The sequence below is a fragment of the Cinclus cinclus genome, chromosome 19 (genome assembly GCF_963662255.1).
Source record: "Cinclus cinclus chromosome 19, bCinCin1.1, whole genome shotgun sequence".
NCBI classification, from domain to species: domain Eukaryota; kingdom Metazoa; phylum Chordata; class Aves; order Passeriformes; family Cinclidae; genus Cinclus; species Cinclus cinclus.
Window position 1 is genome coordinate 4545813 of NC_085064.1, and position 144179 is coordinate 4689991.

Here is a 144179-nt window from a genome sequence, read left to right on the forward strand (position 1 = left end):
CCAGGCTGAGACACAGGGTTAATTAGTGTGGGCAGGATGCTGCTGCACTAAGGGAGCGGGGCTGCTGTTTGCACCTCTCCACATGACACCGAGTTGTGCCGTGTGGATATACCCCCTATGCTTTAAATGTGATTTTATTTTTTTTTTTTTTCCCCTTGTGGGACATCACCAGGTCCTTGAACTTCTGGTGGAGAGGATAAAAGATAGCAATTCTGCTGCTGGCTCAGGTGTGGAAACCTGCACATATCCAGCCACTTAGATAATTTTGCAGGAGCCCACTCAACAGCTGTCAGACAATAAGATTTTTGGATGGTCCGAACATCAGCTGGATTCCTGCTTTTATGTTTTATTAATGATTTTAAGGCAAGAAGATTTTTATCAGTACCTTGGAGACATCCCAGTTCCACATATTTTCTCTCCATAATGCCCCCTTACAGTGCACCTATAATGAAGATAAAGTGAACATACTGCCTTGGCTTGGGCAAGCTGCCAGTTAAGGAATTTTGCTTAAAAGAAACAAGCAATACCGACATGGCAATGCCCTACAAATGAGCACACAAAATGATGCAGCCTTTTCCTTCTAGATGTGGCAAAACAGGAGGAGGAATAACAAGAGAAAAAGGAACTCCTGCTCTCTTCCTCAGCCATTATCTGTAGGTGTTGAAGCATCGCCTGCCTTAACTCCCCACGGAGCCAGTGGAGCTCTGAGTGCTCTGAATTGCCTGTTGTCTGTTCAGGAGGACTTGGCTCCTCATTTATGCAAGAAAAAGCAGATCCCTGGAGCAAAAAATTGTGAATGCCCTCCTTTGAGTTCCTAAGGCAAGGCTGTGTGGTGCACTTTGTTCTACAGGGGCAAGTTCCAAATGGTTCCGTATATATTTATGGGTTTGTTTTTAGGCCACTGTTTTGTAATTTGTTTAAAAATAGTAAAACAACTGTCAAATCTTTTTTACTGTTCCAGGTAGGATGTGAAATCAGAACTTCTTGCATTTGGGCACCACAATGACAGGGGTCTTGGAGATAATGAAAATAAGTGCAATATTGACATGTAAACAATATGTTTTAAAATAGTAACTATTAAATGGAAAAGAATAATCCATTTCCAAGTGATAACACATAAAATAAGTTACAGACATCTACAATTTGCACTGAGAGTGAACTTTGTAGTGGGAAGAAAAAAAAAATAATGTCATGTAGGAATGATCTCTCAGCCTGCAAGTATTCCCTTACAACACAGTGCCTTCTTGACCAATCCATTTTAATCAAAAGAAAGGTATTTTATGTTTAAAATAACTAGCATTACAGATCTATAAACAGTTTAGGTTGCCAGTCTGGCTGAGATAGCCCTGTCCTTTCTGCCTCTGGCTGCTTTTCTTTGGTTCGGTATTTTTAAACTCAAAGAACCATTCCTACCTTGTTTCTATTTGCCCCACTAAGTGTGCTCAGTCTGTTGCTGATTCTTTGAAGCACACTGCTGTGTATTTCACTGGCTGTGTAGGCTGAACTCCATTGCTTCAGCCTATATTGCTTCCAGGTTTGCTTTACCCCAGTGCTCGGATAGAACAGCATCCCTAAGCTCAAGAGAAGAGGAACCACAGCCCTTTCGTTTTCTCATTCTTCATGCTAAGTAATAGGGTTTCACTTTCCAATATCTCGCATGGTGTTCTGAGAACATTTAATTGATTAGATACAATTTTCAGAATCCATCACTTGACAGAAAAATGTCACTGAGTGGAGGGCGAAGCTCCGCTTCACTTGGCCACTGACACCTCGACTGTTCCTTGTCGTATTCATTTCCATTTTACATAAAAAAAAAGATCACCCATGGCTAAAGGATCTGTGCAGATTTTGCTTACTGAATTTTAATTAATACCTTTATGAAAGGGGTTGTTATTTACTTTAGAAGCCGAGAAAACAAAAGACCCATCCCTGTGCTGCAGTTTACTCCGTGCAGAGCGACTATTGGCCTATGCAGTGCTTCATTTACTTTAGCTCTATTTATTTTAGCTGCACTCTGAGGGTGAAAAGAGCTGGCAGTGGAATAGGAAACATAAGCTGCTCCTACAAAATTAAACCAGTACTGTTTAGTGCTGTGAAAGCACTTCTGAACTTTGCAGTGTTTTGTAAAGGTTGGGTAATGAGGGCCTCATCTCAGTGGTCATCACAACTGAAATACAGAAACACAGAACTACAGGTTTGGGTTAGAAGTGGCCTTACAGGTCATCTCATTTCACCCCCTGCCATGGACAGGGACACCTTTCACTGCACCAGGTGGCTCCATCACTAAGACATGAACTATAACATGGGATCAGCACATCTCCAGTGTCCCCAGGAGCATCAGGATGATGGGAAGTGCTCTTGCCTGCATCAAGCTCGGTGCTTCCCATTCCAAATGGTTTTATTTCTGTTTCTGTGCTGGGAAATACCCTATAGATGCACAGAACATCCAAGGGAGAGAACAAACCCTGCAAATACCTCACTGTGGTCTGCTGCTTCTACAAGAGAGGAAATGGAGGTGCAGGCGCTTATTGCTTCTCTCTGGTGACCAGTGACAGGACCTGAAGGAATGATAAGGAGCTGTGTCAGGGGAGATTTAGACTGGATTTTGGAAAAGGTTCTTCCCCCAGAGGGTGGTGGGCACTGCCCAGTCTCCCTAGGAAATGGGCAGAGCGCCAAGGCTGTCAGAGCTCCAGGAGTGTTTGGATAATAGAGGACATGGTGGGATTGTTGGAGTGTCCGTGCAGGGACAGGGGCTGGACTTGATGATCCTTGGGTCCCTTCCAACTCAGGATATTCTGTGATTCCATGACTCTGTGATTTTGTGATTCCAGGCATCTGGATATGGCACTGAGCAATGTGGTTTAGGAGTTACAGTAGTAGTACTGGGTGGATGGTTAGAATCGATTCGGAGATTCGCAGAACATTCCGAGCTGAAAGGGACACACACAAGGATCATCAAGTAAATAACTCACACATGAACCCACAACATTACTAACCATTACTAACACCACGCTCAGTCCAACTGAGCTAATCCCATGATTTCACAGGTCTCTTCCAACCTCCCTGACTCCGTGATTGTTGACGTAAGTGGAAAGGAAGATAAACGTGTTATAGATAAGAAACAGTAAGTCTCGATATTTAGCAAAATTGAGATTGCTTTATTTGATAAAGACGGCGCGAACAGCACTGGGGAACGTGAGGGGTCACGGCCCACTCCACGCTCCATCCAACCTTGGTTTGCGGCTCCTTTTTATAGGATGGGCTCTCGTAATTTTTAACTTTGCCAGGTAAACAGTGGTGGTGAATAAACATCCATAAAGTCTTTGGGCAATAGTCAGTCTTATAGATAACCATCTGGTCTTGGTAGATAAAAACAGCAAAAATCAGGAAGTCTGGTCTTTGTAATAGGCAGCATTGATCAAATGAAGGCAGGAAGTCTGACTTTGCAAAATCTATCAGACTATGGGAAAGTCTTATTTAGAAAACATAATATTCATAACAGGGGGATTTAAAACAGAATGATTCAATAATATATTTTCCTCTATCTAATGTCCATGCTTCACTTCAGACCTTAGTATTCTGGTTTATACAAACCCCAATACTTTTACGATTAACACGAATCTTTTATCAATTATCACAAAAGTTTTTCAAAAATCGCTCCGCGGCGATCAACAGGCCCCACACGGGCCGGGACTACAGGCCCCACACGGGCCGGGACTACATTTCCCAGCGTGCACCGCGCCGCGGCCGGCGGGGCCGGCCAAGATGGCGGACGGGGCGCTGAGCCCCGGTGTGAACCTGGAGGCGTTTTCCCAGGCCATCGCCGCCATCCAGGCGCTGCGCTCCAGCGTCACCAGGGTCTTCGACTGCCTCAAGGATGGGATGCGCAACAAGGAGACCCTGGAGGGCCGCGAGAAGGGCTTCGTGGCCGCCTTCCAGGAGAGCCTGCACTCCGTCAGCCGAGACCTGGGGTGAGCAGCGGCCCCGGCGGGCAGGGAGGGGGTCCCGGGCTGTCCTGGCTCCTCTCAGCCCCGGCGGGGCCGGGCCGTTTTCACTCCAGGGGAAGGTTTCAGGGAAATAAATGTGAAAACGCTCCGTTTTGTTCCCCACCTCCCCCTCCCCAGCACCCTGCGCGTTACCCCTTCGTGGTGTTCTGCTCCACAATCTCCAGAGGGTTGAACGTGCTCATAATACTGACCTGGCTTTTGGTCTCGTTTTGTTTTCACGAAGGAACTGTCGGTGGGTTTGCACTGACAAGGTGAAGGTGTTTGGCCACAGGGAGATATACCTCTGTATTTCAAAGGTTTTTGTTAAAAATTCAAACGCTTCCTAGGCGCAGGCTATTCAGTAGCATCTAGAGGGGTCAAGAATCATCCTTTTATTACCAAAACTTGCCAGGCTGGAAAGTTATCCCAGGTAAGTGTAGTTGCTTAGTACCAGCAGGTGTGTTTTGTGTAAGTAGAGACAGACCTGAGGCTGAAGATACGGAGGAAAGTTATGGGCAGAAGAGAGAGGCTGGCACACAGTTTCATTCAGCAGTTTTGTGTATTTAAATTGGAAAGCCCTACACAGACACAGGAACTGAGTACTTAGTGTACACTTATGGACGTGGTTTAGTGGTGGACTTGGCAAGGTGAGGTTTGTGGTTGGACTTAATGATGATAAAGGTGTTTTCCAACCTAACTTACTCAATGGTTGTCTGTGTTGATCCCACCACTGGGTTGCTGATTTTGGCTCTGTCCTCCTGGGAGCCATCAGAACTGTCCAGGGAGGTGTCCACAGGTACTTAACCACCCCTTCCCAGAACATCTTCTGCTTCAGGGTCTTGTGTAGAAGAATTTCTTGTTGATTAAAAGGTCTTGCTAAGTTTTGGTGTGATCATGGTAATACGATTTATTACCCACTTCCCTTCTGTTGGGAAAGGTGGTGGATACCCCTTCTCATGAAAGATGCTGCACCCAGCATCATCCACTATCCCTTTGGCTTTTAGTTTTCAAGCTGAGGAGGCCTCACAGTTCCCTCTATGGGAGCTGGATTGTTCCTTTGGTTCCTTCTTGCTTGGCTCTGGGGCCTCCTAAAGAGCAATCAGGTATAACCCTAAAAATCTCATTCCCAGGCAATAATAGACAACAACTCAGGAGCTGGGCTTGGATCCTTGTTGCTCCCTTCCCACTCAGGGTGTTCCATGAACTGGCCTATTCAAGTAGCCAGGGAATACTCCAAGGTGTGCTGAAGTTAATACTACCACTGGACTTCCTTGTAGTGAAAATATTGACTTGTATCTCTGTTAAGCAAATCCTCAGTTATTATGTTTTATTGTATTCTTTTTGTCAAGGAGTATTAAGCAGATGTGTAAGTGTTCGCAGCACCAGAGGCTTGGAAAGATGTAGGCCATGGAACCTTCAAGGAATGATGATTAATAAAGGAGAATTTTGTGCTAGTGAAGTCTGGAAGTCTTTTTACTGTCAGTTCCCTGATCGTTTGGAGTTTATTTTTGTAATCTTTCTTAAATGTAAATTGAGATATTTTGGATTTTTCTTTACAGATGTTTTCGTAAGCTGCCTTTTGAGTGCTGCATTTAATTTAGTGGAGGTTCTGAAGTTCAGGCTTGGGTGTAGCACTGGCCGTCAGAAGGAGAAGCACTTGATTAGTCTTATCACTTGAAAAACTGCTTTTTATATCTCTGCAAAGTGGCCAGTCTTTCTTCTACAGTTGATTAATGCAAGTTTGAAAAATTGCTTAACTTTTGTTATGATTAAATGTTGTGTTTGACAAATGAGATATGAAGCAATGATGGATCATTTCACAGTGAGGGATTTTTTTCATGGGAAAATGGTGCTTATTATGCTTCAGTTGAGGATTTTACACTACAGATACACAAATTACTCAGGAAAATCAGAAGATCTTCCCTTGTCCTGAGAACTTGGAAGGCAGATACTTGATTAGAGTAATCACAGCCTTAGCAGGATTGTCTCCTGGCTTACGACTAATGCCAGTTCTTGAGTATATTTGTGTGAGGGCAATGTTAATTTGGAGTTCTCTAATGAAATGATGAGGCATCTGCTTGCTTGGTGGTTTAAAAATTACTTCTAGTATTGCACGCAGTGCTGAAGTCAGAATTTTGTGGTTTCTGAGGGGCTGCTTTGCTCAGGAGGTGCCCCGGGCTGTGAATAGGACCTGCCATAGTCTGACTCTTTCCAGGTTTTGTTTTCAAAGCCTCTTGACTTGTACTTTGTCTCTGAAGAAGAACTGAGCTAAACAACCAACAGACTGCTTCAAATTGTTTGGGTGATAAGAGGGATTATGTTTAAAATCAAATTTGGGACGTAGTTAAAACTCATGTAGCTGCTAAAGTAGAGTTGGTGCACGCTGCTGTCCCTGGAGGATTGCACAACTGTGATTCCCAGATCTGACTCCAAAAATTCCCTTCTGCTTTCTCCCAGGGAACTGGAGCGTCTGAGCAACCTGGTTGGGAAACCCTCAGAGAACCACCCCCTGCACAACAGTGGGCTCCTGAGCCTGGACCCCGTGCAGGACAAAACCCCCCTCTACAGCCAACTTCTCCAAGCCTACAAATGGTCAAACAAGGTAACAAAATACATCCTTGTGATTTAGTTGTGAATTCCCATTGCATGTTGGATTAGCCATACAGCAGACTTCTGAGTGCTTGGGGTGGTCAAAAGGGCTGACTATTTTTTTTTAATTGAGGAGCATAGTACATACCTAAATGTACTTTTAAGGATAAAATGGTGTTTTAATTAAGAGGAGATTTTTCTGTGATACCAAGGCATGCCCTTGTTCTCAAAGGGGGTATTAACTCCCAAGCATTTTCACATTTAGCATCTTATGTAAATAAAAATTAAAAGTATGTTGTGTCCTTGCATCTGGCAGTAAACACTGTACTGGGATTATAGAACAGATAATCAACATCTTATGTCACCTCCAGACTATGTGTAGGAAAAAGTCCTGTAGGGAAGTTGTCATCATAGAAATCTTGAAGCCCTTGCTCTACTATTTTCTTCCCATGGTCTCAAAAGCAGATTTGTATTCAGCAGCTTTGACATTCCCTCCTGTTTTCATATCATATATATAGCATTGAATTTTAAGTAGTGTAAAAGGAAAAAATAGATAATATTAATGCTGTCTTTTACATTAAAAAAGAAACTTCTTTTTCAACAGCATAACTCAGTTTCATAAACCTGTATGCTGAATATATGTAGGATTTGGATAGGTATGTTTCCTCTTCTATTCTGAACAATCTATTTGTGGGTCAAAAATACTCCTTACCTCACCTGATTTTTGTAAATAAATAAATGTGGCATTGCAATTATTGCTGGCCTCTGAGCACTGTTATGTTTCAGGTTGCCTGTTACCATCCTGATTTTTTTGAGTATGCCTATTACTTTTTATAGAAGTATTAAAATGAGTAAGTATTGAAAAGCTTTCTTAAAATTATGTTTGAAATACTGTAAGCTGTTAAGAAATATAAAAGATGGATTAATTTCTGTTACAGTAATTATTAGTAGCAAGTGTGTCCGGAGTTGTAGCTTTTAATACCCTTATGCAAGACAGCAGGAGTAAGCAGGAATAATAAATCTGAAAATATTTAGAGCATTGAAAGAAACAGTTCACTTTAAATTATTTATTATGATACATGAGCCAGGAAGACTTTGAGAGTACACAAATACTTTGTAGGCAAATTCTTGTTATACATTAAGCCAACCATTCTAATATTATTCAGATTTAAGGTAGGATACTGCAATAATGTTTGTATGAGTAGCACAGTAATATTTGTATGGTAATGGGTCAGAATACAAATACATGTTAATGTTTTTTAAAATCAACATAATTTGGCATTGAGAGAAATTTGGTAGGATTGGAAAATGGGGGCCAGGAAAGATTTTTAAGGGGAGATTCAGCAGTTGAGAAAATACGTCATGTTTGCTTGTGTTTCTTGCTGTTAGCAGAAGATTATTGGCACTGAAGAAAAAAATAACTGATTTCCTACTTTCAGCAAAAGTAAAGGTAGGAAAACTTATAAACTTGTGAGGCAGTTAAGTCTTCAGGGATTTAATTACTTCTTTAGGTCATTATCAGAGTAAACTCAGGCAGTAATGAAATAGCTTTATAGAGCTGTTCTAATGTAGCTTTTTATTAACTTAGAGTGTTATGGAGCTTTGAAGAGCAATTTTTTGTAATCCTGGATTCTGACTTCAGGAAGCTGAAAGTTTTAGCATCCTGTGCACTCATATTCACAATGAAAAGTTGCAGGAGAAAAACATCACCTATTACTTTAGCTGTGAAGCAGAAGTCAGAGACAGCAGAGATAAAAGAAAAACACTGGCTAAGTTGCAGGAAATGTATTGCCTGTGTGAGGGTGTGAGCTGCTGGCTTTACCAGCACAGATCATTCTGTTCCTGCTTAATTCTTCATTGCTAAATACACTTCTGGAATAAGAGTTTTTTTATTACTTCTTCTGGCTGCCTTAGTTTCTTATTATGTGTCTCTTGTTTCCAGCTGCTTCGTGGGGATGGTTTCAAAGTGATGGTCTGTCAATACACTTTAGGTCTGCCTGCATTTAATTTTTAATTTGTGACCCCTTTGTGGCTTGCCTGCTTGTATTTTTGATGAGCTGAGATAAGGGCATTTTCCTCTGCCTTTGATTGTTCATGCATTACTGATGGCATGAACAGCCCCATGGCTGCCAGGGGAGGAGACTTCTGGGGCTGTGGTGCCATTCCAAAAGAACATTCACCAAATACAAGGAAAATGAGTGCACAGGCTGTGCTGCATGTCTCAATACACTCTGCTTCTTTTTAAGACATGAGGAGACTGTTAAAAGTCGCTTTTAGGACAATAATAAGTAAGGTTGGTAATAACTGGGCTAGCTATGAGAAGCAAATTAGTATTCAGTATATCAAAGCACTGTCCTGTGATTCCTGAGATACTGGATGTTAGAATAGCTGTTTCTTTCTCTTGGCAGCTTTGTTTTGATGTTGGGTCCAGCAAATGCCTGATTTTGTTCTGGTCTTGGATTCATGGATAAGTTTTTGGGTTAGGTAGCAGTGGTGGATGTGAAATGAAGATCATAGTCACAGACATAAATGGAAAAGTGCTGTGTTTAAGATATGAGTGTTGACCTAGGAGATGAGACTAAGCTGACACTTACTGGCTTGATTTGTTTACCATAATTAATACTTGTAGCTGTGCTTGTTATGTATTTGGAGAAGACCCACTTTCAGGTGCAAATTTGCTGACCCTTTTGGCTGAGTGCGGTGGAGATGAGTTGCATTTAATTGTGATTTCACAGATACTTGCCCTGACCCTTTTTTACTGCTCCTGTGAGTCACAGCAGTGGTTCCTCCATTTCTAATATTAAGTTTACCTCCTTCAGGAGTAAGAAGTCCAGTGGGAAGAATGAAAACTTCCCTTACAGAAGTGTGTTATCTTGGCAGTGCTTGTTATTTATGAGCACCTGCTCTCCTGATATTTACTTACTGTAGTTTATCCAATAGTTTTGCAGATGGTAAAGTTGTCTGTGTAATGGAAGCAGCTGTTTGGGAACACAACAGCTTGTCAAATGCATTAATTGCATACACACACAGCTGTAAAGGAACTTTCCTTTTTCAGGTGTTTAACAGCTCTCACCAAGCCACAGCTGAAAAGCACAGGAAGCTTATTTTATTGCAAGTAGCAGCTAAGTGATCAGTCTTCTTTGCTTTAACTTATCTTCTGTATCTGTAGAAATCATGGAAGTGAATTATTTAGCTGCCTGTGGGGTGCATGGAGACGAGTAGTAGCCATGGAACAGTATTTAGGTCTAGTTGATACATTTCTTTTCCCCTCCTTTTCAATTTTATTTAAGAAAAGAGGTTATCTTTATTACAATTGAAGTGCTGTTTCCCAGAAGGATCCGTATGTCCCCTCTAATGTAATACTGAAGATACAATATTAGATAAGTTAAAAATGAGCTATCATTGCAAGGTTAATGCAGAGAGAGTATTATGGGTAAGATGGGATGTTTGTAGATAGCAGTAGTTCTCATGGACTGTCTCTGTTGAGTCACTGAAGTTGAATTTTGGGTTCAGTAGTTAGGTACATCTTGGCAGTTGATTTTTTTTTTTTTTTTTGCAATATACTGCTGTGTGTGAGCAGGTGAAATCTGAGATGACAGCAGCAGCTAGGAGGGCTCCTGGTTGGTGTGTGTATGGCCTGGTGCTGCCTGCAGCAGTCAGGGCTGGGTCTGCACAGGCTGTGCCTTAGCCCTCATTACCAGCTGCCTGCTTCTTGCATTATCTCAGAATTCAGGGGGAATCACCACAGAGCAGGAGGCATCAGCTAAGTTTAGATTAAAGGAATTCTTGAAAGTCACTTTTCTAGACTGAAATACTGATTAAGTTTTGATTATTTTTTTTTAAGAGATGTGACCTCAGGTTTGTGGTAGATGCTGCAAGAACTCTCTTTTCTTGCTCTTCAGGATGCTTCTAGGTCAGTGCCCTTGTGCCACCCTTCCCTACTCCCAGTGCTGCTTGTTTCCTACAGGAGATGAGACCACCAACTTTGGAATATCAGCTTCCTTTACTAAACAACTGCCTGCTTCTCAAGATTTGTTCTCAATACTGGGTGACAAGGAGGCTTTGTAGAGGGAGAAAATACTTGTTTGTGCTGTCATTAATCCAATATCATACTTCCCCACTCACGAAATATTTAATGAAGCTTGTGGTGGTGTGGTCACTTGATTCAGTGATAGAGTAATGCTGGTGGGCAGAGCAGGTGCAGGTTTTTGGAATCCAGGAGTGTCAGCTCATTCTTGTAGTGCTATAAACGTTGGGTTTCCATGTGCAGCTCCAGTGAGGTTATTTGTGCCTGCAGTGGGTGCTTGCTCAGCCGTTGCCCTTGGTGAAGTGTTGCATGCCCTCGCCCTGTGGATGCCTGAGGCAGTGCCTGTTGAGGAGTTTCCACTGGCTCAGTGGAACAGAAAACAGTGTATTTTGTGTCCACTGAGCAAGGAAAATGCTATTTTTGGCAGGTTTCCCCTCTCTTGCAGGGATGCTGTTAAGTAGTTTGTGCCCCACTTGATCTTTAATCACTGTAGAGGATTTTTGCTTGTTTGTTGTTTAGGTGAAGGGTGTGTGCAGAATGGATCAACTCTCAAACCAATGCTCCAGAATTACTTTCAGCCAGTGAAGGAATGCTGTGTTTGTTGGAGAACAGCAAGCTCAGTCTCCCCTTCATTGCTGAGTGACAGCAGCATCAGCTGAGTTCACTTGCCCAAGTAAAAATAGTCTTCTGCAAGTCATCTTTCCTTCTCCCCCTTCCTTTGCAGTGAAGGGTTTGTGTTCAGACATTCAAATAATTCTGTTAACAGCAGTAGAAGTGGGGAAATCGAGAGTAATTGTATTGTTGAACAGGTGATGATATTTTAAATTTTTTTTCTTGTTTTTTAACTTCACTGAAGTGCAGTGTTGTATCCCCTGCTGTTTTCAGAGTTGCATTTATCCCTGTGCTTTACTCCAGTTCCAACTCTTCTTGAACCCAGGTGTGTAGGTGTGTGTGAGGGGTGGTGGTATTGTTTTATCTTCATGAGATGCTCTTACAAAACATGATAACCATGTGTTTGGGAAGGCTGTTTTCTACTGCTTCAAGCAGGAAGCAAAAAATCAGTTTTTATGACTTTGTAACTTTTTGGGGAAGTAGGATTTATATAATGTTATTTAATTTGCTTCTCTGGGAAAAGATTATTTTGGCAACTTGGATAAACTTTACAGTATTTTTGCATGGTAAGTTTTCTAAGTGAACAAAGCTGGACAGGAGTTGTCATAAATTTATTTGAAAGTAATATGCTGGGAAATACAAAATGAAAAAAAATTACTGTTGATTTACATGTGGAAATAGGCTAAAAAATATTTGGATTTAAATTTGTTGCTTCATAGCTTCCTCTTGTTTTTACATAAATTTAAAATCGAACTGTTAAGATTACCATTAATGAGTTAAAATGATTTTCTGTCACATGACTGAGGAGAAAAGGTATAGATAGATTTTGTTTATTAAATTATTTTGATATGTTCCTTGATAAATTATTTGTATAAATTGTGTTTATTGTAGAGCTCAAAAAAAGAGAAATCAATAGAGCATGTAGAGAAAGACCAGACTTGTTACAGCTGCACTTGGTAGCTTAGTATTGATTAGACACAAATACTGAGTTTAATGACAGTAAATGACATTAAATGTTAACCATGATAGTAGAGAAACACTGCAGAACAGGAAAAAAATCACTTCATCTTGATTGCAAAAGGACATGTTAATTCTAAGGAACATTAATTTTGAATTTTGAGTATGCTCAAACATTGTGAATTTATTGTTGCTTTACAGTAGCATGGACGATGTAACTGGATTATTGTGTTGGCACTTCTTGGGAATTCAGGCAGGTGACCAAAATGTTGTCCTCTCAGGATTTTTTTTCCTACAAAAACACAAAAATATTACAATATTGTGACATCCTGTTTCATGGAGATCCACAGAGTCCTGTGGAATGTGATTTGTAAGAGCAAAATCAAAGCTTCCTAGAGGGAGCTGCATTGGGGACTTCAGCTGTGGGCTCCTTTCCTCCAGATCAGCCACAGGAATTTATATTCCTGTCACTGGAGAAATGAATGGCACACACTGGTGGGTTTGGTACACTGGACACAAAATAGGAGCTGGGCCACTTGGATTCTATTCCTGCTTTTTCTTACTAATTGTTGTAACCTTGAACAGGACGCACAAATTTTTACTGTGCCTCATTTTTCGTGCAGATGAAAGAGGATAATATCACTTAACCTACTTCTTGGGAGAGTTTCCAGTCTAAATGTGTCTCAAGTGCATTGGGTTCTTTGGACAGAAATGTTTTGTAGGTGCCAAGTATTATATAGCTAGTGACTAATGTTGTTTGCCTGGCAGTCTGGAAAAATGCCCTTTATGGGCTTTTAATTCTGTGTGATTTTGGGCAAATATCTGGTGAAATGCCCTTGCTGTTCAGAATTGCGTTAAAGTTCTGGTTTTTCCCTTTTTTAAATTTTTAAAAAATTTTTAATATGACTGGTAAACAGGTGGTTACCTCTCTGCTTCTAAATGGTGAACGAATTCATTACTGCTCAGTTGTCTGCCTGGGGAACACTGACTTCTCTTAATGCAGGGTTGATTTTAGTGACCAGCCATTGCAGGGATGGCCAATTCAGGTAGTGTGGAAATTATCTTTGATATTATAATGATGGGGTGGAAGAGCACTGCAGAAGCTGTGATGAGGAAGAAAGTGCTTGTACCAAAATGTAATTTCAATTATCCACGTGTGTTTTACTGGAGAAGAAAAAAGGTGGGATATGAAGTTTTCCTGAGGGTCCTTTGAACTCTGCAATGATAGTTTAAAAAAAGAAAGTGAATATAGTGAGAGTGGGAAAATGGAGAAAACCATAAGGAGAACAAAGAAGCTTATAATAGTGGCTACAGTAAAGGCAGAATCACCAGCTACTGCTTGTTAGCCAGGGTTTATTTTCCCTGGAGATCCTGCCTAAAGCAGTGTCTGGGGCATTAGAGATGGGTAACATCAGTTATGTCTTCTCTTTGGAAATGCATCTTCCCTCCTCAGCTCTGAATCCCTGGAATCTTCAGCTCTTGGGCTCTTTGTTTCTTTGCCTTTGATTATTTTTATGTTGGTTTCCAACAAAAGTCCAAGCCAGGGCTATTGTAACTATTTTACTGTTATATTATAGCTATAAAAGTGGTTTTGACACCTGATAATATGAATGAAAGGAAATGAAAATTGCCAGTGTGATTTTCCTTGCACTGTGGAAAATTATCATGGCAGGTGAGAATTTCCTGCATATGCTGACTTGTGCTAGTAGAGAAGTTAGTTGAATTTATTTGACATTTTATTAGACTGAGGTTACTCTGTTACTTCAAGAAGAGGAGAGTTACGAGGAGTAACTTGTTGCTTAAAAATGAGAAATAATTAGCCTTTGTTCTGACTTATTTTTGCTGCATAGTTTGAGTGTTTTGTATCTGTGATCCTCTCAGAGTTATCATAGTAATAATTCACACCAGGATGCTGTTGTGAAGTAAGGTTGTATCCAAACAGAATTGCTTTTATTACTGATTTTTTTTTTTTAGAATATTTTGTTTCAAATCTGAAACAGCCTGAGAGCAACGATATGGTGGTTTTCTATTGTTATGCCTAGTGTTTGTCGTTATTCAACAGTATTTTTCAAGGCTCTGATCAAAATAATGCTGTAAGCAGTACCAGTCTCACTTTTCCTAATTATGGGAAGTGATCTATCAATAACACACTATAATAAATCACAGCCCTCTTGTCAGCTGGTGGGAATTATTTAATGCTTTGCAACACCTTTATTTGCTAATGAGTGGGTTTCTTTCCCTGTTTCTTTGATAAGTATTAATGTCCTAGCTGTTAGCCTATTTCAGGATGGAAATGATTGATGTGGCTCTGTTTTAACCAAAACACTTCTGCCCATTCCTGGTTCTTCCTCCTCTAACTCCTTCTTTCTCTCTGCAAGCACTCCTCATACAATTAATACTGGATGGCTAAAATATGTAATTGGTAAGGCAGTGATGACTTTCCCTTTTTAACTTGTGTAACGTGGTCATCAAACCAAATAAAAACTCCTTCCTTTGTACTGAGTTTGAGTGCAGCTGAGCCAGGCGCAGACACAGAAACGTGGCCTGGGTAACTCATGGTACAGCCATCAGAGCAGCACAAAAGGCTTTGCTTTGAGAATCTGAGGAATACAGCAAAGTGTAACTGGAAATCCGTGTTGTCTGGGGATTAATTGATGAATATGCAGGACTGCAGAGCGAGAGCAGCCTTGTGAGAAAGCCACAGACCCAGCATTCCTTTGAATTTCCACTCCTCCTGCTGCCTCAGCTGTCCACGGCTCAGACTGACCCTGCTGGTGATAAAGCCTGACCATCTCATGGATGGTGCCACCATAAAAACACAAAGAATGTTTTCAGGCACTCAGTGTCCTTTCTCACTTGCTTTGAGGCAAATTAAAGATGTTTTTAAAGTACTTGCTGACCTTCATATGAAGGGCATTCAAGGAATATGAATACTAATATAAAATAACTGATGCAGGTGATAAGCATCCCACGGGTATTCTTCATATGGAAAAGATTTCTTTGTAGCTTCTGGAGGAAATCAAATAAAATGGAAAATTTAATGATGTCACCCTGTTGCTCTCTACTTTTGTTGTTGTCAGGTCTTTTATTGTGACTGTTATTTGGTTTTTTTAATGCAGAAGTGTACTCATCTGTGTTCTTCTTTGAGTTCTCTTTTGAAGTTACTGAAGTTGCCCTCCCCAGACAGTTCACAGTGGATTTATTTGTTGGAATTGCATATAAATAATACTCAGTTCTTCCCCATTGTATCCTGATCTCATGGTATTGATAATTGGGTAACAAAACATGGAGATGGTTTAACAGCTAATAAAATTGAGACTAGTCTGTTTAAAGAACTGTGTAAGCATGTAATCAAAACTGCATTTCTGGCCACTGGTTGCTGCTTTGTGGAAATGTGCATTTGGCAAACAGGTGTCAGCAGTTTTTTGTTCAGCTGGAGTTAATGCTGAGCAGGTGATGCTGAAGGTGTGTTAACCAGAGGGTCTGTGGTGACCTTTGAAATCTCTTGTCTCTTGGGGTCAATGCAGGCTGATTTTTATTTTCCTGGGAGGGAAGAGTAACCCTGCCCTGCACCAAGGGTGGTGTTTTGTGGCTCTGTGAGGGCTGATGGATGTGAATGAGAAATGACAGACCGTGACATCAGGACCATCACTGGGTAAGAGCTGTAGGTTGTGCCTGCTGTCAGGCTTCTTGAGCAGTTCCAGAACCATGTCTTGGCTCTCCTGGAATCTCAGTGGTGCCTTGGTTGGGCTGGTTTGGGGGTTGAGTAAAATAGAGTAGAGATCAGAATATGATCGTTACGCTCAGAGCTGCTTCCCAACTCCATTTGCTGCTGGTATATTTTCTTGGTATGAGCTAGCATTTAGGTCTACTAGAGCTGTCAAATCCTGAAGTTCTGGAAAAAAAGTCACTTATCAGGACATGTTATCACATCCTTTGCTGATGCAAGATTAGCCCAAGCATTTATAGCAGTTCATTTAATCTAATTTTAAATGCCTGAATGTAATGATTCTTGCAGAAGAAACAGAAAAACATGAATAAATATTTTAACCACTGACACTTTTTCAGCTATGGTAAATGTGGAAAAATATGTCCTCTGAATTAGTAAAAGAAGATTTAATGCAAGATGATTGATTCTACCAGGTGCTAGTCTTTGACATTTCTGATCTTTTCACAGAAAGATTAAAAGTTTCTGTATCCTGAGCAGCGGTTACCTTGTTGTGTGCTCCTTTGTGAAGTTCTTGGCTTAGTGTGAAGCATTCAGTCATGCTTTGGAGTTGCGCTGAGTGTGCTGGAAACTTAAGCCTTCAAGTTAAAATGCCTTAATCTGGATTGGGTGAACAATCTGAGAGGAGAAATGGCACATAGCTGCAGGTGCATGATTGCCTGATCTTCTAGTGAGTAAAAAATGCATTTCTTGGGGTGTACATTTTTTTATATGCTCATGAATTTGCTTGTTCTCAGATACCTCTTCTTCAAAAGCCCATCTGCTGACAAGCTGACAGTAATAACTAATATCCTTATTAGATGGAATTAGCATGAATCATCATTATGAGAAGTAATGACCATGTTGAAATGCTAAGGGTATTTTCAAGATTACCTCAGACTTGGCTGGCAAGCAGGATGTAATGGCTACATCTTACAGCACGTAATAAAATCACAGAGGTCTTTGATGTTCAGAGATGTGCTTTGGAACAAATAGTTCTATTCAAAACCAGTGCAGTCTTGATTAATTTGGTTGTTGTATCTGGATTCTCTAAGCTCCTGTAACTGGTAGTGGCAGAGTACTAAAGGTGCTCTGTGTACTGCATGGGCAATTAGACACAAAGGAATTGTATCTTGATGGGACATTTTACAGTATATTCTAAAATAGATGTATTTACTTCTTATTATATGAAACTGCAATTCCTGTGGAAATCAATATTGAAAATACCCACTAAAAGCCTCCCAGGATCTGCAAACCTGCACAAAAAGGAGCTGGATGCATGTGCTGTTACCCACAAGTGGTGGGGTAAAGTGAATTATTTTAATCTTTTCATGTCAACATCAATTCAGTGTATTTTCCTTATTGAACCAGCCTGTTATTGCTACGGAAGATGCAGAGAATGTAGACTGGAGCAGCAAGAGTCCTCAGGTGTCTTTAAACTGTTTTAAGATGCCCATGGTTTGAAAATATTCAAGAATCTGTGATATGAGCTGTTTGACATTTTTCCTATTCCAAATGCTCAGAGGAATAAATCTACATAAAGAGTGTTAAAATGAGAGAGTTTTTGCGACAACGTCTGGATCTCAGAATGTTACTTTATTTCTCTTTTGGCTGACCACCACCATAAAACAGCTGAATCAAATACATTCTTTTATGTATAAAATATATTTTTCTGGGTTTTGACAGCTTGTTTCCAGTTTTAGTCTAATTCAGTTTGAAACAGCTGTTCCTGATCTCTGCAAAACAGTTTTCTGATGGAAATCATGACATTCTCAACTACTGCAATGTTACTGGGCTCTGTGTTCTTTCAGATGGTGGCTTTTCTTTATAGAAAAAGAATTCCTCATTCAGAGAATATGTCACTTTTGTATCAAATAAGCTGCAGTTAAAAAGATAATGGCTTCCTCCTCCCTCCCAGGTTATCCCTCAGTGAGGGTGGATATATGTTTCTCTTTTGAGAAGAAACATCCCTGTGTGTTTTACCATTAGTTAGATTTTTATTCTAATGTTCCCTGCCCTACCCATCTGCTTTCAGTTGGGTTCTATTTAGAGTCCTCTCTGCAGTTGTCTCTGCACTCAGACTTAACAAGTTCTCTGCTTTGCCGTCTGCTTCAGTTTTACTCTGGAGTCAAATCTTGTATTTTCAGAATTTTCAGTGTAGCATTTTCAGTTTGCTCAGTGCCATCTTTTTTTTTTTTCTTTCCTTTTTTTTTTTTTTTGTTTGGCTGCACTGCTTGCTGCTTCTTCCAAAGCTGTTTGTAGAAATTTCGTAGATCACAGAGCTGATGAAGTCTGTAAGCTCTCTCGTGCCTGATAAAGCACCAGCTAACCTTTCATTTCCACTTTTCTGCTGCTTTTGGACACCCTGCATGTAATATGGAGTGAAGTTAATAACTTTCAGCTTAAAAGAACTCACTGTGAAGTTGACTCTGGGAACATGAGTGATATGGACTTCCCAAAACACTTCTGATGGGGAGGATGAGGATTTTGGGAGTGGCAGCGTTGCCAAGTTTGCCATGGGACTGGAGGGATCCATCCTTCACTTTCCTCTGGCCTTAGCTTGCTGGGTGAGGTTTCACAAGTCTCTTTGTTGTGCCTCTTCTTCCATCTGTAAAATATCTGACTACAAAATAAGTGTTGTGCTGCAGAGTGAGTGCTCAAAGAAATACAAGAGAGATGCTGCATGTGAGCAGCATCCCCAGTGTTGCTGGTCCTCTCTTCCAAGCCCACTATGGACAAACACCATTCTGAAGTCTCTTTTGAGTTGTTTTTTTGTTTTTTTTTTAAAGGATCATTTATCAGCTGAAATAAAACTATCATCCAACACAACAGGAAAGCTTTAAGGCTTTACTTCCTAAAGAGCTGTTAAATATGTTTTCCGTTCCAAATTCAATGTTTTGCCTGGCAAATACTTTGGAGTGTTTGTAGCTTTCTTTGTATTTATTTTTTTTCCCACAGTCTAAAAAAGCAGCCTTGGGGCTGCATTAGGATTAAGTGAGATTAGAAACATCTTCTTTCCATCCCTCTTGTGTACCTCATATGGATACATCCTAATTGTATTGATATTGCATTCATCCTGCTAGAATCTAAGACCTTTAGTGTCTGCTGATGCTGCAGTTTTGATGGTGTGTTTTTCTTGCAAGTAAAATCAATTCAGACAAATCTTGGTAACTTTTACAACGAAATGAAATGACTATGCCAGGCAGGCACAGGAAGTTTTTTAAGCATGGGCGTGCTCTTAGATCACACATGGGGTTGTTCCAGCAGAATCGATTGGTTGATCTACTAGATTTAAAGGTCAACTGTAATCACATTTCAGGAAGATTGAAGAAGATATAAAATTGCTACTGTGCTTTTCTGGGTCACATACCCACTTGTGGTGCTCTTTGCTTCTCCCCTGTACATCTTCATTTACTCAACCAGAGCATCAATACAGAAAGGGCACAAGTCAATGCGCTCGCTTTCTGCTGTCGATGAGGGAGCTACTTAGTTGTTATTTCCTCCAAGCCAATACTTTCCCTCTGGAAGAACTGAAGCAGAGAGGAGTTCACTGCACCCGATGGATTTGGAAGGAACAAATCTCTCTTCCAAGGAAAAGCTGTGAGAGGAGCTGCACTCTGGCTGTCTTGTTAGATAATCCACACAATTGCTTGAGCTGATGCATCCCAGGGATGATTGTGTCCATTCAAAGAGCAGTGCAGGTGCAGAGAGTCAACAGAACAACTTTTCATGTGTGGGGACCTTCAAAAGAACTTCTCATTACTCCTGTTTTATGCTGCACTTGGTTATACAGATGTCCATAGAGGCCTGGCAGCTTTGGAATATTCTGTTTTGTAAATATGGTATTTCAAAGTCATATTTCTATGTAATAGGCAACAATATTTGCACACACAGGTGAATACATTTCCTGTTAATTTTTTGCAAGAGCCCAAATTAAACAACTGTGTTGCCATAGCAGGTTGCATGAATTAAAAGCAGCAGGGACATGGAATATTCACCTGCTCAGATAAAATTCATTTTCCCTGGAAAGTAAAAGAAATGAAATGAAAAAGGAGTTGATGGGGGAAAAGCGATTTAATTTAGGTTAACAAACCAAAACACATGACTGTTAAAGTTTGTTTTCTCATGAACCATATTATTGCTATATAGATTTGATAGGACTTTATTCATGAAGTTTTGCTCTTTTCCTGTACTGATAAACTCGTGTGAATCTTCCATGGAATAACAGAGGACAAATTGTTTAAAATTGAATAGACTTCAATGGCATGGGAGCTGGTCTTGAATCAGAAAGTACAGTTGCAGGTACTTTTAGCTAATCTTCAAACAAATGTCAAAGTAACTTTATTTTTGTGGCTAGTAAATGTATATTTTCTGATGGTCAGGCTATGGAAAGGGTTTTGTTGTGTTAGCAGAACATGGAAAGATGGTTCTTTTTAAGAGTCACATTCCTTCAAAAAAATCCGTTGTAGGTCATGTTAACTGTTTTACAAAGGTTATTTGTAGTGGAACTCTCTGAGCCTAAATGAACTCAGAGAGTACTGTCCTTAGTGCATTTTCATATGTGCTAACTTGCAAAATGTAGTAATTCCCAGATGGATGGAAATCAGGGTCTGTGGCTTTTCTCTAAGCCTCCATGACCTGCTTTTAAAGCCGACATGGACATACAGCAGTGGCTGAAGGCTCTGCTTGAGTGGGCTGAGGAGACATTTAATGTGCATTTATTTAAGGTGCCCTTTTTCAGAGATTCTTGCTCTGCTGGCTGCCTAAATTCAGTCTGTGTTTTGCTTTGTCAGCCGCTGTGAAGTCTGGAAAACTAATGTCTTGTGTTCACTACTATTATGGTAAAGATGGAAAGGGTTTTTATTCCTAAATAAATAATGGACCAGGGAAAGTTTTCAGAGACTTGCATGATCACACTGGAGTAGCAGCACGTCCTTTGTGGTTTTCCTAGTGACTGATGAAGTCAAACATGCCTTGACTGAATGATTTGGTTTTCTTTTCTTGCAAGTTGCTAAAATCTATTTATTTTTTTTAACCCTTGTTGACGTTTGTTTGTCTTCATTAAAAGGGTACTTAGGGAAACAATGAATCTTGTAAAGGGCAGAAGTAGTTTAAGAAGGGTACTACAAATGCCGTTATTAGTTTCATGTCTGCAGTTGGATGTCATCCTGACCAGTAGGTTAGAAAGATTCTTGCAGGAATTTCAGAGTGGTTGAAAACAAGAATCTGTGACATGTTCATGAGGTTTTCAGGCTTCAGGGAATTGTCAGGTTATAAAAGAATGCTTCTGTGTGAAAGGAAGTTTGCAAAGTCAGAAAAACCTGTCAGGAGGATTGTTAGTGTCATGTAGACTTTATGCCTTTTTCTCTTCTTGTTTTTCCTTCAAATCACAGGACTTTATATCCCTTCTTTCTTCAGTTTGGTAATTGTGACAGCAGATGCTGCTTGGAATTGAAGCAGTTTAATATATGATCCATCAGTTGCCAGAATAAAATACCCATTAGAAGAGGGGAAGAATAATCCCTTTATTATCAAGAGTACTTGAACAAAGGTGTTTAATCAATCTTAATGTTTGCTTTCTTGAGAAGAGCAATGTCAGCGGCCGCAGTCCTGGCAGGAGGATCCTGGGACTGTACGCAAAGGTTCTGTTCTAATTCTTGTACAATGTCTCAGGCTTATGTCTGGGGAAAAAAAATATATCTGAAAGCATTTTCCTTAAAAAGAACTTGTTCTGATTTTCTATTTGATTATTACTTTGAAGAGAAATAACATTTGGTTATTCCCTGAGAGTGATGATGAACTTGTGCTTTTGAGTTTTACAAGCCTACCCCAAGTGCAGGCAATTGTGTGCTCATGCTGGATCCTAAACTGTTTTTAAAACTGTGTGCAGAGGCCTTTTACCAACATCAGCAACTGTGTCAGTGAGTTTTGATTTAAGAAAAGTAATAGACATATTCTACAGTAAAACACTCGTTTTTAGTGGATTTTTTTTTTAAATTAGAACAAACCTGTAGGTGAAACAGGAATGTGTCAGCATAATCTGTAGCTGAGTAGCATCACCTGTCATGGTGTGCAAGGCAAGATGATATTTCCTCTGCTAAATCCAGCTACAGAGCTTGCCCTTTAAACAACCTGATTTATCACAGGAAACTTGCAGAGGAAGAAGGATCTTATGCTTGGCTTTAAATTGAAGCTTTCACCTGTGCTCTGATTCCATAGTGAGTGTATATTTATTTTAAGAGGTTCTTATGGTCAAAGAGTTTATAATATTTTGGCCTTTCTGAAAAGTTTTGTGCTAGATTTTTAGCTTATTTTAAGTCCTTGCATAACTGGTATATTGCTTAGTCACGATGGCCTTGAAATGCAATATTTAAAAAAAATTAGTTTGAGGTCCTTACACATTTGTCAAGAACTCCTTTGCCTCCTCTTTCTGTATTGATGTTTGTTGATGTGTTTCCTCCAACGTGTTCCAGTTGCCTCTGGGTATTTCCTCAAGGCTCAAACAGGGCTATTTCCATTTGGAACCAGCTTCTTGTCTCCTCCAGCATGGAGTTGGAAACTTCCTTTGGCAAATTTTGGTTTTGTTCCATGTAAATAAGTCTGCCAGAAAGAAAAGCAAACCCTAAAACCCCCTCAGCTTGATAATGCTGCCCGGTGCTGTCTATGCCATCTCCATGGTTTTGAGCCTTCATTATGCAGCTTGCACTCCACACACTTTTATTTAAAGCAGAGCTAAAAGTGGAACTAAATAGCTGACGTTCAGAGACGTTTGGTGTGATGCAGAATTCCTGGGAGGGGGCCGGGACAGGAAGAGCAGCGCTGCTCCTGCCGGGTGGATGGAGCTCATTTATCTGCACAGAACTGTCTGTGCAGGACTCTTGGAAAAACTCTGAAGGAGCCCACGCTTTATCGTGGAATATAGGCCAACTGTTACAAGAACTTCTGTTTTCTTTTACTCTTGTTTACTTTTCTTTTGTTTTATCCTCTGAAATGATGGAATTTGGTGTGGTGTGGCTGTTACAGCCAGGCAAAAACTATTGCTGCTGAGCTATTGCAGCATCCCTGTGCTGACTGCTTTTCATGGAGCCATCTCCATATTGCAGAGCCATCTGTTTTCCTTACTGTCCAGGCACTGGGCTCAGTAGTATAAATTACTGACTGCTCCTTAGCTTTCAATTGTTCCTGTTTGTTCAGCTTGCCGCCAGCAAGGCTTCAGCTCTCCAGCACCATTTTTAACTTTTCCTTGCTCTTTTATGTTTTTGTGAACGCCTCAGGCAGAAACTATAGTTGAGAGAATTGTCATTTGTTCATGTTGTTGAATTATTGGCTTGATGAAATAAACTTTGTGAGGTAGGTAGGTAGTGTCCTCATTAAAAAAGATTTTGTAGCTGGAGAAGTGATGGAAGCAAGTTAAAAAATCGTTTGTGAGAAGTAGTGTCTCGCTCCCCCACCGCCCCAGTTTCCTTAAATGCATGCTAGTTTGTCATATTGCTGGTGCTATGAGCTCATACAGAAAGATCCTTTTTGGTTGTATAAGTACATATGCTGCTGAAGAGTTGAGAATACTTTCAGAAAACTTAATGCTGAATTTATCAGCTCGTGTCTGCTTCAAAATTGTAATATAAAATTCCAACTGTAACTGTAATGTAACAGTTGTGTCAGGTTTTTTTACATGTAATTTTCTTTTCTGTCTTTAAGACCAAAAGATGCAGGTTTGGGTTCTGTTTTTTCTTATATGCATGATTTATTTTTACATTCCCACTTCCAGTGATTCTCCAATGTTCTGCACCCACAATACTGCAGTGATAGGCACTGTGCTATGCTCAGCTCCATAGGGAGTTTGCTTCTGGCCAGCTTAGAACCATTGGAAAGGTGTTCCTTTGTTTTTTGAGGTGGGAAAAATAATAATTAAGTGAGAATATTAGGTACTGCGTGGCTGTTCAGGACTGGCAAGCTTTGGAAGGTGGCAGACCATATATAGGGGATGCATAGAGGTTTTTGTGGGAAGCAGTCAGTAGGTTGAATTTGATACCAGTGCACAATAGGGTGATGCTGAAATTTTGGTACAACACAAACTGTGTGTAGGGAGGTCAGTGCTGTTTCCCAGAGTCAGCTGGACTTTTTGGAATTACCCAGTTCAGGGGTGGGTGTGATAACAGCTGTGAACTGGGTGATGTAAGTGCAGGGAAGGAGAATTCCCTCAGAGCCTCACTGGTTCCTCAAAGATGTTAAGTAATATTGTGATGATTTTTTTTTTTAATTTCCCCCTTTTCATTTTTTTATTAGTATTGGGGAACATTCAGAAAACAAGGCCAGTAGTGTTCATTTTTTCTGTAGGGTCTTGTAGGCAGTGTGGCCTTCAGCAGAGATAGGTGAAGTAGTTAAAACAATCACTGATACTTGTTTATCTTATGATTGAGAGAGGAAACAGCCTTGGTTGGATGAAGCTGTGTAGATGCATTTTCTGTTCCAATCCAGTGTTTGTCATTAGTGCTTTTAATTTACCTTCCAGTGAATGTGCCAGATGAGCCACTGTGAGCAGCCACATTTCTGTTTATTTTTCTGATGATGGCCATCTGAAGCAATAGATTGATGTCTGCAATTTTTACTTCATTAGTAATGAAGTCCACGAAGCAGTGAGAGGAATGTCTGTTTACTTGGTGCCTTGAACTGAGGTACTGATAAACTGCTGGGCTTTGGCCTGGTAGGATTTTCATAGTGATTATCAAGATACAGAAATAAGGTATGTCCAGGTTTAAATGAGGATCTGAAATGGCTGTGGGCTAGATGGCCAACATTTAAGTGGTAATTGGATTGTTGAAGAGTGCCTGCAAGACAGCCAGTGCATGGAAAATCAAATATATGTCAGTCTCCTTTGAAATCCATGAAAAATAATAATTTCTCTTTTCCTGTGGCTTGAACTGTGTCCCGCAGCAACATAAAAATGGCTCAATCTCCAAGTCTTAAAACCCTGTGATAACACCAGTGCAGATTCCTAGCTAAGTAATGAATCTCTAATGTTTGTAATTTCCAGAAAGTATTTTCCCAGTTCTGTAGTGGAAGTCAGTGTTAGGAATCCTGTAGGGCTTGTGTGGGCAGGGACTTTTTTGCTCAATGCAGTGACAGCTGCAAGTCTGGTCTTCAGAAGCCTGGTTTTTGGCCCTGAGTATCATTCTCCTACCCCTCTGTTCCTATTTTGAGCCCAGTAAAAAGAAACATATGTTTTCTTGCATCAGCTACGTCAGTGTTACCTTGTGAGGCATGACAAGGTCATGTGTTTGTATGGCAAAAGAGGAAATCTCAAATTGTCTTGGAGCTGTCTTAGAACTGCTTTTTTCTTGTGATACATTAAAGATTTCCATGATGTACATGGTTAAATTTTGATTCATGTAGGTATGCATGTGTTGATTCTACAGTGCTGCTCCTGAAATTGGTACTGTTATATTATTAATATTGCATATCATGCCAAGGAGGTGTCTTGCATTTAATACAGAACATTAGAAGGTTTGCCTACCCCATATGAAAAATCTCAAATTGGAACTGAAGATGCTATAAAATTTTAAAAGGTACAAGGTCAGCCTGAAAATTGCATATTTTAAAAAGCAGAAAATCATCTATTTTTAACAGCAAATTTCCTTACCTGTTAGTACCTTTACTAATAAAATTTTCAGGTATTAACACTTAAAAATGGTTTTAAGCATAATTTTAATTGTAGAACTACCTAATTACCATTTGTCTAGTGCTCATTAATGTGGAGTTTTCTAGTTGAGAGACATTAGAACTGAGTCAGAAGCATTTGGGTTCCTGTGCTCCTGTATGACCAAATAAAAGTCAATTTATTCCACTCATGAAAGAAAAGATAATGGATGGGTCACCTGCTTTTTACCAACATCTACTGAGGGGAAAGTGGGTAAGAGGGTTCTTCATTATAGCAAACAAACTAACTAATTAGCAATTGAATATGAAAGTTTAACAAATTTGGACTGCTGCTGAGGTGGATGGTTTAAACACCTGGGGAAATTAAGCATGGGAAGAGTTGGAGAGGAGTAGTTTGGGACTTGCCTTCCTTAGAATTTAAAGTTCAGTATCTTTGCTTTTAACTTGGTTTCAGAGAATATCTGGCAGGGTGTGCTTTATTTCCAATTAGTGGCTGGTCCAAACAGAAAGTTACAGTGAACTGCTCCAGACTGATCCTTAATTTCAAGTGATAAAAGTGGGGGTAGAGATTCCAACCTTGCCATGGCCTGGCTGAAAGCCTCCTCCCACTGCTTCAAAGACTTGCTCAGCACCTGACTGCAGTCATTATCTATGGAAACTCTACTCTACAAATCTAGTAAGTAGTAAAAACATTTAGTATTCTTAAAAATCTGAGATTCTTCAGATCCACACCCAGCATGAGTGGAATAAGAATTGTGAAGGTAAATTTAACAGTATTTGTAAAGAAGCAGGATAAAGCAGGAAAATATGGTAGAAGGCATCTGAGAGGAGAAGTGTGGGCATTGTGCGAGATCCTGCAAATAACATCCTGTGCATGAAAATGGTGCTGAGTAACTGCCTCTTCCTCCATGAGATCCTGCAGACTGTGGTGATTTGAGGTCTGGAAAGAAGCACATAATGAAAGTCAGAATCCTTAGCACAGGCAGACTGATTTAGATTGCACAGGCATTATGAAGCATTTCCTAGTTACGAAATTCTTCATTTATAACCTTAATTTTAATGTAACTTTTTTAGCATACCTAAAAATACATGAAAAGCACTACTTTTCTCCTCAGACATAAAATGTTTCTTGGGTCAGCACAAAATCTCCCACCTCCCTGTAAAACGGTGTGTTATAAATACCTAAATAAACACAATAGAAACCTTTTGGAGAGGACATCTTCCTTTTGCTTGCAAGGAGAGAGGAGTAAATAAAGTAATTGATGTGCCCTGTTAGCTGTGGAGCAAGTTTCATGTCCAAGATTCGTGTGGTGGCTTTCCTTTGGCATGCAGAGAAAAGCAGAGGATTTTAGCACCTCGCCTACAGCATCCACCTCCTGACAGCAAAACTTGTCAATAGAGAAGCATTCAGCACTTCATTATTTCTACAACCTGAGCACATTTGCAAATTAATTGATGTGTGGGAGGAAAGGCATCTGCTATTGTAGAAGCCCTTAACTGTTGCAGCAAAACTAGAAATAAACTGGTTAGGTGTAGAGAGTTGATATGCTGATGCAGGTGTTAGAGCCTTTAAAGTGGATCTTGTCCCTTTTCTTGTTGTTGTTTTTGATATTAGAAAAAAAGCCAAACAACCCAAACTTCTCACTGAATTGTGACCATGGAAACACTAGCACAGTAAAGATAATACCTTGTATACTTCTATATGGTTGCTGGCAAGTTGTTTCACATTTCTTGCTGGCTCAGCACCAAAAGGGAGTTTTAATTAGGCCTGTAATGAATGACTGGGAGCGTTTTAAAGGCTATTAATCTTGTGGTGTAATTGTGTTAATTATAATATCATTATAAGCTCCCATGAAAATAGGATGAAGTGTATTCCATTTGTTTGACTCCTGAAGATATTTCTGAGGTCCCCTGGCTTCATCTCAAATGCTCCCACTGCAAGTCTTCAACAGAGAAAACTGTAAAAGTGTTCCATGTGTCATTGTACCAAACCTTCTGTTGAGCATCATCCCATCATCATCTCTCAGAGATGCCCCTTTTCTATAGCTGCAGGTAACTCCTTGCAGTGCACAGTATCTTTAGTTTGCATTTCCCAGAGTAGTATTTCCTTGTTTTTCTGGTTTCCCATCAGTAACTCACCCGAGTGTGGCAGATGAGAGTAAGAATATGTGATCTATTTCCAGAAATAAAAATTACAGCAGTTTTCAAACTGTTACTCTTTGTGCTGTGGCAAAAAAAATGTGTAGCAAAAGAGGTGGTTTTTTGCAAAGCATATGGCTCTTCCACTCGTTCAGACTACAGTAAATTTGGGATTTGGTTGTAAAACATCTCTGTGCTTTTTGCACTCTCTAGTCAGAGTGTAACATCTCCAACAGATGGACACATAAACTTTCCATAATCCTCTTCTTTCCTTTCAGAAGAGGAGATGGGATTCTCATCTGTAAAAGTTATTGAGGAAAACCTAAGCTGCTGAAATCTGTTGTGTGAATAGGTGTGGGGATGTGAAAATGTGATGGATAGCCAGCTCAGCACTGGAGTTCTGCTGTTTCTGGGGCTGTCTGTCTGCAGTGAGGTCAGCCCTGCTTCTGTACTTCAAACCTCCTTGGAGCATTTCCCAGGTTGGATGTGAGGAAGGATTTCTTCACAGCAAGGGTGCTCAGGCTTTGGAAGGGGCTGGTCAGGAAGGTGAAGTCACCATCCCTGGACATGGCACTCAGTGCTCTGGTCTAGTTGACACCAGATTTGGCTGATAAAACCATCCTGTTTGCTTTGTGCAACCCTGCATTGTCAGCATTGTCTTGGTTTAATGGTTTTCTAATCTACAATCAGGAGTTTCCAATCTTTACCCTGTTGGGATGGTGGAACTGCCCTTTTTTCTTTCAGGAACTTTGCTGGTCACACTTTTATGTTTTCCACCCTCTTGACTATTACAGATTTTGTAAATAGTTTGGAAATGCCAGCTTGTGATGTATGAGCCTTTTTAACATTTCTTTGATTTATGTGCACTATGCTGAAAAAAAGCAGAGGAAGCATATTATTCTGGAAAAGAATGTTGCCAGTCTTCATTTTTTCAGTCTTAGTTAAAAGCTACACTTTTATCAATCAAACCTGATAGATTCTTTTTGCATTCCCAGAAACATTCATTACTTAACTCTTTGATGTCTAAAGAAATAATTTGCGTAAGACTTTTATAAATGGTCTGCTTATTGTTTGGATGTCTAACTTGAAATATCTTTTAATCAGATTTTTCAGAAGTTCCAGATAGCTGTGGTGATTCCAAGGTTTGTCTCTGTAAAAGTCCCTGGTGTTACAAGGGAAGGATGAGAGTTAAAAACTCTTACTCAAACTAGTGGTAGCAGTGACCTTTAATTTAAGATTTATTTGTGGATGAATATTTTCTGTGGGTTACTTCATAGTGTCTAGAAAAGGTGGATAAATTAATCTGATCATGAATATTCTGTAGTAGGAATGTTGTTATATAGAAATAGGCCTCATGTATTCTGTTCCAGAAGTGTTTAGCTTCAAGCATTAATTGCCTGTTGCTGGCAGGCTGGAAATCAGCATCCCCTGCAGCCTTGCTTCAGGATGGCTGCTAGATGTAAAGAAAAATATTAGCAAAAGTAGCCATTTAAGGAAGAATTCGCTCCTAATTTGACAACTTCAGCTTAGTTTAAACAATATTCCTTCAACCCTTCTGCTGGCACAGCGCGTGCTCACCTCGAGCAGGAGTGGTGATGTCTTGTGCAGCTCAGCAGAGCCCTGGGATGGTCTGTGGAGTTGTGATCTTCCAATTTCCCCTTCAGGAAAGCCACAGGAGACTGAGGAAAGCCAGGTTTCCCTGTGCTGGCAGGAAAACCCTCTGCTGTGCTGTTGTCAGACACTCAATATGGGGATCTGCCTAAAGTCTAGAGACATAGTGCCTTTTAATTACTGTGCAAGTGACCAAAGCTAAGGAATGGCATTTAACAGAAGTGAAAATAATTAAATTTAATGAGTTAGGGAAGGAATAAATCACACAAGGACAAATACTGGGTTGTTATTACTGTTGTTATTACTGTTCCACTGCTTACCCGCTAATGGGTTTTCCTCATCTCTGCTTTGACTGCCTGTCTCCCCTTTGTCTGATTGTGCACTGTACTGGCTGGATTTACATAAGCTGCACCATGTAGACATTTTCTTGAAGAGTATTAATTTCTTGATTTGTCTGTGAAGTGCTTCGTTTGCTGTAGCAAAGGCCACCCTCAGAGCTGCAAATCATGGCATGGTACTGGACAGTTTGGGGAGTGTTTCTGTATCTGATTGCAGCCCTTTATTCTGCCATTTAGGCTTAAAGTATCTTCCCATTTCTTGTCTAGGCACCTGAGCACCCAGTCACAGAGGCAGCAGGTCATTCTTCATACTGACACAGCTGCCACCTGAGCCCTGACACCAAAGATTTAGTCTAGGCCTTTAGAAAATACTAATTTTAGCAGGAGAGCAGTGACTCCAGAGTTCTGGTGACTGTTTAAGGGAGCACAGAGCTCTGGGGGAAGGCACTAATTGTGTCCTTATCTTGAAGTTTAATGATGACTTTCATCTGCTACAGATTACTTGTCCTATACAAAGATAATGCTTCTGTCAAAAAGGAATTAGGATTTTCTGTCAGATATTGATCATGTGCACTTCTTGGGTTTTTAGACTTTAATGAAGTCCATTAAAGGAACACACAATTGTGAATGCACCCCACGGAGTGACACTAATACCATTTACCTATTCTGGACAGCCTCTGTACCAACCAGCTGCCTTCAAGCTCAGGGTTACTTGAAAATGCTGCTGTTTGTTACTGCACCTGGTTTTATTTTGTCATTTAGATGCAGAACACAATGTCATAATTCTACTTTGCTTTTTGTAATTCTGTTACGTGTTTATGTTATAGCTGCATATACAACGAAATAAATGCCAATTCATTTAGTTCTCTTTCAGTAAATGTGTGTGTCCAAACCCTTCAGAATACCTGGAGGTATAAACATTTTAAGCATAAAATACAGTTATTCTTCTAAAGAGTAAATTAAGTAGCTTGTAACCCCAGATTATGATTACTCTGCTTCTTTATCCATTTCAAACACTAGATCCCTTTAAAATGCATCCTGGTGGCTATGTAGTGTCCCTTTGTGTTGGCATTATCCAAAAAGCAAGAATATGTCACTTTATTAAATGGATTGCAGAACTTTTTTTTAAAAACATGGAGGAGAGGTAGTGGCTTTTGCAGAGACTTTGAACAGTGCAGGTCATTTTATTGGCAGCAAGGATGCAGATGCTGAAGTTTTGACCAGTTTCTTGAAGAAAGTGCCATGAGATTTGCTATCTCTGCATGGTTAAAAGCCAAAGGCTTGCAAGCAGTATTGGAATGAGGGAACATTCATCAGCAGTCATTCATCAGCAGAACTTCAGTGTTTTCGAAAGAAAAGTATAGGAAGAGCACAGTTTAGGGCTGAAATCTGACACTAATTAAAACAGCACTCTCAGCAAAAGTAGGAATTCAGAGATAATGGAATAAAACCTGTAGCAAAGACAAGGCATTAAAAGAAATGGGGATATGTATCAATGCACTTCCTTCTATGGTGTCATTATATATATAGATAAATAAAAATGTCTCCCTTTGGTTTTGAACTCCCAAGGTCAGGGAGGGAGGGAGGGAGGGAGGTGAGAGACCTAAGAGAGAAGCCCTGTGCAGGGCTGATGTTCCCAGCCTGCTCCATATCCCAGATTATTGATCAGGATGAGGCTGTGGCATCTCACTGCAATGCAAGACCCAGCCCAGGCATGAGAGAGGACAGTAAAGAGAAGGGTGAGCTCATTATTGTCACAGTTAAGTCAGGTGAGGGTGTTTGGCAAAACGTGTAATAACTTCTGCACAGGGAGTTAAAAAAGAAATGGTTGGGAGCAGCCTTTGTTCCTGTCATGGATAGGTGTTTCTTGCTGAAATATTCTTGTAAACTGGAACGTTTTCAGGGGGCATAAATGCTTTTAAAAAATAGAATAAAGTGTCTTAATTAAATAGTAAAATAGAGCAAAGACATACTGTCTAGCTTTCCTATTAATTGAAAAGCCTCTAACCGAGAAGCTGAAAAGCTCGACAAGAGGAAAACCAATGAGAAAAGAAATTGGAAACTTTTCTTTTGGCTTATTGATGCTGTTTTTGGTCAAGTCAAGAATTCAGCTGTCCTAAAATGATCAAACATTGTTTGGAGAAAAAGAGAATTTCCAAACAGGCCTCATTATCTGAAAAAAGCTTAAAAAATATCAATTAAGGTAGTATAATTTCTCTCTTGCCTACTGTAGTCTGCAGAGATGAAACTGTGGGAGTGTCCTGCTTGCTTGCTCGTTGCTCTTTTCAAAAGAACAAGTAGAGTTTTATCATAATAGACAAATCCCTTTTCATCTGCAAGGGAGAAGTTGTTTAATGATGAGGAGCAGAGCACTGTGCATCCTAAAGGAGGCAGATGTGCATCACCAGGGTTACAGTGAATTCAGAAAATGCCACAGTGGGTGAGTGTGTGTCAGCCACCTCTCTAAGAGGTATTCCTTGGAGGAATGGAAGTAAACTTTACATTGCCTAGATCCGAGAAAATGTTTTTCTGTTTATATATATGATCACTAAGTATTTACATAAAAATGGAAGAAGTAACAGCGTGATACAGGGTAATGTGATTGCAAAGAAAATAATTCTTCTAATTTCACTTTTTAAAGTGTTGGTGCTTAGAAAGCTTTAATTAATGGCAAAATGTAAATGTGCAACTGTGAGCTGATGTGATCAGTTGCTAATGCTCCAAATGATTGCTTTTTATTCTTTTTCCCCTGATTCTTACCTTCTTTCAACTGATTTTTGCAACTTTGGATGGCCTTGTCAGTAAGTGCAGTGTACTCACTTGTTTGGGCAGCAGTCAGCACATGCAAAATCTCCATCCCATGAATTATGTAAACTAAGGACCTCTAGACCCAGCTTGATTCTAATGATGAAGCTTTAGTTTTCAAAGTTTTAAATGAGCGCTGTGCCCGTGTTTGTGGTTTCATAACATTAACTGCAGAGTAACCCTACAGGCTAAGATGGAAACCTGTCACAATATGGTTGGTGCTTTTGAGCTGAACAAAGGAGCCTTTTCTGCAGGGTTCTGGCTGTAGCAGAAGTTTTCTGTCTGGTCCAAATACTAAAGATATCTGCACAAGACAGGATTTTTTGGGGGATAGGGAGGCTCTTTTTTGGTTGTTTTCATTGTTTTAGGAGCTGTGTTACCTTATTTCTGATAAGAGGAGTCACTGGGATAGAGTAAGGAAAAGATACTATGTGATTAACTTCTTTAAAAATATTAATACTTTCACTGCTAAATCACATCTGTAATTCTGTAATACACTTTCTTTGTTTAAATAGTTCCTGTGAAAGCCAAAGACATCTTATGTAGATTAAGAAATTTTCCTCCTTACAATTACAGCTGTGAGAAAAGTGATGCCCTGTGCTTTCTCTGTTGATGCTTTTCACTTAGTGAGGAAGATTAAGAACTGTTAATATATGAATATAATTTTTATATACTCAGGAACACTGAAATTGTGAAATGTTAGTGATAGCATTTTATTGTAGAAAATATAGCCATGTGGCCATTAATGCAGAAAAATAATTAACCTTAAAAAAATAATGTAAAAGTAATCCAAGTTGTGTTTCTATTTAGCTTCATGTAAAGCTTTTGTATATATTGAAGTGTTATTTTCAGTACCTTTCCTACATTCCTAAGAAGAGTCACTTATGATTTTAAAATGTTGAATTCACACATCTACTGGGAACTGCAGTTTTAAGAAAAATATCAGCTATCATGAGATTCATCATAAACCTGTGCAAGTTTGCACTGGGATATGTCCTGGCTGCTAAACATTGTAAATTGATTTTTATTGTTGCGGGTTTTGATTTCTTGGTTTTCTGAAATAGATTTTCTGTTTCAGCTGCATGTATTGGGGAAAATGAATTGATGTTATTGATATTATGCAGAAAAAGATTTCATTAGGAAAAGCTCTGCCTCACACAAGCCAGGTGGAATTCCCCAAAGCTGGAAAATGTGGATGCTTACATTAGTGATGGGGAATTCCTTTGCAGCTGATAGGGGAATGATTTGCAGGATTACCTAGTGCTGCAGCAGTGCTCATTTCAGTGAGTATTCACCATTCTGCTGGTTTAACTGGGCACAGGTGGCTGAAGCAGAGGGGAGGTTGTTGGGAATGTTGTTGGGGATGCACTGGGCAGGACAGGTTTGGTCATCAGCAATTCTGTGATTTTTGGCCCCTGCGGGGTCTCAGGTCCCTCAGAGGTGCTGGAACACAGCAGCTCTGCTGTTCCAGCCCAGGGCTCTGTCACCCCCTGTCATCTCCAGCTGTAGCAGGTGCTCACAACCTTCTCCCCAGTGTTCTTCCAGCCACCAGCATTTCCCTGGATTCAGGGCTCCTCGAGCTCCATGTCGTTTCTATGTGTTCATTAACCCCAAAAAGGATTTGTGTCCCTTGAGCTCATCTCAGCCTCCCTGCATGAGCCTTTTAGCACCCACAACAACCTCTGACAGTGCATTTCAGCACTTTTCCCTAAAGTGGAGAGAATGAGTTTGAAAATGGCATTCTCTTGTTAGTAAGCAAAAATTTGGGGGGATTGATGTGGTTTTAGCTGAGGTTTTCTCTCATGGTCGATGCTGGCAGATAAAGGTGTTTATTTTGTAAGAGGAAAAGGGAACAGAATGGCACCTGTATTATCCATCAGACCATGGTCCTGGCCATACTTTTGATACTTGCTTTGGCACTATTTTCAGTCTTGCTTCTGCTCCTCAGAAAAATGATTTAAGAAACAATTTCCTGATCCCTTCAGTGAACACCCCCTGTCCCCAAAAAGGTGAGCACTCTGTGCAGTACAGTGTGTGATGCTTTAATAATGTATAAATCAAGCTGGACAGAAGCTGCCTGTCAGCTTTATTAACTTTGACCTTTTCTCCCATTATAAAGATGGTTTGGTAAATATTTAATGGCCCTTACAGGTTTTGACAGTTGGACCTGCATTCCTAAGAGCAAAGGTAGATTATGAAGAAATACTTATAATTAATAAAAATAACTTTATCACTTGGGAGTCAGCCTTGAAGGACAAAATTATAGTCTAGAATCTATTTCTTTTTTATTCTTTTGTAGTTATTTGGTTGTTTTTTTTTTTAATGCCTGAGCCACTAAATGTCACTGGCTGGGAGGTTATGAATGTTTTTAAGAGGTTACCTTTAAAATCCATCTCTGATTAGTACTGGTGATTACCTGCATCTCTGAGCAAGTGTCCAAATAATGTTGTTTACCTGAAATACCTGCACAGGGAACATCTGTGAATGGTGTCACCAGCATGAAAAGATGCAAGAAGGAAAAGGAAAAGCAAATTCCTGGAGTCAATGGGCTCTTCTGCCAGAGCTGTCTTTCCCTTTAATTCCCTGCATATTGCACTCCCTGCACATTCAGGCAGTGAAGATTGAAAACTAAGCCCCTGACACTGAAACATCACCTTTCAAACATGGACCCTCCATCGCTCTCATTGATTTTTTTTTTTTTTATTTCAGAAAACTGTCAGAGAAAAACACATTTGAGCAAAATCCATTGGTTGGGGCAATAAAATTCCCCCTTCCCTGGCAGAGAACAGCTCTGTTCCCATTAGGAATGTGATGTGTCTTCTTGTGCCATGGCTGAGCTCACGTGGCAAAGCAGCCAGAGGAACCAGGAGCTGTTTAAATCCTTCTGGATGTGCTGAGCAGTGATCTCTGAGTCAAACTGGCTCAGGGCATTGCTTCCCTCCTGTTCACAGGTGGTTTTGAGTACATCATTCCAAGCTTTGCTTCCTTCCTTTTCACTCAGCCCCTGTAGAACAGCTTGGTCTAAGACCACTTTATTTTCTGAACATTTTAAAATCGTACTCTCCTGACCATAACCCATTTTTTATGTGCAGACCATGGGGTTAGAGGTGTTCACATGTGAAATGATTCAGCTTTTTCAGAACAAGTCTTTAGGCAGTATAATGAACACATAGATCCAGGTACTGGAATAATGCAGGAAATCACATTTGTCTGACATTGAATCTTCCTCCCCCTTCTAGTTCAGAAATGGGGAACTCAGAATGTAATTGAAAGTGTTCAGAGGAGAACTTGTTGCACTTGCAGGTGGTTGCAGGACAGGCAGAGTCCTGTAGCTGTTCTTAAATCTGAGAGCTGTTGGAGTGCACTTAAAATCCTGCCAATTCATGTTGTGTCCTTCAGAAATTTGTCTTTTATTGGCAAGGAAAAGTTTCGAGGAGAAAGCTACTGAATGTGAATTGTTCTGCAGTGCTATGGAGATGTGCGAGCAGGTATTTTAAAAAACAAGATTTTTCTTTACAGTGGTAGAAACTCCTTTGCAAATGTTTTGTGGTTTTATGTTTAAGAAGAAAAAGATGAGTGTTATTTCTAAAAAGCTGGTTTATATTGTGAAAGGGTTGCATCTGTCTTCTTCTTATCTTCTTCCTAAAGTGAGAATGTTTAGTCCCTAGAGAGGAGAAACAGTCTCAATGTTTAAAAGCAAGCCCAAGTTTCAAGAGAATTAAACTTGAGAGGAAGTCCTTGATTCATCATCTTACTTGCCCTAATGCAAAACTTGCTCCTCATACCCATTTCACAGCAGACTTTACCCATATGCTTTTGTCCCTATTGTCTTCCACCAAGCAGTATATCTGAAATACCACACATTAACTTCCTGACTGGTTGTAATTTGAATGAGGTGCCACAAGTAGCAGAGGTCTGACACAGAGTACTGCAGTGGTGTGTGTTTTAATATATATACACATATATATATATATATATATATATGTTTTTTTTTCTTATCCAGTTGCAGTACCATGCTGGGCTGGCATCTGGCCTTTTGAATCAGCAATCTCTGAAACGTTCGGCCAACCAGATGGGAGTCTCTGCAAAACGCAGGCCAAAAGCCCAGCCAACAACTCTTGTCCTGCCTCCTCAGTAAGTAATGCAATATTTGGAAGAGTTTCCATGCTGGGGGGGTGCAATATTTCTTACTAACTTACTGGTTTTTTGGTTTAATTTTCAATCATCATCATAAGCAACCTCATGCTTGCGTTTGTACACATTCTCTTTGCAGCAGGTCATTAAAAATCTTTTTGCAACACGAGCTTGTCATTGAGGAATGATGTTCACCTGATTGTTATGACTTGGAGCTTCAAGTAGGACTTTTCTGAAAGTCCTAAAAGAGTGAAGCCAAAAAGTCTTTGGTGTGAGTACTTGCTTCTGCAAACGTCTGTTCCGAGTCCATCTGTTCACCATATGTTAATTTTGCATCGGATCTAAACCTCTTTTACAGGTGACAAGCAATTATGAGGACACTTAGAAACTGTTTGAGGACACAGAGTATCAACACTTTAAGCAGCCTGTGTGTAGTGATGCCTGAAACACAGATATGTACGCAACGAAGCTTATAAATTAATAAACTGTCTAAAATATATTTAGTTCCATGTAAGAAAATGATTATTATGTAGAAAACTAAGTGCTAAGCAATTGTTCATTATGCTGAGCATCCTTGTAGTTTGTGGAAACTGCTCTGTTTTTCTTCACAAAACAAGAGTCACTGATGTATAAACACTGTGCTACCAAAAACCTTGTAGTTGCAATAATAAAAGTCCCTGTTGTTACCTGATTTCACAGGTCAATGTTTAGAAGGTTTTTTTCTTAAAAGAAATGTGAAAAAAATCAGAGTCAGTAGGGCTTTCCACTTGTACATTAGCTTTAAAGTGCTGGTAATTCAAGAGTCCATAAAATGCTCTGTTGTTTTACCAGTGGATCAGACAAAGGAGAATGGTTTGAAGGGGGCTCCAGCAGTAGATTGAAAACCAGATGTTGTTTCTCTGATATGTGTGATGGAACAGGGGTATCTTGTGGCAAACTGGCTGCTTAGTTTTCCTTCTTTGTTGAGGTATCTGGAGCTTCAGCTGGACTTCCTTCTCCAGGAGTACTGTTACATCAGTTAACACAGTTTTTTCAGAGGTCTTAAAGTCTTCTGGTGGTTTTTTTTTTGTTTTATTTCTTAATTGTGGCATCTCTAGTTACTAAAAATACGTATAAAGAGCTATCTTCTACTTTTGCATAGGAAAAAACCTTCTCCTTAACAGTTGCAGCTGTATCAATCTTAATGTGAGATACATAATACACATATTTAAAAGTATTATATGTCTTATCTGTAGATGATTTTCCTTCAGTGGTGCATTTACTTAGGATCTGCAGATAGACTGAAATTTTAGTGTGGTGGCTAAACTTTAGGCAGTGGTTGAATTATGTTTCAGTATCTTATTACCACTTCCAGCATTATTCACAGGGAAAATGTGTTTCTGCTGAGCTGGCCCTTTATCTGTCACTGGTTTCCTCCTCTCTGGCTTCTCTTTGACCTTTCCATATTTGTTCTTGTTTGCTATCTTGGTGCATCTTAAGAGAATAATAGTGATATTAAGGGAAATCAAATACCTGTTGGGCTCAATATCTTGTTTCCAACACAGGACAGAAGAAGATTATGAAAAGACTTATGAAATAGGCTTATGAAAAGTATTAAAAAAAAAAAAGGTGTGACAAATGGATTTTAATATCTTGATTTTGCTGTAGTTTCATGCAAATAGTGATGAATCATGCAGTGTTTTGTTTTTTTTTCCCCTTCATTCTTTATAAAATGCAAAAGAAGAAAACATCCAGATGCAAAACTACAGATCTTCTTGAAGGGGCATCCTGCATCCTAATATTCCCATGGCATCCTGCATCCTAATATTCCCATGGCAATTCAAGGATTTGGGGTCTTTTAGCTTTATTAATTCATCAAGAAAGGGATAACTATTTCTTCTGGCCTATTTTTGCTTTGATGTATGCTATTAAAATTAAGTTCAATGACAAGTCATTGGGCTGAGTAACAATGAGTCAAGTGTTTATTAAATGTTGTATATTATCTAGATCTTTTCTTAAACAGAAGTAGTTGAAACCAGCTGTATGCCAAAATGTCATTTCAGGAGAGCAGGTTGGAGCAAATACCAACACTGCAGTAAATCCTTTCTGCCAGCAAAGGAATGCAGGAAACACTTGCTCAGGAATTATCAAGAGGTGATGATTTGGGCAAAGAATCTCCTAAAACTAATTTATTCTTATGCAGATTTTGCACGTGGCTAGTTTGCTAGTAAACATGCCTATATTTGAGTTAAAGGTAGTATTAGAGGGCAGGTTACTATCTGTTTATTTATGGTCCTGTTCCTTGAAGAAACTGCATGAGTAACTTTTGCTATTGCACTTTGTGTTCTTGATGGCAGTGGTGCAAGCTGAGCAATTTTCTTTTTCATCCAGGTGTTTGATCTATGCTGCTGGGTTGAGACTTGGGTTGTATTCCACAAGCTGAACGTTCCCAAATGGTGTTTCTCCTCTTAAAGGGGATGATACAACAGAAAAATCAAGTTTTATTCAATTCACTGTTCACTTGAGCCTTCATTCACTATCCCTGCTCTGCTTTTCTTCTTTCTTCTCCCAAATGCCTTTTTTTTAAAGAAACCAATCAAAAAAAGCAAACCCAAGCCTGTCTTGGAGGCTCAGCCATCTCTTCCTATTTTATGCTCACAGAAGGAGCTGGAGAAGGGGTTTTGCTGATGGCAAAAGTGATTCTTGCTGGCTCCTCACCCCTTTTCCTCTCCAGCCTAAGGCTGTCTTCTGATATGCTCTGGTTTAGAGGTGACAGCCTCTAGTTCTTCACTAGTAAATATCTGAAATAGAGCAGCAATTTTGAGTCCAAAAGATGGTTGTGAGCATGAAAGTTCTGTGCCCTATGCAACCGGTCTGAGGAAAATCTGCATTTTCTCCATGTTTGTTATTTGAGGACTTCTAAGGGTGCTGAGCATTTTTGACGAGAGCCCTTTTGGCATTCAGTTTTGCTTTTCAGTATTGGTTTTCCCTGGCTCTGAAAGTGCAGAAAGGAAGACTGGATTGATGTGTGTCTCATTCCCAGCCAAATTATCTGTGTGAGAAAATGACTAACTGCTGGCTGCTTTCTCTGCCTGCTTTGTCCCTCCTTCTGTCTTCTATTAACAAGACATCTCCCTGTACGTGCTAATGGATGCGTTCCCTCACATGCCTCTCATCTGGCTGCGGGTTCTTCCTTCTGTTAAGGAATCTCAAGGCAGCGTTTGCTGAAGTGCTGAGAGCTGTCAGCTCCTCTGAGTGCCTGGGGAAGCGTCTGTGTGCAGCCCTGCTGAAAACCAGGGGGGGCTGCTTCTGCTTGGGAATCAAGAAATAAAGACAACAAAATGATGGCGTAGCTTTTCTCTTCCTCTTGAATTGTATTAATTGGCGCAGTTAATTAATCTTGTGTTACTGCTCTTGGCACCACGTGTCGAAAGCAAGTTTGCAGTTATGAAATTGTCTCTGAGACCCTGAGGGAGCAGAATTCTCTGGGGGAGAGCTGAGAGCAGGGAGTCCACAGAGTAATTCCTGCTGCTGGACCATCCTGCTCGGGTCCCAGGGAATCTGGTGTGTCACTGTCCAGCTGGAAAACAACAGCAGTGAGCCACTGTGAGCTGGAGAAGGAAGAAAAGAGGAAGCCCAGGATGCTGTCTGCATCCTTGCAGTGGAGTTCAGTGGCACACAAGAGTCAGTCAGTTTTAATGGGAATTTTTAGGAGTCTCAGTTGGAAACCCAGTGATTTTGATAGCTCTGTTGTGTGGGGCTTTCTCAGTGCTCCCAGATTAATCGTCTGTCTTCTCTGGAAGAAAATTGCCAGTACAAGAACTTGATCACCACAGAAGGTACTGAGACTCTTGCCCTTTATGGTGCCTTTTAGGGTCATTTGTTGTCACTTTGTGGTTTTGGAGAAATAAGCACACTATAAACAATAAACAAGTGGAAGTTTTGTTCTTGTATGACAACTTCAGGCTCAGTGAACAGAGAGGTTTGAGTAAAAGAGAGTCCAGTTTCTTTGTTTTAAGGCTCTTCAAGTTGTCTTATAAATCTCTTGTGGTCTGTTGTATGCCCTAACTTGATAGTGAAAATACTGTAATAGATTGAGTGAAAATCTCTGTAAATTTGTACTCTGTTGCTAGGAGCACACCAGCAAAATTACTTTTCTTTGGCTTGTTTGGTTTTTTTTGGTTTTTTTTTCTTTTTTAATAAAGGAAAAGACAGTGCTGCCCATGATACTGTTCTAGATGAATGAGCAAAAAAAAAAAATCTGTGGAGATAACTTTTCTTTTAGGAGATAACAAGGACTTGAGGATATAGAAACTCTGGATGGCCACTTTGTTTTTGCTCATCCTTCTGGGTGAGATGGAGGAGGTCTCTGATCTGCTCTCTACACCTCAGAATTCATCTGCATGGCTCTTCTAGAGAAGAAGGATGTATTCAAAAGAAGTCTATGCCTTCTGCATCATTTGGAACTGCATTAGGTAAAGATGCTCCATAGCAAGTGGACTCCATAAAAAGTTAATTTGTTCATCTGGATTTGGAACAGAACTGTACAGATATCCCAAACTCTCTGTTTATTGGAGTTTGATTCAATACCAGCGTAGTCAAAGTACCATTCTGTCAACCATTAATGTCTTATCTGTTTAATGGTTCTGTCATATAATTAGTACTGTCAGATTCTGTTTGCTTTGGTCAGGAACTTCCTTCAGGAGCTTTCTCAAATTGACTTTTAAGGAAGGATTTAGTATTAAATAAAAAAGTTGCTGTTTTTAACAGTTTTATATCTATATACACACATATATATGTGTGTGTGTGTGTGTATATATATATATACACACATATATATGTGTGTGTGTGTATAAAAACTATACACCCAGTCATCAGAAGTGCCAGAATAAATTCTCTGGAACTTAACTTGTATAATTTATCATTTCTGCATTAAGGAAAAATCCTGAGCCCTTTGCCAAGAGATTTTTGGAGGAAAGTGTTTTTCCAGCATTTTGTTTTATAAACAGCATCTAATTGCTTCCTAAGTTCAGGGATTTTCAGTATGTAAGCAAGAGACAGGTTTTTCTAAAGGTAATGGCAAAACATGCTTAAGCCAATAAATGTTCATAAGTTTAGTAATTTTTAAGATAACTTGTTTAAATTATGCTGTGTTAGTCCTTTCCAACCCAAATTTCATGATGAATCTGATTCAGTTCAGTGTGGCACAAGGTGTAGGAGTGGGGTTTTTTAACAGCCAGTTCTTTTATTGCAAGAATTCATTAATGGGAGCTGGACTCCAAGCTTTGGGCCTCCTCTTAGAGTATCAAAGAGTAGAAGAGTGAAGTGTGGGGCTGTATTTTCTGTTTTGAGAAAAGTCATCAGAAGTTCTTTGTGCAGTTCTGAGATTCTTCTTTGCCTGTACTGGCAAAGCTGCATTAAGTATCAATATTCATTAAATACCATGGAGATGATAATGTAATAAAGCAATAATCCTCGGGCCCACACCTGTACTTCTCTCCAGAAGAGCTGAGGTTGAGAATATAATTAAAGATTAAAACTCTGTTTGCATTCTGGAACATGGAGATATCTTTTCCTACATGATGGGGAATTGTATTAATAAGGAAGAGATCAGTTTCCAATAACTTTCAAGACTGGGAGCTCATTTCGTATCCCTGATCATGTTTAAGTTTCTCACGGAATTCTTTAGCTTGATTTTTGCAAGACAGTGCAACAGGAACTTAAGAGAACATGTTGCTGAAACATGTGACCCTTTTGCTCCACAAATTAATCCCCTTTTATATGAAAGAAAAAGAGATTAAAAATCAGTTCTTTATATTGTAAGACAATGATATTTACAAGAATAAGATTAATTACTTTGCAGCCATGTACCGTGCCAGTCAAACATTAATTTTAGTGTTTGATGTCTTGTGCACAGTTTGGATCACATCATTGTGCTGTTTTCTTTTTATTTTTGGTAAATTGTTGAACTCCTGTTGCAGAGCTCTTTAGTGAAGCTATTTTAGTGGGAGTTGCAGTGTGTTGCCATTTAACCCTGACTGCCACACTGATTTCAGTGTGTTCAGGGGTTGTGGAGCCAGGACACTGGGATCCCAAAGCTGGGGAAGCATCTCCCTTGACTGAAGCCATCTGTGTAACAAATGGTGAGGGACAGTTCCAAAGTGATGACACATCATTAACCTGTCTTGAACTGAGTTTTCCAAGGCAACAGCCCTTGGGTGAGTGTTCCTTTCTGGATTTCAGATGTGACAAGTGAGTTACCCAGTCCTTGTCATTTGGATGAAAGACAATTCTAAGCTTTTAAAGACAGATATTTTTTGTTGCCCATGTCAGCAGCAGGGACAAATGTTCCAGAGCTCTGTGACTGGCTGTTGCTTTGTCCTGCTGCTTTGGGTGTGTTTTGTTTAAATGTGGTGGAGGGGGGAAACAGTCTGCTATTAAATGTGATGGCAATCTGTCTCAGTTTTGTGATATTTACTGTTGAGCACTCAGGATAATGTAGCTGGAAAGATAAAGCTCCACAGTACAGTTTTGATTCATCAAAGGCTTTATTAGGCAGCTCCAGTGAGATCAAATCAAATAACATACCAGGGATTTAACAATGGTCCTCTCACTACTTGTAGCCAAAGGTACCTTTCCAAACTCTGCTCCAAAAAAGAAAGGAGGGGGTAATCCAATTTCAATTTTATTTCAGTGTAACAGGTTAATTTTAAAATAAGTGGTTTTAAATCGTTTGATGTCTCTGTTTTCAGTGCTGTTCACTTGGGTTGTGTCATGTTAACTTTGGGACTTTACAGATGTTTTGTAACCTGTGTAGATACCAAAGATACAGAACATGAGCTGTGCTGCTCTGTGCCTCTTTAGAAACACAATTCTTTTAGACATTTTAATCCTGATTTAATCTTCTAATATGTTGATATATTTGACAGCAGGGGTTTCTGCAGTAATATTCTTTGTTTTGTTATGCCAAATCAATGAATTTTTTTTTTGGCTGTAGTTATATGCTGAATTTAATTTAATTCCACTAAGTACTATACAACTGCATATTTTCTTACAAAGTAATTACAAAAAACCAGCAGGCATTGATCAACACAGATTGTCCAAAGGAAATACTTTGACTCAAACTAAATGTTTCTTATGATATTCATTAACAGGAGAATAATTTGCATCCATACAATACAAAAGGATCTTGGATGTTGCTTTATCTATAGTAAATTACTGAAATATGCATTAAAGAATCACAGAATGGTTTGAGTTGGAAGGGACCTTAAAGCTCATCCCATTTCTACCCCTGCCATGAGCAGGGACACCTTCCACTGTCCCAGGTTGTTCCTAGCCCTGTCCAGCCTGGCCTTGGACACTTCCAGGGATCCAGGGGCAGCCACAGCTGCTCTGGAAAGGTTTCTCTCAGGAACATGTGTTCTCTCAGGAGACTCTGGTTAGGAAGTAAAACCTCACAGTGTATTTTAACATGGAGGGGAAAAAAAAATCTATTTTATTTATTCACTTCTCAACAGCTCTTATAACCAAGTACTGTGGAAAGAGAGTGCATGCAATTAAGATTTCACAATTTCTGTACTGTGAATGGAGTGTGCTTCTTTTACAAGTGTGTTGTGAGCCACTGTGGACTGATGTGATGGGCTCTGTGCACATGACTGTCACGGAGACATGAGCCAAAAAGCACCTGGGGCTGGTGGCTGTTGATATTTTGTTGTCATATTCCACAGATAATCCCCCAAACAGGATTGTTGTGAGTGTGATGTAGAGCCCTGTGTGACCAAGCACAGTGCTTTGAAATCATTCCCATCTACTTTGGGGAAGGTTAACTGGAACACTGTATTTGGGAAGCGAAAAAGATGAATCTTTCTGGTGACTCTGGGCCATGTAGCAGTGTTGATCTGTTGAATCTGTTTCCAAAACGTGCACAGATCCAGAGCAGCAGACCCATAGTGAGTTTAGAATTACTTGGGACCACAGCTCTTTTGTAAAAGAGCAAATTTCTGACTTTTTGATGTATGTTTGCCTTAAAGGTAATGTTTGTGTGAGAACCGTGCCATTAAAAGGTGGCAATTAATTAAAAGTTGTTCCACAGTCCCAGCCATTAGAAGATGCCCTTGCAGCATTTAGAGCAGAACATTAATATTGTACTGTAGGGAATCCCTGTACTTTCAGTAAAAAATAAAGTCAAGGATGAAGATTTTAATGCGTAATTAAAGACTGCAAATGCTAGTTTAACTGCTTGTTTCTGTGTCAAAAAAAAAAAGTTAAACAGAACACAAACTACGTGTGGTTGAACTAATTAAGACAGTGAAGATCAAGCTAGATAAGAGAGGAAATTTGTGTGAACCTAATAATGATATCAAAGCTTTTGCTAAAGCTGTGATTTTATAATAAGATTGCTTTAAACCCCCCCATTCCCTTTTTTTTCTTTTAGCTTTGCTTTTTGGGGGATGGGGATTCGAGGCTGCTTTACTGCAGCAGACAATCAATCTGAAAAGAATAAATTAAAACTGCCTCTTGCCAAATTAAAAAAATCTATTATAGCTAGTATTTCCCTCTGCATTGGTTGCATATTCCCTTTTCAGACATGAGGAGCAGGAAGAGCACAGCTGGAATAATGTGGAATGAGAGGGTCTTTATATTTTGGTGGCTTAACCAGACTAGCTTTGTTGTATAATCTTATTGTGTAATGTGGTATAAACCCATTGTGAATGTATTAATTAATGACTTTATTTCTGTATCTCTACAAAATAAGCTTTGTCTGTCTGAGAGGAAAACTAAACAGCTACACTGGGAGAAGGGATAAAAGTGCTTTCAAATGGGACCTCCCCATACCCTTAAGGAGAAGGATGCTCTAGGTGTGTATGATAGTAAAAAACTTCAAAAATGCAAATCTTACCTAGAAATAAAGGCAATCAAGTAGTTTCAGCAGCAACTCTACAAAGGGTGAAGTTTTCCCAAGGGATGAACTGCACTGTGGAGGTGTCCTGGGAGCTCAGGGGGCTGTTCCCATCCCATGAGGTGGTGCCAGCTCTGGCCGTGCCCCTGACCATGTGCAGGGTGTCAGAGGATGCCTGTCTGTCCTTTCTAACTACACAGGAGAACTGCTTTGCTCTGCTTTCTTTACCTGCTGTTAAAAATAACTGTTATTACTTTTTAATTTCACTTTAGGGCATTCTCTGGGTATCCGTGTGTTTACAAGGAACCCTATGGATGGGTTACATGAAAAAAGCTTGGGGTAGCAAATTCCAGCTGATGACTTCATAGCTTTCTTCTCTAAATATAATCTTCACTTAATATGATTTGAAGTATTTTGGTGCACTTATTTTCTGGTCCCATTTTCCCAACACACAGTGGGAAAAAATAAATAAAATGGAACCATTAGTAGTTTCACTGGGTGAAGTGACTCAGTTTTCATCTCTTTATAGATGCTGCTCTACTGCTGTTTGCATTCTCAATGGGTTAATTTTGGAAGGCACTTGCTCTGTGCTGTGTAGATTTTACCTACACAGGAGTATCACCATCCTTTCCATTTCATTGATGTTACTCAGCAGTATGTGTATGTTATTGTGAAAGTAAGGATATTAACAGTTTGATGCACATTGATAATTGACATAGATACATTCACCTCATTATTTGTGTATTTACCTGGTGCTTACCTTTGCATGGGTAACATGGGGAGAAAAAATTGGATAGGAAGACCTTGTTAACATTGGAGACTTGGGTTTGGCTTTTTTCTGTGGCTGCACACTGTGTCTTTATTGTCTGTGAGTCATGGCCAGGGAAATCCTGTAGTAAGCCCTCTAATTTTAGCAACCAAAAGCACCTCCATGCAGCAAGTTTTGCATTGAAATTAAATTTATGCTTTAGTGTTGCTCAAGATTGTTCTTTGAAACTCAGTTTTGGGAAAGAAAGTAAGATTCTGGCACAGAGTTTATGTTAAAGTAGTGAATCACTTATTTAACGTTTGCTGAGCTTACCTGGAATGGAATGAAATGAAATAAAGATTGTGTTCTGTATATGATGATTATGCTCCACTGTTGCCTGTAGTGCTTTGACTCCATCCCTCACAAAATGTGATTGTGGAATAGTGTTCAGCCTTTTCATTCTGTGCCATATGTGTTTGAAAGCACTTAAAGATACGGAGACTCCCAAACAAGTTCTTGAAGAGCAGATTACTGTTTTGTTGAGTTGATCCATGCCTCAGTTTCCCCGTGGGAATGGTGAGAATTTTATCACCTGGAAGCTGTGCAGGGATGCTGGGAACATGAAGGCATTAACCACAAAGCAGATGCCTTCATCCAGAGAAAAAGTCCGGACTTTTACCTTTGATTTTTCATTGTTCAAGACTGGTGATATTTTTAAAACTCCGGAGTCTGGGAATGACACGTTGTGAGGAATGAAGGAATGACCAGATAATTCCTACTTGCAAGGCCTGATAGGAAGCTCTCAGTATCCACTGCCAGCATTCCTTGTGATAAATGAGTGGTGATGTATTATCCTGTATCCTTTGTGTTCTTGCCTTTAGGTGCTCATTTCAGTGATAGAAGATAAAGTGCCAGCACATGAAATAACTCCACACAAGCCTGGCTGGAGCCTGTCAGTCTGTATCAAGCTGCTTAAACTTCTGTAGCCTCTAAATTGTTGAACTCTTTTGCTGATTGTTTTATTCAGTGTTCGGTACTAAAATCAAATGTGCTCTAGGAGTGGCAAAAAATACCCTACATTTTTGATGTGTTTTAAGTCAGAATGTAATATCTGTGTCCAAAATAGCCTTGTAAAGCTGAGCTCCCCTGGAGCCAAAACCCAGGCTTTTCTACTTCCCTGTTTTACATGCAGAACCTTCTTTCATTTTGGGTTTTGCATTTTGACAGTTGCTCAGCAAAGATGATGCCTTTGCTCATGACAGATTTGTGTGTGCCATGTAGACAGGTCTTGAAAAGAACTGAGAGCCCGCTTCTTGTGAGCCCTTGAGAAGGATGGTTTGAGGGTGGTAGCTGATGGAAGGAGAAAACATATTTTTGAAGAAACCACATTAAGTAATAATGTAGATTATAGTAGCCTGCTTTAAAATCCCACAGTAAGAAGCTGAATTAATTGAAAGGAGTTCTTGGCATTTAAAGTAATAGTTGTATGATTTTTTTAAAAAAAATTGAAATTTGGCTTAAAAACAGTTTCTATGTTGATGCTTCCATGATCTTTTCTAGTTTGAAAGTTGCTCTTCATTTAGACAAAAGGTTCCTTCTTCAACAACATGATTTTACAGCATAGTAGATGATAAGCAAATTTAATGCTTTCTAATCTTAGGCATTCCTAAGGAAGTGAAATGGATTTCTTGACATGACAAAGCAATGGTGGCTCTTGTATCCCTCTTGTAAAATGAGCTTGTGGACAGAAAATGCCAGGTAAAACTATTTTAACATGTGATTATGCTTCTAAAATGAAAATTTATTTTCAGAGCAAAGATAGCAACTTTAACACCACAGACAGAAAATCAATTACAGTTTTTACTAGTACAACTAAAATATTATCTGCTGCTACTAATTTATTTTTGTTGCTCCACAGTCACTGTCTTACCTCAGTTTTTATTAAGTCGTCGATAGGGATAAAGATTGTGATACTGAAGCCTGAATGTTGTGGTATCCTTCTTTCTGCCCTGGTCTTTTCCATCTCTCAGCAGTGCCATGATTGAATCATCTGTTCCTGTGTTTATGTATTAAAGCCAGTTAATTTTTGGTGTCTTAGGCATCACCCTCCACCAAAAAGCACTTAATGCCAGTGAACAGTTTGCTTTTACATTAATTGCTTTGTTAAAAGTTCCAATAAATAAATACTGGATCTTAAAAGTCTGCATTTTGCAGATCTCTCAGATACCTTCTGCTGAAATTCTCAAGACATTTTAAATTGCTGGTGGGAAGAAGGTACACAGAGAACCTGGTTATTGGATGGTCCTTAAATCTCAGGTTGTTTCAAATACTTCTTTATCTCTTAACTTGCTCTGGTTTGTTTTGGAGAGTTTCAAGGATGAAGTTGTTTTCTCCCATGTAAGGTTTCTCCACAGTTGAGTCCTGTTGTTTTCAGATCCTAAATAAATAGTTCATTGCCATCTCCTGAGTGTGAAGGAGAGGATGTACTGAGAAGAGTTCAGTTCTGAGTGAGCAGAGCCTCTCCAAGTGTCAGGGAGCACTAAGTACTGTAATACTGGGTAATGTTTGTACACACATGTACTTTGGGGCTTTTTAAAAACCCTTGAAAAGAATAAAATGAGAGCTTTGTTTTGTTTTCCATTTTTGTTTGTTTTTTTGCTGTTGCTGACTTCTCACCACTTGACTCAGCTGGTGGGGTGGGGTGCAGGACAACAGTCAGCAGGGACATTCTCAGTGTGGATGTAATTTAATTTGTTTTTTTCTCAGTTAAGCTCTCTCTTCCAGCTTTCCCATCATCCTTTTCGGAGTTGTTGTGCAATGTTTTGTCTCATTGTGTCTTTGGCCAAATTGCCAAAGGAGGCAAATATTTTGTCCCCTTTTTAAAAGCGCTCTTAAGAATGGGTGCCATTAGATGAATGCCAGTGTAGTTTATGTTTTGAATCTACAGGAAACTTGATGATTGCAGTTAGGGGGAAAAGTAAAAATAATTAAATGGTGAAAGAAAAAATCAAATACTGAAATGCAAAAGTCCATGTACTGAGTAGTGGATGCAAAGTGAGCGTGGATGGGGAGTTCCCTTAAAATATCTACAAATTCCCTGATGTTTGGGAGTGTAACTGCAGGAGGATCTTTGGAGCCAATAGCTACCATTGGGTAATATTTTATCTGTTCTGTAAGGCATGAGTTTCAGCTGGTTGACTCACAGTAGCTATGTGGGAGCTAATTAATCATATAATTTGCTGTCATGTTACTGGGTGAACCCGTATCCTGGTAGCAGCATGAATTTGAGATAATGGTTTCCTAATGATTGAAACAGTCCTAATAGCCCTGGTCCTCATTCTTAACTTCAATGTTCCTCTGGTGGCTTTTAGAAAAATCTTTGATATGAGGTTACCCTTAATGAACGTTCTGTCTGCTAATACAGGTAGTTTGCAGCTGTGTGGATCAATACAGCTGAGCCCCTTTCTCTTATTTATCCAGTATGTTTTTAATTTAAAAAGCATATTAACAATAATGCATTGATATATAACGTACACAGTACATTATTTGTCAGTATCAATCTGTTCTGCAGCTTTTACACTGTGATGAAGAAAATTTGGATTGTTTTGTTGGGTTTTTCTAATTTTTAATCGGGCATGGGTTTTCAGACATTTTCCTAAGAAATTTTAGAATGATGGAATACTTCAGCAGGTTTACCCAGAGAGTTTTTGATCAGGAAATTGCTGAACTCTATCACAAGAAAACCTTTAAGCTTGGACTGTAACTGTGTAATGTACACAGCTATCTCAAGAAAAGGAAAAATAGGAACAGGGAGTTTAAAACATAAAGAAAACAAAAAGTAACCTTGCCTTAAAAGACACTGTCATTTAGCTCTACATTTAAAATTTTGTGTGTGTGCAGGGAATGTCTTTAGTCAGTGTAAAAATCTAATTAAATCTTCTCATGGCAGTGATTTAGAGCTGACCCTCTCTTCATTGGAGCATCTTATTAGAATAATAAACCACTCCCTGCTGAGAGCCACTGGCATTGACAGACAGGGCAGACACTGGGGCTGCTGATCAGAAAGGGTTCAGCAGGCTCGTGTTGTCTGCAGGGTCTGCAAGAAATGTTTTATTGGCCCTTCTCTAGCAGCACTTTGGAGATGTTTGGCAGAGTACAAACCCTGGGTTTTGACCAAGTACAGACCCAGGGACAGGTGGATTATTTCATACCACTCAGTCACATTACAGTGGACAGGCTTTATTTTTTGATTGTTTTTAAATAAAGGACTATGAATGCATAGACTGTCCTTTGTTTGTTTGTTTTAATCTGTATTTATTTACTATTAGAAATTATCTGACAACTTGGAATTTTTTTTACTTTCAGTAGCCAGCTTGACATGCCTTAAAGGAATTTGCTCTTCACAGGTTTTGAGCTCGATATTCATGAAGAGGACTGGGAAATGTATTTAGGAGCTAAGCTAGGCACTGTTCATGACAATGTTTGTGCTTACCTTTGGAGATCTTCATTCCCTGGATTTCACTCGGACACTTTTCTCTCTTAGTCTGCCTACATAAACAGAACCATATTATTTTTCAGTAGGCTGAGATTTTTCTCCCAGATTGCACCAGACATGGTAGTTTTGCAGGGCTTATTCTACGTTAGATGTATTTGGCATTAATGCTAGCCTAAGGTTAGGTTTTATTTTTTAGGGAAGCTCTGCAGGTGATGTCAATTGATTCAGGTACAGAACTACACTTTGAATTTGTGTATTTCTTACTCTGGTACTTGGCTTTGGTCCAGCTCTCATCCCCACGAAAGGCTTTAAACTTCAGCTCAGCTCAGAGGCTCCAACATTTCAAAAGCCACAGTGAACTTAAAACCTGTGTGATTTCTCTTGGGGCTGCACACGATCCTTGTGTGAATGGAAGTAACAAATGAGAGGGAATCTGATCACAAGAGTGGGGAAATGACCAGAAAGTTGCAGTGAATTCCTGCTGTCACTTTGCTGCCATGTCTGAACTGCGTTCACCAAGCCCAGGAGTTACAGGCATGATGAGCCCTTTCCTTTAACCAACTTTCTTGTTCAAGGAGTTTTTCTCAGAGAGTTCCCTCCAGGGAATTCGCCCTCCTCCCCCACGGTGACTCTCAGCGGAAGCCACGCAATTAATTTCCATAAGCCCTATAAAAAATCTCAACCTAAGGAACAGCTTGTCATGCTGGAGGAAGAAGTGATGAAAGCATATTTTTTATAAAATAGTGTTTTGAAGGGCTTCTCTCTCTCTCCTAAATGTTTGTACTGGGAGAGTCTTGAGTTTATAAATGCCTAATTGTACTTGTTATCTCAAGTTTTTCTACTGAAGTGTGAAGATGACCTTGAAGGAGTCTTTTGATAAACCTCTGAGTTGCAAGATAGATTTTTATCTCTGTAGTATCACAGGCAGATCGAAGTACTTGGTCAGAGCATAATTCTGAAGAGCTAAAAACCAGGACTAATTACAAAATTCCCTCAAGAAAACTTAAAGTGATCACAAAAGTTGAAATGGGTAAAAGCTTGTGTAATAAATTGCAGTGGGCTGTACAACATTTATATCTCATCTTTTCTGCTTTTTTTTCTTCACCTTTGCTTCCCTCTTAATTACAGAAGAACAAATTGAGCTTAAGGATCCTTAAAGGCTGATATCAAGTATCCTAAGTACCCTTAGAACTAGTGATATTAAGACTTGCCTGTTTCTACCACAATTTATAATTTTAACAAAGCTCTAGACCTTGAAGTGGATGATTTTTTTGGAGTGGCTGTTTGAAGTCTAGGGATGAGGCCTAAAATTTGAGTCTTCACTTGCTAATTCTGTGTATTTTTAGTGCTGTGTATGGAATGGTCTGGTCTGCTCTCCTCTTTTGATATATTAGCTGTTCTCCAGAGGGTTAGATCCATAATCCTCCCTTCCTCCCAGCCTCTGGAATTTGTGATGCCTTCACTAGGTTCTGGGAGTTGGTGTGCCTAAGAGAAGTGATCACTAAGATCTCTTCCTGCCAGCAGTGCCTGTCATGGTCAAGCCCAGTGTGTGAAAAGGTCTAATTGGGCACAACATCCTGTGTTGCCTGTTTGTCAGTCACTGCACCCAAAGGTAAAATCTCACTGCTTCCATAAGTATAGAATAAATAACAGGTATCATGCATCATCTGTTGCTGTTCATAAAAGGTGGTAAGTACTGTAATTTCTGCTCTGTTGAGGGAGAAATAAAGCACAAAGAAAGAGAGGGAGAAGGCTTTGCTGTTACAGTAAATCTTCAATAGCAGAGCTGAAAATAACACATTATAAAATACTGAATTCTAGCTTGAGAAGGCTGGACTCGGGTTCAGTGACAGTGTGAAGTAATGCATGGTGCCAGGGTCCCATCAGGTGGGCAGTGTACACAGTGGGTGACAGCCCCACTCCCTTCCCTGGGGAATCTGGCTGGGCAAGAAACCATCCCAGCCCATCCCATTTCCTGGAAGCAGGACTGAACTTGGTGCCTTCCTGTGATGGCCTTGTCCAAGCACTGTGTGGTGTTTACTGAGGTCAGCATCAGCTGAGCCCCCTGTCCCTCACCTGAGCCCATGTCCATCACCTGAGCCCTTTGTCCCTCCCCTGAGCCCCCTGTCCATCACCTGAGCCCTTTGTCCCTCATCACCTGAGCCTTCTATCCCTCTCTGCAGGACTCTGGGAGTGCAGGAGAGGGGGGTTCACCTCCCAGCTCTGACCCACAACCCCAGGTGAACCCCAGGAGGGTGGGGGCATTATCCAGCTTCAGAGCACCATGGGGGACAGCTCTGTGTGTGTGCAAATCCTGGTTTTCATTTTTAAAGGACTCTGGCTTGAGTTTCTCCTGAGGAATTCTGACACAGCTCTGCTGTATGGAAATGTGTGTGCACTGCAAATTTAGGCTGAAGTGTGAGGCACAAATTGCTTGGAAAGTTAGGAATAATTCAAGAACCATGTTTGTAAATAAACACTAATTTAATGATTCTGATTCTTACCCAGGCCCCTGAAAATGATTCCTGTTAGCATTTATTGTTAATAATAACAATATTATTGTTGTGGTGCAACATCATGTTTCATGAAGTGGAAATACAAACAATGCGTTTGTGCTGTGGAGTTTTGGTTCTGAAATTATTTTACCAGTGATGCTCAATGGTTAAGGGAGGGCTGGTTTTCCTCCCAAGGTGTGTATAAAGGAGTTAATGCTTTTCCTTTTCATGAAGCACAGACCAGTGCAGGCTCAGGCAGGATCCTGGTGATGACTGTAAAGTAGATGCATGCTTGTTTTGTTAACCAGTTTTCACACATTCTAATATCCTTATTCCTCTCATGATTACTGCTGTGAATTAAAGGCATTTTAAAAAGCATTCCACATAAGTACAAAGAAAGCTATTTCGATACTACTATAAAACAGCCCTGGGAATTGGACTGCTGGGTCTCTATTTGTAACTTAAAGTTTTCCTGACTAAAGTTACGCTGTTTAAGGTGGTGCACTGGAATTCAGCATTTTGTGAACAGATATCTTTTTCCTCTGTCTTAAAAAACAAAGTGTGCACTGACAACGTGTGTTTTCAGGTGTGTTACAGAGCTGTATGTTCATATTTAATGTAAATGTGCAGATGTCCAGTGACTGTTTGATTCAGCAGCAGGTTTGCATTCCAGAAGCTTTCAGCAGGAGAGGCTGTGTTCATTTGTGCCATCACTATCAGCTCAGACCTTTGAGGACATTCCAGGCAGGTCTGTATGGGCATCACTTAGCAGTGGACTCACGGTGGCACTGAAGAATTCTGAATTGTGTTTGCTGTATAAACAATGCCGCTTAAGTAACAACATTTTACCATAAACCAATATTTTATTGTTGTAATGGAATGACCCCAGTGTGCAGCATTCCTGGCCCGTGATGTGTAGCAGGAATTGCACTGGCACACTGTGCATGCAGCCACATAGGCAGTTGAATCATGAAACTGGTGTAGATTTAAACTAATACTTCTTTTTTTTTTTTTTTTAATAAGCCAGCTCAGTTGTGAGCTCCAGCTCCTCCAGCATAGCACAGCACAGCTGAGGGGGCTGAATGCTGTGCAGGAGGGGATGTGTCAGTGCCTTATGTCACTATTGCTGCTGAAGCCTGAAAATTGTTGAATCACAGCCTCAGGTTTTTAAATGTCTTTGTAAATCCATCCTTTAAACACTCTGTCTTGGCTTCTGGAGAACTGTCCAAACGATTCCACATGTGTCCTTAAGTGCTGTACCAGGTTTGGCCTTTTGTGAGTGAGAAGTGCAGATGGTGAGTGTTTGATACAGCTCTGTGTGCATATGCTTTTGCAGCAGACCACCCTGTGTTTATATATAAATACTGCTAGACTATTTAGGCACATAACTTAATCTTTTGCATCCACTCAGTAATAAAGCGTAATTTCTCTATGACCAAAATAACATCCGCAGCAGAGTTGAAAACAAGCGGATTTTTAAGAATCAATGGAAGTCTGCCTTCTCTCAGGTTTGGATCTTTCTGTGCTTCCACTCATCTGAAGGTAGAGTGGACTGGAATTGGGCAAAAATTTTAGCAAATTTGTTCCTTAGGACCTTTGTTCAAGGTGTCTTGGCAAATCAATTCCTTGCAGCCCACACACCCTGACTTCTTCCACACCTGTATATTCATACTGCCAAGACTCCAGTGCTGAAACTCCCTCCTGCTCATTCTGTGGTTTAGCCCCAAGACTGAAGAACTCTGCACAGTCAGATTTGCTCCTTCTGCCCTCACCTCACCTTCTGGTAGTTAGAAGTCAGTTACTTATTTGAAAGAACATTTTTCCTTCTGACGTGTCACGAATAGAGATTTTACAGTGGGAACAGAGGTATTGCAGGAGTAGCAGAGACCAAGCTGGTGTGCAGATGAGAAGGGAAGAGAAAGATGAGCCAAGAGGATCCTGGCTGGAATCTTCCACTACAAGAAACTTAGAAACTGAGTGAGAAGAGAGAGGGAACTGCTGAAGTAGTTTGTTCAGAAAGGACAAGAGGACAGTGTTAACAGCTGTATGAGAAAACAGCCTGGCAAGGAAACTCATAGCTGGAGGAGAAGTTGCTCAGAACAAGAGCCAGGAAACCGTGAGCATTTTATAGAGGTTCTGCAGAAGTGAAAAGCAAGAGCCTGTGTTAACAATAATAATTTAAAAAAAAACCAACAGAACCTGTGGAATTTGGGAGAGGAGGCAGAGACTTCCAGGATTGTTGTACAGATGTCAGGGATGGTGCCAGCTGTCTAATTTAGTCTTGAGACGTGAAGTCGCTTTCTCAGCGTGAGTGGTGTTGAATTTCTTTTCACACTCTTCATTGCCTATCCAAGCAGGAAGTGTCATCTCACCAAAGCTGGCAGAGGTCACTGTTTTAATAACTATTGTTAATTGATGCTTCTGAAAAGCCTTCTATCAACTCAAATTTGCTACCTGCAGAGACTTGCCTAGCAGGTAGCTGAATCAAGTTAAAACTTAAATTCCGTGGTGAATATATCACGCTAGAACTGTGATTATCCCATATGTGTTAGAATATATTATTTCTCTTATCAGGCTGCTTGAAAACTATTAAATCTCTTTATAATTCTATAATATTTTAAATTCTGCTGCTGCTGCTGCTAAAATCTTTATTGAGTCTTGGTTCTGCCAAAAATAGCTGTTCCATGGGTTTTGGAATGAGTGCAGGCAAACGCTGTCCCCTGATGCCTCCATCAACCAACCCAACATGTGCAGCGAGGCCAGCTCATGCTTCTGAAATATCACACATCTGAAAAGAAATTATTAACTGGGTTGAAAATATTAACTGAAAGCCAAAAAAATAAATAAAATCTGTGAGCAAGTAAATACTGTGCTGGTGAGAGGTGTGTGGAGAGTTTCCTGTTGCTCTCCAGAATATCATGAATCCAGATTTGACAGAATTGTAGAGTTTATTTTGGTCTTATGTGTGGTGTTTTCTGCTAAGTGTTAGGAAAGATAACTTCTTTCATGATACAAATGTGTATTTTTACCCTTTTTCTTTTTCCGTCCGTCTTCCCAAGGTCATTTAGCAAAATTTTCTTTCTTCCAAAAGAAAATTATTATTAATACCTATATTTCTAGTTTTTAAACTGTTGTATTGGGTGGAAAAAATGAACAGCACGCAAGTGAAACACTGTGTGGGATAAATGCTATTTAAGTCTTGTCTAAGCTGTTAAGCATCACACTAACACTGGATTGCTGGATCTAATCCAGTAAAAATAAAAAAAATTTAAAAGAGAGGTCACATTAGAGAGCGAAGCCATCTGTCCAGTGTGGAATTGAAAGGCATTTATAATGAATTACTTTCCTATATTGCTGTCTTTTGGGGGGCCTTTATGTGAATCAAAGAGATGGTACAAGACCATTTATCTACAGAAATGGTTCCTGAATTATTTCTACATTGTCAACCTGATGTTTTAGCATGAAACTTCTCAGTGAGTGTTTTGCATAGATAATTAGGCCTTTCTAAACAGTATTTTTTAACTGGCTTCAAAGGTGTCTTCTGCATGTCCCAAGCATTGTTTCTCTAATAGGGACTAAAGGATTTATGTGTACACTTACTGGCAAAATGGCAGAGATTTTTTCAGCTAATATCGCTGTTACTTTATCCTAGCGTTGATTTTTCTGCGTGTTCATAACAACACTTCTTTTTAAGTGTAATATTTTGAATTAATTTTAGTCATTGCTGATGTTCATGAAGTAGATTTGTTTTGACTTTTGTAGTATTAATCTGGCATGTTTGTGGAAAAAAATAACTCTTCTACATTAAAATAAAAATACTGATTTATAGTGTTGACAGCCTTTGAGAGCATCTGATGGTCTGGCTCTGCACATTCAGCTGCAAACCCCTGAATGATAATACTAGCATTTTTTAAAGTAAAGACTCTGTATCCAAAATACAATTTTGATACCTCCTGAAAAATCATGAACCTGTGTCATGAAGGAAATATGTAATAAAAAAGGGGAGGGGGAAGTTGGTACAAGCCTGCTGTTGAAGATGTTTTAAAAATCTCCCCCAGACCAATAACATTACATTGGGGAAATTGTTTTAGTACTTGATAAGGTTTAATGAGTTGAAGACCTGTTGATTGAGTCTTTTGTTCTTTTCTGAGTAGGATTGTCAGGGATCTGGATTAGGAGGTACATATGGATCTGGCTCAGGTGTTGGTGAAGTTACTTAAAGCCTTTTTAAATAGAACGGGGCTAACTCAGGGTGTCGCAATGAGAAGTTGCTAAACATTTTTTGATACTTAGGATAGTTCATAATATGAAATTCTGTCTATAAAGAGTTAAAACTCTGTGCTGTCAAATGGGGATTATTGGTTACAATCTTTTGCAGTCTGGCTTTTAAACCACCTTTGCATCCTGGGGAAGCGATGGGGAGTTTGTCTAGACACTCTCTTCAGCCCTTCGTAGGTGGAACAATGCCTGTTCTAGGACATGAAATTTCAGCTTGTATTTAATTCTGAGCATTCCATGAATTTCTTTTTCTTGAGATGAAAATAGGCCAAATTTCTGAACAAATCTATTGCCATTTGCTTTTCCCCCTTCGCATTATTTCATCTGGGTTTGTAAATGCTCATTCCAACCATCATCTTTTGAATGTAGGAGAAAACTGAGATGTGCAAAGACGTCAGAAGTGCTTGTTGGCAAAGTAAAATTAGACTTTCCTTCATCCTCAAGTGCTTTGCTTCTCTCAGACTGGGCAAGAGGTTCTGTAACATAAATAGGAACTATCGTAATTTTGAGCTAAAACTGGACAGACGTGTAAATTTTGTAAGTGCTTATTTTGGCAGTAAATTTAAGTATTTCAGTTCTATAAAATAAGTTCCAGACAGCAGCTTTTTCTCTGACCCTCTTTCCAGAGAGCCTCAGGAGTGTGCTTTATCTCTTCTTTATCACGTGTTCCTCACTTTTCTCTGAAGTCATCACCAATTACACTTTTACATTCCTTCGCTTCATCTGGTTTCTCATGTCCATCCCTTCACAAGATGTTTTACCAGATGTCCCCTCAGAAGGGCAAATCTGTTGAAGAATTTTGCCTTAGATAAGGTTGTCTGTCATTTTGTATTTGAGGCCATGATCCAGTCAGGCTAACTGAGTAATTATATATGTACTTTTGAAGAAGCTTTGTTTTGGTGAGTGCTCAGGAAAACCTGATGACTACTTGAAAAAAACCACAGGGGAACAAAACAATGCTGCATACATCAATGTTCTTTTCTCCTGTTGGTCTAGGATCTTCTCTGACTTCCCATTGATTGAGAAGAGAAGGAAAAGGCTCCCTGTGTGATGGTTCTGATGGAGGGGCCAAAGTAAAATATCACATTTCCTGGAGCACGTGGTTTTCATTTTCTTTATTTTGTCACCTGATCTATGAAAAGTGGTACGAAATTAACAGGCACCTAAGCCCAAAAAGTCATAGTAACTCACCCCTAAGTGCTTTCAGGAGGTGGTTAATGCAAAATAGATTTCTGGTTTGCTGTATGTGTGATTTCATTTAAAGGGAAGATTTCACAACCCTGTGAATTCCCTGTACTGCTCACATAGTACAAGGTGACAGTTGGGTTTGAGTCAGATTTTAAGCCTCGTGGTCAAGACAAGGTTTACATTTAAAAATAATCATATCTAGGGAAGACTTGAAAGAATTGATTACTTTCCAGCCAGCCTGGACCCCATTTTCAAAGGATGAGTGTACATGTCCACTGGGATTTTCAGAAGGACGTAAGCAGATTAAGAGCCCTCGTCCAACTGTTGTTCACATGATTTAAAATTACTTGAATTTTCCTTCCTTAATGCATTGACTATGCCAGTGTCTTGTTTTCTGCAACATCTTGTTTGTTTTAACTTCTTATTGCCTGAAGCTTGGCAAATTGGAAAACTTAAGCTGTGCAAAAATCTGCATCACGACATGTTCAGAGCCACAGATTCTCTCCTTGCTTGTACCACAGCCAGTCATCCCTGGACCCCCACAAACAGGAGATTAATTTATTTGCAGAGCCTGAAGTAATGGCATTTATGAAACAGTATAAACTCTCCTGCTGTATGAAATCAGTCTGGGATTCAGCAGTGTTTGAAATGAGTTGGGTTCGTGCCGTCCATGTGTAGTTTATTCCTCTGGAGCAGTGTCTGATGCACCTCCTCTTTCCCAGTGCTGAGGAAGTTCTTGGCTTCTGGATGTTTTTGGCTATGCTTATCAGCAGAAGTGTTAATGAGTCATTGCAGTGAACGGGGGAACTTTCTTTAGCACAATGACAAGTGCAGATGAAGGTTTTTGTGCAAAATTGTCATAACTCATTTCGTTCCTTGATTACTTTTAAAAGCTGACTTTGCCAGCTGAGGAGGTATAGCTTTCCTGACTTGATTTTATTTTTTCTGATTGTTTTAATCCTTTGCAAAGTAGCAATTGGAGCATAGTACCCTATTGTTGTTCAGGAGGTTTTAGCACTAACATTAGAACTGAATTGCTTTGAAGAGCAAGAATTCAAGATGTTTTTGGCCTTTGTTTAAGCAGATTAAAGGGAAATAATTAGCTTTTTCTTTGCTTTTATTTTTTTTTTTAATTTTCCTGCTAATCTAACTCAGGCAACCAATTTTCCCAAAGTCGTCTTTTGCAGAGCACATACGTGGATTAGCAGGAAAACAGTTTTATTTATGAATTCATTCATGGATCTGATTGAGTTACAGAGTTTGTAAATGGGGACATATCAATGCACAGATGATAGAGATTGTCCTGGCAACTCTGCTAAAGCAAATATTTGGATTTTAATGTGTCCAGAGGTGTGGCTGAAGTGGTATGTCCATGGCTGGGGCCATGTGTCCTGGGAAACAAGGTCTCTGTAAGGCTTTTTTTAGTGTTACTGGAGGTCAGTTGTTAATTTGATCCCAGGGAACAGGACAGTGGTGTGCCAGCTCACCTTGGCCTGCAGAAACAGGGATTACACCCAGCAGAAAGGATGTTGTTTTATCTTTGTGTTTGATTGCTCCAGAGAAACATCTGGAATTTACCAGCCAATTTCAGAGTCACCAGCGCATGAAATAAATTGGAAAGATTCAGGGGAAAAAAAAATACCCCTAAGAATCTTCCAAAGACTTTGATAAAACCTTTATCTGTTAAATTTATCAAAGTGAGACCCAGGACATGACAGCCTGTGAATTCCTGCACTTGAGGAGTAATTTTAATTGTGTGTCCTTCAACCTCCTGAGGAGAAAGTACAGAAATAAAATGGCAGGAGTTTGAGGCTGACAGATTTGGACAATTTTTTGGACAAAAATTTAAGTGAGTGCATGTTTTTGAGAACAGAGTTATTGATTTTCAAAACAACTTGCAGAGGGCTTTGGTTTGTTTCCTATTATCAATAACTTTTTGAATTATGCCTTGCATGTGATTTTGAAAGATATTAAGGTATCAGAGAGAAACTGATTCAGGAAAGTCCCGTGAACAGGCTAATAAAGGATAATTTTTAAAAGGATAATTTCTGAAAAGGATAAATGTTTTTAAAAAGCATAGTTTTGCTGATCTGAGTGTGTGAGAGAGAGCCCCTGTGTTAACGGTGCTGTTTGGTTTGGTTGGCAGGTACGTTGATGATGTGATCAATCGGATTGATAGGATGTTCCCTGAGATGTCCATCCAGCTCTCCAGGCCAAATGGAACCTCTGCAATGCTTCTGGTAAGTCAGATCATTTAATCCCTTAAATTATTTTTCTCCAGAGATTGAATTACTATCCCAAAAATGCAAGTTATTAAAGGTTTGGGTTTTTTTCCCCAGAAACATATCATTCTTCATTTGCCACAGCAGTGCAGCATTTTTCTTGCTCTTAGGCAAATAAGTGATAAAAATAATTTCCCCTTTAAACAGAAGATCTATTGCTTTATTGTTAAATGTGATTGTAGAAATATGAGCACAAACTCAAATATTCACTGTGGTTTTCGGTAGACTTGGCAATGAGTGTATCTTAATCATGATAATTAAGAAGGAAGAGAATGTTGTGAAGAAGAAAAGAAGAAGGAAACCAGTATGATTTAAATTTGTTCACATTGCTCTTGGGTCAGTGAATTTCTGTTATATGATGAAGTTAAGGATTTGCCTTGGAAGTAAATGAGCAGTAAAGGCTGGATTTGAGATAAACAAGTCCAATACATTCAACTTATTTCTGCCTGACCAAGCAACATTTCATTCCAGAGGAACCTATTGTTCACATCCGTTTTTACAGGCAGCTGTTGTGCTTACAGCAAAAGAAATCTTCAAAGCTCTGAGACAGCAGAGTGGAAGAGGAGTCCATGGTGTGGCAGCTGGATGCTGATTTCCTTCTAGGGAAAGGCAGAAGTCACATATTTTGCCAAATTTTAAATAAAACTAGAAAATATACCACATACACAGATGAAAAACTGAGGCCAGTTCAGTATTTTCCATCTCACCTTTCTCATGGAAATTTCCCAATCAACTATTGCTGTGATTATTTTAAATTTTTAAGTCTTTAAGTTGTATTTAGTTTTAATTAATCAACTGTCTAACATGTCATTATTAACTTTCTTTGAACAGCCACAAATTCACAAGAGATTAACTGAGTCAGAGGTTAAAATAAACAGCTGGCATTAAAACATTTAATCTGCAGTTGTAGGATTCACCAAGTGGAACACTATATTCCAGAAAAGAATGGAATTCATCAGTGCAGTCTTAAGAAGTTATAAGTCTCAAAAGTTTTTGCATTTCCTCTTAAGCTGACTTTGTTTTATCTCTATTTTGCTATAGAAAAATTTCTGGTTTTGCTTCCTTACTTTGAAACGCTTTCCATTCTCTTGGAGCCCTTCTTTGCAAACTGAGGTACTTTCCACTTTTGGTGACTGTTTGAGGTGGTCACGAAATAGATGATGTTGTTCAAGACTCGGGCACAAATAGGAAATAAGGTAAATTATCTTGGATACGACTGCCAAGGAACAAGGTTGGGTGAGAACTAAAGGAAGCGCCTTTCACCAGCAGCAGTAACAGTGAATTCCATGTGGCTGCTCCTCTCTAAATCAAGGACATTTTTGTTCCTACAAGATCCCAGCCCCACGTTGAACCAGTGGTGTGCATATTTTCCTTGGATCAGAGATCAAAAAGATTGTTTTTGAAGTATTTTTGTGTGTGATTGTGTGATGGGTTTATCATTTTTTCTTTTAGCCAGGTTTTCCCTCTTCCCCATCTGTCTCAGTTGATGTTGCCAATGTGGCACTTTCCATCTGGCCCTGACTGCTACAAAAGCTTTTGCTGTTTTCAGCCACAGATCCTTCAGTGAAAAAGGTGCTGCAGGATGGGCAGTGTGAAGAGCACCTCCCCCAGAAGGAGGGAGATTTCTTCAGCACTTGTGATTTCTCACTCTGAACTTAGCCCAAGTTACATCTGGAGCTGCTCCCCTGCAGCAGTGTGATTTACCTCAGTGCCAAAGGCTTCAGATAATGATCATTTTATTTCAAAATATTTCATAGCCATACTGTTTGCCCAATGTTAATTAACTAACTCTATAATCTCAACCATGCTCATCCTTGGACTGTTCATAGCACACCTGGTGTCTTAGGAAGGTCCTTGATTCAAAGATCCAATTCTTGTAACATCTTTAAACACAGTCATTCCATCTACCAGAGAAAACCCATGCAGTCATCTTCAAAGGCATTGTACATATCTTAAAAACATGTAAATCATTGGAGGGTGAAGGGGAAAAAAGGTTTGGGAGACTCTTTGAGACTCAAGATATATTGGGGCCTTTGCCAAACAAATTATCTTTAGCAAAAACACCCAAGAGAGAAAGTTTCAGCCCCAGACTCTACAACTTCATGTGCACATGGAAACCTGTTTATGCCCTTCTCTGTAGAGGTGAGACTTGCACCACTAAAATTCATCTGGTGGTTCAAGATGTCTTTCTCTCCATGAAGAACAAGGAACTGCTGGAGAGGATCCTGTGCAGGGCACCGAGGGGATTCGGGGATGGAGAGGATCCTGTGGAAGGCACTGAGGGATTCGGGGATGGAGAGGATCCTGTGGAAGGCATTGAGGGATTCGGGGATGGAGAGGATCCTGTGGAGGGCATTGAGGGATTCGGGGATGGAGAGGATCCTGTGGAAGGCACCGAGGGGATTCGGGGATGGAGAGGATCCTGTGGAGGGCATTGAGGGATTCGGGGATGGAGAGGATCCTGTGGAAGGCACTGAGGGATTCGGGGATGGAGAGGATCCTGTGGAAGGCACTGAGGGGATTCGGGGATGGAGAGGATCCTGTGCAGGGCACTGAGGGATTCGGGGATGGAGAGGATCCTGTGGAAGGCACTGAGGGATTCGGGGATGGAGAGGATCCTGTGGAAGGCACTGAGGGATTCGGGGATGGAGAGGATCCTGTGGAGGGCATTGAGGGATTCGGGGATGGAGAGGATCCTGTGGAGGGCACTGAGGGATTCGGGGATGGAGAGGATCCTGTGGAGGGCACTGAGGGGATTTGGGGCTGGAATCTGATGAGGAGACACTGCAGGAGCTGGGCCGGGTTAGTCTGGAGAAAGGAAAACTGAGAGGGGATCTCAGCAATCTGTGTAAATATCTCCAAGAGGTGTCCAGTCAGTGCCAGGCTCTCTTCAGTGGTGCCCAGTGACAAGATGAGGAGCAATGGCCATAAGCTAAAAGAAACCACACAAAGCTTCACTTCAGCATGAGGAAGAGCCCTGAGATGGGCTCTCTTGCTTATGGCATGGTGCCAGTAGTGCCAGGTTTGTGGGTTTGATCTCTCCTTGGACCATTCACCTAAGAGTTGGACCCAGTGATCCTTGTGGATCCCTTCCAACTGAGAATATTCTGTGATAAACTTCTTTCCATGGAGGATGGCAGAGCTCTGGAACAGGTGCCCAGGGAGGTTCCTGTGTCATCTGCTTCAGGTGACCCTGCCTTGGGCAGGAGGGTTGGATGGGATGATCTCCAGAAGTCCCTTCCAACCCCAACAATTCTGGAATTCTGCAATAATTAGGAGCTGTGTGAGCCTGTTGGTCAAACTGCTGGCGAGTAACCCTCGTGCTCAGCTGGGCTCTCCCTGATCAGAAGCTGCAGACTTGGGTGAGAAAGATGAACTGCTGCCTCCAGACAATGAGGAGGTTTTTTTATGCTCTAGATTTATACACAGCAATTGTACCTCATTAGTCTGGATTTATGCTACACAGGCCAAACACATAAATAATTGAAACCTTTCAGAGCTGTGTGAGATCCTCAGCCCATTTTAAAAGCAGTTGATTGTGGCATTTCAAGGTGCTGTTTAATCCCAGTCTTCACCAGTGATTTTTCAATTAATCTTTTAATGGCACTATGTATAAAATAGAATAAACATAGAATTATATCAGCTCTAATAACTGTTATGCAAAATTAATTTCCAGGAGCAGCACAGGGAACTGTGGGCTCCTTAAGGTTTTTGTGAGATTTTGTTGGTTAAATGCCAGGAATTGTAAATAGATAAACCTTATCGTGTATATTTGGAAAATATTAACAAATTTTTAATGAATGAAAATACCTAGACTTTTGTCTTCCTTGAATGATTAGTTGTATTCCTGGATACATTATTTTTCCAATATAAAACCAAGCTATGTTTATTTATTTATATATTTCTTTATAATTATATATATTTATTTAAATTATATATGTATTATAATAATCAAATTATTTTGTGATTGTTTCACATACCTTGTTTCTGTTACCAAAATTCAGAACATTTTTTGTGTGAAACAAATCCTGTGTACAATTTATTCATTAATAGCAGAAAGATTTCAGAAAACAGTCAACTTTAGCCCTGCTTTTCCAGCTGAGAAATACAAGTTCCTTAGCATCATTTACCCAGCCAGTCATACTTGGGGAAGAAGCTTATTTTCTTATCTACATCTGGCAACTACTTTGTCTTTAAATTCTTTTTTTCCCCAGTATTTTTAAAGAAATACTACAGAAATTACAAGCACTGAGAGAATATTTTTGCAGATAATTGAACTTTTTTCTGTATTTCTGTTACTAAAGCATAATGATATGGGTGAGTAACTTCCAGCCTGAAAAACTGAATCGTTTCTGCCAAACTCAGGTCAGAAATCATGATTTTTTTTTTCTTTCCAGGTTATCTTAAAAATTTTTGCTTTGAAATTAATTTATATACATTTATACTGCCGCCTAGATTTTTAATAGACCTATCATATAAAAATATGAAGCAGGTTTTTATACAGTTTTATTCCCTCTCCTTAAAGCCAGACACATTTGCATTTGATCTTTCAGATCTTGTTCCCAGCATTTGCAGCAGTCTGATTGTGTAGCAGTGGGTTGTATTAATTGCAAATAGGCCAGACATCTGTTCCCTTAAACTGAATAATTCCTTGTGAATCGTTGTTTATTAGTGTTTTACATAAAACCATTATTATTTTTTGTGGGGAAAATGGATGCTGAAATTTATTATTTGCCCGTTAAGAAAGTCACCGGAGTTATTTCTGTGCCTGATGCCCTGATGTTGGAGGAGTGGGGAGGAATTTGCAAAGTGATTTGAAATCTGTATCGGTGTTGTATTGATTGGAAACAATTCAGTGCTGTTATTTCCAAAACAATTCCTTATTTCCAAAGTGCTTTGCAGTGTAAGCCTTCCTTCTTCCCTGGCTGGTGGTTTATCAGGAAACCAGTGCTCAGCAGTAGGGGATAAAAGCAGGCAGGTTCATGGGAGGGATGTAGCTCTGGTGCTCATGTTTGGTGGTTTGGCCACCTGATTTTTAGGCCTGTAGGATGAAAATTCATTTAGGGATTTACTGCCTTGGAAGCTGCAGCTTGATTTTGGTGTTTGAGGGAAATCCTGGGATGTTTCAGGATCTGCTGTGAGTTGGAGGAATCAGTCTTGATCTCACAGTGGGACTCAGGACTGCCATGGCTTCACAATTTGTGCCTTAAGATGGAGAACCAGCATTTAAAAAGCATTAAAATCAGCATTTAAAGGGCGTTAAGTCACTGTTTGAAGTGACATGGCCAGGGGAAGAATGTCTTGAACTAACAGAGTACATGAGCAGGGGTTGGCAAGTAAATTGGAAAGTATTCTGTGCTTGTCTAATGAAGAATGAGGAAGATGAAGAAGAGACTTTTCCATTGGGAAAGAGGAACAAGAGTAGAGAAAAGTAGAGAGACTTGTGAGAAATGTTCTCAGCTTTGCTCCCTCCACAGGGTTGCTGTGCCCAAAGCTCTCAGGTGTGTATTGATATTCCCATAGATTTATGTTGTGGAAGATCAGACATCATTTTCATCCTTGTAAAATTCCTGGTGTGCTCTAATTTAGAAAGAAAAAAAGAGACAAAATCCGTTTCATCTTCTGTAGCAGTGCTGGGCTGGTGTGACCCTTCTCTAAGTGTGACTGGCCACTGGCAAAATGTGTCCTTGAACCTTTGAACAGTATTCCTGTGCCAGTTTTTTGAACTTATTAAGAGTATAGGGAATGCTACCAAGGGAGAAGAGCCAGCTCATCCTTAATATGGTGGAAGCATTTAAAGTCCTTCATGTATGTTGACTTTTTATCAGGCACTATTGCAATTACGTTAGACTAATGAAAGGTAAATTCCAGCCCTTGCATAAAAAAAAAGAAATCCTTGTAAAGAACCTAATTAGTATGTTTGTTTATTTAGACTCTAATGGCTTAATTGCATCTTATCTTGCTATTTACAAATAGGCATCATTAAAGAATAATGAGCATGTGAGGGAAAATGCAGCTATACCAGCAGCAGATGAGACATAAAAAATGAGGGAAAAAAAATAATCTAGTTGAAAGTCTGTGTGGTTTTTTTGTTGGTTTTTTTTTAATTTTATTTTTAATGCAAAACCTTTTTATTTTCCCCCAGCATATATAAATATGATTTCCATGCATTGTACTGATTAGTAAGAAGGATCTGTGGGTGGGAGGCTGAGCTTATGGCTGGTTCCATGGCAAGGAACAGGTGTCTGACCTTTTGCTGGAAATCTGTAGCTTGGTTACATCTCTGGTTGGATGTTGCCTTATTTCTGAGGTGAATAAAAACCACACACACACTTGTGCTCCTTTTTATAGAAGCGAGGAGGTGCCCATGTTAACTGAAAATAATGTTTTCTTCCTTTTAGCTCTGCATTGCAGAGCATCTGCAGCTCAAATCAGCAGCAAATTCCCTGGAATGCTGAGGGGAAATCTGCAGCTTTGGGAATTTTTCATTTCACAAAGTGTGGGAGCTTGGTGTTGTCAGCATTCGTTTTCCTGATATCAAACTTAAATAAATTTTAAGAAAGAATATTTGTTAATGTGTTGTTTAAATGGTTCATAAAAAGGCTTTTCACTTGATAATAGTTTCAGTGAGGAGACAAAATTAAAGGGGGGGATTTCATCCCGTTTCCTCCAGGCAGAGTTCTGGCATGGTAAATGAATTTGGATCCTTTTCATTTTGTAAACTCACATGGACCCTGATTCTGACTTATTTGGAAAGGTACTTTCTTCTTTTCTGATTATAATTGGTGTTAAATGGGAACCTTTTTTAGCAGTCTTACAAGAAATTATCTAAGTCATTCTCCCTGATTATTCTGTTTCCCCCTCTCCTTTTCTTGGCATACTGTGTCTGTCAGATGCTCCTTGAGATTTATCTTGGTGATAGACAAAATATTTTTAAAACTGGGATATTTCAAGAAGATTTTTATTTTATATGTCTTTGTCAGAAAAGCTGCATAATATTGCAGATTTCAATCAGCCTGTCCTACCTTCTTCTGGGGCTTGCCATTTTAGGAAGCAGGGGATTTATGAATAACTTAACTGGCTGAATTTAGTATACTTTAGTTAAAAGGAAGTTAGAAGTACATTGTTATTACACAGCCCAAAACAGAAGCTACAGAAGTATTTAACTTGCAACTGTTCCATTTTCAGCTCACAGAACTGTGGGGCATATTTTTTTCATTCATATTAATTGAATTTTAAAGTGACCTTGTACATGTATTGATTTGAATTAAAATTTTCTACATCAAGGACGAGTTGGCATATATCCTTCAGGCGAAATATTAAAAAGCCAAGTGCTGTCTTAACAGGATATCGACAGGAGAAGTTGAAATTTAATAGGAAAACTTGGCTTAGAAAGGAAATTGTTGCCTTTTTGTCACAATTTAAAGGTATCTTTTCTGAACAAGGGGAGAAATTTCTCTCTGTTGGTACCTGTGGAAATGCAGGGACATTTCAGTGCCCATTAAATAGGCACCATCTGGGTGAGTTTGGACCTCCAGGAGAGACCTGCTCCTCTTGGAGCTTGGAGGAGAACTATCAAATTACTGGTTTAGCAAAGCCATTAGTGGTTTATTACCTTCTTTCAGGTGATCTGTAGGGACACAGTTGTATGACTGTGAGTATAAATTATGTTCCATACATAGATCTGTTCTGAGCGTGGCCTCCAAGTAGCCAGGTTGAGTAGGGATTGGAATAAAATGGTCTGCTGAAAAACATGATTTGTAAAATACGTTGGAGTTGATAAAAAAACATTAAGCCCTGGAAATAGTTACGAATCTTGATTACTGGAGGAAAAAATAAAGGGTATTGCATTTGCTGTCTACAATACTGAACGTGCTTCACCCTGAAAATAGCTGTGGAGCAAAGTTCTGTCTTCCACATCTCACAACATCCTCCAGTCTGGTGGTAGGCTGTTGTTCATTCTTTGTGCTACTACCCTCATTCTTTCAGTGTTGTTAAAACCATGAACTGTAATTTCTCTGAGCTGCTCTTTTACAAAATTCATGCTTCTGTCAGACTTAACTAATGATACAGTCTTACAGAAATCATCTCAAAGTCTCGATCTCTCTTCCAGCCTGAGTAAAATCTACAGGAATCCCTTGTCAAAACACGATTGGTACCAAAGAGGAAGGTTTTTTGTTCCAGTACCAGAGCATTGTAAGAGCTAATCCAGACAACCCAGCACCAATCCAGCCAAAGTTTGGATTTCCAGGGTGCCTGAATGCCCCCTGAAAAGGGGGAGTGCAGCAGCTGACTGAGGTGCCCAGCTAGGGTTGGGTTTCCACAGCTCCTTACAGGTGTGGGAGACAAGAATTTTGAATTTTGGTGGTCAGGCAAGTAGGTGATTGAGGTACTGTCCAGGGTGCAGGATACGACATTTCAGTGCTGTGGTGGATTTTGGAAGTGGGGAGTGAACCACTGGAAGGGTGTGAAGTCAGATCACCTGGAAAAGGGCAGGGAGGTAATGCAGGAGCATTTCTGCAGGTAAATCATGTGGGGAGGAGGTTAGAGGCCAGCAGTAAGTTCATTCCAGCAAGCTGGAGTGCCACACACAGGATTTTTTTAGTGTGTTATGTTCCACTGTTCACTCGGAGGATTTTCAGGAACATCCCACAGAGGCTTCAGATCAACCTCAGATTTATTTCTACCTGGCAGCAATGGGAAATGCTGTGAATGCACAAATTAAGAGAAGGAGGAAAGAATACAACTGAAGTGTGTGAAGGCAATGGGGATAGGAAATATGCAGAAATCTGGGTGTGGGTGTTTGCAGGGCAGCCTTATCCTTCTTCCATTAAGATTTCTTTTTCTTTAAAATGTCTTCTTTTCCTCCTTTTCAATTTATTATGTATGGTTGATGCCTGGTGTGAAGTTATAAATAAGAGTCCGTTCTCTCAGCAGACCAATATCCCACTGAAGTGCCAGTTTTAATAAGGCAGAAAAATAAATTGAAAACTGTTAACTCTTAATGTGCTGAAAACTTTTCTCAAAGTTTATTCATTTCCTCACGTTTTTCTTCAGAAATTACCATTTCTTCTGACCCACTTTTTATGTTCTTGCAGCATTATCCCTGGCAGTCTGTCTGCTTGATGGCTGTCATTGTCTTCCCTTCTTGTTCCCCTGTCTTTTCTCTTGCTGTGAACTTGTCCTGCCCTGCTGTTCAGACTCTTCCCTGCTGGAGTTCTCCCTGTCCCATGCCAAAAGCTTGGCATCAGTTCTGTCCAGGCTGTGTGGCTCTTTTTGCTCTGTACTGATTAAATCAGCTGAGGTTGGGGCTGCTGGTGTTGGAACAAGGTGATGGGCAGGAGTCATTAACAGAAGTTACAAAGGAATAACATCCAACAGATCAATAAAGGTGAATATTGACTGGTTTCTTTAGGTGTGGATTTGTCTGCTGAGGTTAGCAGTAACAACACATTTGTTTTAGTGGGTGTTAATCTCTACAGGATGAAATGTTGGAACACTGGCAGAAAATGAGCTGCTGCTGGTTGGGAAATATTAAAATGAACTAATTGTTTCTTTTTTATCTCAGTTTTATGCTTTTGTGGGTGAGGAAAAACTCTCTAATAATCTCTGCATAACAAAATACAAAGATGGGATTCTTGTTAGACACACATCCTAACTGTATTGAAGTACAACTTCATCTTTTGAAATGTAAATTGATTTTTAGATTAAAATGCCTTCATTATTGCATTTTTGTCAATAACATAATTTAGGCTTATTTCTGTTGTTATACTCTGATTGACCCTCTGTATTTTCCTTTATACTAGTTTTATTCTTTGCACTTTAACACTTTCACAGAAGGAAATGAAACCTTTGAAAATGTAACATTTTTACTTTAAGCTGTAGTTTCCTTTGAAATAATTTTACATTTTTATTGGACAGAAAATGTTTTCCATTAAACTCATGGCATGCTTTTACAAGCCAGCATTAGGAGAGTCCGATTCTTCTTTCAAATTGGTTTTCTCTAAGTGGACTTATATTGGAGAGTATCAAATTCATCGAAAATAATCACATTTGCCCATTGTTTTTGACAAGTTATTGAGTTGTGGTGTTAATAAAATGGAGGGAATTGCTTGGCAGTGTCATGTCTGCACAAGGGAATTCTGTGAACTCATACATTTTCAGTTGCAAATGAATGTTTGTTTGTTCTGCACTTTATAGTCTCTCTCCTCCTCATAACACACACTACTTTTAGATCTTTTATTTTGGTCTCTCTATAAAATATTGAAAACTGAAATTGCATCAACTTAAGCTGTTAACTCCACGGTCTTATGAATTCAGACACCATCAGCTGGCCCTCAGCTCATTTTTGTCCTTGTCCTGTTGTTCATAGGTTACCTTGGGAAAAGTGTTAAAAGTGATCGTGGTGATGCGGAGCCTCTTCATTGACCGGACAATTGTCAAAGGCTACAACGAGAACGTCTACACTGAGGATGGCAAGGTGGGTTATGGCCTCTCCAGCAGCCCTGCATTTCATTTTCATCTCTTTACATGGCACAAAACTGGGAGCCCACTGCAAGTGCACTGGAAACATAAAGTTGGCAAAAGACTCGGAAGGTCTGCGGATTGTTCCAGTTTAAATTTGTCTTACTTTGCTTGGGTTTTGCATCCCCAAGTCTCTGAGTTCTTTCTAAGCTCTGAAGCCTTTGCTTGAATTTCTGATTTATCACCTTAGACCCCAGTTGCTGTGTTTGTAGCGTCTGCTGAGAAAACATTTTTGCAGTGTACCAGCACATCAACAGCCCAAGGTTCAGCTTTCTCTCTTCTGTGAACCATTGAGAAATCTTGGGCTGGTTTTTTTTTTTTTTTTTTTTGGCTTGATAAACACAACAGAGAGGCTCATTGGTAGGTGCTCCTCAAGAATTTGCTTGCCAGCAACAGCACATCTTGAACAGCAGCTACTACAGCAAGTGTTACCTGTTTCCACAAGTGATTTGTTTTGTGAATAGTTCACCCTGCTTGAACCCTGAGATTTCCTGTGCCTGCACACACTCCATATGGCTCTCCTCAGCACATCAGGAGATGTTAACGGGACCTGACGGCCTGAGCTCAGCTCAGGTCTCTTTCCAGGGTGAAATGATCTCTGTTCCCAAGACATCAGCCAGGACTCTCCATTGCCAGTAACAGCACTGAATACCTCCATGTTTCACATTGTCTCTCTGGAGCTTTCTCTTCTGATTATGAAGCCTATTAAAATAAAAAGTTCATTTAGCAAGATGAGTATTTGGCACCCATAGGCCATGTTATAATGAGGTGAGACTTCTTTTCCTTTCAAAAGTGATAACTGTGTTTCAGTACGCAGAAGCACGTTGTGTGCTGACCCAGAGTTCAGCAGCTCTCTAAGTCTGAACCTCTGTTCTCTGGGAAAGGCCAGGAGCTGAGCTGCTGAAGGAAATAATGCAGCTCTATTTCCCAAGTGAGACATTCTTCCTCAAAGGGCAGGGGATTGGCCTAAGAAGTAGTAAAATAAAAATTGCTTAATTTTGATTTGCCTTTTTCAGATAGGCAGGTTTAAATACCAGTTTGCCGCAGAAGCAGCTGCTCTCTACTCCCTGTATATTTGCATATAAATACAGAGCTCCAGCACCAGCCCCTCTTCACCCCAAGTTCTGCATGGAAGTGAAATGATGGTCTGCTGAGAGAGCACTGACAGTGTGTGATGGATTCCCGTGTCACACTTCATTTGGGTGTGCTCGTTTTCTCTGATGAATCCAGTTTCCTTTGAAGCTCCCTTGAAATGCAATAATGCTATATGTGCTGAAAAGCTAAGTAAGGAGTTCCTTTCTGAAACTCAGCATCTGGCATTGGGATTCTGCTCAGCTCAAGGTGAACTCTCCTGGGAGCTGCACATTGTTCCTCTGCCATCATTTGCTGCCGGGGGACAGCAGGACTTGCCAAGGCCAGCTCTGGGCACGGGGCACTAACCTTTGCCTGCTGTCAGTGGGGAGCAGTTCTGTTCCTCCAGAGCATTGCTGTTAACACCTGGCTTATTTCTTGCTTTAAGCCAGTCTGCAGGGGAGTCTGTTCTCTACTCATTTAGCTTTGTGTCCAAACCTGGGCTATGTGACTGCTCCTGCAATGCTGCACCAACCTGTGACCTTTACATGGCACTCTGCTAATTCCAGTGGGCATCCCAGAGATTTTGCAAACCTGAAGGTTTTAGGTATAAACAGGAGCATTTCACTTGACTGAAGTAGATTTGGAGTTGGAGCCACTTAAATCATGTGCAAATTTGGCTTGGAAGATTAAATAAATGCGTAGTTTGCTAGTTTTGCCAACTGGAGCACATATTGACAAACAGTGATTTTTTTTTTTTTTTGACACTAATTAACTGCTCTGGTAATTGGAGAATAAGAATTAAGATTGTGCTCTCACAATGATTTCCTTTCCTTATTGTGCCTGCTGGGAATGAGCGATTGCAGTCAGTTACAAACAGAGTCCATTGCAATTCCTTCCCTGTCACAACAGATGCTGTTGGGAAGGTACTTCACTGAGGTTTCTACACGATTCTGGCTTCCCAGTTGCTAGCTTGATAGCATGAAAAATGTACCAGCATTAAGGAGAAACACACAAAAAAAAAGTAAGAAAAAGATCAGTGAATATCATCCTTATTAAATAACAAAAATATGGAGAACCCACAGGAACACAGTAGGAGGTGATAATTTTTCCAGGGAGCAGTTTACACAGTCATTGTTGATTTGGGACTTAGCTTATGTATTCCTAGGAAACATTTAATATTTGTAAACAACGGGGAGATGAGGAATTAGGTGCTAACATGAAATATGGCAATGCTGAAGTGCCTCTTTTCTGTAAGGCACATTGAAAAAGGGACACTGGATAAATCCTTTTATGTCTTTGCAGTTAAATAACTGGATGAGGATCTCTTGAGTCACCCTCCAAACTACACACGTTGGAAAGGCCTTTAAGTGCAAAAAGTGAAATTCAATGGGAGATTTTTATCCAAGAAGAGAGGAGTTTGGGGCAACCAGATGTATTCAGTGGTATTTAAAAAAGGAGAACTGGCCATCACTAGGAGACTGGTCACACACACAGTAAGTGAGAAATGGACTGTGCACAGAAGAGGCCAAGGGTTTCCCCTCTGATCAGATTAGTCATCATTTATTACTGAAAATACACTGTGTTTTAGCAGATTCTGCATTGCTGGGAAGAAAAATGGAAGAGACAAATGCAAACAGCAGAGCTGTTGAGACTCTTCTGGTCAGGCAAGTCTGGCAAAAACCCCCAAATCTTGGTGTTTCTCCTGGTTGTGGAGCTGCACAGTGACACAGCAGCAGTTACCCAGGAAAGCTGACACTGCATTTTCCAGGTTGCTTTATCTTGCTGTGTGCCCACACGGTGTGCTGTGCAGGTTGACAGGTGCTTACATGACAACCTCATGTGGTCTCTACTAAAGTCTCCCTAGATTGGGTCCTCCCTCTCAGGCATTTAAATACTTTCAAAATTAAGGTGATAAAAGCAAAAGTTTAAAGCTTGCAGTGAGTAAAACTAGACCAGCCATTCTGGGGTTTTATTTTCAAGCTTTGCTTATACAGACAACCATTGCCTTTCTTAAGTGCCTTGTGTACCTCTCTTGTGAATTATTCACAGACCCTGCAGAATATGTCTTTGCCAAGCTGCCAGCTGCATAACTTGGACATTTTTGGTGCCACTTTGCAAAAACAATAAGTGAGATCTGGCAGGCTCTGACACGTCGTGGGTGCTGGACCTGCTCACAGTTACTCTTGCTCACCATCCTAACCCTTCATGTCCACCACAGACTGATGCATTTTAATTACCCTCATGATTTTAGTGATGGCACAGTGCCACCCTTAATTTCAGATTGTGACATGCTTGTGCATTGAAATTTAACCATGGCTAGTAATTAATTACTAGTGTTTTCCTGATTCCTGACTAAATGAAGCTATGCAGCTCATCTTCACAGGGCAGCTGAGCTATCAGTCTACCATTAACAAAATCATATTGGGATTTTTTTGGCATGATAATTCCATGCTTTTCTTTGGATGTAGATACCAACAACCACCTTGACAGGGCATGTAGACACTTCACATCACTACCTTGCCAAATTTCTATTTTGCATCCCTCAGACTTCACTAAAGAAACATAAGTGTCTCTGTTGAATTCTCATGTTCAGGAACTTGGGTTATGTTAATGCTATAGCTTCATTAATTACCCCATATCAATAAGAAAAGGCAGCTTTTAGCCTCCTAGCGTAAGAGAGGAGAAGAAATAGTGGTATCAAAGGAAAGCTTCAAAGACAGGCAGAACTGTCTCTCGGGTAATTTCTGATCCCTGCATTCTCACCACTTCAAAGCTGGCTGTGTGTGTGTGTTTGGGTGAAGGGGGGGTTGAATCTGATTTCTCTAATAAGTGTTGGCACCGGACCTGTTTGATATGGGATGCAGGGAACATCCTGGTTTGTTATCGCCTTTGAAATCGCTCCGACGACCTTCAGCAAACGGCCTCTTGTTCCAGCTGCTGGGGTGGATGGGGAGAGGGGCACTGGGGAAAGAAAGCCCCGGGTTAATTCACATGCAGAGGATGCCCTGAAATTGTGCTTTCAGCAGTTTTTTAGTTACAAATGTGTGTGTTGATTGAAAGTGAAAAGTTGAAGAATAATAGACCTATAGCGACGCATTCTTTAATCTGCCTCTGCCTTAACCCTCGGTTTCAGGAGGGAAAGGTGGGCACTCATTCAGGATGTATGCATGGAGCAGGGGCTAGTGGGTATTTCTTCTTTCTTCCTGTTTTAACATGGATAGCATCATATCTGTAAGACAGGCATTCATTACTTTCTCCGCTTTCCTATCTCCATGCTAACTAATGAACAATCAGAACCTGTTGGACTCATCTTAAAGCAGCATCTAAAGTGGACTTTTTTTTGAGCCTAACTAGAGAGGATCACATGCTTGGTTTGATCACTGGAGATTAGCAAACCATCTATACATTCCAATTACAGCAACTCTGCAGTCAAAAAAAGCTGTAAATCACATTAAAACAGGATTTAAAAAAAAAATACATTAATTTTTTATTTTCAAATGTAAGATTTTCTAATCTGGAAGTGCAGTGCTGCCTTCCCAGCAGGCACAGGTGGGATAATACCATGTAAACCAAGCCTGGGTCCAAGTCTGGGCTGCACCCTGAGTGTTGGCGTTCACACAGGTTCTTGATCTCACCCCAAGAGCCAGGGAATGATGAAAGGTTTGCAGGGAGGTGCCTTAGGGTACTCTTGTCTCCATCCAGCTTGTAAAAGGCATTGAGACATCATCTGCCTTTTGTCTCACGGCAAGGTCAGCGGTGCTGAGCTGTGAAACATCCATCCTGGAGTGGCTTTTGAAGTTTTAGCATCACGTCCTGTCCACACTGAGCTCTGGGCACTCAGGAGTCACTGCTGTGCAGGATTTGGACATGGGCCACTTCACACTGCTGCTCCTAAAAGAATGAGAGCTTTTAGCATTCTGACCATTCTTAACATGGTGAATTAATCTCTTGGACTCAGCATCCTTCCCCCTCACTTCCCTCACCTCCCTCTAATGTGTTTTACTCACTTCATATCAGTTCATTAATTTCAGACTCTTTTTGTGTTTTTGAAGAGTCTTGTACCCTCAGTTAGAAGGTATGGGTACCTAAGGCAGAGCTAAAATAATCAGTTAAAAATAATCAGAAAAAGAGAGAACCCCCCCTTGCGAGAACACGTGTGTCCCACCATGGTGTTAGGCACTAGAGGAGCTACTCCTGCTTCATAAATTCCCTCAGAAGTTCTTCTGTGTAGACTAACATTCCTGAGATTAATGCTTTATCAAACACCTTTCCCATGACAAGTTCTGTGCATACAGAATCGTTGAGTACACTGGGATCTATTGAAAAAAAAAAAAAAGTGATTTGCATGTCCAGGATTGATGGAAGCTCCTCTTGTTTTTCCCTGCTGCTTTTCCTTGACAGAGTCCAAGATGTTCCACAGGGCTGGGCTAGGAGAGCATTAATGTGTGAGTAGGAATTGTTAAACACCAGAGCCACTGGGCTGTTCAGCAGGGACAGCCTTACCTTCCAGCTTGGGGGCTAACAAATCTTAAATTTCTGTTTTGTTCTTTTAGTTTGCATGTAGCTGAGCACATGTTTAAGTCATGGATGTGTGCACTTAATCTACAACCTTAAATCTCTCTTAGTGTGATTTTTGTCTGCAAATGTAAATGCAGTTTCCTGAGGGATGTTTTATTTAGCCCCAGTAGACCCAAAGCTTTGGCTTAATTCAGCTAAACGCTCTTTGTGTCGTTTGTAACTGAATCACTTACTCAACACAAGACAAGCATAAACTTAATAAAAATGCCCTCATTTTAGAAACACACTCGAGCTGATGAATATTTGCATAGATCAGCCACAACCCCATACAAATGAAGATTTTGCTTTTTTAAAGAGAATTCATTAATTCAACAGGTCTTGTATGTATAATTTTTTTCATTGAAACTGTGCTGAACTATGTTCATTCTTCATTGCAATACAAAGGAGATCTTACGTTATTAATTCCCTTTCTTGGATTGCAACAGGTGAGGGCAGGGGGTCAAAAGAGTGAACTCAGAAATACATCTTTATAAATCCATTTTCTCTGCAAAGCTGCTTCTTTATCTGTAGTAATATATAACTTTTTTTTTTTCCTACTATAGCTTGACATATGGTCTAAATCCAACTATCAAGTTTTTCAGAAGGTAAGTCTCACATAATTTCTCTCTACCTAAGGCACATATGTGGAATTGATTTTAAATATCTGGGCCCTTATGTTAAATAATTCAGAATTTATTCTTTGTCATCACAACTTGCAAATAGCAAACAATAATCTGTAATGATGGAAAACTGAGTAGAAAATAAGATCACTTCTGGTGTTACTTAATTTGGATTTATGTCCCATAACAGTTCCAGTCCATGGTTTGGAGTAGGAAATCAGAGATTATACTACATTAGTCTTAAAATATCATGAGGAATCTTTGAACATTCTTTCTTCAGTTTAAATTTTCGGGGGGAAAAAGGACTGATTCGAGTTCATTTGGATTTTGCTTTCTTGTTTTCACTGGGGTTGGTCGCCTCACATTCCTGAGGGCTTGAATTTAACAAATGAGTGGAACCCCCTTTCCAAAATGAGTTTGCAAATATTTTCCATGACGTTATTTTTGCCTGCCCTTCTTCCCATGATGGTGTAAGCAAGAGGAAGGACTTACTGGAATGAATTTTATGCCATAAAGTAAGAGAAGACCAAAGAGAGAATGGCAGCAATAAAAATAAAACGGCTAAGAAGGTTAAAGTGTATTTTAGAAAGATCTATATCTTGCTATTTTCAAGGAAGGGAAGCTTTCTCTTTGAAGGCCTCTTGTCAGAATGCTGTAAGTTCAGATTGATCCGAGTTTAAATTCCAGTTTCCCTGCCCTCGAGCCCCAGTTCAAGGATCTGGAGTCTCCAGCTGCTGCCTTGGCTCCTTTCATCCACGTTTGTAGCTTGTGAAACGAATGGGGGTCAGGGACTCGAAAGGGCTTAAAAACAGGGGTCAAAACTGTGGCATCTTGGCTGTGTTTGTGCAGCTCCCTTCCAAGATTTCAGAGGCAGTCAGGAGGGGAGGTGTTTGACCTGGGATATTATCCTGCTGGAGATCAAAGGACAGTTTTTGGGGGAGCTTGGTTGCTCTCCCTTCTCTGCCTGGCATTAAAGTGAATTTTTGCTGCGGTTGATTCTTTACTCCGGAGATCAGTGGTTTAAATATTCTTTCTATTTTAGCATCAAGTAGGGTAATAGAGCAGGAAGTAAAATTGCATTTGTTTATCAGCCTGCTTTAAAGTGATTTTTTCAAGTGGAATAAATGTTCTGGAATGACCTGCATCATCTCAGTTTCCCAATGTGTGTATTTGGTTGTGCACTCATTTGGGCATAAGGTTGTCCTCCTGGATGTTTTGGTTTAGAATAACTCGAAAGGGTAAAGTCACATTGCTGAAATTTGTGTTAAATGATAATCAGGTTTTGATGATATAATTGTCTATATCATGATAACAGAGCAGAGTAAATGTCCAGTTTGCTTAGATGTCCATGTTAAGGACTCAGGGTGCATAAATAAGTGGCATAAATTTCCCTTTGTGTCCAGGTGATACTTTCAGAGCTGGAAGAGATCAGTGAGAAAACATAAAATACCCCTCTTCCTGCTGCCTCTGTGACTGCAGCATGGATAAATGAGACTCTTTGTTCTCTTACTAAGTTCCTGTTTTCCAGTTTTCTCTTGATAAATACCAAATTATTAGTATTTACCAGAAAATATAAACCAACCTAGAAAGACTTCAGGGAAAGGGTGTCCTGTAACCAGCTGAACAACTGTCTGTGGGGGGTTTTTATAGTAGTTTTATAGATTTTGTTGCTGACTCTGTCACTGTGTTACCTTGGACAACTTCACCTCTCTTTGGCTGAGTTTCTCATCCCTTAGGCTGAGGTAATATTTGCTGACTTCACAGGAGCTCTCACTGAATTGGGTGCATAGAGCTCTCAGATTCTTGCCTGAGAAATGTGATAAAAATGCAAGGTGATGGCACCTTCTAATCAATAGTTGGTGTAGATTGAGCTGATAGTTGAAGAAGTTAAGGCTGGAACCCACATCAACTTTTCAAACAGGTGCTGTGGTTCAGCATTGTAAATTCTCTGTGGTGCAGTGCTTGGTTTGATTTCCTCTATATTCTCTAAAGCTGCACCTGTGTCTATTTGTAATACCCAGGAGTAGTGATTTAGCAGTAGCAAAATGAAGGAAATAAATAAAATAGTGTTACAGAAACTATTTCACTCTGTTACCACGGTAGGATCTGTACTGCAGGATCTTCTGAACAAATGTTTTCATGCCAGTAAAAAGTCATGAGTAAATGTGTCAGAGCACATCTGAATGTTCTTGAAATGTGTTTCTCATGGCAGTCACCAGTATGGCAATGTGGAATAAGGAAAAGTAGGGATGAGTAACTGCTCCCCCCATGGAGGAGGCTGGGCAGCCCTTTCACTACTGCCTTTAAATCCAACATTCATCACCCCTCTGAAGGACAGGGCAGCTCCTCTTTAAAACTCTGACCAAGTTCCCAAACTCTGTTTTCAATGATAATACACCAACATCTGGAGCTCCCCAGATCCCTGCCTGGGGGAGCTGCAGGCCTGTAAAATTCTCACAGGTTAAGGACCAGAGACCTCTGATCTTCAATCCAACCCTGTCAAACAAAGCTAAATTTGTCCGGACTTCTTGTTTACAAACATTGGCTGTGTCAGCAAGGTTTTTCTCTCTCCTTCCTATTAGGCAGGATACCCCAGTGTGTGTGATTTGATGGGGGCCAGCTCCTGGAGGGCCCATTACTGTTCAAGTGTACAGTCATTTTCCCAGTTCCCTGGAGACTTCCTGAATCTGGTCCTGGGGTGAGCAAGCCTTATAGGCACTGAATGCACCAGCAGGGTTAGATCCAGAGAATGGAGCTGGGAAATAAGAGAGGGGAATGCTGAAAGGGCAGGAGCACAAGGAGCAAAGAAAAGGGTTTTCAGGCTCCCGTGTCGGTGTGACATTTAAACTCCACAGGAGCAGCAAATGTTTTCATCTTAAACCTCCTTCTTTTAGCACCTGGTGCCTCTTGATCCGCTAACGCAAGATGAGGAGTAAAATTGGAAATAAGGAAAGATTTTGGGGCTTAAGTCCTGGTATACATGAAGGCTGCATAATTCCAGTCATTGTGCAGCGGGTTCAAAATTCTAATTGTAAAGAGAGTGCAATGTTGATAACTTTGCATTCAAAAAAGAGGGAAGAACAGAATTTTGGAGCTGCTGTGAGTGGATCAAACTGGGAGATGGTGTCAAACAGCTGCTCAGTAAAGAGCAGCATAGCTGGTGTTGCTGGGTACTGTGATGAGGTTGGCTCTTTAAAACACATGCAAAAGCTTTAAACCCATATATTTCATTCCCATCTCACAGTCCCATCCTTATTTTCACCTAAACAGTCTTACCAGTTTTAGCAATGCCACAAACTGGTTGCATTTTTGCTTGATCTGCTTCTCCCCAGAGCACATGTGAACCAGAACTTGGGGAAGCTGTTTGTGAGCCATGCAATCCCAAAGTGATGGCGTGTTCACCACCACAAGGGCACATAAGTATTGTAATGTATGAAGATGTATTCTTGTCAATAATCTCAGAGTGAGATCACGTGCAGGATGAATGCATGCATGACACAAAGCGTGGGCTGTGCTGCTGCTGCTCAAGGAGAGGAGCTGGGCTGTGCCAGGGTCACCTGCACGGCTGCTCCTGGGCAGGATCACTCCCTGCCTCTCTTCAAAGACCTCCCTGAGTGAAATAAAACCTCTGTGACTCAGTCCAAATAAGCAGAGCGAGCAAAAATAATAACTAAGCTCTTTGTGAGCTCTGAAAGCAACTGATAAACCCTATATTTCAGAGAAGTGTGGTGGTGTTTTCCTGAACTGGGAGTGGGGAGGGGTGTGTGAAGATTTGTGTGAGTTCATCAGTGCCTGTTCCATCCATCATCTTTCCCAGCACCTCTCAGGTACCACGTTCTGTGCTCCACATTCCCTCCAGGGAGACTCAGATGTGTTCCTGGAGAGAAGATTGAGTAATGGGAATCCTTGGAAATGAACAAAGGCATTCAGGCAGTTTTCCATGCTATAAAAGATCTAAACACTAATAAAATAACTTCCTTTTTTTTCCCTTTCCCTTAGTGCTGTGATCAGCCTCCAGAGTTCATTGCTACAGGCTACTGTTAAGGCCATGAACCTACAAGGGTTTGGAAAAAAAAGAATTTAGAACCTTTCAGGGGATTTAAAGAATCCCTTTATATTAGATAGAATTGTCAGTGCCATGCTTGAGGGAATAAACCAGTAAGTGACAAAGAAAGTTGTGGCTCTTAAAGGAAGTTGTGCACCTACTTTTGAGAAGGATATTTCCTGGTAGTGAGATAAAATACATGGAGAGAGGGAGGGCTTTTATGATTCAGTCATGTGATGGTTTTTATTAGGCCAGGTATAGCTTCATTCACCTGGTCTGTGGTGGAGCAAAGCTGTGCCTTAGCCCTTTGCTTTTGTGCTGCTTATCCCAGTCACAGGAAGCACTTGCTCAGCCTTCTGCACCTGCAAATTGTATAATTTAGTTGTTCTTAAATGGATTTTCCAGCTTTGGGAATGCTGTATGACTAACCAGTGTCATCAAAGCCCAATAAAGTCATTTTTGGATGTGTCACCTTTGGAAAACTCAGTGCTGTTCCAATGCATTTCAACTCTTCCTATGAAAAATTGAGTCTCTTTGCCAAATTTGTTTTTTGCATGTCACTGAAGTCTCTTTTCCTCAGCCTCCAAGTGCTTAGTTAAACAATGGCTATTTTATTTAGCAGAATTTTGCTGCAGGAGATTGCCTTGTTTCTCCTGTTTTTTAGACAAGAAACACAAGTGCCTTTCAATAGATGAATTGTGAAATATTGAGCTCTTCTGCAAGATCTCTTGAAAATCCATTTCAAGGTCCAGAGCAGAGCTATCCCAATCGATGTGTGCTCCCCTGAATATGTTTCCCTATAAAAAATAGAGAAATTACAAAGTGACTGATAACATAGATAGCAGTAGGTAAGGCACAACGATAAAAGTGGAGTTAATAAAATAAAACCCTGAGATGTACAGAATATCATCCCACACCCAGAATAAATTAGTTTCTGATTCCAGCTTGGCTGGAAGAAAAAGTGTGTCCCTTAAGTGAGCTGGCACATACACAGTTTGTTTTGCTTTGCTTTGGTGTGAAATTGTATTGCCATTAAGAAAGCTGGGTATTGATCTTTTGGGATTTTTTTTCTTTTTCCCTTCCTCTTTTTTTTTTCCTTTTTCCTCTTCTTTTCTAATCTTGGTCATTTTGTGTTCTCTCTCATTGTCTCTGTTATCTTGGGGGGTTAAATTCTCCCTCACTCCCATGCCCTGGGCAGTTTATCCATGGCTCAGCTCTCTCCTGTTTGACATCACCTCTGGGTTGGGAAGGGGAGAGGGGGTCATTCCTTTACTCTTCTCCCTCAAATTTGACACCCACTTTGATCTTTTTTAGCTATGGCTCTTGCTCAGGGTAGAAATGGCCTTCTTTTCAGTGCAGAAGGCATTATTAGTGTTCCAGCAATGCTGGGATGGCTTTTATCTCCCCAAGGAATCTCATTATCTTTACATTACAATAGCAACAGCATATGGGCAACTTTGCCAAAGTGGCCAGTCAATTTAAATTTGTTAATAGCAGTATTTTTTAAGCAACTTCCTTCGGTGCCAAGAAAAAACAACTTTGTTGTTCAGGAGGAAAAAAAAAAAAAACAAAACCACAAAAAACACACCACAGTTTGTTAGAAGTAGAAATACAGCAGAAGGAGAACGGCTGCTCATAAATAACTTCAGAACTTCCTATTCTTTGACATGTCTGCTACTATTCTAAAAGCACCATCTCAAAAAAAAAAAAAATCAGATAGCTGGTGGGGCTCGGGATGGCTTCTGAGCACTACATGAGCTGCTTTTAAAAGAAATGGCTGCTTTGAGTTCTGCTGTGCTATTAATGCACAGTTCATCACATTATTTCTCATATTTATTTTTACATGGTAACATAGAAATGGCTAAAATGGGCCGAGGTCCGTTTTGTGAATATTTTTGCAAACTCACCAGAATGTGCAAAGTCCGGAAAGTTTTCCTTTCCAAATGTCAGAATCACATGTGAGTCCCTGCTCACGCTGAACAGAGCTGGGTGTGTGAGAATGATGGGGAGCAGATCCTGTGTCTAAAATAGCAGGAGAACTCAGAACTGGGTTCAGACAGACTAATGTGATGGAGTGCTCTGTGGAGGAAGTTTGTATGGTGTGAATGAGAGCCTGGCTATACATGGATTTATTCAGGAATATATCTTTGGCAAAAGCACCTCCCTGAATAGCTTCAAGCACGAGCCTCTCTTCCTCCAGTGAAGCTTAGAGTGCTCCAACACCCATTGCTGAATTGGACTTAACTGCAAATGGGGAACAACTGGAGTTAGCTGGGAATAGCAATGGGATTTTCAGTTCTCACTTTCCTTTACTCAAAGTTTGCTACAGTCTGTAGACTGGCCCTGAGAAGAGCTCCACTCCTCCATGTCAGAACTAGAAAACACAATTGAATCACTCTCTGTAAAGTCATGTATTTTGTTGGAAGCTTTGACATTACTGATGAGGACCACTGAAATTCATGAGTTGAAATCTGTGAAAGAGCTCTTGTGGTTGTGTTGTTGTTTTGAGTTCTTTATTGTCCAGCCTAAAGAGTTTTTCTAATAATTTCTTACATTCAGCCTGGAATTTCTAAGAAGCAGTAAGTTGTTGACAGTGCTGGTAACAGTTGACAGGCTGAATACTGCTAGAAAATTGTATCATAACTGTCAGAAACTGCCTTTTCCAGAATAATTTTAAAAACAGTAGTTATATTTAAAAAATAGAAATTTGTCAGCATTGGTTAGTTTTCCTTATTTTTCTTTAATTATTCTTGTTATTGTAAATACACATTTTATATATATTGTGTCCATGTGCAATTCCCAGATGTATAATCTTGTTATGGCTGTGTCTGGGAAATTAAAAAGCATTTTATCAGAAATCTTTTTAGTAAGGCAAGTATTCATAAACCATAATCGTATTAATTGATTCTTGATGTCAGAGGAAAGGAAACTGAGTAATCCCTGGTTTGCCACCTCCCCATGGAATTCATTGTTTCCTTGCATGTTGACAGTGTTTTGTCTGAAATGGGGAGTGAATAAAGGTATTTTCTTTCTCCTTTGGTCTGATGTAGGTGACAGATCATGCAACCACTGCCCTGCTGCACTACCAGCTGCCCCAGATGCCAGATGTGGTGGTCAGGTCTTTCATGGTAAGTGTGTTGGAAAGCACATTTTTCCAGCCAGATTTGAGTGTGTTTGCAGCTATTGACATCAGGCTGCAGTTTTAATTTCCCCAGTTCAAACAAGCTGGAGACTGTGATTCTTTGTGTTTCCTGCCTGGACTGGGATGAAGAGCTCATTCCCATTTCCCTGGGGTAATTGGTGTTGGAAAACTGAGCTGGGAACAGCTCTTCTGTCCCAGGTGTCAGTATTGGCCTGATGATTCTGCAAAGGTCTGGGTCATCTGTCAAAACAGGAGGAAAAACTCCCTCAACCAAACTCTGTCCTATGGCCCAGCCCTTTGACTGTTCCTACTGTGCAAGTTCTGGATGTACAAAATTTGCTCCACTGAAAGTTCCCTGGAAAGAGGAAATTGAAATTCCCAGTCTGTGTATTACAGCTGAGGCAGCCTGCCCAGTATGGGAAGGGATGGGTATTATTTACAGAAGGTTCCATTTTGCTGAATCCAAACTGTTCCTGTGGAATTGTGTGTACTCACACAGCTCAGCAGCAGGTGTTTGGAGAAGCAAGAAAATTCTGGAGTATTCAGGTATTTTCTTGCTGAATAAAATTAATCCAGTACTATTTATTTTGATATACAGATTTAAGTTTATCCCCTTTAGTTCTGTTTGTATTTAGAATGGTATTTGTGAAATAAACTTGCATAAGAAGCAGCCGTGTTAATCAGAGGGTGAGAACAAAGAATTAAGATTCAGAATTCCTTCTACCAAGATGAATTCTGGCAGTGGAGGCTCTTGCTGTTCTCTCTGCTACAGTCTCCCAGTGGAGGATTTGGGGAGAGATTTTTCTTTACAATTTAGGCTTTTTACTCAATTTCCTTCCCTTATGTAATCCCTTCACCTGGAGCAATGCAGCTGAGACTTTGGGAAAGAAAAATCTCGTTTTGCCATTCACTGTCTTTAGGAGTGTTTAGCACCAGTTCTTTTACATCCTTAATTTCCAGTATGTAATTTCAGAACAGCCAGGCTTTCCTCCCTGCTGTGCAGGGAGGTTTTTTAATAAAAAGGCCACTAAGATGAGATATTTGCAAAGTGCATCTTAAAATAATAGGTTTTGAAAGGTGAAAGCAACCATTGCTGGTCAGATCCGTGTTCAACATGGTCCTGAAAATGAATGTTTAATAGAACAAGTGGTTTCTGTGAGCCAAGGGCCTGCTGTATTGATCAGAGAAAACACCAAAACTTGCAACAAAGCAAAACCAGCACAAGTGTCAATATGTTGGGCCTTTCACCTGTCACTGGTGCAATCCACATGACAAGATCTTCTGAAGCCCTAATTTTCTGATGGGAATGGGAAGAACCCATTCCATTCTTTTCTGTCAACACACATCTCAAGTGCACAGTTTAACTTCATTTAACTATTTTTGTATTATGGCTCAGAAAATTCGATTTCTCGATAGTGCAAGCAAAGCCCATCCAAGCTGAAGTAAATAACAGCAATTTACTTGTAGAGTTGTGTTGCCCTTGTCCCCATATTTACTGCTCAACCCAGACAAGATCTAGTTCTTCTGGAGGAGAGTTATTGACGGCCCAAGGTTTGGTTGCTATTGAGAAGACTCTGATGAAGATGGAAGGATTTGTTTCAATAAACTCAGCTGACCTCTTCTTCAGAGAACAATTTTCTCTTATCGATGTAATTCAGTAGGACTTTAAATGACAAGATTCATGTGCATCCTTCACAGTATAAATCTGCTGGTCTAGGGTTTTTTTAGCTGTGTATCTCCTTGAGTGGGGAATTGGGTTATGCAATGTTCATTGCTGTGTGTGATGATGGGAACAACCCATTTCAGAGGCAGAAACTTTGTGAAGGAACATATGAACTTACCTTGTGTTGTTCAGCACTGCTGGCCTTTTATTTATATATATATGTGTAGTCATCAGTGTAATCAGGTTTAAAACGGCTCAGTATTTTTATGACCAGTGAGTATTGATCCTAAAATCACATTAGAGAGGAAGTTCATTAGCTGGATGTGGGAGTCCTTCTGTCTTCAGCTCTGGAGAGCCCAGCCTGTAGTGGGAGTGCAGCAGGGGGTGATAGATGGTATTGGCAAGAGACAAGCCAATACTCAGCTGGAGAAGGCACCACCAGGAACAATTATGTCCCAGTAAAAATATGAGGCGTTGCAGCACTCTCCTCCCCTCACCATTCTGGAGCTGCAAATGCCTCCTGCTCACAGGGCAGGAATTTCTGTTAACAAATTTGCTTAAGTGATTAAAAAAGCAAGAGATGATTAATAAAGTGGGAATTCAGCTCCACAGTGACCTTGTAATCTTCAGTGTGCTTGTGTTTATAAAATCACCCTGCACCTCACTGGGGCCTGGCCAAAACCCATCCTCTGACAAGTACAATGACCAAGGGGAACATCTATATCCAGTTTTTTTTAATTTCTCTCCCTTTTCCTTTTAGACCTGGTTAAGGAGTTACATAAAGCTGTTCCAGGCTCCGTGCCAGCGCTGCGGGAAGTTCCTGCAGGATGGGCTGCCACCCACGTGGAGGGACTTCCGAACACTCGAGGCTTTCCACGACACCTGCAGGCAGTAGGAGCCCAGACCCTGCCACCACCAGGAGTCAGGACAGCCCTGATGGCTCCACTTCTGAACCTCCCTGTCCTGAGCAGTGAGGTTGCACTGAAACATTTGACTCTGGAACAGCCATCTGCCAGGCACATGTGAGACTGATCCATCTTGACGAAGCTGTGTGTGATGTGAAATGATCTTGCCTGGGAAGATCTGGGAGTAATTAACATTACTCTAAACTTTAATGATAATATCCAATGTACAGTTTGCGTTTTGTGACAGAATTTGCAATGCTGAGGACTTTTATAAGCTTGAAATAAATTTTGTATTCTCAGAATTTGTGCTGTTTGTTTCGTTACGTGGTCAGCAAAACCTTTGGGTTTGGTGTGGATTTTTCAGTGCTGCTTTTTTCTTTAGGAAAACTGAAAATGAAACTGAAAACATGAAAAACATGCTGAAATGTTGGGGGGGAATTGTTGAAAGGCTGCTTATCTGAGTGCTGGGGTTTTTTTGTGGAAGAGGAGATTTATGGCAATGATTAAACAAGGAATTTCAAAGGCATGTGGCAGCTTGGAAGATGCAGTGTAACTTTCTAAGGCGGGGGGGAAACAGATGTTTCCCTTTACTAAAATTGTAATGAGAAATGTTAACAAAATATGCATGTATTAAGTGGTTAGGAAACGTGTGATGAGCAGTGACAGTCGTGTTCTACAACTGAAATAATTCAGCCCTAAAGCAGAGTTTCTGCAGCACAGATACCCAGCGTGTTTCCTAAATGATTTAAAATGTACATGGAACACGCTGGAGAAGAGCAGGATCCCTCCCAGCAATCCCTGAGCTTGGAAGGGATGGGAGAGTTCCATCCTATGAGCCTTGGCTGTTTTCCCTTTCCCCAGACACAGGGAAAGGTCCCTGGTCCTGTCCCAGCCAGGGGGTTTGTTGGGTGAAGTGTCCCCCCTGATATTTTCCTGACTCCTCATCTCCTGTGTCACACCTGACAGGCAATTTGATTAATTCCACTCTCATTCCCACCTTTTGCTTCTACAAACCACGAAGGCTTCAGTAATCAGCTGATTTGGGAGCTGGGAAGGGGAACTCTGGAGGACCCTTGTCACTCCATTAATTGTCAAATAAATTGACAGTGCTGCAGAGTAATTTTTGAGGTTCCTTCTGCCTTTGGACAAGCTCCTGTTGCAGGACTGGCTTGTATGAAAGAGAGAGAAATTGAAAGAAAATGCATGTTTATGGCAGTAGAGGCACAACATTGTGTGTAAAGGATGAGTGTGTTTGTGTGTTTGAGGATGTTAATAATGAGATCTATTTTTTTTTTCCATATTATTAATAATAATAATATTCCCAGTCACCAAACAAGAGAATTATCATAGCAATGGGCTAATGGCCATTTCAAACCCAGCTGCAGTTGAATTACCTAATGAAAACTTTTTGTGCTGTTATTTGACCCAAGCAGCCTTCTCAGTCCAAAGATCAGCCAAGACGGAACAACTTTTGCATCTTGGATGAGCCTAAGCCTTGGAAATAATCGGCCCCACTCTCCATCCCATTCCTGTGCTAATTAGAAGGCCTGGCTTTCTGATAGCATAAGCATTTTTTTTTTGTTACTATAAAGGTCATAATACAATATCCAACCTGCTTTAGGCACTGCTGGCTGCTCCCTTCTGTTTATGCTTAAATAATGGTGTAGAAAGCAAATCCTGAGTTTCATACCTTGTGTGGAATCGTGCCTTGGCATTTGGAGATAATTAGTTGCAGAAAACAGCGTCATCCGAGACTTTTAATTGAGCCTGAAATTTTAAACCTGTAACTGAGGAGTCTGATGGAGAGTCACACAATTCACCATAGTACAAAAAATAATTTGTCTTACTGAAGTGCAACACAAACCCCTTTATCACATCCCCCCTGTGCCCTGAGAGCAGCAGGGAGTTCTGTCCCTGCAAGCCTTGAAGGGCAGCAGGTTGGAATATTTTCATTAGGGGATGTGAAACTCAACTCAGGAGTTCCAGCAGTTTGGATTCATCCTGTCCCTGCTCCTTGTCCTGACTGTCCAGGTGCCTGGGGGCAGTGCCTGGTTATCCCTGGGATGTGGATTTCCAAGGAAAGCAGAGGCTGCTCTGAGTGTGAGGGCTGGAAACTGGGAGGTCACTCCGAAGTACAGAACCACGCTCACAGAATTTCTGTGGTTTTTTCTCAGCTTTGGATGCTGGGCATTATAATTATTTTTGTCATGCTTAAAAACGATGGGTGACCAAAAACAGTTTAATTGAAGAATGAGTGGCTTTGCCCTTTGCCACTGGAGTTTGTTGTAGTTAAAGCAGCCCCAATCTCTAAGGCGAACACCAAGGACTGTGATCCATAAGGAGTGGTTGGCTCTCACCTCTTCCAGAGCATCTTCCAAGCCTGCACTTACCCTTATCCTCATTTCTGCAAGGCCAGCACTGCTGCAGAACCAGGAGTGGCCAAACTGAACAGAGAAAGGAAAGCCATGCAGATGCAGAAACAAGAGCTGCTGTAGCGGCTCTGGCTGTGACAGAGCTGGGTCATCCATCCCAGCGTGGTTTGTTCTGTGCAGGGTCCCTCCAGCTGCAGGACAGCTCAGCCCCTCGCCCCGGGCACTGTCACTTGGTGTCACCCACCCTGAGCCCAGCCTGCTCCTCTGGGAAGAAACCCCCTTCTGTTTTCCCCTGTGCGAACCCCTCCCGCTGTGCTGGCGAGTGCTAAAGGTTACAAAATCCATCTTTTTGCTAAGAAAGCAACTTAATTAATGCCCAAGTTTCTCTGGTGAAGGGAACCTGCAGCAGATTTGCAGCCGCTCCCCTTTTCCCTCACTGCACCCCTCCCAAACCTCTTTAATTTCTCTGCCAATATTGGACAAATGTAACAGGCTGACTTTTTAATTTTCTACTCCCAGGTCTCCCTTGTCCCCTCATGCATTTTTCATCACAGCTCATGGCTCCCTTCCTGCCTGCCCTGTGAACAATATTGATCGACTGATTAAGCCATCAAGCCATGGCAAACAACTTTAATTTTCTAACCAAAGCCTTTTAGTTCTCTTTCCTTTCTTGTATGTTTGTTGCCTTTTCCCAAAGTTTTTTAAGGTCTGCTCAGAAACAAATACATTTTTTTAATTAGGCCCTGGGTTAATTGGTGCTGTGCACCAGCCAGAGGAATCCACAGCCAAGTATTTACCCAGGAATGTAGTAAGAGGGTGAGTGCTGTTGCTGTCCCATTTCAAAGCTAAACCTTTTGGAGAAGGGCTTAAAGAGCACATGGGAAAAGTTTCCCTTTTCTCTTTGGCCTCTCCCAGCAGGTTTAAATTTTACAGAGTGGATTCCCATCACAGCAGTGCAGCACCCCTGGCCACACCAGCAGCTCTTGGGGCTCTGACAGGGCTCCTGCAGGCCCCTCAATCCCAAATTGACATCCTTGGCTAAACCCCCTGAAGGCTCTGAGGTTTCACCCTCCCCACTGCTGCTGCACCCTCTGAGAGCCGCTGGAATTCTGCAAATGTGAGAGCTGGGTTGCCTTGCAGAGCACTTTTAAGCCCTGATGATGATGAATCCCAGGGCTGGCAGGTGGGTAAAAGCATCTTTCTTGAAAAACTCAGAACGTGGTTTCAGTGAGGCTTGTCAGAATCGCTCCGTGGGTTTGCAAATTGCTTTTCAAGGTGGAAATGCAGCTTAAATATGAGGATATTTGTCTCTCACTGGCAGCCTCTGGGCTCTGTGTTGTGCTGTGGAGCTGCAGTTCTGTCTCGGGTGAGCAGGAATGGGGGTTCAGGTGTGTGTGGCAGGATCCCCATCCTGAATGTTGTCTCCACAGCTTGTTCTGGTGTCTCCAGAGCTGTGAATTCCAAGGATGTGGCCAAACCTTCCAAAAGTCCCCTGTCCACGGAGGGTTTGCCTGAGGGCAGTGCCAGGACTGGACCCTTCACACCCCTGTGGCTCCACCAGCCTTTACCTGGGAATCCATCACTCCTTGCTCTGGGCCAGGACACGCAGAGCTGAGCCCCTGCAGCTGGGAGATGCTGGCAGGGAGGTGGTGAGGCAGGAGCCTCAGGGTCCCATTCTAGCTGTCACCCAAAATTGCAGGGAAACCTCAAATGTTCCTCCTGCCACCCTCACCTCGGCTGGCGTGACCCCGGCACGGATCCGTGCGTGGATTTAGTTCACATCCCTGCAAGAGGGAGGCAGATCAGCCTCAAGCTGACTCTTAACACAGGTTTCACCAGAGAGTTTGGCCCTTTAGAGCATGTCCTGGTCCTCGTCCCCCAGCACTGAGCAGGAGCTGTCTCATGGGGGCTGAATCCCACAGCTCAAGCCAAGGTCTCAATGGTGAAGCTCATCACGAACGCTCCACTGAAAGTCAGGGCTTCTGTTCTAAACTCACCTGGTGTCCTTCAGAAGAGATTTGCTGCAGGTAAACAAGGGAAGGGGTGGCTTCAGCTGGGTTTCTTCCCATCAGACATCAGCTGTCTTCCCCATGGTTATTCCCTAGATGGAAGCAGAGGGGTAAGGAGGGAATTGGTTGTTTTGTGAGCAGCAGCCCCAAGACAAAGCTGGCCCCAAATCGCTGGGGTTTGTGTCTCCTCTCTTGCTTTGAGGGACAGTGATTGCAATATCAGATAATTAGTTCCTATAAAGACGTGTGTGTCATGACCTTGTTAGAATTTGTGAGGCTGTCTTTCTTCTTCCCTTTTAAAAGCAAATGATCAAAACGAGAGACACCTTCAGACATTCTGTGACTCTCTGGAAGAGCAGGGTGTGTCCCTGCAGCAACCAGGATTTTTTATCAGCTGGCATTTTATCCTCTGTAAAGTTCAACAGCAGCACTAATACCTGATTACTGGGGCTGTGTCGTAAAAGTGAAAGGGGGATTTTAAAAAATTAAGTACAGCATAGGAATGTAAATGGGCTTTTATTGCCTTTTGAGTTGGGAGAATCCAGGGACAGCTGAGCATTTCTCATTTTATTTACTTTTTTATGTTAATAAGGAGGCTAACTTAAAATGGGACTCCTTGTAGTTGGTAATAGACAGGGTTGTGTTGATTAAAAAGTTGCTCTGAAAACCAGAGAGCCAGGATCAAGGACAGAGAAGTTTTGTTATTCAGGTGCTGAGACTGAACATTTTGGGTTTAAAGGTGCCCCACTCTCTGGTCTTCAAAATCTCCAACAGTTCTGCAAATCAGCTCAAGAGTATTGCCAGAAAACAACAAATATGTGAAAAATATTAATGGTGAGATCATTTCAAATTCATGAGAACAAATATTTGCGTGGAGAACGTGATTCCAAGAGTGGTGCTGGGGACAGTAATGCAGGCTGGGATTTATGTACCCAATTACAATTAACCCGTGCTACCAACATCTCAGCTATTGGGTTTCACAACAAGCTGCTCATTTGGCATCTCCAGGTGAAGAATTATGAGCAGGAAATTTCGGTGTAGCCTTGATATAAAAATAAAGCTGATGGAGGGGAGCAGCAGCCTGTGCTTGTGCAGCGCTGCCGTGCCCTTGTCTCTCACCATCTGCACTTCCTCCTTGCATTTTGGGTTTATTAAGGTATTTTTAGCCTTTTTTCTTTCCTTACAGCCTCATCACTGTTGACAATCCCTTTTTAAAATGCTGAAAAGAAGGCAGGAGTGCTTTTTAAAGAGTCACCAGCCAGGGCTGGGGGCTGACAATGGGCTGTGGGTTCCCCTTGGTTCCGAGCAATCCGGAGAGCAGCCGCAGGCAGAGCTGACCTGTGGCCACTGCTCATTTTCTGCTGGATGAAAAACTCTGCCAGCCTGGAGCTGGTGAGGCTGGAACCTGCTGGGGGACCTGAGGGGAAGGGAAATGTCAGATGAGAATGGGAGCTCAGAGGATGCTCTGGCTGGGAGGGATTAAAGCCAGTCCTGGAGGGGACCAGAGCATCCCCAGGGCAGGGCGAGCCAAAGCCAGGTGATGTCCTGAGATGCTGAATTGGAGCAAAAATTGCCAAACCACGACCTTAACAGGAGGCTTAATTAGATTTTGTTTTCTTTCTCTGAGGTTTTACCCAGCTCTCCTATAAATCCTGCTCTCGTGATGAATTCCTCCTGAGCCAGGAGGTGACTCTGATGAAATGCTTGCGCGCGCTTCCAAAACCCTTCTTCCTGAGCTTCCCCAAACTCGGTTTTCTGACAGAAATGTGCTCCCAGCTAAGGGGAGAGAGAGAAACCATGCTGGTCCTTCACATCAAGGTCTGCTCTGCTCAGGGCCCCTGTGGTTCCCTGAGCTTTTGGGTGTTTTTTCTCCCCTGGATCTGTGGATGAAGCAACTGATGCCGCTGCAGGATGTGCTCCTGGCCTCAGCTCAGGTGCCACCTGGGTCTGAGGCTGTGGAAGGTTATAGCCAAATTAGATGCATTGTATTGAGTACTTTTCTCCTGCAGAAAAACATGAGGAAATTAATCCCAGAGTATTCAACAAAACACGCCAAGAAGCAAAGCTGCCAAGCTCTCCCGGTTTGCTTTTTTGTTTTCACTGAGCCCCTCGCTGTAATTACAAACATCCGTGAAATTAAAACTGCAAATTGCTGAGGCAGGAGAGTGGAAAGGCCGGGCTGGGAAACATCTAAATTGCTGTGACAGGACATTCTTCCATCCTTAAAGCAGCAGTGGAGGATCAGGAAGTCCTGCCAAACTCACCTGACAACCGTGTTCATTGTGTTGGGAAAATACAGGTGAGTGCTCCGATATCAGCACAGCTGGCCCCTGGAGACTTTGCAGGTGTGCAGGGGCTGCTGCCCTTTGCAAGGCAAAAATTCCCAAATTTGTTCAAGAAGCTTTAAGATCATGCATTTCCTCCCGAATTTAGCGCTAATCTTTGGGTACAGTCCCACATTTGACATCTCAGTTTCCTGTTAAATCAGTTAAACTGGTTTATTTGCTTCTGTTAAAAATCCTTTCAGCTGTTTTACTGCTGATGAACTGTTATAAAACTCAGCAGAAAAGCTGGTAATTAGTTTTCATCTGTGAATATTTTTCAGGATTTTCTTGGGGGAGAAAAGGTGGCTCACTACTTAAAAAACAGTCAAATGTGGGCAGGCTCTGAAGTAGAAAAGAGCTGAGTTATGTCTTTTTTAAAACAAGCCACCTTATAACATGAGGTGGAGAAATCAATACACCCTCACCCTGGTTATCAGAAGAGCTGAAAATATTCAACATTAAATAGTGGTGATATAAACAAAACCCAACACCTTCAGTCCTTGAGATTGAGAGTGGATTTACTTTATGTTTCCCAGGTCTGGAGCCACCAAGGCCCTGCACAAGCATGGTGTGAGAATTGCTGCTTAGAGAAAGCAAAGCTTTTGAAGAGCATTCAGAAGGCAAAGTAATTAAATTTTCAAAAAATGAAACAAAGCAGAAATGAAAAACACACCTTGAAGTCACTGGTTTTTAAGCTGCACTTCAAATTGGTGCTGCCAACGAGAACTTTTCACCTGTAAGGCTCCTAGCATGTAGTAATGTGCTTTTGGTCTGCTTGGATGTCATTTGAATTCTGTTGTTTTATCACCTTCAGATAAAACTGGTCCTTTTAAGGCTCCTATTTCAAAGAAATAACTTTGGGATACCTGGCATTTTGTCCTCTTCCCGTGTTATTTCAGGGAAGCTGCAAAAAAATAAATAATTTCTTGGCATTTCTTTATTGCACTCAAAGGCCGTTGGGGCTGAAGAGTCTCCTGGCTTGAAGCATCCTTCAAGCTGAGTTCTGAGGTGCTTTTGGCACATGTGGTCCTCTCTGTCCTCCAGGTTTATACTCAGATTTCAGCAGCTTTCCCCCTGTGCTCACTGTCTCCTGAAATCAGAAGAACAATCTCCAGAGTTTCACCACAACAAGCAGTGCTGGGTTTTTTACTGATCATGGAAAACTGTATTTCTTTAAAATGTAAATTTGGAAAAAGAGTTCTATTTACATCTTTCATCCCTCGGGTATCACAGGCTTTACAGCCCCAGTTTAATCATGGATTGATTGATGCCAAAAGGAGTTTTCCACTGGCTTCTATAGGTCTTGGACAGGTCCCAGGGTGCAGCAATGCAAAGGGGAAGCAGCAGCTGTGAAAGCTCACGGGGTGATGCTGTAGAACAAGTGGAGATGCTTTGTCAGCCTGAATAAAACACAGGAAGCTCATGGGCTGGATCTGAGCCCTGGAGGAGCAGGAGGTCAGTGATGGGTCTGAGCAAAGAGCCTGGATTCCAATGTTGATTTAATGACCCCTCCAAGAGTGTCCCTGACTGAGCTTGGGGCGTTCTGAGGACAGAGGGGACCTGGAGGATGGCCCAGGGACACGGGTGTGCTCCAGGGGTGCTGCCTGAGAAGGGAGGTGCTGTTGGATGCTCTTCGCAGCCATTGTGTGGGAAGGGAAATGAACCTGATGTTTCTGAGGGGAGAGAGGGAAGGGATTCAGACTGATGCCTTAAGTTTTAGCTTTCATATTTTTCAGCTCAGTACTGCTCTGGTGTGTAACTCTCAAACTCCATAACCTGTCAGCTGCTCTCCCATTTCATTCTGACAAAACGATTTCTCTCTAGGCCTGAACCCCAAGGACACCTTACTATCTCAGGCCCCAAAAAATGTAAACAACAGTGAACTAGGGGCAGCAAACTGGGGGAGTGGGACTCCATTACCTGAAGCTGTAATTGGACAATTGACATCTGATATTCAAATAGACCAAACTTGTATCTTGGGTGTAGCCTCTGTGAGATTTCTGCACTGCCCAAGGATAGCCACCTTTATATTTTAACTCTGTCTAGCCTCTGTTCCAGGCATCAAAACCTCAAAAAGAAGGATGGGGGGGGTGATCCATGGGGAGACTCACCAGTCTTTGCCCTGTCCCATGGACAAGGAGGTGCCAGGTCCCCAGTGCAGGCTGGAGCAGCACTGACCTGTCCTCTTCTCCAGCCACTGCTTGCAGGAAGCTCTTTCTCCCACCAGGATCTGCTTAGAGCCCCTGAAATGCCTCCACACTGTGTCACACAGCTCCTTTTGTGGGGGGCACGTGCTTGGGTTTGCCTGCAGAAATATCCATAGGTGTGGTGCACTGTGGACATAAATCACATCACTTTTTTGTAACGGGCTTGATCAATCTGTGCTGCAGATCCCCCACTCCCCCCACCCATAATGACCCGTCCATCTGCTGCACAAGATGAATAGCAGCCTGTGGGAGAACACTAAGATGACATTATCTGGAAAGAAAGCAAGCAGCATCTGAAATTCAGGATGGGAGTGGGATTGACAGTCCCAGTTTCTGTGGGAAAAGGTGAGTGACTGCTTGTTCCCATCAAAAAGCCCCCGGTGCACAGGTTGGCAGCAAAGAGTGGGCAAAGTTTTGCTCAGGGTGGCTCAGACTCAGGGCCAGGATGGTGTTGAAGGAGCCAAGCAGTGGCACAGCTCCACGAAATGCTGGAGATTATCCAGAGCATCACCCAAGGGTTTCTGAACGGCAGGATTTCACACACATGGGACTAACAGGTCAGCCCTGCATGAAGAACTGATGGATTTTCTTTTAAAGATCAAAAATCCAAGGGGTGAGGCTCCAAGAGAGGCTCCAGAGCCACCGCCCTGCTGTCACAGTGGTTCCAGAAGCTCAGTGCAAGGAGCAGACAGAATTGTCACAACCTTCCCCCTCTGCTCTGCTCCCTCCCCATCCCCAGCTCTGCTCCAGGACCTGTGCACAAAGGTAACTCCTCCGTGTCCTCTACTCGTCCTGCTCTGAACTATTCAGTTCCAGCTTTTTCTTCTGAGCTCGGTGCTAAAAATACTTTAAAGGTAAACCCTGGGGTGGGTCTTTCCACCAATTCATTCTGCTCCTGCCTCCTCCTTCCCCTGCAATTTCCCCACAGCCGAGCTGGCCCTTTTATCCCATTGGAAACGTGGTATTGATCTCTCCACTTGACAAAGGGAGGGGAAACACGGCCCCTTTCATCCTCTCCTTGCACAGACTGATCTCCTTGTCCGCTTTGCCTCTGATGACGGGAAGGTTTTAATCCAAAAGGATTGGAAATCTTTGCCTTATCAAAGAATCCCCCTGCTCGGTGAGGGCCTCAGATGGGGGCTGCGGCTGCAGCGAGCAGGTGGAAAAATAGGGAAGGGAAAAGGGATTCCCAGCTCAGGAACCAGCCCCAGGTGTTTGTGGGGATGGGGATGGCAAAGCCAGCCTGGCCGAGCATGGTGTGGCACAAACCCTCGTGGGGATGGCACCAGCCACAGCTCCAGGTGAAACCCAAACTTTGTCTTTGTGTAATTCCCCCCCTCCCTCCCTCCCAATTCTTCATTAACTCAGTTGTTTTTAAGCGTGAACACCGGGGCTGTAAATCTGAGGCCATTTCGCAGGTTAGGTGAACTGTGAAAAGCAGATTTGCACAATTTGCAGATTGCTTGTTGAGGTGAGAGCTAATGCTGCTGACTCACGAGCTGAGCTGATGCTCTTGGCAATCCTTCCCCACTCTCCAGCTATTTCCATGCAGCCCTTCACCCCTCTCGGGTTTTGGCAGCATCCAAAGTTTACTCCAAGAACAGAAGTTTTTTGAATCCAGCAGAACCACCTGTTTTCCCCCTGAATGATGCAAATGCACTGCAGTCTCTTCCAGACCCTGGCCCCAAACATGCTTTTAAGCAGTCTCAGCTCAGACCAGCAATTAGTATTCAGGCAGGAGAGCCTTGGGAGCGGCAGGAATGCCTCACATCCATCTTTATTCATAATCCAAAAGCGTGTTTGCTCTCCAGGCTGGGGCTGCTGCAGTGCTGGAGCAGCCAGCTCACCTGAACCCCACAGGACCTCTCAGGTGCTCCAAGGCTCTGTTGGCTTTTTAGCATTTCTGGATCATTTCTGAGCTCAGAAACCCCTCCTGGCTCAGGGTTGGGGGAGCTCACAGGGGAAATGCTGGGGCTGAGGGGCAGCAGCAGCTCCTGCCCTGTCTGCTTGGTTTTCTCTGCCCATCACACCCACCTCCTGTTGCTCCTCATCTCTGCACGCTGGCATAAGGCTGCCTCCAGGTATGAGCTGTGTTTACATCGATCGCTTGGAATTCTGCAGCAGGGCAAGGGAGAAAGGTTTTCCTGCCCTGAGCATCGCTCCCACTGACCCTGCAGTTCCAGGGCCTCCAAGACTGGGGAAAAACACTTGTTCTTCCAGGGCTTTTAGGCTGGCATTTGTGCAGAAATGGGGAATTCTTTAATCTTGGCTTCTCGCTGTGGTTTGCATCCTCCTCCCAGTGGATAACGAGCTCTGGAAATTTAGCGGCATCTCCCTGTGTCCCTGGGCTGGGATTTTCTGTGAGGAGATGTGATGCTTTTGAGGAGCAAATTTTGATCTCTCTGGCTGGGCCACCAGGGTGTCCTGAGCTGCCACAGAACAGTTCCATGAGACAAACACCTCGCAAGCTCCGTCCTCACACTGCCCAGGGAGAGGCAGTGATAGATTAATCTGAACAAAGATTGATCAATAATTTATGCTGGTGTTTTCACTCACCTGGGGTTTAGACAGACTTTGATATGATTTGATGGGGTCGGACCCACCCTGCTTTAATTAAACATGATGCTGAAAATTAAAAGGAAAACCTATTGGCTACTGGAACTGAAATCAATCTGTGATCAGTAACAAGAGACTGATTAAAGAGGTGATGCCCAGGAAGGAACGGGCAGGTTCAGCAGACGCTTCCTGAAGGCGAGATTAGCGGGACATATTGAATGTAAATACAGCTATTGGCATTTTGTCACGGCGTGGCCTTTAGCAGCCGAGCTGTTTGTGCGCCTTGATGAATGGCTTTGCAGCAGGGAAGGTGCTGCGGGAATTCAGGAGCGCTGGAGGCTCTCCCGGAGCATCACGGGGGGGGGTTGGATGGGGACAGCAAGGGAATGCGGGGACCAGCAGAGCTGAGCCCCCTGTGCCCACCGCCCCCTGTCCGGGGTCCGGGCAGCGAGGAACGCAGGGTGGGTTTGGTGCTCACCTTTACCTGTGCAAAGGCAAAGCCGTGCGGGACCCCAGGCATGGTAGGATCGGGATCCGGGTGTCGCGGGTGTGCTCCTGCCTTTCCCTGTGCCCTGAGCCCTGCCAGCTCCGGACCGGCAGCGCTCATTAACCCCGCGGATTAATGACGGAGCCAGCGCTGCGCTGGCACTAATTAAGCAGCGTGGTATTCACCCAGGGAAACGGAGATGCTCCAGGAGGAGCGGTGATACAGGAACCAGCTTGAAGCCAGAGCTGACAGCACAAAACCCGGGGTGTGGAAAAAAAAGGGACCGAGTTCAGTGCTTTCACTGAGAGATGCTCAGCCGGGAATGGGGTCGGGTTTTGGGGATCCCAAGGGGTCCTGGGCTTCCCCTTCCTGCGGGAGGTGTGACAGGGGAAGAGCCTGGGAGCACTCCCGGTCACGGCTCAAAGCCTGGAGCATCCCTGGGTGCGGGGACATCGGCCACCCCTCTTTGTAGGGCTGGATATTTCACCTGGAGAGCAAAAAGGGCAAGAAGCTGAAACGTTTCCTCTGTTTACAACCCACCCTCTCTGCTGTTCCGTACCAGACAGGGTGGGCAAACAAGAGATTTTCCAGCCCCGTGTGTCCCTATCCTTTGCTCTCCTCTGCATGTGCAGCTCCGTGACAGACGCTGGAGAGATGGGACAGTGGGGACAGGGATGGGGACACGGACGGGGGTGGGGATACAGATGGAGATACAGATGGGGATGGGGACATGGATGTTTCCTTCCCTCAGCTGCTGCAATTGCTCTTTTTTAACTTCCCTGCCAGTTTAAAGGAGGAAAGAGACTGTGGGGGAGAGATCCAGGATTTTAAGAGGTTTAGAGGATGAGGTCAAGAGATGGAGTCCCCTGAGGAAGGCAGTGCTGGGGATAAAGCACCCTTGAGTTGTGCTGTGAGAAATAGTTGGATTTGGGGCCGAGGGGGAGAAGCCTCCCTAAGAACAAGGTGACTCATGTGCCTTGGAAAAGCCTTTTCCATCAATTATTGCTCAGAAATGGGGGTTTGTGTGTGATGGGCACCAGGGCCACAGGGGGACAGGGATGGGGCAGGTGAGGGGCAGCACATGAGCCAAGGGACCTGCTGGTCACTCGGGGAATTTGGAAGCTGCTCCCTCACCTGCCTGCCTTGTTGGGGCTTTGATTCCTCACTGACAGCCTGCTGAAGGATTGATCTGAACTGGGATAAATAATTCATGAGCTTTTTTGGGTTTTTTTGAGCAGCTGTGAATTCTGAGATGTGAGCCTTGCACAGCAGACGCTGTTGGGACTAAAAGAACAGTTTGAGGAGAAAGCTGTATATTTTTGTTGTTGTTGTCTGTTGCCGTTTATAATTTTTAATCTCCTTTTTCTCTTTTGCCTCTTTTTTTTTTTTTTCATTGTTTTCTTCCCACACAAGGCTGGTTTGTTCCTGAGGCTCTCAGCAGGCAGCTGTGGCAGAGGCAGAGTGAGGGGATGGCTCCACCAGCCGAAGGCACTGGGTGCATCTGTAACCTCTGCCTGCAGGGAGATGCTGCCCGAGGTGTTCCCTGCTTCCAGGTGCACCTCACATCCACCTCTGCAATCTGTGCTGCTCCCAGCCCTGAAGTTCACGGGGTTGGATAATGCCTTGATTCCTGTCTCACCATCAGGGATCCCTTGGGAAAATGAGAGTGGGAGCAGAGCATGGAGGGGAGAGGGGCTGGGGAACTTTCTCTGAGGGTGTTTGGGCACAGGGCTAGAAATTTGGTTGACAAAATAATATCTGCCCAGCCTGGGCTGCCAAAACTGCTCCCCAGCCCTGGGTGAAACCTCTGTGACAATAGACAGGTGATTAAATGGTATTTAATGTTTCCCAGGTTATCTGGTAGCATTTGTTAGCTGAGAACCCTCCTAAATCTTTACCATCAGTTTTAAATCAACTATGCAAGGATGTGAACTCTGGAAGGAAAATTTCCAGCTTAGCCCCCTGATTTCACTGAACACCCATGGGCTGACTCCAAGAGATCCCAGGAAAGGAAAATGGGGTTCAAAAGATTTCATAAGGCAAAATAAATGATAAAAATATTCTTTTGCAAGTCAGACAGAAGTTTTATAGCTGGGCTCCCAGCAGAGGCAGGCAGTGCAGGGAGGCAGCTGTAGCTGCAGCCACATCTGGGGGATCTGCTAAATGCCAGTACAAGTCAATGCAGAAAAATCTTTGCTGTAGAGAAGTTTATTTAGGAAAACAAGAACAAGAGGAAGCCCCTGCAGTGCTGAGAGGTCTGTGGAGCTGCCTGGGAGCCCCTGAGAGCAGCAGGCACTGCTGCTGCCATCAGCCTGCCGTGGAGGGGAGAAGGGAGGTGAGGCAGGAGCTCCTTGCCTTCCTGCCCCCCAAACCACCCCAAGTGCTGCTGTCTGAGCCCAGAAAGCCCCTCCTGGGATGCAGGGTTTGCAGCTGAGCTGCTGGGAGGTTCCTGCAGCCCTTGGAGAGAGAAGAGCTGATAAGGACACGTGTCCCTCGTGCTCTGCATGGCCAAGATCTTCTCCAGGGGCACAGGGACAGGACCCTCAGCCTGACCTGGGGAAGGCTGGGGCTGGACTCTTGGTGGCTCCACAAGCCTGGTTTTATGGCTTTCACTCCAGCATGGGCTTTTCTTTTTCCCTCCAAACAGCTCTTGTCGGCCAGAGCAGAAAAATAGTGCAAAATGTTTGTGGGGATGTGGCCACGTCCCAGGGAGGGGAGGAAGGTGTGCTGGAGGCTTCTTACCACATCACCTGACTCTTCCAGAATTTATTTTGTTTGCTGTAGCAAACGCTGGGCCTGGGAGGAAATCTTCAGGGACTTTGAGGTCACCATTCCCAGCAGGTCCTGCAGGCCCTGGGCTCCCAGAAGCTGATGGACATCTCACTGTGAGCTCCTGAGAGGGCAGAGGATGCCACCCTGATGGGCACTTTGGGCTGAGTCTCAACAGTCACGAGCAGCTTCAGTCTGATGAAAATTATTCATGAACCTGTGCTGAATTAGATGAGGACTTGATGAATGGGGGGGTTGGGTTTTGTGTCAAAATGTTTCTTCATAATCTTTAAAAGATGGAGTATCTTGACTCTTTGTTTTGAAATGATGTGAAAATAACTAAATTTGGCCAACACTAATTTCATAAAGAAGGAGAACACCTACACAGAATGAAGCATTAGGTTTGGTGGAAAAACATTCTCTATATTTTTTTTTCATTCGCTTATTTTGACAAGGGAAGGAAAGAGGAAGCTTGGGGGGATTTGGTTTGAGGGTTTTTTGTTTTTTTTCCCTGAAGGCCACAGCAGTTTTTATATCCCTGCCTTTTGCTGGGTGAATGGAGGTACTCGGGAGCAGTAAAGCAATATTTGTTATTTAATTCTGAGCCTGTTACAGAGAGGAGGAGGAAGATAGTTCAGCAACAGTAAGTTATCTCCAACCTGCCGGGCACACAGGGGCTGTTCTCCTTGCTCTCTGCACCTCAGTGAGCACATCTGCCACCCCACCACTTTCCTGCAGACCCAGGTTCTCCTCCCTGGTGAGAAAAGCAAGAGGAGCCCCTTGGGTTGGACACATAGATGGTTAATCAGCCAATTAATTAATCAGTCTCTGGGATCCAGCTGCCAACGCAGTGTACTGTGTTTTGTTTCTCTTTGGTGGCTGAATGATGCTCACAACACCTTTTCTTTTGTACCAGGTAATGCACCCACAGCAGCAAAAATTTGATGTCAAGAGCTTGATCTGCCCATTCCCATCCAGCTGCCACGGAGGAGGCACAGCTTTGCCCAGCAGAGGAGATAAACACTTGAAACGTGGGATGAAGGAGGCTTCAAACATCTCTGCTGCCTGCAAAATAGGTTTCTGTTTCCAGCTCCCTTCCTGAAAGCCACAGAGATCACAGGGAGACGCTCAGAACAGGTGGAAATCTGCGGTGAGACATTATTTATTCATGGCATAAATGTGCAATCATCCTGTGAAGAGCTGACTGGGGAGGGTCACTGTAATTCAGGTGGGTCCTGCTCACACTTTTGTTGGGGTGGTGGAGCCCAGCACTGAGCAGGAGCGGGACACTCATGTTTCTTGCAGTTGGAAAAACACAGGGAAAACTCAGGAGGGTTTTTTTCTTGGAAAACACTGCTTGAAACGTGGTTCCTGTTGAAGAGCAGAGCAGCTGCCCGCCGTGTCCCGATGCAGAGGGGTGAAGTGAGCACCTTCCCTTGGAGCTGTGTCCTTGAGGGAGGTGCAGCATCACCCCCAGACTTCCATGCTGGCTGTGCCAGGGATGCTCCGGGAAGGCTCAGCAGCCCAAAAAGCGGGAGGGAGCAGCTCTGTGCCACACTGCCAGGGTTGCTGAGGGATGCACACTGTCCCTGGATGGGCTCCTCTCTCCCGTCCATCCCCCCGCGTTGGATGCTGCGATTCCCGTGCTCCGGCTCCTCCTCGGACGAGTTGTTCCTCTTGAGAAATGGTGACACAAAAGCCACAGGGAAAGGGGCCCCGGTGCGGGAGGGGGAAGCGAGTTCCGTTCATCAACAGGAGGGAGATCAAATGCTGCGGGCCGGAGCTCGCGGTGCAATTACGGGGATGAGATTCGCGGGTAGTTAGCACATCGCTGCTAATTAATTCCGTGTGTTACAGGGTCTGGCGAAGGGCTGCCGGCGCCGAGACTCCTGCAATAATTCACCCGGCAGAGAAAATGAACCATAATGAGAGTTGATGGACAGCTTCAACAGGCAGGACTTCATCCCAGGTGGGAATATCACTGCACTCCTGAAGCTTTGCACTGTCCCAGCACCAGGGTGGAAGGAAGGAAAACACCTCTCTCTATATATATTTTTTTTTAGCCAAATCTGTGCTGATTATTTGAGAATCCAGAATTTATTTGCTTTGAAAATGCCTCATAAACCTGAACATCACCCACAGCACAGCTGTCAGTGAGACACGGACACCTCTGCCCTGCCCGTGGGATGGGATGGTGGTGGGGGTGGCATCCCCACATCCCACCACACCACAAGGGCTTCTGGGGGACCCTGGGTCCTCTTGATGGCGTCCAGACCATTCTGGTTTCTGATGGGGCCAGCAGAAGTGGGCACAGTGTGTCCATGCCTAAATGTCCCCTGACCTGGGCAAGGTCACCTGTGCTGCACCCGTGCTCCTCAAGCATCCCAGCTCCTCGCAGCTGTCACTTCAGATATTTAAAACAAGAAAACAAACAAACAGGAATACAAACAAAAAGAAAAAAAAATAAAAACAACAACAAAACCAAAGCAGAACAACAGCAACAAAAGAAAAAAAAAAACAAAACAGGAGAAAACTGATTGTGGATGCTCGAAGGGTGTCTGGGAACAGATGAACTGCACTTGCATGCCTGGCCATGACCTCTCTGGGCTCCTGTCCTGGCTGGGACCAGGGCTGGCTGCTGGCTCTGACTCCTGAACGGCTCAGGGCCTTGGACCAGTGCCCAGTCTGCTCCTGCCTGGAGCCAGGATCTCATTAGCTCACAGGCCAGCCATGGGCTGGTGCTGCATGTCTGATTGCATTTCTAGTGCTGCTGCCCTCCCTGGGCCTGGAATTGCTTCTCCACCCAAAAGCAGAGGATGCTCAGGGGCTCCTGTGTGAATCAGTGCAGAGAAAAGGACTTGGGTGCTTCCAGGGATGGGACTGGAGCTTGGTTTGGGGTGAATGTCACCTTGGGGCAGTGGGCAGCAGCTATCCCAGCTCTGGGAGAAGCTGCTCGTCCTTGCTCCTTGGATCAGTTTGATCAAACAGTGAAAACTGTGTCCCCACATGCTGAGAGCAGAGCTGTGCCTGCCTCAGCCCAGGAGCTCAGGACAAAGCCAGGTCACTCTGCAGAGCTGGGTGCTGGGGCTCTCCACACCCCTGGGATGCCAGGCTGGACCAGGCTCTCCCCTGACTTCAGTTAAAGTCACTCACAAGGTGAGTCCCGGGGAAATTCAGGCTGGACAGAGCCTCTGGAACAGCCCCAGCTCCTATCCCCTTCTTCTGTGTGCAAAACTGATAAAGAAAAAAAGAAACAAACCCCAACCAAAAACCAAATCAAACCCAACCAGTTCTTCAGCTTTATTTGGATGGAGGCCCAAAACACAGTCTGGCACAGATGGAAATCCTATCTGGGGCTACTGACTCACAGAACTAAAAAAAAAACCTGTTAGTCAATGTTCAAAAGGGCTGGAGCTCCTGAAGAAACCCTCCATGGTTCCCCAGGGGGATGCTCCACTGGGACTGCTCTGGGCAGGGCACTGTTCCCTGGAGCTGCATCCCACTGGGATGCTGCAGGGGTGATGGGTGCTGAGCACTCGAGGCCTCAGCAGGGTAATGATGTGGATGTTATCGATCAGCATCTTCACCTCCCCCTCTCATGTTTACTGATTTCCCATCCCTCCCCAGTGCACTGTGTTTTTTAATCCATCCAGGTCATGGCCTGCTTGAGTGGGGCCAGCCACCGGGTCGGTACTAACGATATGCTAATGAGGCTGGGGTAATCAATTCCCCCTAATCAGGCAATCGATCCCCACTGCAGGTGCTTCTGATCTTGGGCTGTGTGGGAGCAGCATCTGATTTTATTATTGAGGGGTTCTTTCAAGCTGTTTGTCACAGCAGAAACAGACTTGCACAAGACTTGCAAAGCTTATAATAAAAAAATATTTAAAAAAATTAAAAAACAAGGTTTGGGGATTGAAGCATCCTTTTGAATCCAAGAGCTGTTTTGCTGGTGGTGTCTGCTACAAAATAGTGGGGGTTTAGTGGGTTTTTGGTCTCCTGTCTGCTGTAGTACCCACAAGCAGATGCACAGCAGTGAGCAGGAACAGGATTTTTGATCCCCTGTAGTATGTTTAAGCCCTCTAATAGATTTTAGTGTCAACTATTTTTACCTCAGAGAATTTCCTGAGCCTGGTGTTGCTTGCCCTGTCTCACTGAGCTCCTCATTCACTCCCCCTTTCAGGTTTTTTCCACTCTTGGATAAGAATTTCAGCAGCTCAAATGATATAGGGAAACCCATTTAACCACCTCTAATCCTTGCACTGGGAAAAGGGAATTAAAATCCCCTGGTGTCACCTGAATGGTCCCACGTGCATCTGGAAAAGGAGGAGGTGTTGGGGAAGGCGACTCTGCAAAGCCTGCACACGCTTCCCACTCCTTGGGTTTGGTGTCTCATTGCAACTGGAAAGGTTGGAATTAAAGTTGCATGTGCCTAATGTCACACAGTCCCAGCATGGGAGCAGGGATGTGCATCCACCCCAGGCCTCCAGCGCATGGATTTAATGGGAAATCCTCTCCCACTGAACCTGAACAGCTCCTCCCTGCACTCGTGGTGATGCTCAGCTCCTGGCCTGGCCTATTCCTCTGCCCCAGCAGGAGCTGCAGCTCTGCCACCCAGCAGGGTCACTGGGTTAATTAGAGGTGTTGGGATTTGTCCTTTTGCTTGGGGCAAAACGCTCTCTCCAAAACAGCCCTGCCCTGGTTTAATCTGGGTGGCACCCAGAGCCCTCTGTGGATCCGCAGGTACCTTCACCAGGGCTTGGATCCTGTGTTCTCCCTCAGTCATGTCCAGGGAAATAAAATACAGAGCCAAACAGCAAGAAATGCACCTCAGAACGGACCAGTGCCTCTCAGGTGACAACAGGTGGGCGAAGAAGGAGCAAACCAATCCCTGGGAGGGAAAAGAACTGGCACCACCAAACAGAGCTTGGGAGCAGGGGGTGGCCAGAGGTCCTGCAAGGATGATGGAGGAGGTGCTCACTTGGATAATGTGCTGGGGTACAGAGATGGGGCAGCTGTCAGTCCTGGGATTGCCCACGGTGCCAGCAGTGTGCCCTGTCTGGGGGAGTGGGGAGGTGAGTCTTGTTGGACGTGTCTTCTGGCAGGTCAATTAATTCCGCACTTTTTCCCCCCCCGATCAGCCTGTCAGTTCCAATATTATCATTAATTAGAACACATGTCCGGAGTCAGCTAGTGCAGCGTGAGCTGTGCCATCCTGGGCTGGTCCAGCCGCACATCCCGGGGCACACTCCTGCCTGCGGGAACCACGGGCTGCTCCCGGTCCTGCCCTTGGGACACAGCAGCTCCTGCCAGCGCTGCTGAGTCAGCAGGATCCTCGCTCCTGCTGAGTCAGCAAAAGCCCCGTCCGGGCTGTGCCCCTGGGAAAGCGGGAGCTGCATCCGGGGAGGGGGAGCAGCCACAAACGAGTTTTGGCAAATGAGGCACCGGGAGCAATGAGATGTTTCTGTCGGTCCGATGTCATCTGTAGCCAGACAGTGATCCCAGCACAGAGGGGACCAGACAAGGATCTGCCCCACGGGTCACAGGTGATGTTACAGGTGATGTAACAGTGATGTTACAGGTGATGTTACAGGTGAGGTTACAGGTGAGGTTACAGTGATGTCACAGGTGATGCCACAGGTGATGTTAAGGCAGTTCTGGTCCCACAGTCACCCCAGGACTGGATTTACCCTGCTGGGCTCTGAGTTCCCCCACCGCAGACTGAGTGGTGCTACCCCAGCAGAAGCTGCAGGGCTTTTCAGGGTAAAGGCAGCCCCGGGCAGGGCAGGGGGTTCCCCGGACATGGGGGGCACAGCAGCCACTGAGCTTTGCACAGAGCAGCCCCTGCCCTGGCCAGAAAGCAATGGGGTGTTCAGGACGCTGAGCTGGGCTGTCACCTCCCCTCCAGCACTCCCTGTGCCAGCCCCTCCTCGTGTCCATCCCTTCCTGCTTCCCTCCAGCGTCCTTCTCCTGGGACTGGCATGTCCCCGATCTTGCTGCAGCTTGTCATTGTCACCAGCTACAGCCAGAGCTGTCATCACCCCTCTCAAGGTCGGGAGGAGCTTTGGGGTTATCTCTCTGCTCTCCCCAAGCTCCACTTTCCCACCACCAGGCTCCCTTCATCAGCAAGAAAACTGTCTTTTCCTAACACTTATTAAGCCCTAATTTTCATCTTATTCATTACTACCAAGTCATTAAGCTGGCAAGGAATTAAATGAGGTGAAATAAAAAGAATTGAAAGAGACCAAAGAGTTTGGGGTGGTTGGGTTATTTTTTAAAAGAGACCCGAAAATAATCTCCCAGGATTAAGCAGGTGAGAGCAACTAACCCTGTGGAAGGGCATGTAAGACTCAGAGACGAGGTTTCTAATTAAAAAGAAGCATTGAAGAACCCCGGGGGGTGTCTGTCTGCTCCTCCCTGCTCCACCAGGTGACAATGAGGACACCAGGCACTGTCGGCTCCCTGATGGTGAAGCAACTCCTCCTTAACTTCGGTAAAGCTCAAATAAAAGCTGCTGAAATGGGGGGTTCAGGGGATGTTGTGAGGCTTTCAAAAAACAGCCTCTGCTAAAGCGTGTCAGTGCCAGACCACAGAGCTTCTATATCTATATACACACATGGATATGGTGGGAACATTTAGGGATATTATTTAATATTTTGATATGTTAGATAGAAACATGTTAATATATTAATATGTAACAATATATTTAAATATATGTCTGTATGTATAAAGCCATTGCTTCCAGGAAGCAATCTTCTACCTCCAGGGCTATCAACTGGCCCTTGCTGGGTGTTTGCTCCAAGGATGGATTTGAAATCCAGTGTGGTAAGTGTCCATCCCTCTGGCCCTGCCTTCCTCTTAGATTGGATCTAAGGCTGCCTGTGTGCCCCCAGGGCTCCTGGCACAGACCTGGATCATCCAGGAGGTGCTCACAGCCCAGCTCTGAGAAGAGCTGAGCCCCACGGGCAACCTGAGCATCCCATCCCTCCACGAGTCCATGACACCCCCATTCCCAAACCCATCTCCCACCCAGGCTCTGCAGCTGCTGGGCAAACCAGAGGCATCAGCTGCTGCCTGGGCATGTCACACCAGTCTAGGGCTTTTTTCCATTTTTATTGTTGTTTCCTCAGACTGGATTAAAATAACAGTTCTACAGAGCAATGTCAGAGCTGCCAGAGGAATCCCATCTCTCCGGTGACTTCATTAGCACCAGTGCCTGCAGTCAGCAAAGTCACAGAGCTTTATTAGTGTGTGGTGGGTTTTTCTTCTCTTGCCCTCACATGCAGAACCCTCATTAGTGGGAAGATGGAGCACTAAAGAGTCCCGTTAAGTTTCCATCCAGATTTCTTTCATCTGCTCCTGTCCCGACCAGGATGCCCCATTACCTTCAGCAGAAGCACACGCACATCTGCCATCAGCACACCTCCCTTCCTGGTGTTACTGGTTTTAAACACACCTGGGCAGGAAGGTCGGAGTTCCTGGAGTCCTGATTAAGCCACTCCCTGCAGGCTGGGGTTTAATTCCAGCCCGCTGCTTCCAGCCCTGCTTCGCATTCCACACAGCCCTGGGTGAATTGTGACCCTGCTGCTGTCTCGTTCATTTTTGATGCATTCAGGATTGTAAGAGGCTGTTATTCTATGATGGATTAACAACGCTGTATTTGCTTTTAGCCTGTTTTATGGTGCCCCAAGTGCCTTGGCTATAACTCTTCTGTTTATTTGTTTTATTATCCCAACAGGCTGGAGATCACTGTGGAAACACCCACTTTCCCCATCGTGGGCTCCACCAGAGAGGCTGGAGGAAATATGTCTCTCCAGGTAAGGCACAGCTCACCTGTACTGAGGGAATGATGGAGGATCAGGTGTGCTGGTTGTGAGGTAGGGGCTGCCTGGGCAGGGAGGGAGAAAGGAAGGGAAAGAGGAAGGGGATGCAGGAAGCAATAGCTGCTTTAATTCAGCGACTCTCAGTGCATCCTCCCACCGTGTGCAGGGCTGGGTGTGGGCAGTACCCTGGAGCAAGAGGAGCTGCAGCAAGGAGCCAGGGGCTGAGGAGAGGAAGGGAGGAGCTGTCACTGCTACAGGTCACATCCTCTTGTCATCCCCACAGCTGGAGCCCTTCTCCGTCCTCGCCTGGCTGCAGGTGAGCTGCTCCTGACACAGCCTGTGCAGCCAGGTAAGGTTTGAAAGGTAAACCCAGGCTCGGGGTTCTCCCCATCTTCGGGGATGACCTTGGGGGTCATCACATTGTCCCACCTCCCCACAACCTTCCCTCCCCTCACCTCCTCTCCCCAGGGGCTGGTACATTTTGCAGAGAGGTATCCGAGATCTAATAACCCACATTAACACCTCGGGCTGGTGGATGTCAGCACCAAGGGCCCGACTGCATTTCAGCTGAAAGCCTGGAAACTTCCACCAGCAATTTCTGGTGAATATCCTCCTAATTTCCAGTATCAAAGATCAACTAGGAGCTTCGGGGATTAGAGCAATTGGTTGGAGGGGAAAACGAGAAATGAAAGAGGAAAATAAACATAAAAGTCATACAAAACAAATAGCTGGCAGTAATTCTATTAAATCAGATGTTTTTAAAAGGAAATATTAAAATATTAACTATGTAATTAAGTATTTATTAATTAAAAGAGAAGCCAAGCCGCATTAAGATAAGCAAAGCCCAAATAATGTGCAAGTTCTTGTTTAGCTCAGCTGCCAACTCAAAGGACCTTGATGGTGTCTCCCAGGCCCTTGAGCTCAGGTCTGTGGTAGGGACAGGGAAGCAGATTCCTGAAGTTAGGAAACCAAAATCCACTCAGCATTTCCAGTTTCCTGCTCTCCCAAGGTAGGAGCCGCCCATGTTGGCTTTTCCAGTGGTTCCTTCCTGCAAATCCCAGCAGCTCCCCTGGCAGTTTGGGTGATGGTTTCCCTGGTTGTGCATTGCTGCCATTCCTCAGATTTTTGGCAATCCCTCCTCTGGTGACATCCAAGTGTGCTGGGAGCTGTGTGCTGCTGTCCTTGACCTCCTGACCTGCAGGAGCTGGGTGTGGAGGGGAATCATAAAGGCACAGACTGGGATGTCTCAGCATCTGCTCTGGGAGAGAGACCTGGGTGTCCCCCTGCCAGGAGCTGGTGTCACCAGGCAGGTGACTTGTGTGGCTGGAGCTGGTGCCAGGGTCACTTTGATCTCTCCCAGCCTGGTCCTGGGGAGCATGAGCTGTCTGGTGCCTCTGACAAACTCATCTGTCACCAAGTGAGGGCCATGGGCTGCGAGACACTGCAGAAGAGAGAGAATTAAAGAGGGAGAGAGAAAGAGCAATCAATACATTATTTAGCAGCAGGAATGCAAATGACAAAAAATTAATGAGGCCTCTTCCCCCCCCCCCCCGCACCCTTCCCCCAGCCCTCCTTTGCTGTAAGATTGCTGACAAATTCTCTGGAAAATATCAAAACAGCCGGAGGGTGTAACCTGCCAGAGTGATGCACCATTATCTATTATTGATGGAAACCTTGACAAGTTCCCTTTAAAAAAGGAGAGAGAAAGGGAGGGAGAGAGGGGAAAAAATTGCATCTAATCTTTGTTTTAAAGCTACAGTTGCTCATTTTCTCTTCCCTGAGGGTGGCTGAGCAACAGAAGTTGTCACTGTGGTGTCACCGTGTCGTGATGCTCCCTGAGCCCCAGCGTGGCCAGGAGCCTCCAGGCTGGGCTGGGCTGGCAGGGAATCCATGGGGTCCTATGGAGGAGGAATATTTGTTTCTTCCACTGTAAAGAGTCTTTAAAGCCTCATTTAAAGATGAAATAGGGCTGAGCTGGCAGAGGTGGCACTAGGGATTGTGTCTGGGGAGAAGTTGGGGACTTGGGGTAAGAGGGAGGGAGAAGATGATCAAAGCAAACCATGTAGTAAATCTGAGAGGAGAGAGCAGCTGTGGGGCAGGAGGAGGAGGAGGAGAAGGTAGAAAAAGTGACTTGGCGGAAAAATATCCCCCAAGCCCCTGAAGCATGTCAGACCCTGTCCTGAGCAGCAGAGAAACCACGGTAGCCAGCACAGAGACTGGAGAGTGACACACTGCAGGGATTAATACTTAATAAATGTCACTGGTCTCCTGGCAGCTCCTCTGCTTTGGGCCTCTTACAGCAAACCAGCAGAACCCTCCAAACAAACCGTGTGGAGCAGCTGATGTCAGCTGCTGTCCCATCACCCCAGCCAGGGGTGACCTGTCCCCACTCCTGCTGCTGCCACCCAGGGGGCAGTGGGCTGTGTTGGCTGCAGAGCCCCCTGTCCCGCCCTGTCCTGGGGATGCTGGCAGGGGCAGGGGGACAAGCCAACACAGCTGATGCTACAGGAGCCCCCCAGCATCCTTCCCTCCACCCCCCTGACCCTCCTTGAGCGCTCAGCTTGCCCTGAATTTATAAGCTGCTTTCCTTTCTGTGCTGTGCCCCTAGTGACATCCGAGGAGATGTGCAGCTCTGGGGAGGGAGAGCTGTTGGTGCCTCAGTTTCTCCAGGTACAGGCTCTCACTCTGAGGTCCAAGATGAAGGACACCTATAGATGGCAGTTATTATTCACTGTTTCTTTTTTTTATAGATCCTCAAAAGAATTTCTCTCATCTCACAGCCCAGTCCCTCATGGATGCTTATGGGATCTATTCCAGGCAGATGCTGAAATCCAGCTCCTGTTTTCCCATCAGTAGCTCTAGGCCAGTTCTCGGGCTATTTAACATTGAAGGTACAGGAATTACCCCCAGAGGTTTATATCCCATCCCCATTGTCCTATCTTCAGCAGAGTCCATGCCAGAGAGACCCCAGAGGTACAAAATCCTGGGCAAGACAATTTGTAGATGTTAAATTTAATCCTGGCAAACACTGCTGTTGTTCCAGTTTGTGCCCACTGGCATTGTAGATCCTGCTGAACTCCACATTCCTGTGAATCTTCATGGCAGGACACCCTGCAGCTCTGCTCTCTTCTTGGTTTGAAATGTACCTTCCTCTGACCGCATTGAGAGTCTCCTGTTCTGGTGCTGCAGGGGCAAATTTGTGCTCCCAGCCATCTCCCTTTGTATGCTTTGTATGCCTCTGCCTTCTTTGTCTTCACCTCTATCCCATCCCCTCTTCTTCTAAAACGAAATAGCCCTAAGTCTTTTTAATCTCTTCTCATGGATTATTGATACTATTTGTTGCAATTCTTTGGATCTTTTCCATTTCTGCTGTATCCTGGCTGAGATGATGGGGTGATGAGCTGAAGGTGAAGTTTATAAAGTCACAGCAGCTCTCCCTGCTCTGTCCAAACCCGCTAGCTTTGGGAAAGGACAGCTCCTGCCCATCACATTCCCTGCTCCTGGACCTCCCTGCAGCTGTGCCAGGCTGCTTCCCTATGGGTCTGTCTCTGAGGAAGAGCCCCCAACCACCAGCAGAAGGACCCGTGGTGTTCTCAGTGCGTTTTGTTGCAGCAGCTGAGATCTGCAGTCGCCTTTCCCAGCCCCTGCTCCTTTTTGAGTTCTTGACTGCTCAGCCACTGCTGGGACTCACAGAGCTGTTGTGAGTCCCTCCTGGCCTCGTTGCTGCACGGTCCAGAGCCTCTCTGGACCCTCCAGACACAGAGGTGATGCTGCTGCTCCCCATGGTCCCTTAGCAGCATCCCTGTGTAATGGGGAGCAGTCCTGTTCCCCTTCCTTGACTTCCACAGCCTGAGCAGCTCCCTGTGTTTGCAAATCCAAACCCAGGGGTTTGATGCAGGCAGTGCACAGTCTCCCCTTGAGCTGGGGAAGTGGCCCATTTTACACAAAATTATTTGTGTCTTCAACAGGTCTTGTAAGCCCAAGGGGGGGGCAGCCAGGGCTCCCCACTGCCTTTTCTTCGTGTCCTTCTCTTGGGGGTCTGAGGGGGAGAAAGCCCCTTGCCAAAGGGTTCTCCCCACTCATCCAGTTCACCTGGATACTTATTAGTTAATTTTTTTATTATTATTATTACTAGTTAAATCAGTTCTCTCTTTTTTTGTTATTGGGAAACAACCAGACTGATTCCCTGATTTTATCCCTTGGATTTCCTTCAATTTTGGCTTTTACTACTTTTCCAGCTTGCTGAAGGGTTATTGTGCTCCTGTTTCAGCCACAAGGGGATGAGTTGATGTCCATCTGAAATGTGCTGCATGCTGGGTTTTGTGCCATCCTGACCACAGCAGTGTCAATTTTATCAGAAACTGAGCTAAACCCTGTCCCTGCTTAAGCTGGGGAGAAAACAGGATTTGGTCCCATGCTAATTGTACTGAAGGCTGAGTGACTTTTTTACTCTCTTCTTATTCCTTGGTTAAATCTAGCTACCCCTTAAGCATGCAGGAAACATCCTCCAAATACCACAGCCTGCAGGGAAGCACTGAACAAGGTAACAAAGCTGGGAAGAGCAATTGGAGAGGAGATTGCTGAGATGGGGCTGCCAAAGAATGCAGAAACTCCAGCTCCTGCAGTGGGACACCCCCAGCCCAGGTAGGCAGGCTCTCAGCTGACAAGGAAATCAGTATTTCATGGAACTGAAGGCAACTCTTGGGCCAGCTGCAGGGGGACAGAGAGCAATGCTGTGGTCACCATGGTGCTGGAAATGTCATTGTCCAGCCAGAGCATTCGTTTTGCTTTCCTATTGTCTGTTGTGCTAAAGAAAGCTTTGTTGGCAAATGGACTTCATGGGAAGTCTATCTCCCTGCTGCTGACTTTGTGCAAAACAAAACAAAATAAAAGAAGAAAGTAATAATAAAAAGAATCCAACATAAATTCCCAGGAGGAATCAGGAGGTCAAGTTTAAAAATAAAATAAAGGAAAGAAGAAAAAAAAACTACACCAAACAACCCATCAGCACCAGCTTGATGGTGAAGAGAAGTGCTGTGGGCTGAGGAATAATGGGTTGAAGTTTATCAGAAGGACATGCCCCACATTTACAATACTCTCTGAAATGTATCAGGGCTTGTGAAGCATAATGGGAGCAACATAGGGTGGGTCAGTTCCTCCTTCAGGGTCAGGAGGTCCAAAATGAAGATTTGCATGAGACACTGAAGTTTGTCACCCTGCATGAGAGGGACCTTGGAGGGGCTGGGTGAGAATCGCTGGTTCATGTTCATACCAACTGCCAGGGTGGTTGCTGTGCTCATTAATGAGGTCCAGAGGTGTCTGTGCCTTTCCTGTCTAACTGCAAAGGTGAAAGGGCCATTTTACCAAAGAGGAGATTGAGGCACAGAGAGGCCAGCCTGCCCCAGGTTACTTTTTTGTCCTGGAAGCAAACGCGTTCCCTCTGTGCCGTGCGCATCCTCCGTGCTGGTGCCACTCTCTGCTCAGAGGCAGCGCTGCCTTTCCCAAGCCTGGATCTCCTGCAGCCTTCAGGATTCAGCACAGCTCGTTCCTGACCTGCCACAGCTCTTTTATTCGCTGCTGGGCTCCCCAGGTGGATTTGCCAACACAGCTTATTCCTGCCCTGCAAGACCTCTGCTATTTCGGACCACAGCTGCCTGCAGCTCCCCCAGATTTATCTCCCCCATCCTTCCTTCCTGCAGCTGCTGTCAGCTGTACAGACTGTATGGAGCTTCAGCAGCCTGGCCAGGTGACACTTTGGCTTGGGCACAAGGTCTCCCCACCTGGGATTGGGAGGGAGGGGGAATCTAGGCTGTCATGTCCAATTACATTTTTCCCTGGGTGACCTTTGTTTCCATAACACAATTTTTATTATTTGACTTTGTAATATTGATTTTGATTTCCTTTTTTGATTCATTTTTGTTTCACTCTTTCCTGCAGGGAGTGACTTGGTTCACCTTCAGCATCTGCTTGCACTGTGGTGTGAGGCAGAAAGGGTCATTTGTCCATGGAAAATGACCTGGAAGACAAGCAAGGTTTTAAAGAGAGCTTGTGTATGAGCTGAGCTTGCTTCTGGTGCTCTAAATTGGGCCCCTCCATCCTGTCCTTCCTGAATACCCCTTGGCTTTATGGTGAGTTGTCTCCCTTATCCAGAGGTGGATGGGAACTGCATTGCAATGAAGCAGGATGTGGAGCTCCTCCAGTCTTTGCTGGCAGCAGGAGCAGAAGGACCATCTTCTGATTGAAAGGGAGAGTTTGCCACAGAAATGTGTCCATCTCTTCAATTCCATCTTGAGCAGTGACTGGAAATGATGCTTCAGATGAAGGAAGAGCTCAGTTGCAGCAGGCAGAGTCTGAGGTCCATTTCCCACAGTCCTGGTGTATCCAGCAGCTTGTGCCACAGGACAACGAAGCTTCCTCTCCTCTGCTTGCTCAGTGCCCAGAGGCTGGCCAAGCTCTGTGATGCAGCACGGCACTAGGGGATGTCCAAGCCATCCAAAGGGGATGGGTTTGGGACCATCTATGTCTATGGGAAGATGCCCTCATTATCTGCAAGGAAAGGACTGCCCAAGATATCCTGTTCCCTTCCTCTGAAAGGAGTGGGGGGTTCCCACCAACTGTGTCCTCAGCAACACAAACCCCAGAGCCAGAGGGTCAGGGCAGGCTTCAGAGACCCTGCTCAGAGCTGCTTTTACTCTTCAGAGGCAGCATAGATGGACCATGATGTGGACAGCAAAGTCAGCAGCCGAGCTCCAGCCATGCACAGCAAAGATCTTTATTCAATTACCTGCCACCATCCCAATAAGCCCCAGGAGGATGAGCCATTGATGTGAACCTCCAGGTGTGGGGAGGTGAAAGGACAGCCAGGCGTCTGACCACGGAGGAAGTGCTGACAGAAACACCTTGGAGTGCCAGACACCTTGTTAGCCAGGATATATTGTGCTGGTGATCCACATGCTTATGTTTCCACTGTGAAATATAGTCCCCAGTAGAGGGAAAAGATTAAACCAGAGAAAGAACCTTTACAGCCTTTTCTCCTTCTATCCTCACCTTCCTAATTACTTTAAATGTATAAAGGGTTTGTCATAAAATGTTTAATCTCTCTCTCAGTTTTTCTTTTTAATAATCCCAGGACCTGGTGTTCTTCTCAGCCTCCCTCCTCAGATCCACCTCATCCTCTTGTGGCAGCATGAGGTCAGCAATTTTTTTCCCTATTTACTTATTTTCACAAAAAGACTAAGGTTTCAAGGTTGGGATGTTGCAATAGGACAAGGGTTAATGGTTTTAAACTGAAAGAGGGTCAATTTAGATTACACATAAGGAAGGAATTCTTTACAATGGGGAGGTGAGGCCCTGGCACGGGGTGCCCAGAGCAGCTGTGGCTGCCCCTGCATCCTTGGAAGTGTTCATCCAAGTCTAGGGTGGATGGGACTTGGAGCAACCTGGGATAGTGGAAGGTGTCCCTACTCGTTTCAGGGAGTTTGGAACTAAATGACCTTTAAGGGTCCCTTCCAACCCCGACAATTCCACGATTCTACCACTCCTTGTCCCACCTGCAGAGAGAGGACAGCAGGGGCATCCTCTGGGCTGTCTCTTCGGGATAATCACTGCCGGGATTCTCTTCTCTCGGCTCGGGCTTGGCAGGGCGGGGTGGGGGGAGCCAGCCATGGCCCCCAGCCCCATGTGCCGGCGTATGCTGCCCTCTAGAGCCAGCACCCAAATCTCGTCTTTTTTTAAAGGAAAAAGCAGCGAGAAAAGTCCTGACAATCACATGTCAGAATGGGAGAACCGGTGGAAACTCCCCCCGGGGCTGGGCAGGGTGAGACCCCTCGGAGGGACCAGCCCCACGGGCACGGAGGATGCACAGGGGGAACCTTGACAATCTGCCCAGACCATCAGATCTCCTAATAATGATAACTTGTCTCTCGCTCCAGCACACTCAGGGGGTGTGTCACACAGCTCCAGCCAGGTACCGTCAGCTGCTGTGCCGAAAAAACCTGAACACTGACCCGTCCTCGAGGAGGTGAAAGTGGGGATTTGCCCCAAATCGGTGTCTCCCACTTGCCTTTTCTTTTTCTCCTATGAGCTCTGATGCAGCTCACATCACTTATATTTTCCAGGGCACTGACACAGAGCTCTGTCCCTTCCTGCCTCGCTCCTCTGAGTCTCTCACCCAGAGTGTGTCCCCCATGACTGTGCTGTTTTCTTCCCCAAACAATTCTTCTCCTCCATCACATACTGGCATCCCACTCCTATTTTTTTTTCCACCCCTGAAGACCCTTAAGAGGAGTTGCAGCCATTAACAGGAGGTTAAAATCTTGCCCTTCTGCTTTAGTTACTTCCAATAATTTTTTTTTCACCTCTTCCCAGTGGCAGAACTTTCCACCCCACAGGCTGAGCAGGGGTGGGGCACATCGGTCGCTGTGGTGTGTTTGTCACTTGGGGGTCCTCATGCACATTGGATAATGTTTTTTCAGTGAGCTTTTGGAGTCTTAATCAAATGCAACAATCCTGAGCAGCGATGTTAGCAAGGCCAATGCTGGTGCAGAAGGCACCAAGCAAGAGAGCAGTTGGTTAAACTGCATTTCCCTAAATAATCCCAGTTATATCCTGCTGCTAAAGCCCACTCAGACAGCGTTGTTTGGGGTGAACAGCAGCTACTTCCTGGGATTTCTGCAGGGACAGACACAGCAGGACCTGAGACCTGATCCCACCAGCCAGAGGGGAGCAGGGCTGGATGCTCAGAGCAGGGCTGGGATGGGAGCAGGGCTGGATGCTCGGAGCAGGACTGGGATGGGAGCAGGGCTGGGATGCTCAGAGCAGGGCTGGGATGCTCAGAGCAGGGCTGGATGCTCGGAGCAGGGCTGGGATGGGAGCTGGGCTGGGATGGGAGCAGGGCTGGATGCTCGGAGCAGGGCTGGGATGGGAGCTGGGCTGGGATGGGAGCAGGGCTGGGATGGGAGCTGGGCTGGGATGGGAGCAGGGCTGGGATGCTCGGAGCTGGGCTGGGATGGGAGCAGGGCTGGATGCTCGGAGCAGGGCTGGGGTGCTCGGAGCTGGGCTGGGATGGGAGCAGGGCTGGGATGCTCGGAGTAGGGCTGGGATGGGAGCAGCCCGGGATTTGAGCTGAGCTCTCACTAGAGGGCAGGAGCGCTCTTTAACTGAGCAGCTCCAGTCTTGGCCGGCGTTTCTTGCACAATTTCCCCCGTCCAGTGGGTCAGTTGTATAGTTCAGTGACTCACTGCAGGAAATTACCCTGTGGGGCTGCACTTGGTTCCTGCTGCTTCCCCTAGGTGCTGTCAGCCTGCCTGGGGCAATCTCCAGAGAGGGGTTCCACCATCTGCTGAGCATTCCTGGCAGGTTTTGCTGCCAGGGAGTTTCTCCCAGTAAACAAGTATTTGGGGGAGGAGGCTCCAGATGTTGCCTCCACATCTGGCATGTCTCTGTCTAAGGTGAACTTTAGTATGCACTCTCATCCCATAACAAAGCAGGCACCCAAAATATTAATTTCTTCTTCCTGATGTAGCATCATCACCTGAAAATTGGTTCTTTGTAGGGTGTTGCAGCTTTCCTCCCTCTTGAATGTAACCAGCTACTGCTATCCCTTTCCCTCTATCCAAATGTGCTGCAGGAACCATCCCTGTGGGTTCTCACACTGCTCTGTAACAGCCTGAAAAGTGGCATCTCTCTTCACAGATCTCCTGCTCTCCTGGCCACATCTCTGCCCTTAACAACACACTCAGATAGACACAATCAGCTCCGAGGTGTTTTTCCCCAGCTGACTCCAGGGGATATTTAGAAGCATCAGGTTTTCCCAGCCCTGCGAGTTACATCTTAATGCAGAAACCACAAGAGAAACCCCAGCATCCCCCGGAAGGCAACACATCATGGGCACAACGGGGCTTTTTATATCGGAGACTATGAAAAGACCTTCCAATTTAGTAGCTGTTCTGCTCATATCTCACATTATTGCACACACACTTCTCCCTTGCCCAAGTCTGAAAACGGGAGGGTGTAAGAATAGCAGCTTGTTACTTCATCTGTCTGCTTCCTGTGTGTACTCCCAGTCGGGTCTGCTCTCATTAGCATCACCCGCTGCAGCTCCTCGTTACTACTGCTCACTAATACGAGTGAGTCAGCACAGCCCAGCGTGGCTACAGCAGCCACCATTTACATCTGCGTGAGCCAGAGGAAAGCCTCCACCGAAATCTTTCCTTTTTAAATTGGATTTATTAAGCAAATGAGCTCAGGAACTCCCCACAAGCCTCTGAACGAAAAAATTAATGAGTGAAAAATGCATACTCTGCCTCTCAGACATTTCCTCCTATACCTTCTGCTGAGCCCTGGGTGTGAGATGTTTAAACAGGCTCATGAAGTCATTTTCAAAGTTGTGTGGAAAGCTTACAGAAATAGCAGCCTTGTGAATGATTTATTTGAGAAGGGAAGTAAACAGTCTCTGACAGCTCATGGGGTTCAGATTTATTGGCCCATAGCACAGGACTACCTGCAAGTCATTGTTGTGATGTTTGTCCCTAATTAGGTTATAGAAATGAGTTAATTTTCAAATAGGACCATAATTGTTTTATTATTGCCTGGAGCTCTCCCCTCGGGCTTTGCTGTCACTTCCCTCTGGAATTTCCCAGGGAGCTACCAATGCTCCCTGGGCTCAGATTAAAGTGAGTGTGTGGGTAGGGATGGCAGCCAGGGAGCTGAGGGTGTCAGGGAGAAGGAGCAGGAGCACAGTGCTTGTCTGTGGCTGCTGCGGGGCTTCCAGCAGCTGTGCTGGGCTACCTGGGCTCACTTTTGCCACACCTGCCCCGAGTGTGCATTTGGGGTGTCTGTAGATGCTGAAGATGCTCTGAGGCAGCAGCACTAGTGTCCTGTTGCAGTCAGATTTGCACAAATTCCACCTTTGCTCCCTTTTCATAGAATCACAGAATCATTAAGGTTGGGAAAGACCTCCATTTCTATTCATTTTTTGAGCACTTGCAGGGACAGAGGCCCCACCACTGCCCTGAGCAGCCTGTTCCAATGCTTAACCACTCCTTCCACGAAGAATTTTTTCCTAATATCCAATCTGAACCTTCTGGCATAACTTGAAGCTGTTTCCCCTCGTTCTGTTGCTGGTTGCCTGGGAGAAGAGGCTGACTCTCACCTTGCCACAACCTTTTTTTGGACAACTGTAGAGAGTAAATTGTAATTGATTAATTTTAATTTTGCTGCTGACTGCTCTAAAAGAAAGATTCTGCCATGACAGTGAATTTGGGAAAAAGGCAGAACCTGTGAGGTCCAAGGAGATTCTGAATAGTCGGAGCATCAGCAGGACATCCCCAGGCAGCTCAGGATGGGGGTCCCTGCTCCTTCCAACCCAGCATCCCGAGGACTGCATTTTGGGGGGAAAACCACCTGGGCTCCTAGGAAAATACTGAGGGATTTGGGGTTGTTCAGCCACCAGAAAAGACCACATTAATGTGTGTAAGTGTTTAAAGAGGGATGCCAAGAATATACAGCCAGGCTCTTCCTGGCGGTGCCAACCCCTCGGACACGAGGAAACAGGCAGAAACCGATGCACACCAAGTTCCACCCGGACACGAGGAAGAATTTCTTTCCTGTGCAATGACCACACACTGGAACAGAGACAAGGAAGGGTGTGGAGTGTGCCTCACCAGAGAAATTCCAGACCTCTCTGGTCACAGCCCTGTGCTGTGTGCTCTGAGATGACTCTCCTTGAGCAGGAGGTCAGACCAGCTGACCTGCTGCAGTCCCCCCCAGCCAGATCTGGATCCTGATGCCCATCCCAGTATTCTGATCCCATCCCAAGATCCTGATTATCAGAATCCCAGGATTCTGATCCTCATTCCTGGATCCTGACGCCCATCCCGGGATTTCAATCCCATCCTGGGAACCTGATGCCCATCCCTGTATTTTATCCTCATTTCAGGATTCTGATGCCCATCCCAGGATTCTGATCCCTATCTCCATATTCTCATCCTAATCCCGGGATCCTGATCCATCCATCCTGGCATTCTGATGCCATCCTGCAATCCCAATCTCATTCCGATCCCATCCCGGGATCCCGATGATCCCAATCCCATCCTGATGCCATCCTGCGATACCCATCCCATCCACGATCCCAATCTCATCCCGATGATCCCAGTGCCCATCCCGGGATCCCGATGATCCCGATGACTATCCTGATCCCATCCCGATGATCCTGATGATGACGATCCCGATGCCATCCCACCATGCCAATGATCCCGATGCCATCCCTATCCCCATTCCCATTCCCATCCCCATCCCCATCCTGATCCCCATCCTGATGCCATCCCTACTCCCATCCCCATCCTAATCCCCATCCTGATGCTATCCCCATCCCCATCCCCATCCCCCATTCTCATCCCCATCCCCATCCCCATCCCTATCCCCATCCCCATACCCCATCCCCATCCCCATCCCCATTACCCCATCCCCCATTCCCCGTTCCCCATCCCCCGTTCCCCATCCCCATCCCCCATCCCCATCCCCCATTCCCATCCCCATCCCCATCCCCCATCCCCATTCCCCATCCCCATCCCCCATCCCCATCCCCATCCCCATCCCCATCCCCCATCCCCATCCCCATCCCCATCCCCATCCCCATTCCCCATCCCCATCCCCATTCCCCATCCCCATTCCCCATCCCCCATCCCCATCCCCATCCCCATCCCCATTCCCCATCCCCATTCCCCATCCCCATCCCCATCCCCATCCCCATCCCCATCCCCATCCCCATCCCCATCCCCATCCCCATTCCCCATTCCCCATCCCCATCCCCATTCCCCATTCCCCATCCCCATCCCCATCCCCATCCCCATCCCCATCCCCATCCCCCATCCCCATCCCCATCCCCATCCCCATTCCCCATTCCCCATCCCCATTCCCCATCCCCATCCCCATTCCCCATTCCCCATCCCCATCCCCATTCCCCATCCCCATCCCCATTCCCCATCCCCCATCCCCATCCCCATCCCCATCCCCATCCCCATCCCCATCCCCATTCCCCATCCCCATTCCCCATCCCCATCCCCATTCCCCATCCCCATTCCCCATCCCCATCCCCATCCCCATCCCCATCCCCATCCCCATTCCCCATCCCCATCCCCATTCCCCATCCCCATCCCCATCCCCATCCCCATTCCCCATCCCCATCCCCATCCCCATCCCCATCCCCATCCCCATCCCCATCCCCATCCCCATCCCCATTCCCCATCCCCATCCCCATCCCCATCCCCATCCCCATCCCCATCCCCATTCCCCATCCCCATCCCCATCCCCATCCCCATTCCCCATTCCCCATCCCCATCCCCATCCCGATGCCATCCCGGGCCCGCGGGGGTTCCGCGCCCTTCCCGCCGCCGGCCCCGCCCCGCTCCGCTGTTCCCTTTGTGGCCATGAGGCGGCGCTGGGCGCTGGGCGTGCGCGGCGGGAGCCCCGGGCCGCCCCTTCCCGTCGCGGCCCCGCGGAGCGGGCAGGGGGCGGACGCTGCTCCACGGCCGCCGCTGGTGCCGCTCCCGCATCTCGCCCGGCAGCAGCGGGAGCCCGGCAGCCCCTCGGCCGGCTCCGTGCGCCGCCGGGCCTGAGCGCCGAGCGCCGGCTCCGACATGTCCGGCAAGATCGAGAAAGCAGGTGAGCGCCGGCAGGCCCGGGGGCAGCGCGGGAGGGGACGCGCCGGAGCCGGCCGCGCTCGGCGCCCGCCCCGCGGAGCCGCCGGGGGAGCCGGAGCCGCCGGGGCCGCGGGAGGTGCGGGAGGCGCCGGCGGTGCCGCGGGCCTGGCGCGGCCCGGCGGGGCGGGGGGAGCCGGGCAGGACCCCCCGAGCCCGGCGAGGTCCCCCCGGGCGATCCTGACAGCGCGGGCGGCGAGCGGGGCCCGGGCCGGGGCTGGGCCCGGGGGCCGCGGGAGATGCTCTGCCCCGGGGGCTGGTCCTGCGCTACCCCGGCGCTGTCTGCTTCGGGCTTTGTGTCTCCTCCGCGTTTCCCTTTTTCCTCGCCGTTTTCCTCTTTCCCCCCTAATCCCTTTATTTTAATTTTCGTGTTCTTTGCACCCATTCCGTCCTTGCCTTGCAGCCGAGCATCCGCGCAGCCGGGCGCTGCAGCGCTTTGGGGCCTACGCTCAATGATTTATTTCAACTTCTCCCAACTTTCCTCTCCTGGTGTTGGTGCAGGAGGAGAAAAGATGAGTCCGTGGGCAAATGTCAGAGGGAACTTGCAGGGTTTTTGCTCCCTCTTCCCTTCTGCCTGGGGTGCTCATGAGAGCCAGAGCCAGGGGAGGCTGCTGAGGTTCCTCCTGCTCTCACAAGGAAACGCTCGAGCACCGATCATATTGTTTCTCTGTGCTGCTGGAGTCGTGCCTGGTTCTCAGTTGTCACTTTAGATGGTTGAATGACCCTGTTTTTCTCTGTAGTGGGAGTAGTACGCTTAAAGATTCAATTAGTGTTGTGCGAATCAAGCAGCGAAGTTACGTAGTTTAATTATGCTGCATTTAATTACCAGAGGAAGATCGATGGTGTTTTGTGTATTTCATTGTGGGGAGTAGCTAGGCTGTCTCCTCCCAGGGAACGCGGGGCAGCAGCCCGAGCAGGGCTGTGCGGAGCATCCAGGCTTCCCAGGACGCAGGAAGGATCCCCGATTCCGAGGAGTGAAGTCGGTAGCATCGCGTTCTGGTTGTGCTCGTCCCACCCTGGTGCGCTCCGGAGCCTCGGCGTGCTTCCAGCTCTTAGCGCCGAGTTACTGTCTGACAAGCGTGTGCCGCATCAGGGGACAAATGGCAAATGTTACTCCAGAAATATCGCAGGTTAATCCCGTGCTCCATCCCTTTCACGGTATGGCAACATAGCTTTGTTCCTGCTGAGGTTTTCCGTGCTTGTCCCTTACTCCAGCGAGCAAGGAAGGTGTTAGCACAGTACACAGACCTCGGGCCAGCTCTGGAATAATTGCCACTTGTTTATGCTTGGAGGTGAATTTGGCTTGGGATTTAGTAACTGTAGGCAGTAATTACAGACGTATAAATAAGTGATCACGTTTTGTTTATTCGCGTGCAGTAAATAACCCTGGAGAATAGTAAATAGAGCTCCACACCAGAGAGGCAGTGTGAGGAGTTCAAGCACAGGAAGATAACTCTGGAGACACACACAAACTCAGCACGGTTCCATAAACAATAGAGCAGAGAGGCCAAGAAATATCATATAAATATAAATGCCATATAAAATATTGTATAATACCAGTAAAATACCGTATAGAAATCATACCCTGCACAACCTAGAGACCAGCCACACTGAGCTGCCTCTGAAGAACTGAAGGATCTTGCAAGATCCATCCCCAGGTTGGTGCTGAGCGTGAAGTTGGAAGATGCATTGGGAGAAACCCTGATGCAGAGACATGTGTTCTAGTGGAAGTCTATCACAGTGGTGATTTGCTGAACAAGAGAAACTGTAAATCTGGGAATCTGTCCTCTTTCAACTGGTACTTTTATTTCTTTAGGAAGGATGTTTAAAAAAAAAAAATCCAGTCCAGATATAAATGGGAGGAGAAGAGGCAGGGAAGGAGGGTTGGGAGCCATCTGTTCAGAGCAGGATTGTCTCTGAGTGTTTGAACTTCTGATTGACACAAACAGTTTGGTTAATAGTGTCACCAAATAAACACAGCCTGTAATACCACTGCCATTGGGGGTAATGTTTGTCAGAACGTGTACAGTAGCAGAACAAAGGATACAGACTCATGAAACAAATGCTGTGAGCTCCAAGGTCTGTGTGCATTGATGTACATTTGAATTTATTTTTCTTACGGGGACAGAAATTCATGTGTTGTCTAGAATAGAGCATTGCCTGGTCACAAGCCATGGTGACAAACTTTGGAGTGGGCTTTGGTTTGACTCCATCTAGACAGGCTGCTGGAAAAAATGTGTTGCCCTTTACAGGGTTAGACCCCCAGAGACCCTCATACATCTGCTCCCTGCGTTCTTAACTCAAACACCTTGTTGGCACTCAATAAAAAACAATAATAAATGATTAGAGATAACAGCTTCCATCCCGTCCATGAAGGAAGAGCAGACAAGGCTCCCTCTGGAGCCTCTCAGTGCTGCTGTTTAATCAACAGAAGGGTCACTGTAGAGCAGTTCAGAGCTCTGCTTTGGAGTGAAGGGCAGCCATCTGGTAATGTAGAAGATGGTATATTTGGGGTTTGCTAGTGTTAGAGCCCCTGCTTTGTTAGGCTCCTGCCAGGAGACTTCCAGACACTTTTCCAAAGCAGAACCCTCCTTGACTTGAAGAGTAGGAGTGGCCATTGGCTACTCTTTACTCCTGAACTGTGACTTTTTTGTCTTCACTTTCAGAAAATACTTGCTCTCTCCCTTTTTGATGTGGAATCCAAAATAGGGATGCCAAGAAAGAGCAGAGAAGGTCACAGATTGTGCTTGAGTTTCCTGTTACCATGGCGATGCACAAATTCCTGTTTTTATTTACCTGATGGATTACGTGCTGCAGGGAATTCAGCTACTCTGCATCATTCAGGGGGAGTAAGGCAGGAATTAGACACCATCAGCTCTGAACCAAAACCTTGTCATGATGAAACATGTCCGTTCAAAAATGCCCTTTTATTAAAACCAAAAAGCATAAGGGTGCCGTATTTTGAAGATTTATTCTACTTGGTGTTTTCACTCTCAGTCATGTTATTTCTTTCAGGGTTTTCATTTCCCTTGTGAACTTGGTTTCGCAACAGCTGCCTGCTAAAGGTTGCTTGAGAGAGCTGTTTCAGGTGTTAGCTACCTGGAATGCTGGCAGTCATCTCTATTCTGCTCAGGACTCAATGGGATGTGTTTATTCCCAGAAGACCAGAAACACTGTTGGCTTTACCTTCTACTTATAAGCACTTGCCTGATAGCAAATTCACCTCAAATTCTCACCCTTTGGTATTGGTGGGATAAACATCTAGGGGTAATCCCAGGAGAACTCCTCTTAAGAAAATGACAAAATTGAAGAAACAATTCGGGAGGTCACATTATTCCCATCTTTGTAGGAATTTAATGTTCTGTGTGAAGTCCTTCATGCCAGTTTATGTGATCCTGTATTGTTAATCTGTGAATATTTTTATACTAATGTGAAGTTTCCTGGAGATTTTGTTTTTGCAGAGGGTATATTTCGAACTGTCATCATGTCTTGGATCGTTTTATGGAAATTAGCAGGCCTGTTTTATATACCTGTACAGTTTTATGCAGTTTCTCTTCATCTGTCATGCTTAGGTGTGTTACAAGGCAGGACTCTCTCAGTTCTGTTATGCATTCACAGCTGTACCATGTTCCTCAGTATTAAGTGAGGGCTTTCAGATTAGAAAATTTTGCACCTCACCAGCTTAAGGGCTTCTCTGCTGGTGCTTTTCAGGCAAAGCAGGAGTTATCTGCAAATCTGAGAATTTGATCCTTCAAAAAACTTACCTCTCAACCCCAAAGGCAGTTCAGTTCCAAGTTTTCCTTAGGCTTTTAGCACCTACTGTTTCCTCCTGTGTGCTGCTCCCATAGTGACATCCCAGGTGTGTTTTACTGTAACTTGTTTAAACAGCATCAACCATTCAGGCTGGTTTTGTCTAGAGGTAAAAATACAGGTACGAGATGATTGCTGATTTCTACAAAATGGCACAAGGAGGAGAATTTGGCATCTTTTGTAAGCCATCGTAGGTTGACAGGTGGTGTGTTCCCAAATGTAGCCTGTGGGATAACTGCTGCAGGATTGAGATGGTCTTAGCAGTTGTAAGAAGGAAGTGGGCAAGGAGTGGGGAAAAAAGGACAGCTGAAGGCTACTGGAATGTGAAGCAGCTGGGTTGTGCCTTAGTCAGTGAAAATCAGAAACTGGAAACAATTGCTAAATTTATTTTCAGTGTAAGCAATCGTTTTCCTTGAACCACAGTGACTAAATATATCTCTTGGTTGTGATTTTTATGTGGTGGTAAGTCACTGGCTCTTGCTAACCTCCTGGCAGGCAGAGAGAGGATTGGAAGTTCACTGTCAGTCAAGACAGTAAAACAAATATCCCTCATATAGATCTCTTGATTCACTTGTATGGCTTTGCTTGCCTGTGTTGGCTGAGTGGAAGAAACCTGGGTGTTTGTTTCTCAGGAAGGGAGTCAGTCTCTAACTCCTCTTTGAGGTTTCCTTGAAGGTTTTGTTCATGGTTTTGGAAGTCTTAAATTGCAGTTGATGCTCTAGTAACTCAATTATAAGTGCAGATAGATTCTAATGCAAAGGTGTGGTCATTTTTTCTTTTTTTTTAAGAAATATACATTAAGACCTTATTTATTCCAAAGGGGAAAGCCAGAGGATAGAATTGGCAAAATGAGCTTTGCTGTTGACTTACAAATCCTTTGGAAGGAGAACATTCCATCCAAAAACTTAACAGCATTTGAACTGCAAGTGGAGGAACATGAGGAGTTAACTTTCTACTCTTGATTTTAAAGAAGCTGGAGAGATGCTGTACCTTCCTTGGCAGAGGCATTTGATGGCTAATCAGGTTTAATTCAATCCCTCAATCATTCATGTATATTATAGGTAGCTCTAAGCTGAGCTAGTGGGAGCTGGAGTTTTTGTTACTGTAGCACCCAGTTTGGAAGATCCCTCATACCCCAGCAAAGGTAAGATGATAAAGAACATTTTCTGTCTTTGTGCCAGATAAAACACTTGAAACTATGTTGTATATTAAAAATAACAAATTACATGTCAGAACTACAGGTAAGGTGATTTAATAGCCTCCTTCCCCTCTCCCCCTCCTCACCACACCCATCATTTTGCATAGTTTGAATACATGTAGTGGATATAACTTGTTCAGTTTTCCAAAGCATATAATCACAGCATTTTTCTGCTGGAAGTCGAGATTTGGGATCTTTTGCTAGTTTGGAAAGCTCTTGCCCTCTAAGTACTGTTGCTTAGCATGAAATGAATCCTTCCAGCTTATAGAGACATTACATTATCTGGAGAAAAATCCTATGCATGGAGAGAGGTCCTTCAGCTTCTCAGATTTGTGACAGAATAGGCTTTTCGCTCTGAAAAGAATTGAAAATGTATTATGCTGTTAAGTGCCTGAATACTTTGAAAATTCTGCTTTGGAATTACATTTTTCCTTTTTGTTTATTAGCATATGACTATGGGATTCAGCCAGTATCATGGAAAGAGTATTAAGATCACGTAGCTATTGCAAGGATATTAGCTTCGTTATTTGTAATTTTTTTCTTAATACCTAAAGTTTGGCTACAGTTGAGAAATATTGTAGGGAATAATGGGATGAGGGGATGGTAAAGGACGGCAGTGTGTCATTCTCAGGGCTTGAAATCAGAGGAAAAGGGAGAACAGGTTGAAGGAAAATTAGATTTATTATCTTTGTAAGTTTGAATTTGCAGCCCCAGAACTCCAAGGTGTATAAAAAGGTGGCCAGAGAAGGAAAAAGTGGCATCACATGTTGATGGAAGGGGTTGGAAGATGAGAAAATGAAGAGAGGCTGCCCAGCCCCCTGGTGATGGGAGAGGAGGGAGCAGGGGGCTGAGTTGCGTGCGAGGAGAGCAGAGAGGAGAAGACAAGACGGATGGCAGAGGGGGAGATCAGGCAAGGAGGATGTTCCCCATGGCTTTCATGGGAGTCTGTTCCAAGGCAAAGAGACACAAGATGAATGTCAGCAATCCGGAGAAGCTGCAGGAATCCTGCAGGTTGGGACGTGCTGCCAAAGGAATGTTCTGCAGTTGTGCTGTTCACGTTTTACTGCAGCCTGACAAATTACAGCTTTATTCCCTGACCCACAGCATCCACTCTTAAAAATGCATTTCCAATCTCTTCTTAAGGTGTCTGACATTGGCAGTGACAGAGCAAACAATTTCATCTGTGCAAGAGAGAAATGATGTCCTCACATGTGCTGTGAAGCAGCCTGAGAAGGCTGATGGATCACATTATTGATCTGCTTTTATTTGGGTTGCATATTTCAGTGGAAGCTCTCCAGCTCTGAAACAGTCTCTTCACATCAAATCTCTTTGTTGTTTGAGCTGCTAGCTCAGCTCACCTTCTGTGGAGTCTGTAGGATGTTTCCTTGTGAGAGCAAGGGAGCAGTGAATAGAAAGAAGTAGAGGAAAAAGCCTGTATCAGTGTTCACTTGGTATTGTGGGAGGTATAATATTCACAATATTTGGGAGGACTGATTCTCCTGCACCTCCTTTCTATTGTATCATATTTCAGAAAGTATCTAAAAGAGCTGTGAATTGATAAGAACTATATTCTAAATAATTTTTTTTGTTCCCATTTTATAACCGCTCTGAGGGTCGAATGAGCATGGGTGGCACTGAAGAAGAGATGCCTTAATTATAGAACTGAGACTTTTTGAATTTAAAAAAACCCACATGTTTAGCATTATCTTATTTTACCTGGGTGACAGTTTCTCCTGCTTTAGGTAGAGTTTTTCAGGTGCCATGAAAATCCTGTGCATTTTGTGATGTAAGCTAACATCTTGGCATGGCCATCAGTGCCTCTGAGGAAATCCTAATCCATTATTCTGCCCAGGGGGAGAGGTTAAAGCTTGCTTGCACTCTCATGCTCTCATTCTTTCTCTCTGAAGGCTTCATGGGGGGATGCCCTTTGTTGAGTACTTAACATATTCACTGAACCAGTCCCATTTATATTCTAAACAAGATCTTTAATTTCATCCCTGACGTGTACAAAATCTTGGGGTCTGAAAGAAAATTCGTGAGAATTTTCCTTTTTAGGCTTCTGGAAAGAAAGGAAAAAGAATCAGTAGTGTTTAAAAATCAAAGAATAGTTGCTCACAGCTGGCAAGGTTGGAGGGAACAGATATTGCAGCTTGGTTGGTTGATTAAACCTTGATAGAATTTTACCAGGAGACTGAATAAATAGTTCTGTATCCATTCAGCTGTAGTTTGTAGGGAGTCTTTAATAATTAAAATGGAAACCAAAACAAGTGTGTTCCAAAAATACAGCACACATTGTTTTATCCCTTACCTTTTGATAAGTTTGTTTGGGTCCTGTCTACCAATCTGACCTGTCTGTGCTGCCCAAGAGGTGCTAAAGTAGCCTCAGGAATTAATTCCATATTTAGAAAGCCTCCTTTATCAACCAAACATCACAAAGGGCACCCAGGGAGATCGATATTGTAGTTCTGGTTGTAGAGCACATTCCAATCAATTCTGGGGAGCAGAGCTCAGTGAATCCATCTGACAATGGGTTCACTTAGCAGGACAATACTGTTTAAAACACAGTTTTTCTTGGGTGTTTTATGATCCTTTCACCTGTGCTCTAACTATATTAACTTTGTCAATTTGAGTGTTTTGCTTTTTTTTCCTCCTTTTTATGCTTAATGCAGCCTTGCATTTCACAGCTGAGAGTGATGTGTGCTGCAGCTTTCATATACAAGAAAATGAAATGTCCCTCTTTGGTTATATATTTTTGATCTGAATTTTTTGAAGTCTACATTTTCTACTTTTCTTAGTAGAATGATGTATAAGAATAATACATTTGAGGAACTAGGGAATTCTGCCAAAAGGTTTTTATTTAGAAGTCATCTCTGAATTTACAGGGATTTGCAGAAAATGTAGAGCACTGGTTTGTGCAGGAGGTGGTTTGTCTGGATAAATACCCTTGAAAGGTCACATAAAATCAGATGTTAAGGCTGATGCTGGATTTTTGACAGAGCATAGTAAGAGCAGTGCAGGGTTGAGTTTAACTTCTACTGCTTGGAATTGCTTCTCAGGGCTGCTGTGTGGGAAAAATTTGCAGTACCCAAAAACATAGCACATCTGAAAGTCACAGAACTTTAAAAAAGCCCCCATAATCTTGTATCATTATGAGCAATACCTAGAACCTAACTGACAGATTGAGGTGGGGAGTTTCTCTGTTTCCATTTGAGATTTTTCTGTTCTTTTTATGTGTGTAGCTGTTTGTTCTTTGTCATTGGAATCGGTGGCACTTCTGTCCCCTGCTCTGCCTGGGATGTTGTTTTACAGGAGAAACATTTTGGAACTTTATAGAACCACCCTGTTAAAAGGATGGAGTGAATTTAATGAATAGTGTTTAAAATGAGCTGTCACTCTCCACTCTGGCCAATTTTGTGATATTCAGGTGCACAAAATCCCTTTAAAGAAGAACCAGTGAGTCTTCATGCGTAACTTGGCACATCTCTCAGAGATAAGTTTGCTCCTTGTCTGCACCTCTCTTCCTTAATCTGTAACATCCTTGCATAAGGCTCTTGTGACAGCTCATCCATCCTCTGTTACAACTCTTGGACTTACAGGCCAATTTCTGTCAAACTTCACAGAGGAATGGATATTAAAATTAATTTAAATTTCTGCACATTTTCTGAAGAAGGCTGAGGAGATAAGGGGGGCTGCAAAGAGGGCCTTCATGATGGCAAAATTGTAAATATAGCTGTCCCGTTGCCATTTGGCAGATATGACTTGTGAATGGCCTGGAATATGGAGTGCCAAGGAAAAGCGAAATCTTTAGGGGGGAAGTGCAAATATGTTTTTTTGGGGACTGCTCAGAGGAGCCAGTCAGGGGCAGTGAAGGGTGGGTTGCCAATACAAGCCTGGTAACAATTTCAGGGCAAAGAAACACTTAAAAAACATGCCAAGAGAGAATTTGGTTCTTGTTGCTCTCTGTGCCTATTTCCACGTAGGCTTTAAACAAAGCTGGTTTTGTTCCTGTGTGTCTTGGGTGAAAGCACTTGTATAAATTCCCTACATATTCATTGGCAGCACTTATACTTGGATTTTGTCCTGAAATACAACCTGCTTCATTAGACCTCAGATGTGAGGTGTGTGTTTCACTGTAACACTCGGGGGGCTCCCTGGAGACATCAGGTGCACCACAGGTGATAGCCAGGAGAATTTTCCTGAGTTTCCATTTGGCTGGCAGCCTGGTGAGTGCCATGCTCCAGGGGATCCAAAGCCTCTTTTTGCCCTGGGCAGAGGAATTTATGTGTAAATCCTGAGGGTCTTTTGGCAACAAGGTGTGTAAGGGTGTTAGTAGCAATAAAAAGGATGTTGGAGGGTTGTTGATTGCCCGTGTCATTGTTTGGATACTTCTCAAGTTGTGTAAGGACTTGGGACTGGTATAAATAATTGTACCTAAGGTCAGAGCCATTGTTTATTCACTCTGTTGGAGCTCCACTGGTAATGTCACCAAAAAATTCCCCCATCAGCTGTGGGCATAACTGCTTCAGAAATAATTCCTTAGTGTGCATGATCTGTTAATGTGGCTGTGGATCAACATCCTGATCCAAGTAATTCCTGCAGAACCTTTCTCAGCCGTGCTACCAGGCCAGTGCTATGGCTTGTCCTGTGAGAAGGCTCAGATTTTTCACTGAAAGAGAGGTGAGGCTTGGAATAAGTTGCCCAGAGAAGTAGTGGAGTCAATGTCTCTGGAAGTGTTCAAGAGATGTCTGGATTTGGCTCTTGGGAATATGGTTTTGGAGTGATTATGGCTGACAGTTGAACCAGATCATCTTGAATCTCTTCCAGCCTCAATGGTTCTGTGGTTCTGAGAGCTAACAGGCTGTAAGTTTTATTATTACTGTTAATTTGTTTTTACCATTTAATTCTTTTCAGATGAGATAATTCACATCTAAAAGCTTTGGCAACATAGTACACTAAGTTTCAAATATTATCGTAATGGAAAAGAATCATGCTAGAAATATTAGTAGCCAGTTGTATACATTTAATGGAATTGTTATTCAAAGTTTTTAATGTCCAAAACAATAACACTGGTTTGTGTTGATGCTGCATACTCTGATCTTAACCTTTGGGGTGATAACAAAGCACAAAAACTGGCTCCTCCTGCAATCCTTTGCCCTTGAAGGAGTCATTTAGTTAAATTCCTTAATATTTTTGCAGCTGTGGTTGTGGTTTATTAACTGATGCTGCCTTGAAGAACAGCCTGTGTCTGCAGCAAAGTTTTCATTACTCATCTGTCAATACTTACAGAGTAAAACAAATGGGTCTGAGTAGAGGTTTCTGCTCTTCAGTCTAAATAGTTTCTTTCCCTCCATCCCTGCTATTTTACTCAAGGAGAGGGTAGAGAATAGTTTTGATGCAGTGAGTGCATAGTTGTACACTATTGGATAGGAATGTCTGGCCTGCTTTGTCTTATCAGGATTATTTTAAGCTATGATATTTAGAATTTATTAAATGAACTAGAGGGAATTAAAAACATCTCTTTTCCCCAAAATATTCTTACTTCTGCAGCTGTGAAAAGCCTTTTATTCTGATTCATACCAGCTGAAGAATCTCCAGAATTTCTCTTGTGCAGTTGGTAAAATATGATTTTGGGCCCGTTTAACAATTTGCTTGTCAGGAGAAATCCAGGTGAATTTGGTTTGGCTTTGGTTTGGTTTTAACACAGTCCTCAAAACTGAAAATCGGATAAATCAAAACTATTACATTGCTGTGTTTACTGATGCAAACTACAAGTTCTGCAGTAATTGCCTTGGCCTCTGGGTGAAATGCAGGAGGCAGTTTATCTGCCTGGGGTTTTGTGGGGTTATTCTTGCATGATAATTGCAGATGGAGAGCACATCTTATTTGGAAGGCCCTCCAGAGCAGGGATGTCACCTCTGGGAGGTGATGGACATGAATTTCATGCTGGTGAGTGGAAGGACCTGGAGGAACTGCTGTGTGATTGAGCAGTGGATAGAAAATGCTTTGGTGTCACAGGGCAGAGCTAAAGGATGAGCTATAATAAGTAGGAGAGAAGCACTTGCAGAATTCAGGGGTCTGACTCACTTGACCACGTGCTTCTCTCGAGTTTCACACTTGACTGTGACAAATATCAAACTGAGTAGCAGCCAGGCTAGTGAGCAAGTGTGCTGAGAGCCAGAGGTCTGTGCTGACCCCTCTCTCTGCATGTGGTTCGGGGGGAAATAGTGGAGTCCTTGTCTCCTTTTCCTGTTCTGCAGTGTGATTTTGCTTACTTTTATCCAACTTCAGAAAATCAGGGTGGTGTGAAACCTCACACAGCAGTTTCCTGGGCATGAAGATGTAAAGAACTAACTCCAGCCCATGAAGGTGACTCCTAACTGGAGCCTTGCTTTATACTTCTGTAGCTACCTTGGCACATCATGGGTTGCCTGGTAAACTGGGGCTGGTTTCCTTAGCACATGGAGCCGCCATCAACTGCATTTTAAAGTTTGTCCAGTGGGAGAGTTCTCTTAAGCGTGGAAGGAACCAAAAAACTCTGCTAGACCTAGCTGCAAGCATGAGGACCTAGTTTGGAGATAAAAACTGATTAGTGGATAATTCCCCCGTAATCAATAATCTCTTAAAAGATGAGTTGCAGATGGTTTTGGATGAGAGAGGGAGAGAGATCAGGTTTAAAATGTCATTCTTTCAGTAACCTGAATCTCCTGACCTTACGTGACACTGCAGAGATGATTTCAGCCAGTAAGACCAGGCTGGGGATGTGGCCAGGGCTTCCTGCCTTGGGCTGACCCTGAGCCCCAGTGCTATATTTACCTGGTAGTTTGAGAGGTCTTTTCACTCCACAAGGTCAAGGAAAGCTTCCAAAATACATGGAGGAGCCAGTTGTCACTCCCCAAGTGAGGATTAGTATTTGATACGACTTCTTGAACTATTTTCAGATTGGTTACACATCTACTGATCTTTCACCTTTGCAAAGGTAACAGTGCTTGTGTGTTTGCCTGTCCTTGACTGGAAAGGGTGCAGAAAACAAAACTGAAACTTGAAACTAGGTTAAGGGCTATTATGAGCAAGCTATGTCAATAAAGGCCATCATTTTGTGTAGCTGTGCAGCTTTTCAAATTACTCCAGCGAGACTCTCTTTACAAATGCTTTTGTATTTTGTCTGTTGACTCATCCATCTCGACACTCACAGTAACATTTCAGTACTGTCTTATAAAGCCTGTGATTGAAACAAGGCTGTTCTTGGGCTGGTTCATCAACAGATGCAATTAATACAATGATGTTTGTTTTGACACCCTGACTCACTGGCAGCATTGTAAGCAGCATTGCTATGCGAGGAGATCGCTGTGGTTGAGGACTCCGTGTACAGGCAGCTCACTCAATATTTGTATTCAGCTTAAAGTCAACACTGAAAGAGTTTCAGACCTCTCCTAAGCTGGCAAACAGGCTCACTGTTGCTACCAGTGATGTTAACAAAAGGGCAAATCATAATCTGCAGCACTTCTAATTTATTTACAGTCTTATAAAATGTTGGGTTTTCATTCTGTTGGAGAACACCAGAAGTATAAAAAGAAAGCTCAGAGGGATTTTATCCTTGTGCAAGGCTGGGAAGGTGGTGAAGGAAATATGATTTGGACTCAGATATTTATTCTTTCAGTAGAACAATGTCAGTCCCAGACCAGTGCTTCTCAGATGTGTTTTACCCTGGGAACTTGTATAAAATGTCTTCCTTTTCAACTATTTCATTTTTAGCTGTATAGAGGGTGTAGCCATTGTTTAAGGGAGTGTCCATGGCATGGAACCAGTTGATATCTGAACCCTATCATGAATTGTTTTAAAGAGAGTGTGATTTTCTGTACTGAGAGATATTGATGACTGTTTTTCAGGACAGGAAGTACCTGCTGACTCCAGCAGTTGCCAGAGCAGCTGTTCACTATGAGTAAGACACAGAAAAAATCTTGAGAAATCCTTAATATCTCTAGGAAGCAGCTCGAGCTTAAATGATCAGTCTAGTTAAGCTGTACAAAGAACTGCTTTCATATTTTCACTTGTCTGGAATTTTATGTTGGGAAAAAAAATTGGTTCTTAGGGTATCAAAGTCTATAGGATAGTTTACAGTGAGGTATTTAACTTCAGGCTAGTTAATATTTGTTAAGGCTTGTCTGGACACTCCCCAGACTCCTGCTCCAGGGTACAAATTTAATTGATTTATTCCATGTTAGTGTTATGCAGCAGTATGTTAGAGCTAATGCAGCAGTTTCTGTTTCTTCAGGTAGGCATCTCTGCTGGCTGCATGGCTTTGAGCGTTCTCTGGCATTGTAGCACCCTGTGACCTAGCCTGGGTTTCTGCCAGGACCTGTGTTAGGCCAGGCACACACTGGAAATGCAGTCAACTGACCTGAGCTTCCTAATGAGCAAGTTGGGATTTTTTTGGTTATATTCTCTGTTTGTAATCACAGAGCTGACTTCTGATGAGATTATATATAGATTTCCATAGCTTTCCGCCAAAAGATTTGTTTTGAATTAATGAACATTTTTGTGAATTTCTGTAGCTGACGTTTTCTGGAAAAATAAATCATTCTTTTGGTCCAGACTCTTCTGATCAGTGCCAAGTGTGAGCAGCAGGCTCCATTGGGCTCATCCAGGGTATGGGAGGTTGTTGCAGCACTGCTGACCTTTGGCTTACAGAAAAAACAGTGAACAAGGAGTACAGTGTTCCAGATGTGAACCTGTCTGGAAGCTGAGTGTGCAGAGATAAGCTGCTCATGGAAAACACCCTCTCACCTGCAGATTGTGCATTATCCAAGTGGGTCCAATGTCACAGCCCAGCTTCTGAGATACCTCCAGCCCAAGTTCAGTCACTTCCTTCGTTCTCCATTTGAGCTCTGGGTTTGAATTGCTTTTCATTTTGTGTTGTCTCTTGTTGCCTTTGATACCAGGATATGATTTCTTCTCTGTCAGCTCTCTCTGCCCTTAATTTCTCTTAGTTTGCAGTTTTTTTTGGATGGTAACACTCGCACTGCTCTGTGTCACAAGGTTTTGACTCAGCAGCATTGTCCTGGAGATGTACAGGGATGTGCCAGCAAGCAGTGGTACATGTGTCCCAGCAAAAGAACATCCTTACACATCTTGCCCAAGTAGCAGAGCTCCTCTTGCTGCTAAATGGGATTCTGGGGTCATGGCTCACAAGAGTGGTGACAATAGGAAGTGTGGGATGTTCTGGCTTATTTTGAGATCAAGATTTCATTTCCCTTGCAATAATTTCATGAATCAAAAAGGCAAATGTGTAATGCTTAGTGTTCATCTAGACCTTTACATTTTTAGAGCATTGTGCAAACGTTTCTTCTGTACTGCTGACTTCATTATGGGTGGTGGTGGAAAATGCTGTCTGTAGTGAGGTAAGGACAGTGAGTACAACTTCTATCCTCCTTCCATTTACTGATGTGGTTTCACTTGGTCCTGTGATGATCTCTACTTCTCCATGTGCTTCTGTGAGCCTTTCAATCATCACTGGAGCTGTGTAGCCTGTGGGAGGGTTTTTAGTTCATGCTTTGAGGGATGTCATTGGGTAGTGAGAGTGGCAGACATACTGCTCTGTAGTGGTGACGTCTCTTGGCGTGGGAGCATCCAGGTGATGCGTTCACAGCTCATGCCACCTAGAGGAATGGAGCTGGCAAGCCTGCAACCATTGCTTTGCTCCCAAAATTTTGGTGGTTGTGCCAGTGGCTGTGTTGAGACCTTCTCCAAGCCATGCCCTTTGTGGCCTCGTCTCACAGTGTGTCATGAAGTCAAGTGTGAGAAGATCCCGTCACCGGCAGCTCTCCATCAACTCAACAAACATTTCTCAGCTTTTTACACAAGACTGCTTTTCCTGACTTAGCCTCCTAAATGTTGATCCTCATCTTTCCCAATGGCTCAAGAACCTGAAATTAAGTCATGGATCTCACTTCATATTCTCCGGGAATTAGGGTGAAGAATCTAGCACAAGGTGTGTTTTGATGGAATAACATTCTCCAAGCTCTCTTCTTTTTTTGGCTTGTATGTTGCAATGTCTTTTGTGGGAGACTGTTAAATTTCCCAGAAGATTATCCTAATTTCCAGAGTCTCAAAGTCTGAATTGTAATTAAGCACTTAATTTGATGAGGGCTTTTAGATGTCTTGCTAGTCTACTGGCAGCTTGGGGAAATACTTCCATCTTCCTCCCAGCTTCCCTTGCATAGGTTCAAGCTCAGAAAGCTGGGATATATTTAGAACTGGTAGAACTGCCAGCCAGGCCTCAGAAAATTGCTCCAAATCTCTGCTTTCTGGGTAGGTTAAAGCCAAATTCAAAAGAAGCCTGGCTTTTCTGAAGAAGTTGGAGTGATGACAATTTATCAGAAACAAATGGGCAGTGGGGAATTTTAATAATAGATTTTATTGCTTGCAATTGCATTGAGTTCCCTATTGCCTCAAATGACAGTAATCAGGACATCCAACAGGGAGGCAATTACTTTATTTCTTGATCATGCAGACAGCGAGTTGTGTTACGAGATAAGCGCATGGTTTGACCAGAGGGTGTCACCTCTTTGGGAATGAATTTTCTTTTTGACCCACTTTAGTCTAATATGTGGTACAGTAAGGTCAAGAGCAATGACTTGGGCTCACAGGATTTAATACACAGCCATTAAGGACTGAGTAGAGTCTTTTTCTTATGTGCTATTTAAGGTTAGGGCTTCTAGATGAAGTTTCTATCTTCTGCTAAAGTTTCTCTCTGCTGTTTAAGTAAAATATCCTTTCTCCCCGTGCTCTCCCATGCTTCAACTTCTATGCTTAAAATCTCTGGATCAGTCTTGAAGACTTTATTCTGCTGTGCCTTTGGATTGACCCCCGTGTATTTTCATCAAGACATTAGGATGGCCTTCCCATTTCCTTCTATTCTCAGTTAAATTTTCCTGTTACGAGAATACTAAAAAAACCCAAACCGACCAAAAAAACTCAATTACAGTTAGTCATATGTTAAAATAACCAGACTAAAGCCAGTAGGAAGAGCATCCTCTCAGTGTCCCTGCCCATGGCAGAGGGTTGGAATGAGATGATCAGAGCATTCCATGTTGGCTGTGGATGGATCTCTTGCCTGTATTGACCACTGGTGCATTTAACAGCCCCGTTCTGTCTCTCTCTTAACACATCCCCCTTTTTGCTGATAAACTTTCTGGCCTCTAGGCTACTGACAGCTGTTGTCCACTTGCTGCTAATTAAGAAAGCAGCATGAGCAATGGGAATGTGGATTGGAGAGATTGAACCCCCCTCTCCACAGCCAAGTGTTTCAACCTGATTAAAGAGCATCTGACTGACAACTGGGCGGCCTCTTTTTTTCCTGCTGTCTCTCTGCAATAGCCTGGTTTTTATCAGAACTCCCAGGTCAGGTGCTCTCTGTGTCTCTGGATTTTTTAGATCCTGTAACAATGGGCAGCGCGTCAGAACAGATTTGCTGTTCAAAAGATGGGAACTGTGAAATCTGAGCCACTCTAAAGCCACATCTTTAGCATGCAAAGTGTGCTCTTACTCAGAAATTCTAATGTAGGTCGTGGTTTTTTTAAATAAAATGACATGTACTACGTTGAAAATTTCGGACTAGCTGTAGGAATCAAGATTATTATGAATTAACAGTGCTTAAGTGGATGGGCCAATGATTTAAAAGATTTTATTTCTTTGTTTAAGAATTTTTCATTGTTCTCTTTGTTTCCTTGTTTTGGTTTTCCTTGTTTTGCATCAAGTCCCAGTGGGAAACCTTTTGTGTGATACAGTAATGCTGGGATTTTTATGATTCAGCAAGAGAATGGGCTTGAACTCTGAAATTCCCTTCCTGGCCTGTGCCTCTGTGGTGGTAAAATGATTGACTGAGGTTAATAAAATACAAGATTGTTGTGTTAATACACAACCAGGAGGTGTGAATTCAAGTAAGTGTGGTGGTAATTTGGCAGAAGAAGCCTCCTGTAATGCTGATGCTCTCTGGAGCTGTTAACCCTCAGGAATATTATGACTCTCTGTATTTCAGATTAGACCTCCAAAATTTAATCTGAATTCTTATCTGTGATAAGTGGGCTCTGTATAGCCCTGAATAATCCCTAGCATGCTTTCAAATGCATGTAATTTGCTCTTTTTTCCTGAAATTTAATTTCTCTTCTTCCTTGTGATTTTTCTCATGTTTGTCTGTTGCCTTTTACCCTGGAGTTGAATGGTTTTTGATGTTTTTTTAGAGATTCTCTTTAAAAGCACTATGGAAATATAGGTGTAAAATATTTACTTAAATAAATAACGAAATCACTACCAGTCATGGCTCCTTAGGTGTGTGAAAATCCTTTAATAAGCCATGTCTTGCACAGTGTAATTGAGCAGTAGGAACATGTCCAGAGAGAGGAGGATGTATGTTTGATTGTACTTATTGGTGTTCACCTTGTTATGCCCATGATCACTTTGTGAAGGGAGCCTTGGAGCATGTGACTTCAGCTTTTGTAATAGAGAAGTATTTTATATTTGTTTGAAGTTGAACAAGAGCTGCTTTACCAGTGTTATCCTATATTCACTAAACACTTAAATTAGTAGGAAATGTGTGGTGTGCTCCTAACGAGCTGAACCAGGCAGACTCTTTGGGACCTGGGTGATCCAGAGTGTGAAAGTGCCATAATCTGCTTGGGCAGCTTTTTGTTTTCACATGAAGAGAGCAGATGCTGACACGGTGCAAATAGAAGAGAAATCCTATCAGAAGATTGGCCCTGAGTCCCCAAGCTGTAGTCTTTAAATGCAGTGATTTATGGGTATTAGGGATGAAAACAGTGTTTCTTTCTTTCCTCGAAGCAAAATGTTATTTCTAAATAGATCATCTCATTATCGGACTCTGGTTTGGCTAGTAATTTTATAAAATAAACCTAGTAGCCTTAATGTTAGAAAATTAATGGGTTGATTTCTCTGCTACTGAGAATTTATGGAGGCTCCAAATCCCTGTCTGTCTTGCTGTGGGAGGTAATTAAGAATATGAGGGAGCGGTTTCTTGGTTTGAAATATTGAAAATGACTGTAAGCATTTGAGCTGTTACATCTGGAGAGCTCGTTAGGGGTGGTGAGATTGGTTCTGCTGGGTCATTTGCTGTGAGGATTGGTCATTTCTTTCACAGTAACCTGCTTTTTGCTTGGGCAGCTTTGCCAGACTGGTTACTGAGTGCTGCCTGTGACTGGCAGCGTGTTTCAAACCCATTGTAGGAATATTATGTGGCTCCAGGATCACAGTTATTCTGTTTGTCCCTTTAAAAGCCACTCCTGGTGAGTTCAGGATTGAGCTGCCATCACCCAGGTAGGTCATCTGCCAGTGGTGATGTGTTTTTGTGTCTGTTCTGCGTGAGCTTTTCATGCCACCGACGGTGTCACCTGCTCTCAATCCCCACCACATCAGTTCGTACCATGAATTTCTGGCTTGTGAAATGAAAACCCATCATTTTGGAGGCACAGAAATGACAGTTTCCTCATTGAAGGGGCAAAAGTAACGTTCTACAAATTTCTGTGTGTAAACCAGCTGGCTGTTTGGTGCTAGGTCAGGCTTTGTTTAGACTATTGATCAAATGTAAGCCTAGAGCTTTGCTGCTAGGTCTGGAGCTGACTTTCCTTCCCCAGAGTTCCTGAATAACAAAGTATTTCGGTGGATCTGGCACATCTTTGTTGGATTGTTTTGCAAATGCAGGCCCAGTTCTTAGGAGGAGAGCACAAAACAGGGATTTCTGCTTTATGATGGAAAATGTTAAGGTTATGTTGTCCTGATTTCTTATAATAACATGAGTGTCCTTTAAATAAAAAAATGACAGTTCATACAAGAAAAATCTCTTCCTTTGAGGTTTGTTATCTGCCTCTGTTCAACAAAGCTAGACTTTATCTTTGAGAAACAACTTCCCATATATATGAGAACTATCTCTAAATATTGCCCTTTTGCCTTCTAATCAGCTAAATCCATTCTGCAAGTGGACAGTCATATTCCAAAGTAAAACAGTAGGGAGTTATTTGGGAATAATATGTGTGAGTTTCCAGCTTTCACCTTGATCCAAGTTACCTTTCCAGGATGGAGAAGCCCTCTCATTAGAAAGTCTGAGCTACAGGGCTCTTGTGGTTTTGAATGTTGCCTGTTTTATCACGATAAATTCTGGTGTGTTATAGTGTGAAGCAATTTCCCTAAAAGTAGATTTGTAGAATTGCCAGAAACCCAACTCAGCTCTTCACCTGCTCTGTTTTCTGCCAAAAAATAGCAAATTTACTTGACTGTACTTGAAGAAGTATTTTCTTTGTATTTTTAAATTCTCTATTTTTATAAGTTATTTGAATCCCTGTTGAAAGTACCTTTTGTGAGGGCCATCTTTCAAAGTTCCCATATGGGTTCAGTTTCATAATTCTGATTGTGACTGCTATATATAGTGTTGATTTTTTTTTTAATCAAATAGCACCAATCAAGCCTTGAGGAGTGTTTTATACCTATGGCTGGTGTGTCATATCAGGATAGGAAATGGTACTGATTAAAGTCGTACAGAGCTGTAAGGAGCCTTTTGCAGATGGACTTAGGAGTTTCAATACATTTTAATGAAGCAGCTTTTCCCAAACCAGTCACCTTTTTCAAGATTTGTTTGAGCCATCTTCCAGTTCTGCACTCTTTGCAGTAGATACATAAGTGGCTGTCAGGTTAATGAGGAATGAGGGCACGTTGAGGGTATTCAGACTTCTGGCTGTAGAGTTGCCAAAAAATGAAGTAGGAGAACTCTCTTCCATCTGTCATTCTTCTACAGAAAGCAGCAGTTTAGAAGTGGATGTAGCTGAGAGTTTATTTGCTGAGCTTCAGAGTTCATGACTACACAGAGAAGAAAAAAGGCAAAATTTATGTGTTTGTTTTGGGAGGGAGGCAAAGTGAGTTTGCTGTGTAAATTTGTAAACAGGGCAGAAAGGAAAGGGAAGTTTCCTGAAAACATGTATTAAAATAAATGGAGTCCCAGCTCAGATTGCAAATCTCATGAAGTCATGCAGGGCATTGTGGCAGTGGTCCTTGTGTGGAGCAGATGTTTGTGGAGGTCCTGCAGTCAAGGACTGCAGTGTTTGATTCCCCTAAGACCCTTCTCCAAAGCACAAGGTTGTTTCTGCTGAGCAGGGACAAAAAAAAAAAAAAAAAAAAAAAAAAAAAAGTGGTCCTTTTTTACTGCACTGACACAAAGCTTAGTGCTAGATTCTTATACTGCAAAGTGATATTAATAAATATGGATCACATATAAAGAGTCAGTTCTGTGCTTGCAACATTATAGGTGGATGTTTTTTAGTTGAAAGATGGTATATAGTGTTTCTTGTTGCTTTAGTGCAGTGTAATTTTTTGTAGTCATTGGCTGGATCCAGGTGAAGAATCAAAATCCATTTGTGGGGTAAAGCTTTTGCAGGTGGGTTGGGAATTACCAGTTGATAATACTGAGCCA

The 144179-nt window shown here is 43.1% G+C and overlaps 1 protein-coding gene across 2 annotated transcripts; it reads left to right on the forward strand.

Moving 5' to 3' along the window:
- The first annotated feature begins 3762 nt into the window (after positions 1-3762).
- On the forward strand, positions 3763-87748 carry MED27 (mediator complex subunit 27). Of its 2 annotated transcripts, XM_062505381.1 has the most exons (8): positions 3763-3971; positions 6444-6588; positions 36431-36561; positions 60790-60883; positions 71298-71405; positions 77644-77685; positions 84796-84873; positions 87311-87748. In XM_062505381.1, the coding sequence occupies exons 1-8, from the start codon at positions 3766-3768 to the stop codon at positions 87443-87445; spliced, it is 939 nt and encodes a 312-aa protein (XP_062361365.1). In that variant the 5' UTR covers positions 3763-3765; the 3' UTR covers positions 87446-87748. The 2 variants fall into 2 exon arrangements, with proteins under 2 accessions (XP_062361365.1, XP_062361364.1); XM_062505380.1 differs by lacking the exon at positions 71298-71405 and having other exon boundaries at positions 3766-3971.
- Positions 87749-144179: the final 56431 nt, after the last annotated feature.

Excerpts from the sequence above, each read along its gene's own strand:
- MED27 (XM_062505381.1), top strand. The coding sequence starts at position 3,766 with ATGGCGGACGGGGCGCTGAGCCCCGGTGTGAACCTGGAGGCGTTTTCC. Across the intron at positions 3,972-6,443 it reads TCCGTCAGCCGAGACCTGGG|GGAACTGGAGCGTCTGAGCA; the intron begins GTGAGCAGCGGC and ends GCTTTCTCCCAG. Across the intron at positions 71,406-77,643 it reads TCTACACTGAGGATGGCAAG|CTTGACATATGGTCTAAATC; the intron begins GTGGGTTATGGC and ends TTCCTACTATAG.